A 144179-nucleotide genomic window follows, 5' to 3' on the forward strand; every position below is an offset into this window, starting at 1 on the left:
TTCACGACCATGCATACTGGAGAGAGTATTTCCATTAAGATCCCTTTAGCTGTCTGCAAATGCACAGGTGAAGTGGGTTTTCACCACCTCCTGAAGGAAATATCTGGCTCTGTGGCCTCTAAATGCACCAATAGATTCGCCAGCAGGTCTCTAAATTCTGCTGTCCGTCTTTTGTTATCGAAGTTTTTCACTAAAAATAGCTATAACAAGGAGCTTAAAGGTGCTAAAATACTCCATAAAGCTAAGAAGGAGCTGCAGAGTTGGGTGATCAATTTCTGAGGGTTAATCAAGCGACACCTTTCACATTACACATTACATTTTGAATATCAAATTAGCAATTAGCGTAACTTTAATAGTAGGCATAGCATTGATTATCAAATCCAAACACTTAGCTAATATTGTTTTTTCATCAGTAGGTCTTTTCAAACTGCCCTTAGCCTGAGGCTAAGTGAGCTGTTAGCCTGAGGCTAGGTGAGCTGGAGCTGTTAGCCTGAGGCTAAGTGAGCTGTTAGCCTGAGGCTAGGTGAGCTGTTAGCCTGAGGCTAAGTGAGCTATTAGCCTGAGGCTAGGTGAGCTGTTAGTCTGAGGCTAGGTGAGCTGTTAGCCTGAGGCTAAGTGAGCTGGAGCTGTTAGCCTGAGGCTAAGTGAGCTGTTAGCCTGAGGCTAAGTGAGCTGGAGCTGTTAGCCTGAGGCTAAGTGAGCTGTTAGCCTGAGGCTAAGTGAACTGGAGCTGTTAGCCTGAGGCTAAGTGAGCTTTTAGACTGAGGATAAGTGAGCTAGACTGAAGCTAAGTGAGCTTTTTGACTGGGGCTAAGTGAGCTAGACTGAGGCTAGGTGAGCTGGAGCTGTTAGCCTGAGGCTAAGTGAGCTGTTAGCCTGAGGCTAGGTGAGCTGGAGCTGTTAGCCTGAGGCTAAGTGAGCTGTTAGCCTGAGGCTAGGTGAGCTGTTAGCCTGAGGCTAAGTGAGCTATTAGCCTGAGGCTAGGTGAGCTGTTAGTCTGAGGCTAGGTGAGCTGTTAGCCTGAGGCTAAGTGAGCTGGAGCTGTTAGCCTGAGGCTAAGTGAGCTGTTAGCCTGAGGCTAAGTGAGCTGGAGCTGTTAGCCTGAGGCTAAGTGAGCTGTTAGCCTGAGGCTAAGTGAACTGGAGCTGTTAGCCTGAGGCTAAGTGAGCTTTTAGACCGAGGATAAGTGAGCTAGACTGAAGCTAAGTGAGCTTTTTGACTGGGGCTAAGTGAGCTAGACTGAGGCTAAGTGAGCTGGAGCTGTTAGCCTGAGGCTAAGTGAGCTGTTAGCCTGAGGCTAGGTGAGCTGGAGCTGTTAGCCTGAGGCTAAGTGAGCTGTTAGCCTGAGGCTAGGTGAGCTGGAGCTGTTAGCCTGAGGCTAAGTGAGCTGTTAGCCTGAGGCTAGGTGAGCTGTTAGCCTGAGGCTAAGTGAGCTATTAGCCTGAGGCTAGGTGAGCTGTTAGTCTGAGGCTAGGTGAGCTGTTAGCCTGAGGCTAAGTGAGCTGGAGCTGTTAGCCTGAGGCTAAGTGAGCTGTTAGCCTGAGGCTAAGTGAGCTGGAGCTGTTAGCCTGAGGCTAAGTGAGCTGTTAGCCTGAGGCTAAGTGAACTGGAGCTGTTAGCCTGAGGCTAAGTGAGCTTTTAGACTGAGGATAAGTGAGCTAGACTGAAGCTAAGTGAGCTTTTTGACTGGGGCTAAGTGAGCTAGACTGAGGCTAAGTGAGCTGGAGCTGTTAGCCTGAGGCTAAGTGAGCTGTTAGCCTGAGGCTAGGTGAGCTGGAGCTGTTAGCCTGAGGCTAAGTGAGCTGTTAGCCTGAGGCTAGGTGAGCTGTTAGCCTGAGGCTAAGTGAGCTGGAGCTGTTAGCCTGAGGCTAAGTGAGCTGTTAGCCTGAGGCTAGGTGAGCTGGAGCTGTTAGCCTGAGGCTAAGTGAGCTGTTAGCCTGAGGCTAGGTGAGCTGGAGCTGTTAGCCTGAGGCTAAGTGAGCTGTTAGCCTGAGGCTAAGTGAATTGGTAGCCTGGGGCTAAGTGAGCTGTTAGCCTGAGGCTAAGTGAACTGGTAGCCTGGGGCTAGATGCGCTGTTAGACAGAGGCTAAGTGAGCTTTTAGACTGGGGCTAAGTGAGCTAGACTGAGGCTAAGTGAGCTTTTAGACTGGGGATACGTCAGCTGTTAGACTGAGGATAAGTGAGCTAGACTGGGGATACGTCAGCTATTAGCCTGAAGCTAAGTGAGTTTTTAGACTGGAGATAGGTGAGCTATTAGCCTGAGGCTAAGTGACCTTTTTAGACTGGGGATAAGTGAGCTAGACTGGGGCTAAGTGAGCTAGACTGGGGATAAGTGAGCTATTAGCCTGAGGCTAAGTGAGCTTTTAGACTGGGGATAAGTGAGCTAGACTGAGGCTAAGTGAGCTTTTCGACTGGGGCTAAGTGAGCTAGACTGAGGCTAAGTGAGCTTTTAGACTGGGGCTAAGTGAGCTTCCACACTGGCACAATCCTGGCAAATTCCAAAGCAGAGTTGGCTCTGTGGGATTATCCGCTGAAAACCTAAAATTGCCAGTGTGAAACAGGGATTAAGCAAACAATGTAATTTGTGTCACTGATTTTGTACTGCGATAAATTATCCCAGGGCCAACTGTTTGCCCTGGGCTGCAAGAATATGTGTATTGTGAAGAAAAAAAACAGGATAAAAGTGCTTGATGATCTTTTTACAGTTCAGCCTGCCACATCCAGTTTTCTCTGCTCAGTCCAAGGAAGCTGTAAATGTGTTATATACGCCTTGAAGGCATCATTATGTAAGCAGCCCTCTGAGACTAATAGGTTAGCCTGCACTATCGAGTCAGAGCTCCCCTGATCTGGCATTCAGCTTCACCTCTCCTCTCAGCACCGCTCTGGCTGCAGGCACTTTGACCTGCCTGCTTCCCCACATAATATCCTCCTGCTTCTCCTCATCTGGTGCTCCCTTTCTCTTTCTCTTTTTTAAGAGACAAATTCAGGTCGCTCAGTCTTGACAGATAAAGCTACAGAATTCATTATGGTGCATTGCAACAATACAGTATTATATTATTATATTTTCTTTGCAATTGAAGTAAACAAAGGCAACAATTAGGGATGTCAAAGATGGACAGATAAAGTTGTCCCCAGGACATGCAGCTGAGCAGCTGTTTCCAGCAGCTGGGCTAACGTTAGCCACAGTGCCAACTCATCAGTCCATCACGTATCAGGTCCGCAGATTATTTCATTTAAAAACTAGTAAGACTGAAGTGCATGATGGGGAGGTGAGGTAACCTGTTTTACATTCATTCGCTAACGCTACTGGTTATTTACTGTTGGAGGCAACAGCAAATTTGATTAAATGTTAATTCATTGTTAGGGATGTCCAACCCACCTCGTCTGATCTAATGAATGTCCTCTAATGAAGTTGGGCCAGTTGTTGATTAGTGACAGGTGAGAGCTCTGCAATTTTAAATGAAGTCATCACTTTTTCGATGGCGTCTTTGTGCAAATGACCCTTCTTCTTTACCTTTTGTATTTTCTTGTTTTGCGCCAGTGGCATTACAGAAACGCCATAATGTCCAGAGAAGTTCAGGGTTGCAGTGCATGTGTGAAAAAACCCAACTTCTTCATTATTGTTCCCAACTAGTGTAATATGTCTCCAATCACCAAGCACAGAACCTGAGGATTCATGCAAGGAATGAAACAAATATTATATTGTATTATATAGATGTATCTCAGTGCAGAGTGCTCATGTGCACTGTGCTTATATTTCTGACATTTTCCATCAGGCATCCGGGGGCAGCCCGATTTTCATTTGTTATGTCGACGCCATAAAACTGTCAGCTCATCAAATGGAAGTTTGCGTGGCGAAAAAGATGGACTTGTGAGATCAGATGAAGTTATGACCCCACTGACACACACATGCACTAACCGCCAGTCAGAAATGATAGGAAAATGATCATACATGTATTATGAAATATGTGAATGCATGCATACTGGGTTGTCAGCATCTCTGTGCTTTAGGCCCTCTGCATATATACGTCTGCATTCAGATACATATATGCACATACTTACATGAGACTGTCTCTCCAAAACAAGCTGTGGTGTGTTGGTCCATTAAGGCCGCACTCTGTGCAATATGTGTCTAATATGTTTACATTTCCTGGTGGCCCCTGATTGGTTGACACTGCATGCTGAAAATAACTGGAACATTTTACGCCCAAGAAATTTTGCCAGATTGGCCGATTTTCTGCACAAAATTAGCTTGGGTGGGTTTGACGTTTTTTTCTTGTTTTTTTCCCTTCTTTTCTGGCTAGCAGCAACGTTTTTAGAACCAACCTGGCAACACAGCAGTAGCTAGAAGGCTACTTGACCGGGCTGGTCAACCATCACAAGTGCACCCACTGGCTTTAAGATGGTCAGATTAGCTAGTAGCAGTGACAACTTGCAACAATTTGCTGAAGATATTCTTGGGAATTAAGATTACAGGAACGTCTGTAGGACTATCCTTCATGTTGCTGAACACGGGTACATTTAATGAAGTACAAAAAGGTTCCAGGGGATCTCCATACCCCCTACAAAGAGCTTCAGAGAGATGTGTTCAGAGCACCGAAACAAAAACACAGACACATCACAGACACTGTGATAATAACATCCAGAACACAAGATTCACTCTCAGTGGCTTCTGCTACATGAGAGAAAACTTTCAAAATACTAACTTTATAAGACCATAGAGCGTCAAACCAGGGCATGCAAAAAATGGAGCTTTCAACAGTCGATCCTCTGATTGAAGGACGACCCGTTCTAGCACTGAGCCCCAGTCGCCCCAGTCAACAATACCAACAATGCATTAGCAGTCGCTCAGTGATGTGCAGCACATTTTGGGCCCATCACATATGATGGAATGGTTATGGGAGCTATTGAAATGACTCTGACTGCGTTTTCCACCTCCACAGTGATAAGCGAAGCGCCCAGGTGATTACTCCAAATCATTATCTTGGTGGCTGTTAGCAGTGACCTTGCTTTCTGTGAGAGGAGCAGGCCAAAGTCATTGCCAAATATAGCAGCCAGACTATTACGGAGCCAATGTTGCCGAAAGGAGTCATATGCTGCCGTTGCTCTGCAGGCGTTAGGACCGTGCTGCAGAGGCGGTGGCCCGAAGCTTACTGAAGCAGGTAAGATAAGATCAGATCAATCTTTAATGACGTCCGTGGGGACATCGGGTGGAGCGGGACGCAGCATTCCCAGAGGCACTGCGACAGCACATCGATCCGCCGTGCCCCGAGCTGATTGTCCTGCTCAGGAAAAGATGTGTCCAATCAGATAGGAATAGGTCGCACTTGTTCTGGCAGCTCACCCTCCTGTCTGGGAATTGAACACCAATCTCCTGTGTGATTGGCGGGCACAGTCGCTGATGAGGAGGGAGGTGCTTTTGTGTGCAGCGAGATGCACTTGAGGGAAGGCACCTAAACAAAAGTTAGTGTGGTGGGCCTGGAATCGACATTCGGCAGTTGTCAGTGGTCAGCATTGAAGGCTGCCATTGGAGTGTTACAGTGAGCAGTGAAGCAGTATTGTGATATGTATGTCACATTAAACTGGCTGTAGGGTTGTCACAAGAACCGATACTTTGGTACAGAGTCAATGCCGAAATTCTGAAATTCTAAACGGTATGACTTCTCCTTTTGTGCAGTGCACAGCCGAGCGTTGACTCATTCAAATCTGAATGGACGCAGTAAAATCACAATTGACGTGTCCAGGAGACGCACCCAAATGTTGCCGATGATGCTACATTGTGAACAACAAATCAGTGTTATAATGGTCTGGATGAGAGCTAGTTACGTTAGCTGTTAGCAGCCGGTCGGCAGCACAGTCCCGCACGGCTAAATAACGGACCTAAGGTCAACGGACATCGCTTTGACTGACATTTTGATGTGTTCAAGCTCGATTCAGTAAAAAAAATGTATTGGTGCGGTAGATCGTAACGTTTTCATGATGTGTTTCACATGCAGTCGTGACATCCGTAATCGGCTATGTCAGGATATTCATACCCTTTTAGCGACTCGCTGCTAAAAGGCAAAGTTAGTCAGCAGCTCCCTCGACAGCAGTGTCTCTCCATGCAGCCACGTGGGCTGCATTTCCACTGACCTACTAAATATATTAACGGTCAATGATTTCAGATGTTCTTTCCAGATCAGTGAAAATTCAGCCTACCAGGGCTGCTGCCCAGGAAATGGAATGCAGCCTTCTCTCGACGAGCATATGCTTCGCAGGCTGATATATCGGTAGGATGACATCCTACTGGCTGAGAGAGAGTCACCCGTTGACGTGGTCACTCGTTAGAACAAAACACCGTTGACGTCCATGGCTGCAAGCAAATAAATGTTGACTTCCACTGTGCTGATAAAAAATGCTTTTGTTGTAGCACCCATTTTAAAATAATACAATGAACTCAAGGAGCCAGTTGAGGTGGTTCGGGCATCTGGTGAGGATGCCACCTGGGCGCCTCCCTAGGGAGGTGTTCCAGGCACGACCAGCTGGGAGGAGACCCCGAGGGAGGCCCAGGACCAGGTGGAGGGACTATATCTCCAAACTGGCCTGGGAGCGCCTCGGGATCCCCCAGTCAGAGCTGGCTGATGTGGCCCGGGAAAGGGAAGTTTGGGGTCCCCTGCTGGAGCTGTTGCCCCCGCGACCCGATCCCGGATAAGCGGACGAAGATGAATGAACAATAAACTCAAAACTCTATGTGAGTGTATTTAACCTTCTGTACATGACCACAGATAACTTAGTTGGAAGCATCTGGTTACTTGTATGCTGGTGATTTATCGCTGGTGACACTTGGTTTCTCCACCAAACACATGTTTATATCTTACCACTAAATACTGGGCCACTTGTCAATGTTTTCTACCCACGTATCTGAAAAGTCAATTAGTTTAGGTTACATTGGGACTCTTTAGTGGTTAATGCTCCTGCATAGCTTGACAAACTATTGCACTTCGAACACTTACTTACGTCACCATTGTATACAAATTGTTAAAAGGTTCATACATCGACGTCTTTGGCAGAACGTCAAAGCTGTAACCTCTTCACATGTTTGTGCATTTCTTGAATGTTTTAAATTGTGATCCAGATCTCACACATTGCACCTTTAAGCTCACACAAACACACCACTTCCCTTTGTCTATGTCCGACGGGCTGATGAAGAAAATGCACGCTCAGCAGGATTGTGATGCTGTGGCAGCGGGATGGTTTGGTTGCCATGGCAGCATGTGGAGGTGGGTGGTTACTTGGGTGGCAAGGGGAGGGGGGGAGGGGGGGTGGGGAGATGACGTATTGCTCTCCTGGGAAAACAGCAGCCGGTCTGAAGTAAATTATCCGACCTCCCTTAATTGTTGACTCTCTGTTTCTCCAGCTCTGTAATTGTATGTTCCACTCAATTCAGAACACACAGTGCCTACAGCTGTGTGGACAATGGTTTGTTTGCTTTAGTCTGCACCTGAGTGTGGTTGTCTGCCATCCATGTCCACAATCTACAGACCTCACTATGAACAGTTTTTATCAGGACTATTTATTACTTTTATTATATGATTCAGCGTTCATGTTCAAAATCTCCCTGGTTTTGGACCAAATGGATCCAATTTGTTTAGGGTTCTGAGTAAATACTTTTTGGGTCCAGGTTATGGCAAGAAAAACAAAACAACAATGAGACACAACACTAATAGTTGCTCACAAGTCATTTTTCCAAGTCCAAGTCTTTGAGGGGCAAGGCCAAGTCAAGTTTCAAGTCTTTGAGCTAGAGTCCAAGTCAAGTCTCAAGTCTGTGAGCTAGAGTCCAAGTCAAGCCCAAGTCTTTAAGCTAGAGTCCAAGTCAAGTCTCAAGTCTTTAATCTAGGGTCCAAGTCTTTGAGCTAGAGTCCAAGTCAAGCCCAAGTATTTAAGCTAGAGTCCAAGTCTTTGAGCTAGAGTCCAAGTCAAGCCCAAGTCTTTAAGCTAGAGTCCAAGTCTTTGAGCTAGAGTCCAAGTCAAGCCCAAGTCTTTAAGCTAGAGTCCATGTCAAGTCTCAAGTCTTTAAGCTAGAGTCCATGTCAAGTCTCAAGTCTTTAAGCTAGAGTCCAAGTCAAGTCTCAAGTCTTTAAGCTAGAGTCCAAGTCTTTGAGCTAGAGTCCAAGTCAAGCCCAAGTCTTTAAGCTAGAGTCCAAGTCAAGCCCAAGTCTTTAAGCTAGAGTCCAAGTCAAGTCTCAAGTCTTTAATCTAGGGTCCAAGTCTTTGAGCTAGAGTCCAAGTCAAGCCCAAGTCTTTGAGCTAGAGTCCAAGTCAAGTCTCAAGTCTTTTAGCTAGCTATGATTCAGCGTTCATGTTCAAAATCCCCCTGGTTTTGGACCAAATGGATCCAATTTGTTTAGGGTTCTGAGTAAATACTTTTTGGGTCCAGGTTATGGCAAGAAAAACAAAACAACAATGAGACACAACACTAATAGTTGCTCACAAGTCATTTTTCCAAGTCCAAGTCTTTGAGGGGCAAGGCCAAGTCAAGTTTCAAGTCTTTGAGCTAGAGTCCAAGTCAAGTCTCAAGTCTGTGAGCTAGAGTCCAAGTCAAGCCCAAGTCTTTAAGCTAGAGTCCAAGTCAAGTCTCAAGTCTTAAAGCTAGAGTCCAAGTCTTTGAGCTAGAGTCCAAGTCAAGCCCAAGTATTTAAGCTAGAGTCCAAGTCTTTGAGCTAGAGTCCAAGTCAAGCCCAAGTCTTTAAGCTAGAGTCCAAGTCTTTGAGCTAGAGTCCAAGTCAAGCCCAAGTCTTTAAGCTAGAGTCCATGTCAAGTCTCAAGTCTTTAAGCTAGAGTCCATGTCAAGTGTCAAGTCTTTAAGCTAGAGTCCAAGTCAAGTCTCAAGTCTTTAAGCTAGAGTCCAAGTCTTTGAGCTAGAGTCCAAGTCAAGCCCAAGTCTTTAAGCTAGAGTCCAAGTCTTTGAGCTAGAGTCCAAGTCAAGCCCAAGTCTTTAAGCTAGAGTCCAAGTCAAGTCTCAAGTCTTTAATCTAGGGTCCAAGTCTTTGAGCTAGAGTCCAAGTCAAGCCCAAGTCTTTGAGCTAGAGTCCAAGTCAAGTCTCAAGTCTTTAAGCTAGAGTCCAAGTCTTTGAGCTAGAGTCCAAGTCAAGCCCAAGTCTTTGAGCTAGAGTCCAAGTCAAGTTTCAAGTCTTTAAGCTAGAGTCCAAGTCTTCGAGCTATAGTCCAAGTCAAGCCCAAGTCTTTGAGCTAGAATCCAAGTCAAGTTTCAAGTCTTTAAACTAGAGTCCAAGCCTTTGAGCTAGAGTCCAAACCGAGTCGATGTTTTTGAGCTAGAGTCCAAGTCTTTGAGTTTGAGTCCAAGTCAAGTTTCAAGTCTTTAAGCTAGAGTCCAAGTCAAGCCCAAGTTTTTGAGCTAGAGTCCAAGTCAAGTCTCAAGTCTTTAAGTTAGAGTTCAAGTCTTTGAGCTAGAGTCCAAGTCAAGTCCAAGTCTTTGAGCTAGAGTCCAAGTCAAGTCTGAAGTCTTTAAGCTAGAGTCCAAGTTTTTAAACTAGAGTCCAAGTCTCAAGTCTTTGAGTGAGAATCCAAGTCTTTGAGCTAGAGTCCAAACGAGTCCATGTCTTTGAGCTAGAGTCCAAGTCACACAATGAAAGCTTTCCTTTAAAGTAGATAACCGTATTAAAATGGATGTAACATGGTGTGGAAAATATTGCCTACAATATTAAGCATGCAACGATAACCGTAACCTATTTATTAAAATAAGTTAGATTAAAACCGTATCGTATAACACTGGCTCTCCAGCTAATGACAGCTCATAATGGACTTGAACCTAACACATCGCTCAGCCCCTCAAACCTAGAGATGCTGACAAGTAGTTGCTTTAGGGGCAAGTCCAAGTCAAGTCTCAAGTCTTCAAGCTAGAGTCCAAGTCTCAAGTCTTTGAGGGGGAAGTCCAAGTCAAGACACAAGTCACTGTGTGTGCCATTTAAACCTGACTTAAATCCAAGTCCCCATCTCTGCACAACTCCAATAAATTCTCTCGAAAACCAGGGTTCAGAGCAAGTTGGCATATTCCACAGCATTTTTGTGTTTTAACAAATCAAAACCAACAGAAGACCAGTGGTGTCACACTTCACCTCCTGATGACGTTTTCATGTCTTGCAGTTGTGAATTCAAGTAAACCGCTTTCCATACGCACATGACCCATTTCTATTACCTCTATAAAACCGCTATGTATTTTGGCTTTGTTATCCATGTAGACATTTGTAATGTGTGAATCAAACATTTTCATTTGTATGTAGAGTATTTTATGATTAGAATCACCTTGTATTATAGAGAGGAACCAGCTGATGTTCCCGCTGTCTTTCTACCCTGTCTTCTTAGTCCCGGTCCCTCTCTGTCACAAACGTCCCCCTGCAGTCTTCTCCAGTCTTGTATTCGTTCCTCTTTCCTTCATTATTGCTTCATTATCTCTTGCTGTTGTCTGTTCTGTTCTCTGTCTCCTCCTCCCTCCCCACAGCCGCTCTCTATTTCCTTTGACAAAATTTAATGGGCTTTTTAATTGTAAGTCAATTTACCACAGCTGCTATAATGTCTCTCTCTGTCTCTCTCTCTGTCTCTCTCTCTGTCTCTCTCTGGCTCTCTCTCTCTCTCTCTCTCTCTCTCACTCTCTCTCTCTCTCTCTCTCTCTCTCTCTCTCTCTCTCTCTCTCTCTCTCTCTCTCTCTCTCTCTCTCTCTCTCTCTCTGTGTGTTAGTGTGTGTGTGTGTGTGTGTGTGTGTGTGTGTGTAATGTGATTCTTACCACTCCCGAAACTGCAAATTTAGGGTGCTGTAGCTCTCACTCTAATTTCTCCATCCTTACAATAACATGAAGAGTGTGAGGTTGAAAACGGTCTCAGAAATGTTCTATATTTGACAAGTGAATACTTGATACAATGTAGTATGTGAAGTGATGCTTTCAGTGTGCTTTCTTCATTAACAGCAGCATTGCGACTTTGTCCATGATTTAAGGCTTAGGTAAAGGTTAGATGTCCAGCTTTGGCTGAGGTTTAGTAGATAACATTGCAGAAATGTAATTAATGAAGCCTCGACACAGTCAGGAGCAGATTTACTGTTCATCAGACGTCGATTATGTATTTCACTGGATTTTGAGAGGACAGTCACAGCGGCCTCTTGTGGCCAAGATTTGTATTACAACAACAAACAGAGACCAACAAAAATGTTCACCTGCCAAAACTTTTTCCGCTACCTGTTTCACAGATGAAAAAAAAGAACTAGTTCTAAAGTCGTAATCACGGAAGAGAAAATCATTTAAACCAGACTTAGAAAATGGATCGCCAGATTGTTTTTTTCTCACTTCCCTGCTTCCATACATCTGCTTTCATGCCCACCATCTCTTTTTTAGCCCATCCTCCATATCATCCATCTCCCTCCTCCCCTTCATCTCTCCTTCCTTCCCCCGTATCACTTCGCCAATCCTGCGTTTGAAGTAATCGGGTCTCTGCAGACAAACTGCGAGCAGCGCTAAGTGAAGTTAAAGAGAGGAGCGAGGGGGGGGGGGGGTAGGGAGGGAAAGACGACAGAAAGTGCTAATTGCTCCCTTCTCACATCTTCAAAGATGAAACTGATGAGAAACAGCTTGGAGTTCCTCTTATTCCAGAGGGGTTTTGCTCACATTATAGTTTCCCCAGACATGGCATTAGTAGTAACCTTGAAGTGCTGCGGAGGCAGTACACTTGGATGGATACGTGGGCATTTCGAAATAAATCAATAAACGTAATTATTTATCAGGAGGTGTCACATCCTATTAGCTGAAGATACCACTGAGCTTCCTTGCTACGAAAGCATTAACACTGTTTCTTTTCACGCCTATGTCCCATGCATACATCTTTAAGATGTTAGTTCAGCGTCATGTGACAGCGTCTCCACTTACACCCATGAAACTTACTGTACACTGCTGATGCACCTCTGAGCTCAGTCTGTTGTATGGTAGTGTTTTATAAGACATTTCAGTCCAGAGGGCATGCAGTGTGTTTTCAGAAAGTCACTTTCTCTTTACTGGACAAAGCAGTAAACAAAAAGCAAAAGTAGTATTGAATATTAAATTACTTTTACCAAAAACTGTGCATTTATGTCACAGATCTATCGGCGTTGCTGGCTGGTGTTCAAGAAGTCATCGAGCAAAGGACCTCGTCGTCTGGAGAAATACCCTGATGAGAAGTCTGCCTACATCAGAGCCTTTCCTAAGGTAGGTGTGTGTGTGTGTGTGTGTGTGTGTGTGTGTGTGTGTGTATACTCTGTTCTACCTGTTCTTGACAGACACACACCGACAGGGATGAAAGTAGTCAGCCTTCACTTAAAAAACCTTCTGAGCTCAGCGAGAATCAACAATCCTTCTTCTTCTTCTCTTTTCTTCACTCCGTCTCTCTCTGAACTGACTCGTCTCTCATTCTTCATCATCATCATCATCATCATCATCATCACCACTTCTCCTTCACTTGACCTCTTGCTGTCACACTCCACTTAATGTCCTTCAACATGCCAGGAGGCCTAAAGAGAAGCTGCAGAGGGACTTTGCTCTATTTTTGAATCCTTTTTTCCATTTATTTTCACTGTAAGCACAATTAAAGAACGTATGAGAGGTTTCACAGAGGGATTCACTTTTGTACAAGACAGTAGTTCTATTCTATACAAACCAATGAACTGGCTAAGGCTGTTGTTAGAGAAATTCACTCGAAGCCGATGTAAAAGTAATTATCACAGGACATTTATTCTTGCAAGAAGGAGACAGAGTTGTACACATACAAGGTAACGTGTCAAGACAGTTTCAACTCCAAGCCACTGGGATATATAGTTGCAAACATACGTACACACAAGGCATAAGACAGCCTATGACAGGCTCCCTTCACATGAGATAACAAACAGGCTTTACACCAATACAGGGAAGAGGAGTACATGGTATCTTGGTTCTTCACTTAACACTCTGTTCTTGCACTAAGGTCACCCTTGGTGACAGAGGAAGCCATGGTTGTAGCTTGGCTCTAGGACAGAAGCTAAACATGCGCTCACTTGTCTTCCCTAAGTGTCAAAGGAAGTTCACCCAGTCAGCCCACATGTGATAGGGCCTTGTGTGCAGACCATATCTTCGATGTCAAATAGGAGAAATATAATTAGACTTAAATTTCCTCCAACAGCTGTGTTCTCACTGTGAGCGACAAAGCGGAATGGCACGTGTGTCCAGCTACGAGTTGTCATTGAAGTTAAATCAGAGGGAATATGTTTTTCCTTCCATTCATTTAGTAGGAAGGAAACAGGAATTTTGGGGGGAACGAAAGGGACCGTAAATGGTGAAACCTCCAGTTCTGCCGAAGTGTATTAAAGTTTGTATTCTCTCCACTGAAAGAAGTCCTATCGTACAGAAGTCTAGTCTAAAATGACTCTACTTCTCTCTAGTGTCCACCAGGGGGCGACTCCTCTGGTTGTATAGAAGTCTAGTCTAAAATGACTCTACTTCTCTCTAGTGTCCAGCAGGGGGCGACTCCTCTGGTTGTATAGAAGTCTAGTCTAAAATGACTCTACTTCTCTCTTGATTTATTCCCTCAGTAAACATTGTAAACATGAGTTTATGGTCTCAATCTCTAGTTTACAGTCTTCTTCAATACAGCATGATGTTCATTTAGTACATTATGCTCCATTTAGAGAATAAAGACCATAAAGCAGGGGATGCTTTAGGGGCGGGGCCACCTTGTGATTGACAGGTTGCCGCCGCTACCAGAGCCGTATACGGCGTCTAAACGTCATTCCAAATATGGTAACTTCTGTTCACTGGTTGCAAAAATCTTATATCTTACAAAAATGTATTTCATTATTTTTGTGCGTTTTCCTACGAATGTTCAGCAGCGATCAGTGCCCCTGTGGTGTTTAAGCAACAAGACTACTTAGTTAGGTCTAAGTTAAAATGATGATGTCATATAAGTCAATGTTCACTTTTGGTTCCACGCGGGACGTGAACAGAGGTCTCCTGGATGAAAGTCTTGTGTTATTTTAGCTTTTTGTAGGTGTATGAGAAAGAGTGTCCTCAGACTGAATGCAATGAAAATCATCGTCAATGAAGAATGTCAACTAGACATTTACTTCTGGAATACCTGCTGCTGAAAAATAACTCCTCACACTAAGGTCAACGTTGTTAACTGTTTCACTTTCAACCTGTTGCTTAGGTGACAGAGATTAGCAACGTCAAGAATGTCACGCGGTTGCCTCGAGATACCAAGCGACAGGCGGTGGCCATCGTGTTTACAGACGACACCGCACGCACCTTCACCTGTGAATCAGGTAACGCACACACACACACGCACGCACGCACGCACACACACACACAGATTGACAGCTCTGTATTCAGTCAGGACTCGACCCTAAACCTCCCCTCAACACACTACACCAAACTCCAAAACACACGTCCCTGTCCACTTTGTCTTTTAGTCTCGGTTTTGGATCAAAACCACGTTCCACCCAAGCTTGAGCATGCATGTTGATGCAGTTATCTCACCAGACCCTGTGAGTGAGATGAGAAGATTGATATCGGTTTCATGTCTGTGGGTGAAGAGCAGAGCTGGGATCGGGACGTGTTTAGCCTAGCTTAGCATAAAGACTGGGAGCAGGGGGAAATGGCTAGCGTGGCTCAGTCCAAAGTAAAAAAACAAAGGAACACCAACAACGGCTCTAAAGCTCACTGATGAACACGGTGTGTCTCGTTTGTGTAATATGACACGTAAAAAGCACGTCATATGTGGAATATTTCAAGGTGTGCCGCAGGGAGCTGAGCACATCTGGATGTTGTTCACCATTAAATAGTTGAGAGAGATAAAAATGTCTCCATGTACATCAGTCGTCTCAAAACATGTGCCGTAGAAGAGGTGGTCATTTCACCATTTGACGTCTTTCTTAACACGACTCTTGGTTCTAGCGGATCTCTCTCTCTCCACAGAGCTGGAGGCAGAGGACTGGTTTAAGACGCTGTCAATCGAGTGTCTGGGGACGAGGCTCAATGACATCAGTATGGGAGAGCCGGACCTCCTGGCTGCCGGAGTGCAGTGTGAACACACAGGTAGTTCACACACACACACACACACACACACACACACACACACACACACACACACACACACACACACACACACACATGCAGCATCAAAATTTCCATCTCAAGGTTGTGTTTAAGCTTCTACTGCCATCTCCACCTCAGGTCTGTGGTGTAGCGTAGGGGCCTCCAGCTCACATCTACAATCTTATATCTAAACTATGCTGACGCCCCTGACTTTGTTCCTTGTCGTTCCTCGGCCCCGCAGAGCGCTTCAACGTGTTCCTCCTGCCCTGTCCCAACCTGGACATCTACGGGGAGTGCATGATGCAGATCACCCACGAGAACATCTACCTGTGGGACATTCACAACCCCCGCACCAAGCTGGTCACCTGGCCGCTCTGCTCCCTGCGGCGCTACGGACGCGACGCCACCCGCTTCACCTTCGAAGCCGGGAGGTGAGATCGGGGAATGGGGGGCGGGGTTTGATCGCTGACTGTCCCCACATACATGCAGGACACACACATACATAGTGGCGTGTTAGGTACAACATTTTGTTTACCCTCTTTAAAGATTTTCCCATGTTGTTGTGTCTAAGTGACTGGAAATCATTTTTGAAATCGGTCCAGTATTGAGGGAGAACCATCACTGTCAATGTCACAACATTATGGAGAGAACCGTACAGAGAAACGAAACCTTTTTCTTCACCTTTCATCCGATCTGGTTGTTATGGCGCGTCTTGCTCGGAGAAGTCTCGGGTTTCCTTCACTTGCGTCTTTTTTAAATGATGTAACTCACATCAAACCCGGCAACGTTCAGGAATCATCAGCCTCACATGAGTGAACGAAATGATCCCGAAAAATGAAATAACAAATCATGAAAACACAAATCTTTCTAATAGACGAAGACAGTTGTTTGTGGTCCTTTAGTTGTTCAGATCTACAATGAACATATATTTTTACCAGATGGTGAATCAGAAATAAAATAAATGTGGGAGTGATTTAAGATCTGACCGATCAGATGCGGCGTCCGCTCAGCAGCTGATATGACGGGGCGTCGGCCGTTACAAGACTTCCGTGAAGGCTGCTCTCGTGCGTCCTCGCTCACGTCTCCTCACAGATTCCACCACGCTCCTCCATCTTGCTCCTCAGAGCCCAAAAACGAGCTTTGGGACGTCCTTCGCCATGACGATGCAGAACAACTTACGGTTCAAGCGAGACTCCTCCCTCCAACTCTCGCTCTCGTCTCCACCATTGTCTTCCGGCAACAAGTCACATGACACGATCACAAACAATAATAAAGCACTTTGGCGGTGCGATATGATTACATTGCAGTCAGTTTACAGCAGCCGTCTGCAGTGTTCTCCCTCAACACTGGACCGCTTTAAAAAAACGGACTAAATGTCTCCATTAGTCACTAAGACACCAAAACATCGTAAAATAGGAAAAATACAGAAATCACCCGTTTAATGTGAAACGCCCAACCGTTTATTAGAACTCCAAACCAAAGTGTGTGCGTTTGCACTTTGTCAGTGAGCTTACGGTCAGTCCAAGGATACCTCCCTCCCTCTTGCTCCCTCTCTGAGTCCATGAAGAGATTGATTGAATAGATTAGACGATGAATCAATGCTGGGTCAGACCTCCTTATCTGCTCCTCTTTGATAAAACCTGACGAGCTATGATTGGGCCTGGATGCAGATAAAGGTGTCAGTGTGTGTGTGTGTGTGTGTGTGTGTGTGTGTGTGTGTGTGTGTGTGTGTGTGTGTGTGTGTGTGTGTGTGTGTGTGGCGAGAGAGCCCTCTGTCTGTGGCTGTGTTGTACTGCGTCACCCCCAAAGACCGTGTCTCCTTTGTAGTGCATTCACTTACAGCTCGTCCACAGCCACAGCCTCACAATACGGAGACAGAAATGCGCACAAGCTAAAACTTATTGTAAACAAACAAGTTAATTTACTATTAATGTAGTAATACTAAGTCCAAAGGGTTAAGTCATCTGTGAAGGACCACTGAGGATGTGCAGAGGTGCACTCTTGGCTCACTTTCACACATGTAGTTCAGGTCATGTGGTCCGGAAACGATAAGTCCACTTACTTTTTTGCAAACCAAGAATTATAATGATGCAATCATACGGAGTGACAGGATGCTCTGATCCTGCATCATCACCCATGTGGGGAAATGAGATTGATGGACTGACAATAGGGCAATAACAAACAGGTAGAGAGAGGACAAACAAAGCTTCTTGTTCTGTAGCATCTTGGAAGTATAGTGATTGTGTGCTGTCTACACTTTACTAGTTGTAACTATTGAATACACAGAGTAGAAGACCAGCTCGATACACCTCTGTTGAACTGCTTCATGTTTTATGATGTTTATGTTTTGTGGTCTCAGTCTGGTCCTTTGGTCAATGAATGTCTTCCGGTACTCTTTATACGAGGCATTGTGGGCTGATGAGGCTGGTAAACGGGTATTTCTCTGTGAGCTCTTTGTCACCAGAAAACATAAACACACTCATCCGGTCCAGTAGAGCACTGCTGTCAGTCAAATTCATTTCATTTCCCCACGTGGATGCTTGAAGCGGTGGTGGTGCAGGCCAACCCCGTCTGATGAGTGAGTTACCCGTCGGTCCACTTTGGGAATCGGAGGTGTTTTGGTTCCGGTTTGTAGTGCGTTTGTCATCCGAGGAGTGTTGACCGGTCGCGTTGGAGCGGGTTGGGTAGCATGCAGGTAAACAGAGAAATGCAAGCTCTGAGCCCACCAGCTGTTGCCTAGTGACGATTTATCTTTTTATTAGCTTAAACCGACTGCTTGTGAAACGTTGTCTCTCAATTCTACATTCTCGTATCTCAAGTTGCATAATTGGACCGGTGCATGGAAGAGGAAGTCTTGGTCCAGATATCCGGCCTTCGCCCCGAAGGCTAGATCGTCTTCAGACCGATGGGTTCCGAGATTAGCCAACTTGTGACTGAGGTTCTGTTTATTTTAAAGATATCGAATATCGTTCTGATATCGGTGGCAATAGGCCATTATACCATTATTTTATATATATGTATTTATTGGTCACATTTCAATGGTATGGGATCGGTACTCAGTGTTGACCGATTCCAAAGCCCCGGTATCGTCATCGGGACTGAAAAGGTTGGATCGGTGCATCCCTAGTTCATCAGTTCGTAATAACTCGGAGTGAACACCGACTAAAAGCAAACAATGGATCCTGTCTTTCTTTGATCTTACCCAAATGAACTACAATCAAGGGAACTCGGTTCCATTTGCATTTCTTTATAAAAATGAGTTTGGGACACGATGTGGAACGGGTTTAAAACTGACAATGCTTCTGTGTTTCTATTACACTTGTGTCAGGGGACACTGAATCACTTCTATTGAGTGTAGAGAGGAGGAGCTTATCAAGGTTTTCCAGACAATGCTCCAGTATACTGCATTGGCCATTCTGTGCTGAGCTGTATTGCACACTAGCTTCACACTAATCTTGCTGTTATGTGTAGGATGTGTGACAGCGGTGAAGGCCTCTACACCTTCCAGACCAGAGAGGGAGAGCAGATCTACCAGAGGGTCCATTCCTCTACGCTGGCTATTGCAGAGCAGCACAAGAAGGTCTTGCTGGAGATGGAGAAGAACAGCAGGGTGAGAGCCTGGCTAGAGGGTGGTGGAGACCAAGACAGAGCTAAAAGAGAGTGAATAATGTTCTTACATCTATCAGGTGGTTAGAAGTACGACTCTAATGAACGCTAAGGTTGCTCTGTGTCTGCTGGATGTGTATCGCTAACTGAACACGATCACCATGTCAGCTTCATCATAATAATATGTTCAACAGGGTCCCGAGAACAACGTTTCGCCCCAAACAGGCCAATCCAGCTATGATTATAAGGATTACCGGGGTTTTATTTTGAAACAACAAAACAGAACAAATCAGGAAATGAACATACACAAATGGTGAAATTAAACAAAGATTTTCATCCTTCACAAACACAAACAAATAAAATAATAATAAAACATACAGTATGTACCGAGAAATTTAAAATGACAGATTATGCTTACTGAGCAAATCTACTCCAATACAGGTTATCGCCAGCCATTCATAACTAAATGAATATGTATCATAACCAAACCATTTTTAATAGTATCATAGTCTTCTGTTCTATATTGATGTTTGATATTTGCGTTTACATTTTATTTTGAATGTCATTTTCTCTTACTATGTTTATGTTATGCACTGATACACCACATTCTGATTCCAATGTAGTGACAAGCTTTTAAAAAAGTTCTATAATAGTATAGTGAGCAAAAGTGTTGAACTAATTGTTGATCTGACCTGGGCGGGTAATGTCCCTAATGTTACATCTGCATCCTGTCGCTGCAGCGAGTTGTATCCATAACGCTGTGCAGCTCTCTACCAAAGAGGACTTTGTTTGAGACACTTATCATGTCCGGCTTTTACCCACAGAACATGACGGCCGAGAAACAGACGGGATCAAAGTAATGCTAAGTACGGGGGCAGCACAATATATTTTTAGACACCTAAATAAATCAGTACCAGTTTAAGAGGTTTTTTTAATAGAGTGTTCTATATTGAGAATATTCTCACCGTTTTACCTTGCCGTCAGACAGCCATTATCTCCATCAGTGCTCATACTTCCATCTCATACTTGATTGAAATGACTTTTTTAATTCCTGAAGTTGTGTCCTATGTTTATGACTCCCAGTTGATGTCTATGGGTTCAGAGCCCGGCTCCTACCCATGCACCCCCACCGCCATCCTGCCCCGATCCGTCTACTGGCACCACATCACTGGAAACCAGACCGGCATGGATGGCAGCGGTAGGCCCTTACTCAGACAACTTCTTGATCTATTCCTTTTCTTATGTAGGCTTATTACAGACTATGTAGAGTTCAAAAGCACGACCCTTATGTCATGGCTCCAAACAAACCTGCTGCCACCAACATGGCGAGAGTAGAGGTTAAACACGCCAAAATCAGAAAAAGAAAACCTTGTGTTTATACTTTTAAATCTGGTCACGGTTGAGATAGAAACTGAAATACAACTTTCAATTCCAGTAAAGCAGAGTGTGTACTACTTTAGATTAACAGGTGATTCTGACCAGTGATGTGATTCACAGCTTCTCATAGAAGGAAAAGAAGGTCCTTTTGTTTGAGTTGAGTAAAACCCTGTAGCTATCATTAAAAAAGAGAACAATTAATCTATCAGACTTAATTAAATTAAATTGTTATTTTTCTGAGAGTGGGTAATATCAATCTCATGTCTGAGTGTTAAGTACATAGCTGGAGTCAGGAGAGGGTTAGCTTAGCTTAGCAGAACTAGAAAGTAGGGGGAAACAGCTGTCCTTGTTATGTCCAAAGTGATAAAAACACAGCTACAGCACCAGCAGCCTCCAAAGTAAAAGCCGTGTTTGTCCTCTCTCTGTAGGTGATGCTGCAGAGGACGACCTGCTGTCCACCCGCCTGCCACCGGACCATCACGCCACGCTGCCCCTGGCAAACGCACATGCACAGTCCCAGCCGCACATACACACACAATTAACGACACACTACCCCACCTACCCTAGACAGTGACACGCACACACACACACACACACACACACACACACACACACACACACACACACACACACACACACGTAAGAAGGTACGGACGTTGAAAAAGATGCAGAGACAAATAAAACACATGTGCATACATGCATGCAGGCCCACACAATTCACACACACACACACACACACACACACACACACACACACTGAAAGAAACGCACACGGTCCCCTCCTTATTTAAGTTTTACAGCCCAACGTCACACCTCACAGGAGATGGTGTAGGCAGGACTGACACTGGCCAACAGACCATGCTGAATGCAGGAAGTGAAAACTAAATCCAGCGACAGACTGCAAGGAGATTGAGCTTCCTTACATGACTGCAGCTCCTACAATTCCACAGGAGGCGGGGGGGTATTTGACGTTTTTCCACACTCGGGGTGAGAAACTCATGTATTGCCTACTGGTTAAATGTGCAATGTGTAGGAAAAAGGTGAGGTGACGTTGTGTGCAAATACGTCTATGTATTGCGTTGCAGAGATACAGTTGTGGTCAAAAGTTTACATACACTTGTAAAGAACATAATGTCATGGCTCTCTTGAGTTTCCAGTTATTTCTACAACTCTGATTTTTCTCTGATAGAGTGATTGGAACAGATACTTCTTTGTCACAAAAAACATTCATGAAGTTTGGTTCTTTCATGACTTTATTATGGGTTAACAGAAAAAGTGATCAAATCTGCTGGGTCAAAAATATACATACAGCAGTGCTAATATTTGGTTACATGTCCCTTGGCCATTTTCACTTCTATTAGGCGCTTTTGGTAGCCATCCACAAGCTTCTGGCAAGCTTCTCGTTGAATCTTTGACCACTCCTCTTGACAGAATTGGTGCAGTTCAGTTAAATTTGATGGCTTTCTGACATGGACTTGTTTCTTCAGCATTGTCCACATGTTCTCAATGGGATTTAAGTCAGGACTTTGGGAAGGCCATTCTAAAACCCTAATTCTAGCCTGATTTAGCCATTCCATTACCACTTTTGATGTGTGTTTGGGGTCATTGTCCTGTTGGAACACCCAACTGCGCCCAAGACCCAACCTTCGGGCTGATGATTTTAGGTTATCTTGAAGAATTTGAAGGTAATCCTCCTTCTTCATTATCCCATTTACTCTCTGTAAAGCACCAGTTCCATTGGCAGCAAAACAGCCCCACAGCATAATACTACCACCACCGTGCTTGACGGTAGGCATGGTGTTCTTGGGGTTAAAGGCCTCACCTTTTCTCCTCCAAACATATTGCTGGGCATTGTGGCCAAACAGCTCGATTTTTGTTTCGTCTGACCACAGAACTTTCCTCCAGAAGGTCTTATCTTTGTCCACGTGATCAGCAGCAAACTTCAGTCGAGCCTTAAGGTGCCGCTTTTGGAGCGAGGGCTTCCTTCTTGCACGGCAGCCTCTCAGTCCATGGAGATGCAAAACACGCTTGACTGTGGACACTGACACCTGTGTTCCAGCAGCTTCTAATTCTTGGCAGATCTGCTTTTTGGTGGTTCTCGGTTGACTCTTCACCCTCCAGACCAATTTTCTCTCAGCAGCAGGTGATAGCTTGCGTTTTCTTCCTGATCGTGGCAGTGACAAAACAGTGCCATGCACTTTATACTTACAAACAATTGTTTGCACTGTTGCTCTTGGGACCTGCAGCTGCTTTGAAATGGCTCTAAGTGACTTTCCTGACTTGTTCAAGTCAATGATTCGCTTTTTCAGATCCATGCTGAGCTCCTTTGACTTTCCCATTGTAGCGTTTGTGGGCGTTTGTATCCAATGAGCCCTATTTAAATGGCCTCAGAGAAGTCACCGGCTGTAGTCACTCATAATCACTCACAAGAAGTTAAGAGGCCATGCTATGAAGCTCATTTCATTGACACAACTTTCTAAGTCACCAAAATTGCTAATTCATGTTGCTGTATGTATATTTTTGACCCAGCAGATTTTGTCACTTTTTCTGTTAACCCATAATAAAGTCATGAAAGAACCAAACTTCATGAATGTTTTTTGTGACAAAGAAGTATCTGTTCCAATCACTCTATCAGAGAAAAATCAGAGTTGTAGAAATAACTGGAAACTCAAGAGAGCCATGACATTATGTTCTTTACAAGTGTATGTAAACTTTTGACCACAACTGTATCTGCTGAAATGAGCACGCTAACCAGCTCGCCCCGGTCCGTCCCATCTTGTAATACCACTTGTACCTCGAGGGGCGACAGTGAGCCACCGTAGCCTCCAGTCTGCCCTCGGCCCAACATGAGAGGACGAAGAAGAGGAGCTGCCCCAAGGGCTTGTCGATCACTCACACCTTCAGCTAGCAGTTACCTCGCATTCAACCAGCACAAAGCCCAGATGAGCGCTGGGTCTAACTTGTGTAACCGGGGCAACAGAATGTTTGCTGATCCGGCGGGGGGTTCGTTCGGGCAGTCCACCAAATTACAGTTGCTACAACTCTGCAACTCTGCACTATGGATTTAATCAAACAAACCACCAAAGCGCACACAGACCGTACAGCTCCTGGTTAGTGGCACAGTAAACACAAAGCTGGCATTTATTTTTCAATAACAGAGGAACTTAAACTTAGACTGCATCGACCCAGTAGTAGAGGAGAAATGCTGCCACCTATTTGTTTGGACTGGGTGGGCCAGATCTTACAGATTGCACCTTTAAACCACCAAGGTATTATATATATATACATATACATATATATATATATATACATATATATATGTATATATATATGTATATATATTCCGGATGGCCACTCATGGAGGCAGTGTGCAAAGCCTTGATCTTGTTACAAAGCTTCCTGGGTAGACTCGGTAGATTTTTAGTGAGGAATCTTTGAATGATGTTCAAGTCTGAGTTTCTCACCCCAAGAGTGACAATTTCCAAATGGCTGCCATGGGATGAACGTCGGTACGGCCCGGTGTGTTGCACTGAGTGCTGCGTGGACCGGGACTGCACGGTGCCTTAATAGCACCACGTGGACTGTGCTATCATTGGACGTACGCTGACATTGAGGATTCCCAGTGTACCCTAGCCAGCTGAAACACTTTGTCTGAAGAACACTTGATAATTTCACTGTATGTCCACGTCTGGATCAATGCCTTTGATTTTGCTGATAACTGATGTGACTTTGCAGTTACTGGAGCTGTGCTGCGCCGAGGTTCTGAACCTCGGGTTGAAACTGTGATCGGATTCATTTCTATGGATCGGCTCCCGTACTAAACTGGATATTCGCACTCAAGCTGCGTACGCACCAAATGCGAAGCGACTTTTAGCCTTGCGTTACTTGCACGAATTCCGCCGCGGTGATCATTTGTGTTTATTCTCGTCACTCGCGCTAGAGGACCGGGGGGGGGGGGCTTACCTCTATGAAGATACCAACATTTCATCAAACATGGCAGAAATAACCACTCTTGCTTCTTTGGACATGTTGTGGAATTCCCAGATACATCTCATCGGTGAATTTCATCAAACCATATTCACTGTATCTAGCAAGACACTCGTCCACTGGTTTAATACAGCATCATGAGCCCAAAATAAACTGATTTTGCTGTGATTTAATTGCAATAAACAGACAAAGGGATGCCGAAATGACTATATAATGATGCAGATTTTGAAAAAAGTTTTGAATTCAGCAAGAAGACAAGCACACAACTTTTAAAGCTGCTTGTTTTCTGAATGGTCTTTGTATCTATTAATGCTTGGCTATGCTAACATAGTAGCTATTCCATCAACACTCAAAATAACATCATAGGCATTAATGTGGCAGTGACATTATTACGTTATAGACAGTCTATGGTTTATACTCATACATGTTTACACTTAGAGTCTGGACAGACATGAGGGACCACCGTAGAGCTCTGGGTGTCCACAGACACAACATTTTATTCTGATCGGCTTTCCAAACTCAGCGTCCTGCGAACCTCCAGGTATTCACATCATTCGCTTCATTTCCGTCGCCCGGCACAAATCTGCATCTGTTGGCGTCTTTGCATTGACTTTGTATGTATTTCGCTTCGCGTTTGGTGTGAACACACCATTAGAGCTTCAGACTTTTTCTGGGAAGTATCCTATTACACCACCTAGTAGCCACATGCTTCTATTGAGCTATATTTGCACAATCCTGTTATTTTCCTAGGTTAGGGTTGGAAGGGGAAGAGGGACTTACAGTGTAGAGGTCAACAGATAGATAGCCCATACTGATGATTCATTTGCATTGAACCTGCCAATAACTGATATTCAGTGTCTTTACATATGACCCTTACGAGAGCGACAAAACTCTGAACACTGAAATGGAATCTCCCTACTGGAACACAGGAGAGAAAACGTGTTCACACATTCACAGGGGTGGTAATCCTAAAAGAGCATCTCTTCTTCACATGGGGTTAGAGTTCATTTCTGCCCTAAGGTCTCACCAGAGCGGAACTTGAGCATATGACAAGAATATTTGGGCCAACCTGAAGGGCACTTGGACCGACCACAGAAGAACTTTGGCTCACCAAGAAGCACTTGGACCACGCATAAGCTAAGCCCTATGATGTGACAACAGTGAGACGTTCTGATATTATAACGGTGTGAAAGCAGTCAGGTAGTTGGTTCTGTAAAAGTTTCTTCAGCTTCGTATACGTGGCCTATTTCTAACCTTCTGTTGCTTCCACTCAGTCAATCCAGTCTGGGGGACAGATGGTATACTTCTAAGTTATTACTACTGCTTGGAGCTCATTTTCAGAGTTTTATTAGTTAAACAATGAGATCTGGGAAAACAGCAACATCTCTCAAAAGTAGGCTTCTATTGTACAGTCAGACAGGCCTTAGACAAACCGTTAGGTCAACTTATTTGGAAGAGACAATGAAGATGTACAGTAAAATTGTTATCTTAAGTGTTCAACCATACTTTGAGGAACCGTCAGTGCTGCAGCTTAGAGTTCTGCAACCTGATCTGAACCGTGTGTCGAGTATTGATTTGGTTTGGGGACATTTTCCTGCGTAAACCTTGGTACTTGGGCAGCAGGCAATCTCTAGTTCAGAAAAAGGGAAGCCAATGCAGAAGTGCCTTAAACTTGCATTCTTGCTCATGGCCAGCAGGATGCGACTCCTGTGGTTGCAAAGATAAGTCCGATTGTATCGAGGTCTTTGAGAAACTGACCCTATTTATCACTTGATTTATGTCTTCTGTAAACATGAGTTTATTGTATCAATTGCCAATTTCAAGTTTTCTGCAATAGAGTGTGATGTTGATTTAGTAAATTATGGTCACAATTAGAGTCAAATGGACCATCAAAATGGGTATGCTTTAGCACGGGGCTACGTTGTGATTGACAGGTCGCTATCAAGCCGTTGTCCAGTTTGGGAGTTGTCCTTGTTTTCATCTCAGAATCTCGCCTATTCTGAATAAGAAATTCAGCGTTAGGTTGTACTTAGCTCCACCCTCTTGTGTCACTTCTGCTTGCAAAAAAACAAGATGGCGGCAGCCAAAAACCAAGATGCTGTAGTCCACAAACCAATAGGTGACGTCACATCGACACTTCTTACATACTGTCTTGGGTCTGGTCGTGTTGGGTTATTTTCATGAACTGTATTGTAATATCTCTCTCTCTCTCTCTCTCTGATAGTTCCAGTCGTCTGCTTTCATGTGTGTCATGTGTTGTAAAACACATTGCCTAGTGGGGAGAGCCTTAGGGTTCATAGGTCAGCTGTGAAAGATAAGAGCTGGGTTTTGGTCTCAGTTTTAGGCCCAAGCTGAACTCTGCAATAGTTGTAGACCCACCTTTCTCCTGTTGAATCAGGAAGTATTAGCAACTCTTCAGGTGGCCGTGCTTTAAGTTTTACCTCCATGTGGTAAGATGATCTGTCTGACCATCGAAACACAAGGATCATGTTTGTTTGTTGCTCTGTTGCCATGTTCCGACATCTCATTAATGATTTTGATTAATGATTTTAAAAGTTCCTGAAATTATGAAAGTAAGACCCAAATTGTAAGAAACCAGAACTTTCCTTCAATAATGCTCTCTTCCAAAAGGGGGCATAGCATCATTAGCATCTTAGAAGGTCAAAGTCTTTCTATAAACGCCTTCTGGTTTCTGTTTGTAGTCCATATAGTAATGACCAGTTGCAAACATCAGGCTGTGGTTGAATGCAGGTAAACAGTCCGTGTTGGGATGGGAGCAACAGAGGCAGAGCACACTGGCTATCGTCTGATGATGGTTCAGCTTTTAAACTTGCTACTTGTAAAACAACCAGATAACATGTCCTCTCTTAACTCTAACTCCAGTCTTGCATCTCAATTTGCTAGTCGGACTGTAAACAACGAACAGAACACAGAATAGTCATTTATGGACCGGATATCCACTGGCTACGCCGGAACCCCAGAAATGCAACCCCTTGTCCCCAGAGGCTTACGTTGTCAGACCGGTAGCCGATGGATTAAGAGATTGCAAAGTATGTAACATGCGGAACGTGACACGCCATCAGTGACACGTCTAAAAGGGATGCTAGAGGGGAACCTATAGCCTCATAGTTTGAAGCATAGGGCCACTGACCAAGCATCTGGGTTTGACGAGTTGGGAGTGAGAATGTGTCGCATAATTAGTGGAGGACACTGAACCAGATCTTCGTCTGACCCTTATATGGGTGAAACACATCTGCCTTCATTTTCTTGTGGCATTCCAGCATGAATTAGGGTCATTTATTTCCAGTCTAAACTTAAAACTAACCCACACTGCTTACCCCAAAGGCTGTGTGTTCAAAGGAGATCCTGTTGTCTTTCATCAAGGCAGCTGGACTACCGTCTTTGTCTTCTATTACACTCTGTCTGACAAAGAACTCAGCCATTCATTTAGTCGGTACTTTAGAGTCGAGGTAGCGGTGGGAGGAAGATGATTAGAAGGATGTGCCGCCGGAACAAGAAAGGTCGGATCATGTTTTTCTCAACTGTGGGCTCATATGGGAGATATCCTTTGATTGCTGCCTTTTGATTGTGTCCTAAGGGTTGGAGACTGTTAATATGACAGTGGAGATTTAACCACAGCAATGTGACGTCTAGGAACACACCACCTTCACGACGCCATTGGGAAATGCCTCGTATCTGGACTGTGTCTAAATCTGACATAGTTCGATTAATGCTGGAATCCTTGTACAAGTTACATTTCATGGTTTTTTTACGTCATTTTTACATGACAGGGCTAAGCATTTTGTTGGTTGTTTACATGATGTAAGTTGTGTATTGTGTGTAGATGTGTTTTTGTGTACCTACATACTGTATCCGTTTTGTATATATTGCTATTTATTTCATATGGAATGTGTGTGAGTGTGTGTGCGATAGAGAGAGAGAAAGAGCGTGACATGAGGGATTACTGGAACATGTGTTCACTTAAACTACACACTCATTTTGTACCTTGCAATGTTGAACAAGCAGATGATAACCGGTCCACACTTTGTCGGCGTGTCGCTTCACACATAAATCTGCTCCTGAGTGAAGAAAAGCATATTCACCATCCTGTCTTCTGCACCATCCCCTCTCACACAGCATGACTCTCTTTGGCCTTAGATTAACCACAAACACGCCATGATGACGTCTATTTGTTTGTTTTGTAAAGAAACCGTAGCATCCTTCAGCAAGGTGTTTGATAGAGAAGGCTTCGAGAAGCAGAACTCATTGTGAAAAGCCCGTCTTGAATAAACCTAGATTAAGCTGTTTCATGAAGCCAATTCAGAGCTAATGGGGTCAAACTAAGTCTGGATTGAAAACAGCTGATCTGAAACATCAAGCACAGGTCACATCCTTGAAGGAAACATAAAGAAAAAACGGTGAAGTTCCCAGCAACAGAGCAGCGCATAAGTATGATTAAGAAAAGTTCCGTTGAATTATACTACAATGCTTGGTTTGTACAAGTGACATAATATCTTCAGCCCTGTTGTCTGTCCCCACTACTTTTGACAGGAGTGTTTCTGGGTATCTCTTTCATTTCTTTAATTGAAAATGCTACTTTTGCTAAGGCTGCAGCCGTGGGTCAAACATATTGCCTTTCATCTAATTTAATTATAGCGTAAGACTAAAAGCACCGTGGCGTTGAGCTAATTGCTAATAGCAGTCGCCTATGCTGCAAACCAATGTTAACCTGTTATGTTTGGCAAGTATTGATTTCCATTTTCACCGTTCCAGTTTAGCATGTTAGCATGCTAACATTTGCTAATTAGCACTGAACTGAAAGTGTAGCCGAGGCTGATTGGAATCTCATTAATTTTGCAGATGTCTGGTCTTAAACCAAAGTATTGGACACATTTGAATTATGACATGATGATGGCTTAGAAAAGTCAGAGGATGACCAAATGTACAACAGTGTGAACATAAATTCACTGCAACAGTTGTTAGACATGTTACTCTGGACCACAAATGTCCACCAGCTGGTGGCACTGGAGAGGACCTAGTCAATAGGATACATCACCTGGGAACTATGAACATCCGCACCACATTCTGTGCCAATCCATCCAGTAGATTTGAGGCTATTTTACTGAATTAGTGAAAATGTGACCTGCTCATGGCCGTAGATGAAAAGTCAGACGATCACCAAAGTCATTAGGATTCAACATCTGGGAACCATAAACGTCTGTAGAAAATTCAAATCTGATATTTGTTGAGACATTTCAGCGTTAACCAAAGTTATCACTTTAACCAAACCTCTTCTATGATACAGAATGTCTTGGATTAAAAAAAGCCTGATTTATTGAGGTAAGTCTGACTTTTATTGGCAATGTTGCTTTGTAAAACTCCCTGCTGGTTATATAAGTGGAAGAGGCGATTGATGTAAATGTCTAGGAAAAGGATGGAAACTCTCTCTCCAGCACCAGACGTTCTGGTCACTGTTTGTGATTGTAGTGTGATGACACTGACTGTGTCAGCTCTCACCAATGACCAACTCTGAGCTTTGTAACGGATGACAAGATGTTGTTTTCACCCATTGACACTGTCCACACCAAGTGCATGTTTTGTAGAAAAATAAAGTCCATTACTTACTTCATGGTAGCTCTCCGTAGTGATGTCAATCCTTTGAATGTGACTTTGTTGATGCTTTGCCTTTTCTTTCTTTTCTTTAAACTATTGGCACATGTAAAATATTGGACATAAAGTTTAAATATTAAGTCTATGTTCATATGGTATGTAAAAAAGCTGGTAAGTTTACAATAAATGAATGAAAGATGTTACTTGTAGTGACGGACCCATCGAGAATTAGAACCCTCAGCCCTACAGAGGTTTTTGGCGTCTCTTAGCTCGTTGTTTTGGTCATTTTACTGGTTTTGGTTGAGTCTCTCAGCTCTCATCAACTGGCTGAAAAAGGCTCAGATAATTCCAGTGTACACTACCTGCTCAACAGCAGACAGTCACCGTTAGTGATCGCCGCATGGAGACCACTTCACTGGAAGGAGAGTGGGCAGCAGCTCCGGGAGACGGACCTTCAGTTGCGGTTTGCTTGAATTCTGCCAGCACAAGCTCGAGACCCGGGGGGTCTTAAACTGGACCGCCTGGACTCCACGCAGAATCTGCAAACTTTGTGTTGCTGCCGTTACAGGTTGCTGTGAAAATAGCTGAGTTGCCGCTATCCTCCCAGCAAAGTAGTTTCCTATAGCGGCGGAGTTAATTAAACAAAAATACGAGTGGTTGTCTTGTTTCTTGTGACCGTGGATAAGTGGAGAGCAGGGCTGTCGGTCAATCAGAGGGTCGGCGGTTCGATCCCCGGCTCCTGCTCCACTAGTCTCACGTCAATGTGTCCTTGAGCAAGACACTTAACCCCAAAATGTCTCCCGTAGCTGCGCCTACAGTAGATAGATACTGAATTGTAAGTCGCTTTGGATAAAAGCTATTAAGTTAGGTAAGTAACACTGGCTTTCACATAAATGTAGTGAACTGAAACATGCAATATATCCAAGAATGATCATGATATGATATTTAATATATAATGCTACATATAGTGTAGCATTGTCTCCAAAGCAGCTTCCTGTGTGAGTCCAGTAACGAGCAGAAAGAGTCCTTAATCTTCTGGCCGGCTTCAGTGACCAACAAGCTGTAGACAGAGCACTCCTACGTTTGAGGAGCTATGGTCAACCGTGTCTGATCCCACTATGTACAATGAAGACATCTGGCAGTCAGATTACCCTCGTAGTCAGGCGGGTTCATATAGCCAGGGACAGGTAAGACACTAAAAATAGATGAGGGACAGGAGTCTTTAGGAGTAGATCAATATCTATGATGCTTTATGCCAAAACAATGCAAGAAAAAAAAAGTCAAATTTGAAGTTAAGCTCTGTTGTCCCTTCACTCGTGACGCTGCTGATCGATGAACGTGATGACTTACCATTAGTCATTGTTTAGAAGGAATAACTCTTGCAGCCCTTGTAATTTGCAGACCTAAATGTCCTTCCTGTGGATGGGAAACAATTCTGATAGGACCGTTCTGACAGTGGTCTGTTATCCACAAAAACTATTTATTCATTAAGTAATAACAGCAACATCCATCCCCTACCAATGGGCTTTGTGGTTATTTGTGCAGATGCTTTGAAGCCCAAAAAGCGCATATAAATATGAAGGAATACAAAAGGCGGATGTTACTTCACCCAAACGGGTCCGGTTGGAGCAAAAAATCACTTTTCAACAAGTTGGTCCACATTGAATGCTGCATGAATACATTAATTAGACCCATATTTATATGTGAATACACCGTCCTGACCCTGTGACCCTCAACAGCAACCTGTGTGTTTTAGACATGATATGACTCCACAGATGCTCAAGAAGTGCACACGAGTGCTCACACACACTCTTTCTATTGTCCTGTCTGACTCTCTTTACCTGTGTAGGAATGGAGAGCTGTTGTACGCAGTCAAAGAAGACGATTTCGCGCCACCTGTCTGGGCCGCTCCTCCACCGAACTCCTCCACTTCAATCTACGTTCTTTTTCCAGACAGTTTTGGGTCAAAATTTACATTTCATTTTTTGTTTTTTGTTTTCCTGTCACATGATCTGTGGCCATAAATAAGCCAGATTCATTATTGAATATCATCTTATATTTCGTGTAAAGCGGCTGTTGTTAAACTTACGGTGTTATTTGTCTACCTTCATGAATATGACTATGATCATGTCTCTTTTAATGGGTTTTTGATTTAACAACACATACGTCTTTCCTCACAGTTTTGTGCAGCGCTAACAGGAGCTCTTACTCTTTTTTAATTATTTTTTTCCCCGTAGAAAGAGGAAGTTTGACAAGCAGGAGGACGACCGGCCATACGTAAAGAAGTCCCCTCTGCTCCTTCATGCTCTTCATGAAGGAGCAGAGGGCAGATGTCAAGGCCTCGGTATGCAGCGAGAGCAGAGGGAGCGCGGCCGTGAATACAATCCTGGGCCAGAGGGTATGTGTGTCTGCGCTGGACGCTTGACACACTCAGTGTTGCACACAGCCACGTCTGTAAAAGAAAAAGCCCCTTTAAATCTTCATGTATAGTTGTATAGTTTTAATCCCAACCATGCTGTTTGTCCCGGGACCTAACTTAATGGTTTTGCTGCCTAAGAAAGTGTAGTAACAAAACCAACAAAATAGCCAAACACTTACTTAAAGGCTGTGCATTTCAAAACTAAATAAATTGTGAGGAATAATCAGAAGGTCTCCACTTAGAGGTTGAAAGTGAAGAGGGTGCAGCTGAGTATGAGCATTGGGAATGGCAGAGGCATAGTTTCTTTATATACAGCAACTTGGCCTTTGAATTAACTGGAAGGGAACGTGGATGTGTGATTAAATCTTCAATAAAAGACAATATTTATATATACATATATATGTATATATATATATATATATATATATATATGTATATATATCAAGACGTTTTAAAAATAGTCAAATAAAACACAATGACGGGCAACAAATACATTCAACAGATTCAAAAGGTTCAACATTTCAAGGACAGGTCAGGAACATGTAATGTCTCCTTTATCCTGTGGGGGGCAGTAGTGTGCTCAGAAGCGACTTAAATCCAAAGATAACAGAAGAAGAAGAAGAAGAAGAAGAAGACGCGCAGCACAGGCGCGCTGTATATTTCTCCAGATCAAGTGCACTCCTCTCCACTTACTCTCGGTGATAGCCGTGCTGGACATAGCTACAGTGTTGACCTATACCGTCACTTTATATACGACGTCATTAGCATTGTGTTCCGCCTGGTTTGTTCGCGCGACGCACCAGCAAACTAACGACCAAGAACATGGGACGGAAAGTGACCCTCGCTACTTGCTCATTGAATCAGTGGGCTTTGGACTTTGACGGCAACCTGGAGAGAATACTGAAGAGTAAGTCGGACTATTACTGCTGGGCAGTGGTGTCATAGACTGTAACTTCTGCCAGCTGTAGCTTTCTGGTTTGTGTTAATAATGAAAACATGTATGCAAAAACCGGTTTCCCAAAAAACTCACCAGACACTCCTCATGCCGTTATGCACATCTTCATATCAGATACGTGGAGTTTAAACGGGTGTAGCTTCGCTCCTGACTAACTGTGTCTGGGTTTCTTATCAAGTGTGATTGGTCAGCCTCTCACGAGCATGTAAATAGACCCTTTCCTCTCAAAAAGATGCGTTTTCTATTCAAAGACTCAAAAGTATTGATCACAAAGTGTGAAAACCGCTCACTCATTTCATGTAACAGCCATAAACATGCAGTGACAGTGTGAACTGTCTTTCCTTAAAACAAGCACTCCCTCCTCACAGGGTTCTGGGTCCAGTACTTTGCACTTCATACAATCCGTGGGTCTGTCACCAGAGCTAATAGCTAATCCTGCACTTTGAGCTAACCAGAAGTTTTCTTTCTTGAGGTAATGATTTGTGCAGTTTTAGCCACAAAAACAACTTTTCATGTTCATTTACCCATAAACTTGACCCATCCATACTAGGGATTAAACGTCAACATATCTCTGTCTTTACGGCCACATTTGTTAACTTTTTTTAATTGGCCTCTTGCAGGTCTCCTAACTTTGTGGAAGTGCAATATTGAATCACTGAAAACCTCTAGTATAGGAACTGAAATCTATGGGGTTCTATTTGTGCCAAAATTATGTCAAATGCATATGTCAATTGCTCACCTGACAAAACATAACAACAGACGACACATCATAACATTAAAACAACAGTCAGACGACACATAACATTAAAACAACAGTCAGACGATACATCATAACATTAAAACAACAGTCAGACGATACATCATAACATTAAAACAACAGTCAGACGATACATCATAACATTAAAACAACAGTCAGACGACACATCATAACATTAAAACAACAGTCAGACGACACGTTATAATGACATTAAAACAACAGTCAGACGATACATCATAACATTAAAACAACAGTCAGACGATACATCATAACATTAAAACAACAGTCAGACGATACATCATAACGACATTAAAACAACAGTCAGACGACACATCATAACATTAAAACAACAGTCAGACGACACGTTATAATGACATTAAAACAACAGTCAGACGATACATCATAACATTAAAACAACAGTCAGACGACACATCATAACATTAAACAACAGTCAGACGACACATAACGACATTAAAACAACAGTCAGACGACACGGGGTCTGCCACGGGGGTCAATGCACACAAAACCAACAGTATTTTTTTGCCAAAATACCAATAATCCTGCCTGTTGCCTGTCTGTGTCTTTCTCTGCAGGTATTGAGATTGCTAAAGCTCACGGAGCCAAATACAGACTGGGCCCAGAGCTGGAGATATGGTATGATGGGGAAAGCTTCATTACGTTTCACACTAATATGAGTGTATTCACACATTGAAAAGTCATAGTATGATCCAAATGGACTAGCAGCAATAGAATATTGTTAGCTCCTTGTAGCGCAGAACTTATATTAGATGCTAATGCTGCCAGAGTTTGACCTTGACGTTTCTTGTTCACTTTACAGCGGCTATGGCTGTGCAGACCACTTCTATGAGTCAGACACGTTGCTCCACAGCCTTCAGGTCCTGAGGAAGCTTCTAGAGTCTCCTGTCACCCAGGACATCATCTGTGACGTGGGGATGTGGGTATCACCATCAAACCGTCAGACCAGCCCAAAAGCAGTATTCAGTCTGGCTGTGACTCTAAATGTTTTTAATCACTTTTAATTACAAAAAACAGAACATTGGACTCACTTCACATTTGCAGCCCCCACATTAGAATTTAAACTGACAGTTTGTCATGAGACTTAAGAAAAATGTAACCTTGGAACATCCTGTTCCCCTCAGGCCCATCATGCATCATAATGTGCGCTACAACTGTCGGGTCCTTTTCCTCAACAGGTACGTCAGCGCACCGGTCCACTCTCATAAATGACTTGTGTTTTTCCCCTATTTTATGCATTTATATAACTTGACTGGACACGTATGGTTCATCACTGAGCATTTGTCCTTCATCCTGTAGAAAGATACTGCTGATCAGACCTAAAATGCTGATGGCCAATTACGGGGTCTACAGAGAATTGCGCTGGTTCTCACCTTGGAAGCAGTTAAGGTGAGTCATCATTCATTGACACGCGACACGTTGTGGACCTGTGGGAAGTGTAAGAGCCTGCTTCTCTGCAGCCTTTGAGAGCTCCGGATACCCTGCTCTGTGGGGACGTTGAAGTGTATATTCACAGAATGCTAATTCCAGCAAAAATCCCTTCTTAGTAGCACAATCTGGTGAAACTTGAGTAGTGCTCCACATGATGAGTAAGCTGTTTGTGATGTGTAAAACATATGGAAGTGGCCCTTTTAAAAAAAATATGTTTACTTATAATGTTGTCCAGTACAGAGACACAATAGCTTTAAGGTCGGCTTAGCACCAAGACCGGAAGCTAACACGAAGCATGCTAGCACCTTAAGGTTTTCGTACAACTCCAAAGCTGTCTTGTGATGGAGCTAGTCACCAGACCGACCAGAGCTGGAACAGTAACCAAACCTGTTCAAACCCCCGTTAGGACAGGTTCATCTTGTGCTAACTGGCACTGAAACCACAATGCCTCATTTTCTATATTGGCAGTTAAATAAACAAGATGCATTTAGATATGAGCTGTTTATTTTTTCCACTTTTGTAGAAGCGAGGCTAACAGTTCCCCCGTGAGTGTGGTCTTTGAACTAAGGCCTAAAACAATGATGGAATTTTGCTTCACCTTTTGAACAAAACTGGGGTGGTATTGAAAGTACGTCTTTGTGCTCGTTTCATTAAGGCAGGTGGAGGAGTACTTTCTACCCCGAATGATCCAGGAGGTAACAGGGCAGGTAAAAAAAAAAAAAAGAAAAAAGAAACTATAGTTATCTGTGTTGAGACTAAGACTTGCCTTTTTTTCTCCACCGGAAACATTAGCGAAGAGATGGTCAGTGTTTTGTATTCCCATGTTTCTTTGTGACCATCAGGATACGGTCCCATTCGGTGACTGTGTGCTGTCCACGAAGGACACCTGCATCGGCACTGAGCTATGCCAAGAGCTCTGGCACCCCAGAAGGTACAGCGCAGCAACAGAGGATTGTGTAAAGGCGCATTGCTTGGGGTGATGTGGTTTTTTGTGTTCTGACTGAAACAACCCAAACCTCCTGATGACAGAAGCTTTTTTTTTCTTTTTGTCTCTTTTCATCAGCCCCCATATTCAGATGGGTCTGGATGGGGTTGAAATCTTTACAAATTCGTCTGCCAGCCACCACGTGCTCCGCAAAGCTGACCAAAGAGTCAAACTGATCAAGTCAGCCACCACCAAGGTACTCTTTACCCTCTGAACCCCGAGCAGGTTCAAGGCAATTTATGCTTCTGCCACATTTTACTCACTGAGGCCTCGTTTTCTTTCACTCATGCTCTTCTATTGAAACGGCAAAATCACCAGTAAGTGGAAGTATATCAGTATATCATCGTTATAATCAAAAAAACACAAGTTGAATTTCTTTTATTTTTCAAAAGTAGGAACAAAAATGTATATATAACATTTCCCACATGTGTTACCAATATTAAAAAGTGGGCTCCTCGTGCGACACATATTGACCTATTAACATTTTAACAAGCTCTCCTGTTCTCTCCTCTCTGCTCTGTGTAAACGGCCGAGTCGCGCTGAGGAGCACAGAGTTTGATGCATTTTACAGGGTCTGTTTAGTAGAAACTCACACATGTAGAATATAGTGATGTTGAGGAACAATCAGTATTTTCAACTTAGCTTTTGTATTTTGTCCTGCCGTTCTTCACGTCGTTGAAAACCGGACAATAGTTTATGTTTCTGCAGTTATCGGCCATGATAAATAGTGTCATTTCAGCAATTTAAAAAAAAAAAGAAAACATGACTTCAAAACCTGCCAGCGGTATGTGAGGTTCTTCCAGGAGTCCACTAGGGATGCACCGATTTGACTTTTGAGGTCACGATACCGATGGGGATACCTGGGCTTCTGGTATCGGTCGATACCGCATACCGATCCGATACCAGTGTTCATTTAATAAACTATATGCCTCACTGTGAGGGAGAGACTGGGATCATTCTTCAGGCTTGATTTAAACGTGGAAAAAAAATCTCTTTAACCTCCCTGTGAGAAATAACCGAGATGACGAACTTCTTAAAGTATTAAAATCATATTTAATGAACAGACAGTTTGTAATAATTCAGCTGAATGGATAGAGCTCTTTCCCCACAGATGGTTCGGAGTTCCAACAACAAGGAACAGTTTAACAAAGTATAATATACACATTATCTCCCCCCCCCACTTCGCAGACGTCCTCCTCCTCTGCCTGCCGATGCATCCACCAAGACCGAGTTCCCAGCCTTGGTGTTGTTATTGAGGGAAGAGGGTTAGACATGAAAATACATTCGATATGATAACATGTATTATTTGGGTTTAAATGAATATATGCAGGTTTAAGCCATACAAGTTATAACTAAGAGAACGGGATGATACATTTCTCCAACAGTAAATACATTTACATTTGATTTAATAGATCGGCCCCACTGTCACGATACCTGATCAAGATATCTGAGTCAGTATCGGCCCGATATCTCCATCGGTGTATCTGTAGAATCCACTGACATTTGTTGTTTATTCACGTAAAAACAGGGAGACGTTGTGACTACGCTTGGTAGGATCATATGTAGTTACGCAAGAGTATGCGCACCAGCACAAAACAATGCGCACCAACGCACCGAGGCAGCCACATTGAGATGTCACAGATATTGAAAAAATATCCCAATTGCAATATTGGTCAGAAAAAAAGTAGACACATTCCTGCAATCATGCAGTTTGGCCAGCAACTTTCCATAGACAATGCAAAACAGAGATCACCAGAGGGCAGTGCTGCACTACTAATACAGAACATAGTGCGTCCGTAACATCCTGTGTTCTTAGCTCAATGCAATGGTTTGACTAAAGTCAGTCCTGCATTCAGTGTATCGTTGGTGTTGTTCCAGAGCGGCGGAATCTACCTTTACGCCAACCAGAGGGGCTGTGATGGAGACCGGGTCTACTACGATGGTTGTGCCATGGTGGCCATCAACGGAGACATCGTGGCACTGGGAGCGGAGTTCTCCCTGAATGAGGTGGTGGGTATGGACATGAAAAGAGCCAGACCAGGCTCAACACAGACCTGCAAATAAGTCTTTATGTCGGCGGAAATCATAAGCGACCGGTGCGAAGTGACATTATTGTAGGTGTGGACAGAAGAATGGGTTTGGTGTTTCATGTGTGACGGGTCTGTTGGGTAAGTGTTGGAGTTCAGGTCATACAGTTAGATAGCAGGCAGACAGCATTCCTTTGTCGCAGAATGATCTGTGTGTGTGTGTGTGTGTGTGTGTGTGTGTGTGTGTGTGTGTGTGTGTGTGTGTGTGTGTGTGTGTGTGTGTGTGTGTGTGACCTGTATTTTGGGGACATAAATCCGTTTACACAGTCAAATTGTGGGGACTCGCCTTCCTTATTAGGACAAAATGCATGTTCTCAGAATCAGAATCGATTTATATAAGTACGTACGAACACATACAAGGAAGTTGGCTTGGTGATTGGTGCATAACGATAAACAACAATAACGTAAATCATTACATTTGAGTGTGAAGACTTGATGTAATGTTGGTGTCAGGTTAGTTTTAGGTTAAGGTTAAATTCAGGTTAGGATTAGGCTGGTAGCAGTTATGGTAAGTCTCCAGAAAATGAATGTAAGTCAATGTAATGTTCTCAAAAATGGTGTGTGTGTGTGTGTGTGTGTGTGTGTGTGTGTGTGTGTGTGTGTGTGTGTGTGTGTGTGTGTGTGTGTGTGTGTGTGTGTGTGTGTGTGTGTGTGTGTGTGTGTGTGTGTGTGTGTGTGTGTGTGTGTGTGTGTGGTAGGAGGTGATTACAGCCACTCTTGACCTTGAGGATGTGCGGAGCTACCGAGGGGAAATTTGCCAGCCGAACCTGGTGAGACAGCACCGCCCTCCAACCTTTGTAATGTACAGAGTTGTGGAATCATGGCTTATTGCTTTTTGTTTTGCTTTTATTCGCTATTGCCGTCCATCACTTCTAGCACTTATTACCAGGTTCTATCAGGTGAAATTTTTATGTGTCCAGTACTTTTTTATGACAAAATAAATGCAAAACTACTGATATTCCCATCAGCCTTAGCTGTACTTTGCGTTTATGGTCATCAAAAGTCAGCAAGCTAAACTAAGATAGTGAACATATCAAACATGATACTTGCTATAGAGTGATGCAGGGATGATGTATTTTTTTGTGCCAAACAGGAAGTTAGTATCGCCTGGTTCCCTCCACAAACAGCCAATGGGATTTTTCCATTGGATTTTGGATTATTGCAGAAAATAGGCTCAGTGGCAAACAAATGTTCATGATACTTACATGTTTTGTTCCGCAAGATAATCTTCACAACGAACCCACGTATAAGGTTTTTTGTAGCGTGAACGCAATGAAGGTAAAGGGCTAACGTTAGGCTATAACGCTACAATGTAGAAGGAATACCGACGGTGAGGAGTTGTTGTTTTTCTCCCCTTCAGTCACTTAGACACCACAACGTGGGAAGTTAGTGTCCAGGCAGGAAAATACCAGTGTTAGCCTTTAAGTAACTCAATATGAACAATAACCTTTATTGCAGTACAAAGAGAATTACTTTAGTTTAAGAACATTATTGTTGTGTTTATCCAGTGGCCTGTGGCCCCTTAATCACCTGTGTAACATATTGGTTGTATAGTATGTAAGGTGTGGCTGTCTCTACGGTTGAGTGACCCTGGGCGCTAAAGCAGGCCTGACTCTTGTATTTCACATATCACAGCTAATGAGGCTGGAACAGAGGCTGCTCTGGGGCCCCGCTCTCATGATGAAGGTGCTTCTATCTTTACAGAGCTGTGAGCACGTCTGCTCCTCTTGAGACACATATCTCAGCTAACTTAGGTCCATGTCAGATCTCTGAGAGCTCGAGTCCCAAAGCATGCCTTTTAGTGCTAACGGAGAGAACTGAGTCCGGACAAACGATCCAGAACTGCTCAAATGTGCAGAATACAACTCAAACAATATACATTTTTTCTCAGGAGTTGGTGGAGACCAAACAGAGCTAAATGAGTGAATATTGGAGGTGCATTCATCAGGTGCCAAGTGAATGATTATGCTGCTCTGTCTGCTAACTTCATAATATATCAAACCTCATAAAAGATGTTGTCTTTGTGTTGCGCTGCCCCAGGTGGCCAAAAGAAAATCTTCCCACATATTAAATAATTACCCTTTTGGTGTCCCAAATAGTTTCTTTTTTAAAAATCATGTTCAATTTGAATTCTCTTTACTTTCTAGCATCTTTAGTTGGTTTAGTTAGTGTCACACAAAGCTAGGTTACCAGTGAACTATGGCTTCTAAACCTTTCTTCATCTCCTGACCACTGTTTGATGCTTGTGTATGTTTCACTATGTGTCGCTTTGTCTTGCCATTTCCTCTCACTCTCATACTTCTCTGTTGTAGGACATTGAACCCGAACCGTGCCACAGGGTCAAAGTTGACTTTTCTTTATCCAATGATGAAGATATCTACCTCCCTACCCACCAACCAATAACATTGCACTTCCATTCACCAGAGGAAGAGATCAGGTACAAATGCATACATCTACTTTCTAAGCAGAAAACTATTTAAAGGCTTCTAAAAAGGGCCAGCTGAAGAAACCCAGTGCAGAAATCACAGCAGCGTTTCCCACCTGTGTCGTTCAGTCTAGGGCCGGCCTGCTGGCTGTGGGACTATCTGAGGAGAAGTGGACAGGTGAGAAGGAACACACACACACACACACACACACACACACACACACACACGCTGAAAAAATGCTGCCACACAGCGTGTCATTGTGTGTCTCAGTTGAACCTTTGCTAAGCCCCGCCCCCTGATGCTACTCTGTGAAGTTGTCACAGCCACCATGGAGCCCACACTGTCACTAACTTCATCTAATTTTGGGAAAAACATAAAAGCAATTTCATAGAGAAGCAGAAAGGAGTGTCTACAATATGTTTGAAGAATATATCCAGGATGTCAAACTGATTCAGGAGTGAAAAACAGAACGATAAAGATAGAAGCTACAGATCAGAACAGAAGACAGAAGAAATGAAGGAACAACACTGTTACTGTAAAGCCGTGTAGTCCATTATTCACTGTGATTAAAAAGCAAAAGCAGCATGTATATGAATGTATATGAATGTATATCTTCAGTAGCTAGCATAGCATAGAGGTGCTAACACTAGTCAGTGAAATGCTAATGTTCTTTCCTAATGATAGCGACAAAAGTTAAACCATGACCAGCTCCAAATCCACAACACCGACCTGAAAATGAAGAAACTCTGGAGCGATTGCACGAGAGTCTACGGATCAGAGCCGGGTAGCTGTAGGACCCTGGTCAGAGCCGGCCGATGGAAGTTAGCGAAGCGTCGAAATAACTAAAACGAAGAAGCTGTTTGACTTTGACTTGTGTTCCAGGCTGGTTTCCTGTTGCCTCTGAGTGGAGGTGTCGACAGCTCCTCCACCGCCTGCATTGTCCACTCGATGTGCGTGCTGCTCTGCCAGGCCATAGAGGACGGCAGTGAGTACCATCCCGTTTGCTTTCATTTCAGATCATTGTAGACACTCTCATTCTCTCACTGGGACTCTTGTCACATGCTCTTATTAAGGCATAAGGGTGGTCATTTTCTATACTTTCCATATTCTCAACAAATGCTGAGAGCAAATCCAGCAGTGAGTGTGTGCATCAAAGCCTGATACGTCTTCTTCCTCTGAGCCATAGAGCTCCGCTGTAACAAAACACACATCACTGAGCCACACTGTCGCTTCACTACCATGAACACACACTGTTGTTTATTTTGAATCAATCCTACATAAACCGTTCTGCTGCCAGAAATACTCACACAGCACCAAAGGTAATAGTCCCCAACCAATGGCCTGCATGTGCTGCGTGAGTAACGTCTGTCAGAAGATACAGTGACTCACCGTTTTAGGAATTTAAAAAATGAAACGATATATTTGTGAGGCCTGGGCTTTGTGTTGAGAACTAAGAAAGTATTGAGCGACTTACTAATACACTGGTCTGATCTTTTCATTGGATTTGTTGGCAATGAAAAAAGTAATATAGTATGATACGTTGGACATCTGCACGGTGAAGAAGCAGGGTAAGTAATACAAGAGGGTAAGTTGAATGATGCTTTTATAAGTCTGAGGATCCAGCCTCCGTCTCTCTTCACTCATCACCAAACAGAAGTTGAAAGTCTTCTTTTCTTTTCCCCTCCTCTTCTTTGTCTCTCTCTCCGTGTCTACCAGACATCCAGGTGCTGGAGGACGTCCGCAGAGTGGTGGGGGACGACTCCTACCGTCCTCAGCACCCGAGGGAGCTGTGCGGTCACATCTTCACCACCTGCTACATGGCCAGCGAAAACTCCTCAGAGGACACATGCAGCAGGGCCAAAGGCCTGGCCAATCAGATCGGCAGGTAGGCGGGGTCAAACCTGAAGGGCTTTTGTTTGAGAGTGTGAGAATCAAGTGAAACAATAGCACAGTGCAGCGCAGAAAAATGAAAATAACTGATGCAGATACTGGCTAATAATAACACAACCAGTCATGATGCCAGATTGTGATGAAAGGACACTTTTTGAAGACATATTATCAAGGTATATGAATTGTATGCAATGGGAAACAAAAACATACTGAGGGAAAAATAAAACCTTAATACGCTATGTAAAGAATGAAAATGTGCATGCAGTTTGACAATAAAAGACAATGAAATACTCATATCACCAATACAGTCTAAATGGAACGCGTCAACAGATTATCAAAGAAACTGGACTCTTATCTAAATGTATGAATCAAGGAAGAGCCTGATCCACATGACATGGACCTTATCTTTTGCCATCTTGAGCTCATGACAGATGTATTGGTATCTATCTTAAAGAAACAGTTTGGCATTTTGAAGATTGAGTCGTAATGCGATTAGCCTAGCTTAGCATAACGACTGGAAGTAGGAGGAAAGTTTTAGCCTGGCTGTGCTCGCAATTGCTAATGCACCTTAAAGCCGCTGACTAACACTGTATCTTGACTGTTTAATCTGTAAAGTTGGGTTTTTTCGGGGACTGTTTCTTGCTACGATAATCACATTCTTGCTCCGAGGCTTGAGAGCGGTTTCAGTCCTCTCCATGAACCTGGTAAGGTAGTGTGTTTCTTCAGTGATGAGAAGTGTCGGTTCAGAACTGCCCGAGCTGTATGCCCGAGGTCGTTACATGAATAACTCCAGAGAGCGCTGACAAGCTCACCTTTGCCTTGAGATGTGTCGTAGATAATAATAATAATAATAATAATAATAATAATAATAATAATAATAATAATAATAATAATAGATATCTTGTTAACTTAAATAAGATGAGATTAAATTAATTGATTCCATGAGGGAAATAGAAACATGATAGCTATAAACACAAAGATAATAATAAAATTAAAATGAATAAATAATAAGAGCGCAATTTTCCTGATAATAGCAGATTTAGTATTTTTGATAAATAATATACAAATAATTAAAGTATAAAGTGAATATTTTTGATTTTAAAATGATCAATATTTACAAATAGTACGTGGCATATATGTTTTGTTAAAAGTAAAATATTTCTGAATGAGAGAACCGAGAATACAGAAGTTTAAGAGTTATGTGAACTAATATATAACGGATATATTTTCTATGGAGTTATTGTCCTTTGAGCTGCATTGAAATATCTTCTCATCCTCTGTTATTCATTTCTCTGTCTGCAGCACACACATGAATATTAACATAGATATGGCAGTGAAAGGCATTCTGGGTATCTTCTCAGTGGTTACTGGAAGGTGGCCTCAGTTTCGCGCCAATGGAGGAAGCCACAGAGAGAACCTGGCTCTGCAGAATGTTCAGGTACGACGCTCAGTCACTCTCACGCTTCGTCTCTGGGTCGTCATGATGGTTCTATCGTCACGACGATGTCTTTGCCACTCCTCCTTTTGTCTGTCATCGTCTGTCATTAACATATTCTTCTTCACACGTATGTTTCAGTAACACAACTGTGACTGTTTTGTAGTTTCTATCGCAGAGAGTTTTGTATTCACTCTGTGTGTGTGTGTGTGTGTGTGTGTGTGTGTGTGTGTGTGTGTGTGTGCGCGTGTGCGTGCGTGTGCGCGTGTGCGTTGTGTGTGTTCCCAGGCTCGAGTCAGGATGGTCCTGGCCTACCTGTTTGCCCAGCTGAGTCTGTGGACCCGGGGGAAGCCAGGTGGATTGCTGGTGCTGGGCTCAGCCAATGTAGACGAGAGGTATCACTGGGACTGACCACAGACTTATGTGTGAAATCTCCTTTTGAAATAAAGTCTACGTTTGCAGTTGTTTCGTAGGTAAAATAGATAACCCTCAATATGTAAGTAAGATTCATTTATAAAGTCACAAAGTGCCTAATAGGAGCATCATTTCAAACATAAATAACACAATGTGACCAAACGAGTCAATTATTTACAAGAACAAATTGGAAAACATGAAAAAAAAAGGGACAACAAACAGAAAATACACAATTAAAACATCACTTAAAAGCAGGTCTAGAGCATGAGTTTCACCCAAACTCCAGTCTAAACAGGTATGTCTTGAGACGATTTTTAAACAAATTCACAATCAGCAAAACGTAGGGGTGCAGGCAGAGCCTTCCACAACCGTGGCGCTATAATAAATGTGATAATGAATTGTCTGATGACACTTTGGACAGACATGGATGTGAACTGCAACACGACTGTTTGGCAGAGGCGGTGATTCTAGTTTTCACCTGTCCTTAAGCAGGCGGCAAGCCATCAATTCTGAAATGTGAAGTCAATGTGTGAGTGCTTAATTAAAAACCTGCATTCTCTCTAGTGACCACCAGGGGGCGACTCCTCTGGTTGTATAGAAGTCTAGTCTAAAATGACTCTACTTCTCTCTAGTGTCCACCAGGGGGCGACTCCTCTGGTTGTATAGAAGTCTAGTCTAAAATGACTCTACTTCTCTCTAGTGTCCACCAGGGGGCGACTCCTCTGGTTGTATAGAAGTCTAGTCTAAAATGACTCTACTTCTCTCTAGTGTCCACCAGGGGGCGACTCCTCTGGTTGTATAGAAGTCTAGTCTAAAATGACTCTACTTCTCTCTTGATTTATTCCCTCAGTAAACATTGTAAACATGAGTTTATGGTCTCAATCTCTAGTTTACAGTCTTCTTCAACACAGCATGATGTTCATTTAGAGTCAAACAGACCATAAAGAGGGGACATTGTGATTGACAGGTTGCTGACCACAGCGTTGTCGGACACATGCGACCGCGGTATAGTTCCTTCACTGACGCAACGTTAGCTATTTACTTCTGCAGGTTGCATTCACACTTCAAACATCATAAAGTGGTGTTCATTTGTGGCGAGTATCTTGCTGAACAAAACGCGTGACGCTGTAGCTGGAGCGGTGCAACTAGCGAAAGATGAATGCTGTCTGAGCGGAGAATAATTCCGGCCTAACAACAACCTCTCCGCTCAGTCTGACAGGGTATTTCACAAAGTACGACTGCTCCAGTGCCGACATCAACCCCATAGGAGGCGTCAGCAAGACGGACCTGAAGAGCTTCCTGCTCTACTGTGTGGAGCAGTTCCAGCTCCCCGCTCTGAGAGGGTGAGGTCGGCTGGCAGACGTTTTGGAGACGTTGAACTGCTGTGTAACGTACCTGTTAGTATTCAGAACAAAGGAGGAAGGAGTGAAAGGCTTCAGCAGGAAGCAGGAAAGCATTTCATTTGTTTGAGTATATATTACTTTTAAATAATTGACAATACATATTTTTTACATACACATCCCGCAAACATTTCTATGTTACATTTCTATAGATATAGATGTTGGTATGGGTATGCTTAGGTTTCATGCACCAGCCATTGTTTCATGCAAACTTCATATTCTGCGAGCCACAAACTGAGCATCTCGTGTGGTGTTGGTTTCTTCTGCAGCATCCTGTCCGCTCCGCCCACAGCTGAGCTGGAGCCGCTGACAGACGGCCAGGCCTCTCAGACTGATGAGGTTAGGAGAGAAGTCAGTGTTTCCAAAATGGGTTTGGTGCGAGGAAGAGCGAGGAAGTACTGGGGAGGCGCTCACTGTCCCTCGTACTTTACTCCCCTGGCTCGATCTGGGGAAGCGGCTGATGGGATCCCATCGCAAAGTGGTCTCTAATATTAACATATTAATATTAGTATTGTTAAGATGTTAACCACTAATATTTGTACACATGGAGTTTCAAACTATGTGTACAAATGGGTCTACTAGGGTTGAGACAATATTCATATACACATATTACAATCACAATACTTGGGTGCCGAATCGATAGGTATCGCGATTTTTTTCAAGTATTTTGATTTGATATTACGATTTATTGAGATTTTAGTTTTTATGTTCTTGTTGATCAAAGTTGAATCGTACACTTCCAGGGACTTTTACTTTGTAAAATCTCTAAACTGATAGTTCAAATGTTTGATTTTCAGCATTTATGTAGTCACAGCTGACCTGAAGTCAAATATTCCTATGTACCCTTTGTAAAGACCTCATTTTGAAAAAACGCACCTAGTCACACATGCATCCTTGCGCTAACTTAGCCAAGCGCCTGGCTAGCTCCCTCCGTCAGCTTCTTTCTCTGTGTACAGCCCCGGTCGGCCGGACGGGCCCAACGACGGTATCTGTTCCATAATGCTTTGTTTGTCATCATCCGTTTCCTACCTTCATCCATCCTTCACTAACCACCTCACGCCTCCCTCCTCAGGCAGACATGGGGATGACCTACTCTGAGCTGTCCGTGATCGGACGGCTGAGGAAGATCTCTAAGTGCGGCCCGTTCAGTATGTTCTGTAAACTCATCCACATGTGGAGGGACGCGCTCTCACCCGCAGAGGTCAGTCTTCTTCTTTACAGTTAGAACATTTGTTCTGCTAGTCTGCCGGAGAGTGGAACCCTACACTAGAGGAACACTTTTTAAATAAACTCAAGCACAGAACATCTCAGAGCAGACGCTGTGAGAGGACTTTGATGACTTTATTGACTGCAGTTTTGTTTTTTGTCTTTTTGAGATTATTTTAGGGCTGAACGATTTGAGGAAATTATCTAGTTGTGACTTTTCCTGACCAATATTGTGACAACAATTTTAAATTTCAGATATTTTCTATAAATGTAATTCTTAGCATGTATCAAGAATAATCATACATTCAATTATTTCTGCTGGAATAGAATCCGATAAAACAATACATGTGATTGTAGACAGTCAAAGAAAGGTAAAACTAATTTTAAGTGTTTGGCCCACATTTATTAAGATATTACAAGTATACTAAACATTACTCTATTATTCAAATATTATGCAATAATGGCATTCATACCCCCTCGTCATAGAGTTCCTTTGTAACAGTATTTATTAATAATGGCTGCATACCTGATCCATTCTGGTTTACATCCAACATGTAAATAATCCAACATGTATACAGTTAAGGTGACAGACTCTCTTTCTACCTCCCTACACTTATATTTTGAGCGTAATAAATTTGCCAAAACAATATAAAAGTGAATTTCACTGATAGCATTATTTATTTCATCATATTTTGACCTGATTGATATTGGGCTGATTCCTCCTGATAGTACAGTTAGCAGCTGTGCTCTTCAGCTAACGTCTCTCAGAGTGACAGCTCTAAAGCCTGACGGGGACTTGGAGCTTTAAACGATGATGTGCTTCCAAGTTGAGAGAGACTTCAGCAAATCTACGTTGGAACATTTCAAAGTGTGTCTTTTGAACACTGATAGTGAATATTGTGCCTTTAAGACTTTCTGTCTCAGACTTTTACCTAGAAACCACAGCGTGTCCTTGTCTTTTTTCCAGGTGGCACAGAAGGTGAAGCACTTCTTCCGGATGTATTCGGTGAACCGCCACAAGATGACCACGGTGACGCCGTCCTACCACGCCGAGAGCTACAGCCCCGACGACAACCGCTTCGACCTCCGACCTTTCCTCTACAACACACGCTGGACCTGGCAGTTCAGGTGCATCGACAGCCAGGTAGCAGTAAGGCAGGAACGTCACTGCCACCTCCTTCTCCGTTTGAACGGTGGTGGGGGGGGACGGGGAAGTCCAATCTGACGGAGCTGTAGCGATACAGGAAGGAACTACTATGGTGTTGGGTAGAGCTGGACTTTTGTCGAGTGTGACGGCTGCACCTGCTGCCACACGGCTGTCGGTAACCCTCCTGCACACACTGTAGCTATCTACAGTTAACACTTAGTAGTTCATCATAGTGGTAAAACGGATCACAGAACTCACGGTTGGGATCGTGTCCTGGTTTTGAGCCACGGATCAGATCAGTAGAAAATATGCTGTGAAAACATCTCCTTTAAACAACTGGATTTATTCAAGTTTTTTGCCATAAGCTACATTTTATAAGAACACATCATGATACCGTTATGATTTACCTTCGCTCCAGTACTCATTTCTACTGAATAGAGCATGAATGCATCGTAATGTGACTCAATGACGTATGTTGGCTCGATCCGTTACACCACTAACACCAACGGTTCAATGCTGGCACATGGCTTTTGTTTCATACACCACACTCATAGTTTATTAGATTCTATTTCTAGTGCACACATTTAGCTCATTTCTTTACGGTCACACTTGTCTTGACATACGTATGTTTGCCTTTTCTAAATATTTAAAAATACATATTTTTAGATACCACTGCTGAGGGCTCCGTTGCTGGTTGCTGCTGCTGGAGGGACTTCCTGGTCGGCTGGAATAAAGGATGCTCCCCCTAAAACAGAACCTTTAAATGCAGGAAGTGGCCAATTGGAAGGTACCAAGTGTCCGCCACATTCTAGTGAGGATTGGGGTTAGTAGTCAAGAGAACACTATATAGTGTTAAACACTATATCTTTGAGAAAAACCCAGCTGTGATTCCTCATGCCAGCCAGCTCGGTCCCTCTCACCGATGTTTACCCTCCTTTCCCCACAGGCGTCCCAGATGGCAGATAACTCCCCAAAGCAATAAGAACCTACGGTCTTCAGTGTCTCGAGAAAACCCATCACATCTGTGACCGATCAAAAGGATCCATTATGTGGTGATTTATGTGCCTCTTTCACTAAAGCCAAATACTTTGCACTGTGTTGGCAAGCACAGGGTCAAGAAAAAAAAAGTCATTTTTCAGGGACTATATGGAACCTTTGTTCGACCTCAGTGTCACAAATGTTACAAGGGCCGTCATTCCCAGACGTTGCTCCGCAGCATGGGATACCCCCATGTGAAATAATGCAAAATGTTTAATCACAGCGTAACAAGTAATGGCTCCTCCACCTCTCTTTACGTTGCATGTGATTAGTACCAACTAAAAAATAAATATTATTAATTACTATTTGGAAGCCTAATGTCAATATTGTGAATATGACTAAAGCCACTGCAGGTTTTTGATTTAACCTATATGTGATTCAGCAAATATATCTAAATGTTATATTAGTTATATGGTGTTAAAGCCAAGAAAAAATAGTTTATATTCATATTGTGGCCCGTAAAAGTCCAATATATATATATATATATATACACACACACACACACACACACACACACACACACACACAGTAGGTGCAGTTAGCATTAGCTTGTTAAATGGCTCTTTAATTGTAATTTGAATGTTTCAAATGTTTTTATTTGTATACCTTTTTAAGAAAAACAGCGACACTGAATTGAATCAAATTTGCCTCAGTATAATCACAAAAATGTATTTTAAATATATAATGTTCGTATATACACAGTATATATAACGATTAGTTTAGCTTACATCCCAAAGGATGCAGTCTTCAGCCATACAGTGACTTACTGTAGGTTCAGTGGTGCTCTGAGCTAAATGCTAACATTAGCATGCTGACACGATAACAATGAACATGTTAATAAGTTGATAATGTTACGTTGGCCTTCTTGTCAGGTGAGCATGCTAGCATTTACTAATTAGCACTGAATGTTAGTAGTTTTGCTGTTATTTGGTCCCAAGTCAACGTATTTGACACATTTAAATTCATACCTGATGCGCTGGATAAAAAGTCAGAGGACTACCATAATGCTTCATCTTCTGGGCACCATGAATGTCTATAGGAACTCCCCAAGTCAATTCCATTCATGCAATAGTTGTTGAGTTGTTTCAGCCAAAGACACAGTTGTCAATCTCATGGTGGCCTTAGATGAAAAGTCAATGACAAAGTATTTGGGATTCATCCTCTGGGAACCATGAATGTCTTTACAAAAATCTCAGGGCAATCCATCCAATTGTTGTTGAGATATCTAAGTCTTACCCCCACTTTGGTCCAGACTGCAGTATCTCAACAACTGTTGGATGGACCAACCAACATTTCCACACTCCAACACTCCATGCCACTAGAGTGACTTTAATAGCATCTTAAGAAATCTTTGAAGATTTTGAAAATGGCAGTAGAAGATTCAATATTTCTTTATTTTCTTCGTTTATTTTGAGTTTCAAGAAATGTTCATATTTTGTCGAGTATCTTATCACAATCCTCTCGTGTCGATTGTAAATGTAAGGATCGCTGGTCACTGTTATCACTCCTCCTATCCACACTGACCTGAAGGAATCCCTTCTTCAATCTATTTCAGTACACATATTAGCATGTGAATATGGATTTAAAAATGACTTGGGCCTATTGTTTAAGGCCCAGTGTGGATGCAAATCCATCCAATGCAAATGTGTTGGATGAGGCCTCTGGAGGAACAGCTCTCTTTATCTTTGAGAAGCTAATAGCGTTATAATATCTGTATTTAGACAGGGAGGTAGGTTGGGTTGTAGTACGGCGATGTGTGGGCCTCTGAATCACTGACATATTCATAATGCACATTCTGCCCACGCTCTCCTAAACTGCTGTACATGGGAATGTCCAGTGATTTGTGCTTCTTCTGGGGTTCGGGCGAATGACTAAGGAAACACAAACCCTAAGATGCTGGTTCACATGCCCTCTCACTCAACCTCTGGTTCCAATGTCAGCTGCAGGGTTTATTGCTGGGACATTCTCCAGTGTGGGTTAGTGGTGATCATTTGCTACTAAACTATGACAGATTAGATTAAGAGCGTGAAAGACCTTTTCCTCCGATGTCTGGGACACTGAGGTTATTGGATTACAGGCTTGTATTTGGACTTTAATGTCGTTGGTGAGACACTGTATGGGAGGGGTTGTGTGTTTGCTGGAAATAAAGTGACTCCAAAAGACAAATTAGTTTTAAGGTGTTGTTTGTACATGTTTAAAGTGTAATGACAAAATCAATTATACTAGGTGGACGATGTATGAGGACAGCAGCGGCATCCTGCTGGTTTAATTAGTTGTCAGCTGACGGAGCATGTGACACGTGAGGCTGGGGCCTAATTAACATGATTCATCTTTGTTTTCATATAGTTGTCATTTTTTCCATACCCACAGCACTTGAGTCTGCTGTCGGCCAGGAGCGACTGTTGAGGACTGCAGCTCCACCCTGAATGAACGGGAGTCTCTTACCCGGTCAGCCATGTGAAGTGGATGATGTTTGTATAATCGCATGCTTACCTTTTAAATTATTGTCCATCTTGCATAAAAACTAGTTTTTAATAATGTTGGACTAGATGGTGACCCACAATTTGTGAATCCTCTTCACGAAAACATGATTCCTAGTTTCAGGTGATTATACACCAATGAAAACATAGTTATGAATAGTGTATTCCATCCTGATAACAGGCTGCTTAAAATGCTACATATTGGCCCTTTAACCATAATCCTCAGCAGATTAATAAATGACCCTTAGTCATTAGTTGTAGTTCTACTTTGAATATTAAAATGACTAATTAACTCAAGCATGTTGGCCTACCCAGTTTGAACGATGAGATAAACTGAATCAAGTACAGAGGTTTGACACACGATATGTCATTTAATACCATGTTTATGTTTTTATCATTTAAATGTCTTACATGTTCATTCATGTTGTGTTCTTTTCCTGACGGTAATGAGCTTGCTCGTGACGGGACTCTACGGCTCTTGAACCGACACCGCGTTTAGACAGACCCTGTGAAGTTCTGGTTATACTCGCGCGCGTGGCACCGTAGCGCGAACCTCCGCAGATTGCGCGCGAGCTACGAGCCGTGCATCTGAGCTTTTAATCTGTATGGGGTTTATATAGATGTGTATTTACCATAACGTGTTCTTAACACCGCTTGCTTTTACAACACGACACTTTCCTCACCGGTAATTTTGAACGTTTCTGTCCTCTCACGTGACTTTGAGATGAGGCTTCTCGCGCTACTGTGCCGCAGTAGACTGCAGCACGTGCGCTGTGCTGTAGGTGGAGTTTTGAGTGTTTTCAAAGTGTAAAGTGATACTTGAGGACAGGAGGGGAGGGTGGAGCAGCGCAGAGGGGCGACTTCCTAAAAGCGCATTCCCCTTGCCCTCAGTTTGAGGCTGTCGCGTGTGTTTGAGTCGTCGCTGAGCGGAGAGCTGCTGTCGGACTAAACTCTCTTCTTGAGAGCTGAATCCACTCCGTGTCCCGCCGAACTGCTACTTTCACTATCACAGCGGAGTGGCCCCGCAGAAGCACTCGGTAGATCTCCCGGATGGAAACGCACGGTCTGGTGGCCGGGACCGTGAACGGAGCCTTCGAGGATTATGGCTCCTTGTCGGGCAAAAAGCACGGAGGGGCCCCGGGGAGCAGCAGACGGATGTCGTACACCGTCGCCGGGCAGTCGTGCGCTGTCGAGAGGGACACAGGTGAGTGGAGGGACCCTCTCGGGTCGGTGGCGTCTGTTCTTCAGTATAGCAGCCAGTGGTGGAAGACGTCCTCCGGAAGAAAATCACAACACAACAATGTAAAAGCCCTCCATTATTAACAAGAACTCCTATAGGCCCATTTCAAACTTTAGTTTAACAGAAAGTAAACAAGGAAGTAGTATCAGTGAAATACACTCTGTAGTCCCTATCAACATGTCCTCAAACCACCAACGGGCCCTGCAGCAAAAGTGAGCTATGGTCCTGTTACAGTCAACTGCTCATATCAAACAGAGGAATACAGAATTGGGCATCATGTAAGCACATTATGAGCCTAAATAATAATATAAAAACTTAAACGTTATTCCAGTCGTCACATACGTGCATACGGGTACATGACATTTAACCCACCTGTGAAGTGACCAGGAAGCACATTTTAATAGCCTAAATGTCAGCAACTATGTATTGGAACGGATCCCTTTCTAATTACCAGAAACCATGAACAACGTGAGTCTGGATCTTATGGGGCCCCTGAGGGCCTGGGGCTTTGGGTCAGTGCCGTGGCTTGATATTATAAAAGTGCATAGAAGTATAATTTTATTGTTGGCGGTGCAGCTGGTAGTTGATGTCTTGATCTCCTGCATGTTGTCTCATCCTCCTGTGGGCCACCGTCAGTGTCCTGTTCTTAGCTGACCCCCCCTGACCCCCCCCTGACCCTTCTGCTGTGGGGGGAGTCCATCCACTCCACCTCACTTCCCACGCTCCGTGTGTTCAGAGATGCTCCTCTTCACAGCACTGTTGCAACGCCTGGTTATTTGAGTCACTTTTGTGTGAGCTTGAACCAGTGTGGCTGTTCTCACCAGACGTTAGTCAACATCTTGACCATATCTGCATGACTTTATGCACCAGATTTCTGCCACACAATACAGTTTTACCTGATGAAGTTGGCCACTGACTGTGTAGCTTAGTGTATATTGATGTAAGGCCGCAACTAACAGCTGTGTTAACCTGTTGTTGTTGTAACGGCCATCACATTCTAATGTCTGTCTTTAATGTGCTGTCGGACAGGGATTCGGCTTCCTCCTCGTGACTCGTTAGTGTGGGTCACAGATCGGTGTCCAATCGGTACGTCTGACTCTGATGTCAGAGCGGAATCTGTTGGTGTCGGCGGCATCGAACCTTTCTTCTGCTCTACCAGCTGAGGAAATGAGAGAAGCAGATGTGTGTATACACTATTGATGAAGACTCATTGTGTTCCTAAAGCTTTGGCTCAGTTTCATTCCACTTAAAAAGAGTAAGCTGTTGTGCGGTGAGGCGAGCACCCCTTTGTTGTGCTCTTTCTATTCTAATAGGATGGAAGCAGCAGGGATGCGTCTTGTGTGACTGGGGCAGGGTCCAAATTTAACTTTTTGATCTGTCTGCCAATGGCTGGTAAACTCACTTCAAAAGCTTACCGGCCCAAATGATTTTCAACCGGCCATGAAGATGTCATTAACAACATTGCAGCTCATTGTATTGCTGTTGTATGAAAAAGATGGTCTCTCCCTGCCTCACCCACAGAAGAGCCACGTTGGTAGACCGGCTTTCGACCGCACTGCCATCGCGCTCATCGTTTCCCCCTGTGCTACCCGACCAGCACCACTGCTAATCGGGGCGAGCTGGATAAAGTGAGCGCGGCCGTAGCGGCGGTGGACAGTGAGTGCCACTCAAAAGAATTGCGATACAATCATTGATATCGAAGCAAAACAAAACACGGTCAACCGGCTCAATGAGGGCGACTGACCTGTTGCTTTATTCGCCAAAGTAGATTTTTACTTGCATTTGACGAGCTCTAAATTTGGACCCTGGACTTGGTATTGTGGATGACAGCTTTCACTGTCGTGCATTTTGTGTTTGGACCCACTAAGGTTTATGAATTCGACTGCCAGACCGGGTCTTAAGGTGCATGACGTGTCCATGGATGGCTTTCATAGGGATGGGTCTGTATGTGCTGATAATACAATCATAAGAAACCCCAGACTAGTGGTTCTTTTACGTCCACATCATTGATCAGAATTGCTGTGACTCCATGTCTGGGCGTTCAGTATAGAGATCGATCTGTGGCGTGTTTAGCCTAGCTTAGCTCAAAGACTGGAAGCAAAAGCTCCATCAAAAGTAAAAAACAAACGCGGAAACAACCAAAAGACCATCTTATTGAGCTCGAGAGCTACACACCAATACACACCAGAGTGTGAACCTCATTCCAATACCTGATAACTGATACTTCACTTTTTACGTACTAAGTTATATTAATAGTGATGTAATAAGGAGTTCATAATCATAAAATCGTTATTCTTGCTCTCTTTTGTGACACATTTTGAAATAGCTACAAGTATGTAAGTTGACTCATTAAGTTGATCTTCAACTTAAAAGTTAAAGATTCAAAGTTGCTCCTCCATACATTGCTTCTGTCATACTGTTGGTCCCTTGACTTATGATTGAACAGGTGGTGTCGTCGGTGTCACAACAGTTTCTCTTTTTCTCCACTGCTGCTGCAGCGAGCGTGAGAAGTGCAGCTCTCACTCGTATAAGTGTAGCAGACGTTTAAAGTGTTGCAGACGTTTAAAGTGTTGCAGACGTTTAATGTGTTGCAGACGTTTAATGTGTTGCAGACGTTTAAAGTGTTGCAGACGTTTAATGTGTTGCAGACGTTTAATGTGCTGCAGACGTTTAATGTGCTGCAGACGTTTAAAGTGTTGCAGACGTTTAATGTGTTGCAGACGTTTAATGTGTTGCAGACGTTTAAAGTGTAGCAGACGTTTAAAGTGTTGCAGACGTTTAATGTGTTGCAGACGTTTAATGTGTTGCAGACGTTTAAAGTGTTGCAGACGTTTAATGTGTTGCCCTGTCAGTGACACCCGTCGACCATCAGTGACACATCCTGCCGTGAAACTTTGAGTCAGCAGCACCAAGTGTGTGTGTGTGTGTGTGTGTGTGTGTGTGTGTGTGTGTGTGTGTGTGTGTGTGTGTGTGTGTGTGTGTGTGTGTGTGTGTGTGTGTGTGTGTGGCCAGAACTGAGTCATCACGTCTTTGTCTGTATAACTGCTGGACGGAAGAGTTACAGTCATTGAACACAACCACCTGACAGATGTGGAACAAGCTTGTGCTGAGTGACAGGGTTGCCAGGTTGCCATTTTGAGAAATTGGCAACCGATTCGGTGCCTTTGGTTGCCATCAGTGGCCGTGTAATAAAGCTTTTATGTCACACTTTCATTATTAAGCTGACGTATAACTGCATAGTATCTCAAGTACTCAAAATATAAGGTGGCTAAAAATGACAACCCTATTTTCAGTTTTGGCAACCAACAGCCGATGCCTCTGGCTGTATTTCATACAACTGTGTTCTTCAACCAGTCTCCACATGATTTGCTTGACAGCTTTGTCTATATCTTAGGATGTATTCTACGGCTGTTGAACCCAAACACGGTGGCTTATTCATCCAAAGAAAGGTGCTGACCGGGCGGCATGTCTTCATATCTCAAACTCTTTTAAAGATCATTTAGAAAAACGATTGTTAAAGAAATGGCCGTCATAGTTGGTTAATGCCCAATGTGAGGTCATTAAATTACCAGTTTTATCCGAATAACCAAAAGTTTTTTATGAACAAAGAAAATCATCAGATCTTCATGTTTGACACGTGACACTCGTGGATATTAGGCATGTTTGATTGAAGAATTACTCCAATGATTAAATGGTTAGCAATAAGTTTGACTTCCTTGTATAAAATTGTTAGAGAAATTCACTCAAAGCTGATGTAAAAGTAATTATCACAGGACATTTATTCTTGCAAGAAGGAGACAGAGTTGAAACACATACAAGTCATGTATCAAGGCTGCTCAGAGGTCTGTCTCTGAGTCTCTGATATTTATACTTCTGATAACACACAAGTGCGTTTGCACAGAATCATTTGCATAAAGCTACGTTGCATGTCTTGAACTCGCCCCTTCCGCACAAGCAGACGTCATCTAGACGTTTAGTAACATATACAATCGTCCCTCACAGAAGGTCACAGTGACTGCTAAACGAGGAACATCTGAGGATAACGAGTGAAGAGAGTTCACACAGGAGTCACAGACTTCACGGAGCCTTGTATGTTAAACAATAACAACTGATCATTCTAAAAGTTATTTTTCTCCAACAAAAATAAAGCGGATCTTCCGACGATCTTCCGCATCCACGGGCCCTGAGATCATGGGCACCAGTGTTTCCTTTGACCCCGCCTCCCAGCGCTCCGGATCGTTCACATGAACACAGGACGGACTACACTCTGGGTTTGGCTTTAGAAGCAGAGCGGCTCCTGGCTCTCAGCAGGCCTAGCGTTACGTGCGCAGCAAGTATTTTGTCCAAACTATCAGTTTTAGGCTAATGTTGTTTCTGTAAGTTAGGCTAAAGCATTGTGACAGTATGCCTCTTGTCTTCTAGTGGAGTGTGGATACATCAGAAGGATGTGCAGTATTATGTTTGCTGTTCAGAGTACGATGTGTGCTCTCTGTCTCCATTAATGCATTTTACCACTTTGATGATCTAATGATTTTAATGAGGGCTAATGAAGTTGATTTAAGCGGCTTTACAGACGTCTCTTTCCCAAATGTGAGTCTATGGAGAAAAAACGTTTTTTGGGGGCCCATTGGCATCACCTGATGGACCTGGAAGTTGTAATTCTACCTTTTGGCCACGGGGGAAAACTTGTACCTGGGGGCTTTGAGGAAACTGTGAGGGGGAAACAAATAAGCCACACCCTTTTATCAGAGCACTTCCCAGTTTTGCCTCAAGGAAGAACAAACTTTCACCTCAGCTTCCAGTCCAACCAGTTCTACAGACAACAGCCTCTCAGAGGCCGTTTGATGTGCTTTGTTTTTGTCCCGTGGGAGCATGCTACTCTATCCACTGAGTGAAGATCACAGCTCTGTGAGCGCTTCTGAGATACGAGAAGGTGTTCGGCGTTGTTCAGATGGTTCTGCTGCTCACACTTGCCTCGCTGTCCACAGATGCCGAGGAGCTCTACATCCAGCAAGCTGTTGTATTGATCGAGGACGCCATACAGGTAAGTGCAATGACTTATTTCTCATTTCTGGTAAAGATAAGAAGAGGTAGATAGTACCATGTTGTGTGTCGACTCGGACCTCTTCCTTGTGTCCTTCATGCTCATCCTCCTTCATGAATCCACGTTACCGTCGGGTGTCTTGGATAAGAATGTCCGTCATAGATTATAGCATGTGGAAACAACCATTGTAATGTTGTTGGACTTTTCATTTAAATAAGGAACACTGTCAGCCCCCTTCCCCTCAGCCTAAAGGTTATCGAAAAGTCCTTCAGTGTTTTCACCACTTCACGCGTTGACTACTGCCTTCTTCCCTTTGTGTGCTCGCCTGCAGTACCGCTCCATCAACCACCGGGTGGATGCCCGCTCACTCCGCCTGTATCGATGGTACTACTCCAGGATATGCCAGTGGTGAGTTCACACCTTTTCAAACACCTGCTCAGGCCTGTGGATGAAGCCGTACCCGAGTTGATGTTTGCAATACGTTAACGCTTTAGGGCCACACGTCTGCAGGGACTGAAGCTGGACAGTCAGGATGGACCAGAGGCCTCGTTAATGTTGTTGGTACTGGGTTAGAGTTAACCACTGGCTTTTTACTGGGATCACTGCTGATATTTCTGTCTCCGGAGCTGTCCACCACGAGAGGCTGTTGATCAGAGACGTTCAGTGGGAGGAGAGATAATAACTGATGACCGTAAGATTACTAATGGATGGATGTTTTCTTCTGACCACATAAACGGATGTCCTCAAATCTACATTTCTATCTACATTTATTTAAATCCTGTATTTATTGAGTCACATCCAAAGCAGCATTATAGGAATTAAGCTGTCAATTAATTTGAGTCATTGTGATAGAAAATTCAATATTGATATTGTGTAAATATAACAAGTGACTTTGTATTGATGCAGATGTTTCTCTTCATCAGTTCATCTGGTTGACTTGTCACTGTCTTTTCTACAGTAATGGAAACAGACTCTCTCTCTCTACCTGTCTACACTCATATTTTCAGTGTAATTCATTTGCCAAAAAAGAGACAAAACGCACAATAAACAAAGTTAAAGATGACTGTTAGTATTGTTATTGATTTTTTTTATATTGTGATAATGTTGCTATACGATAATCATGTAGTGAAAATCTGAGGCAGCTCCAGAGACAATGACGGAGCAAATGACGTTTGTTATATATGTCACATTAAGAACTCGCCGCTTTTCTCTGATATCTCCACATCCGTTTGTCCGTCCACTCACCCGTCTTTCCCGGCACCAGGGGTTTGGGTTTAGCCATCAGCGTGGTGTTGCTGCTGGCGTTCGTGGAGCGCCCGTCCTCCCTGTCCATCTCCTCGGACCCCCGACATCGCTCTCCGCCCTGGGAGCCTCCCTGTGGCTTCACCGAAAGCATCGAGATGTTCTGCCTCGTCATCTTCTCTCTTGATCTTGCCGTTAAGGTAAGCGCAGCCAGGGTGGAGGATATTTGCTCCCAGGACACTGGCAGCTGTCTGGTTAAACAAGGGTTGTGATGTTTGCAATAATCTTGCTGCTATTGATAGTTATTTACTTTTTATTTGTCTGTTTGAATCACTGCTGCACTCCTTCTGTTTTGTCCTCAGGGCTACTTGATTGGCTGGGAGGAATTCAGAAAGAGCAAATGGCTGATCGGCTACACATTTGTCATTTCATTCTCCGTCATCGACTGGGTGTTGTCTGTCAGCATGGCGTGTGATGAGGTGAGGCCATCCTCCTCGGTAACGCTTCTCTTGGCATGGTGTGCTTAGAGAAGGAGACAACCTCTGATTCTGAAATGTGAAGCCAATGCAGAAGTGTCTTAAACCTGCATTCTCTCTAGTGACCACCAGGGGGCGACTCCTCTGGTTGTATAGAAGTCTAGTCTAAAATGACTCTACTTCTCTCTTGATTTATTCCCTCAGTAAACATTGTAAACATGAGTTTATGGTCTCAATCTCTAGTTTACAGTCTTCTTCAATACAGCATGATGTTCATTTAGTACATTATGCTCCATTTAGAGTCAAACAGACCATAAAGCAGGGGATGCTTTAGGGGCGGGGCTACACGGTGATTGAGCAGAGAAATCAGACTGTAGGACACTCATTTTCAGTCATTACCTAATTAAAAGTTAGCCAAGTACAGTCCAAATGACAGAAAGTGGTCTTGCTTCGTCCATTTTAGCGAGGATACTTGGGGAGCCAGGCTCATAATATATATATATATATATATATATATATATATATATATATATATATATATATATGAGGTCCCCCAGAACCACAGGTTAATTTTTAATTAAATTCAACCAACCATGACCATGAGCACCATGACCTTAAAATTTGAGTTATTCTCCTCCTCAGCTGGTTTAGTTGGCCAACTTTTAACCCTCTGAAATTGATGGTGGATCATCTGACTGGCATCAACATCACTGTCTCTTGAAGGCCGTTGCAGGTTTCAGTTGCGGTGATGCCAGTGGTGTCATATGACTCTTTGGATTATGATGGATTCGTTGATCCCAAACATGCTGGCTTGCAGGGGTCGGGGCTAAAAAATCGCTCCAAAGTTGAACTGTCCTCAATGTCAAATGTATGGCTCCTGTCACAACCGTATCGTTTTCTTGAGGAAAGACGTGACTAATTTCCATTGTTTGCGCTCCAGGCGGCGTCAGCAGTCACTCGGCTCATAGCACCATTAAAAGAGAAGAGCAGAAGGGCGGACTAAACCATTTTGGGCATTTTTTAAAGGGGGGGAGAGGGACCTCAGAGAGCCACCACTATTTATATTTGTTGATACAGAGTTCAGTTTTTTTTTTGCCAGTTTTCACTTTTCCCCATACTGCGACGCCCCCAGCTATTTAGATTTCAAATATCTTTATCAAAAACTTGAAGCAAAGCTGTGAGGACCCACTATCTGGGTCTCATCACAGCAACCCTTTGGGACATTGCTTCTGCGGTGACACATTAGTGTTTCAAACATAAGATATGATCATGTAAGATAAACATAGGTCTCACAGTCAAAACCTGTAATTTGTCAACGCCAAATTAGTTTGCCTGAAGGTACAATTATGGTTCAGTTGACGTTGTACAGCAGCGCTGCGTCTGTGTGTTTGATCAGTGTGAAGAGGACCAGTGGCAGTGTGGTATATGATACAAGCTTTTATACTGTAGGATGAGGATGAAAGATGTATCTGTTGACCACGTTTCATAGTCAACTAAATGTTATACAGGGCGGCTTTGTCTTTATTCACGTTTCATTTTGATGTGCATGTACCTGTTGTTGCAAGATTCAAACTCCCAAGGACTTGAAACATGGCGTGTTCTGTGGGTCTACTGAGCTGAATCATGATCAGCCTGCATTCAAAGAAGTGACGCTGTCTTTTCTCTGCTAATCAGAAACTTCGAGTTCGCCGACTCCTCCGGCCGTTCTTCCTCCTGCAGAACTCGTCCATGATGAAAAAGACACTGAAGTGCATCAAGAGGACTCTGCCAGAGATTGCCAGGTATCTGACGTCTGTACTGAAGTATATCAAACAGCTATTGGATTAAAGGGGGAGTTCTGATTTGTTTTAGTCCGTGTATTACAGTAGATGGTGGTCAGCACGCCACCAGTTTGGAGAAAGAGACTGGAGTACAAGCACGGGAGCAAAGCAATGTACTGCTGTGGACGGGAGCAGCAGCAAAACGTATATACGACAGCCCAAAACATCTATATCAGTTCAAGTCGACTCTATATTCAGAATAAACAACTGTCCCTGGAAGGTCGATCTTTGCTGCCTCAGTCATGATCACAATATGCAACGTAATGTTTTCTATTTTAAAGCACAGGCCACTGTGATCAAAAGTAACAATTACCAGAAAATGGTGTATGCTATGTATGCTAATTCTCAAAGCAGCCACAAAGGGTGAAATTCACCCCTTAGCTGTGCTGCCAAGCAAATAGCGTTTCGATGCATGTGTGCTATTTGCACATATAGTATTTAAATTGGGTAATATTTAGACATTTATCACCCTTTCTACGCAAAAGAACCTCATTTATCAAAAACAGACAGGAGTAATCCACCTCCTGTTTAGTGCAGGAAGGTTTTGAGGGCGCTAGACCTGCACAAACACGACAGGAAAAGTGCTCCTTTGTAATATGCAGACATTTGGTGCAAAAATGACATTTTACTTCGATTAAATTCCTTGCCCTTGTTCTGAAGGATTCCTCTGCACCTCGTCGGCTAGGACGTTTTTTCTTTCCTCCGTTGTTCTGCCTACTGTGTTGTTGACTCAAAGGCAACATTAATACTTTGCCTCATGGATCATTTCCGTGTGTGTGTGTGTGTGTGTGTGTGTGTGTGTGTGTGTGTGTGTGTGTGTGTGTGTGCGCAGTGTCATCCTGCTGCTGGCGCTCCACCTGTGTCTCTTCACTATGATCGGCATGCTGCTGTTTGCTAAAAGTGAGGTGAGTTCAGGTCACGTCACACCCTGATACATACACACTGCTGACGCTCTGGCTTGTGTTGACGTGTGTGTGTGTGTGTGTGTGTGGGTGTGGGTGTGGGTGTGTGTGTGTGTGTGTGTGTGTGTGTGTGTGTGTGTGTGTGTGTGTGTGTGTGTGTGTGTGTGTGTGTGTGTGTGTGTGTGTGTGTGTGCGTGCGTGCGTGCGTGCGTGTGCGCGCGCGCGCGCGCGCGTCTGGACATGTACCAGACTGTGATGGCAACTCAACAGCAGAGGGTCACCGTCCAAAAATCACTACAATCTGTCATTGAAAATACAGTTAGAGAATAAGAGATAGGAATTAAAAAATGGACGAAGAATAACAAGGACAGGTTGGATGGACGGGATATCAAATATGTTTAAACAAGAGCAAAGCTTTAAGACCTAGAAAGGAAGAGGTGCGTGTGTGAAGCCACTAATTATCAAAACTAACTCTCCCTCTGTGTTTTCTGTTCAGGACCCGAAGAAGAACGGGGAGTGGAGGTTACATTTCAGAGACCTGCCCAGTTCTCTCACCTCTCTGCTGGTGCTGCTCACCACAGCCAACAACCCAGATGGTACTCAGTCAGTCACATGATGCACCAGCCTTGGTTTCACGTGACGCAACTCTTTCCAACGTGTCTCTTCTGTCCTCTCACAGTGATGATCCCTGCCTACTCCCTGAACAGAGCCTACTCCATTTTCTTCGTCACCTTCAGTGTGATTGGTAAGCGGTGTCTGTGGCTTTAAAGGGACAGTTCAGATGTTTTGAAGTGTATTTTAGACCGCTAAATGAATCAACATCAGATCAGATCCAGACTCTCTACTGTATGTAATGCACTGACTATCGATGAGTACTCACACAACCACACTGTCTCTTAAAGTGGCTTGAAATAATAGGTAATCATTGTGCTGCTGTTATAGCTAAATATATGTGTTTGCGGTAAGAATTTCTTTTTTAGAGTGGATTTGTTTTGCTTCCTGGCAGGAACCTACTGCCTGATGAACTTACTGACAGCCATCATCTACAACCAGTTCAGGGGATATTTGCTGGTGAGTCACACCTGCAGGATGACGCATTACCCTGAGAGCTATCCTGCAGTTAAAGTTACTCCACACAATCACACTTGAGAACACCCACAACAAGAGTTTTTATTTTTACCAAACAAACTGCTGGAAAAGTAGGTGTGTCGACGGGAAAAACCAAGTCATCAGACATATTTCATATGCCCCAGCATACGCCCGGCATTGAGTCATGATTTTGTGCTTAACCTAAATAGCAGGAATTAAGTCATTGGCGGATACAGAAACATTTGAATTTGTGTGCTTTTACTCCACCGGATAGCCTGATGCTTCCCTTAACTATTTCTATTTTCTACTTCATTCAATCAGTGGTTTTGCATGTTAAAGATTTACACTACAGCTAAATATTGTGCAGTCCGTGTTGCTATTGTGTATTGCATTTTTGTTAATACCTTTTCAGGCGTCCATTTGTTACTATTCATTTCTGCACAATGTACAAAAAACCCTTTAACAGAGTCTTGAAAGTTGCTTGAATTGTGTATTCTACCACAGTGGGCATCGAGTCGTCGTTAAACGTAGGTCAAAGTTTCATTCTAGTTTTGCATCACCAAGCACAGGCACACTTTGAATTACTCAACTTCAGCAAGTTTCACAAGGAAGCTAATGGCTGCCCTGAAAGGTAGAAGGAATCCTTCCAAAAGTCTGAAAACTGAACAGCGTGCTTTTCTAAATGCTCATGAAAAATGAGAAGTAGTAGTAACTACATTACCTGTACTTGTAAACACACCAGTGCAGTATGTCCCTTTGAGACCCTCAGGCCACCTGTGCACTTGAGGAAGTGAGTGGAACAGGTAGTTGAGTTGTGACTGCCCTCTTCTGGAAAATAAGAAGACTTTAGATCAGGGGTATTCAATTAACATTCCAAAAGGTCCAGATTGAGAAAATCTCCTCAGGCAAAAGTCTGGAACATTACAATAATGTCTAACTTGCGCTATTTAGTGCCATATATACATATATATATATATATTCAAGAAGCCTAGTAGGAGTAACAACGTCTCCGTGTAGCCAACAACTGTCAAATCAAATAAAGAAAGTACACATCAGTTATATTTTAACAATTATTATTCTCAGTTTTCAAATTTGAGTGGATGGATCATAAATAATACATAGAAATACATCAATAAATGTTCTTCTCATTTCAAGTAAAATAAGGGCTGGATTAAAGAATAACTGACAGAACACAAAGCTTTTGAAAAATGTGCATCTTAATAGCAGACCATCTCAAGGTGTCACTCAGAGAGAACCAGGACATTCTGATGTAGCATTTCAAAATAAAAGCTCTTCAAAATCGCATGCATGAGCTAACTTCAAATCACATCATGAGACAATTTGTCTAATTTCAGATGGGATTTTAGAGGAAATGGTGCATAGTTACAAAATCATTTCACCTCAGGTTAAAATGAAGTAATTCACTTTAGAAAAATGTATTTCACTGAATTGCCCTGCAGCTTTAAATTCAGTTAATTCAGGTGTGAAGTGATGTCAATCAAAAAAGCCACGATATTATATTTTTCTCATCTTCTAACAAGAGAAATGTGTGAGCATGGACTTTATGTGTGGTTATTAAACCACTTGTTTCAGCTCTATTATCTCTGCTAACATCATAGTTGGTCAATTAATTCATGTGTTATGATTCTGATCATATTGGGCTCTTAGGTTTATTTTCTGTATCTTCATTTCAGATGTGAGTCGGTACGTTTGTTCAAAAGAGTTGTGCTTTGTCTCGTAGTGGCGCTTCACGTTACCGCTTTTAATAATCGGCACGGTCTCTGAATATATGAGACACACTGGTGTTAAACTGTCCGTGGGAAGAATGAACCTATGGAAGAGTCTGTTCATTCTTGGTTTAAGACTCTGGTCTCTCTGAACACTTTTCTCTTTTTGGAGAACGTCATGTAAAATAACTTCTCTGACTCACGTAATTATTCTCCTGCTCCTCGTTCTCTTTCCTCGTCACGTCTCACTCGAGTCAGGAAACTTGTCAGAATACCCATCTTTGATTGGCTGAGCTGCTTCACGTGATGTGATTTACGCCGCTGAACAAGTGCCGTAAAGGCTGGAAAAGCTGCGCCGGTTAAAATACAAGCGCTCCGTCAAAATGTAATAATTCTCAATTATCTATCGTTTTAGGTCCTGGGTCCGGATACAACGGCGTCTGGGTCCGGATCCGGACCGCGGTCCGCCTATTAGTGACCCCTGCTTTAGATTATAGCATTCTGACAATATACCTCCTGAGATATTACAAATTAAAAGGCATCATTACCTGTACTGGAGCAATAAAAAGAAAAGAGACACATACAGTGTGCATCGCCCACAATAGCAATGGGAAATGCTTAAAGGAAACAGTGTGAGTGTGCAGTCAGGGAATCTTTCTGATCGTGTTTTTGGTCCAGATGTCGGTCCAAACGTCCATCATCAGGAGACGACTGGGGATCAGAGCTGCTTTCCAAGTCCTGAGCTGCCAGGGAGCCCAACAGGCTGCTGAGTAAGAGAGACACATTATGTTTTAGTTCAACAAGTTGTGTTGTGTGCTGCCTCCAGAGGAGCAGCAGTGTCAGCGCCGTCCACAGTAAACGGGCTCCTGCTCAGAATATCCTCCCCACAGATATGAAATGAGCAGAAAACAGGACGACGGTTGTGTTGCTTTCTCCTGTCAGGGAGCATGTGGCTGTTGATCTGGTGCTGAAGGTGATGTCCAGGGTCCAGATGAAGAGCTACTACAGAGAGGCCATCACTAAGGTCAGAGCCGGCACCACACGGCTGCTCCACACACACGCTTCCATGTTGGGTCTGATTACACCAGGGACTGGGATCGTTCTTTTAAACTGTGCTTTCCTAACTTTGTAAAACAAAATGTAACAATAAAATACATACATATAAATGTGCTGAATTAAGTTGTTACTATGGTAAAAAAACAAATCTTCATAATGAAGAAGAAGTAATGTAACATATTTGTCTTAATATAACATAATCATGGCGTCAGAACACGTACAGATGAGAGAATGCATCCTCTGGTTCTTCACCGTCACTGTTTTCCTTTACGCCGTCTGGACTTCAGGAGGCGCACAAGTATGCAGATGTGGGCTACCTGGACCGAGAGGAGTTCAGGAAGATATTTGATGAACTGGACAAAGATCGCATTAAGGAGGTGGAGATGTGTCCGCGGTCACTCCGGCTTCAAAGATTCATTCAGCATTTCCTTTCACTGTGACATCCGTGTTATGCTTCTGACTGTGTGTGTGTGTGTGTGTGTGTGTGTGTGTGTGTGTGTGTGTGTGTGTGTGTGTGTGTGTGTGTGTGTGTGTGTGTGTGTGTGTGTGTGTGTGTGTGTGTGTGTGTGTGTGTGTGTGTGTGTGTGTGTGTTCCTCCAGCACCCTCCCTTGCCCCAGTACAACTCTCTGGTCCTGCAGAGACTCCAGGTGGTCTTCAGTCACTACTTTCTCACTATACTTGGCAACGCGGTGGCACTGGCCAATGTCATATGCATATGTGTAAGCTGCACACACACACACACACACACACACACACACACAGATGCGTACATGTGTATACTCGTACACACTCACACGCAGACCCAGCTGTCTGCCATATGGCAATATTAGTGTGTGTGTGTGTGTGTGTGTGTGTGTGTGTGTGTGTGTGTGTGTGTGTGTGTGTGTGTTTCAGACCGTCCTGGTGCTGAATGCTGAAAAGTCCACGGCAGAGAGAGACAACTACATCCTCGAGGTGAACACAGTCACATAATGTCTTACAGATGTTCATGGTCCTCAGAGGATTAATCAACCCCCTAATCTCTCCCCTAGTACCAGCATCAGGTCAAACATGACACCTTGAAGTAATAGTCTCGAGGACACGGTCAGCTCTGGCGGCGCTGTTGCCATTGTTTGCGCTGATAGCACCAGCTCAGCCGTCGCCATGTTGAGAGCCGTGTAGAGGCAATCCCTCAATCATAGATTTGCTCTAAATTCAGGATAGGACTCTTTAAAATAATTGTCTGTTAAGTCGCTACCTATTGCCAAATGAGGTAACACAATAGTGACTGTGAACATAACCTTCTTCAGAAATGAGCTGACCTCAGTCTGTCCATCCGTCAGATCATCAACCTGTGCTTCATCCTCTACTACCTGTTTGAAGTGTGCGTGAAGGTCTTCGCCTTCGGATGGAAGGGGTACCTGTCCTACAGGAACAACATCTTTGACTGCTTCCTCACCGTCCTGCTCTTGGTAACTGTCTGCTCTAACCACTCACTCTTTATTGTTGTCATATTTGGTACGACGCATGTGCAGTTTAGTCAAATGAGAAAAGATTTACTTTTTCTGTTTCACCGCCCACACGACGTTATCGCTACAGGACAAGCTTTTAATATGTTGTATAGCGTCCCATAGTATGTAGTCTGTTGATCTTTGGTGGCTTGAAGGTTTGGACAGGATTTACGCTGCATGTTTAGTATGAACAAAATACTACAGCAGTGTTTTCAACGTGCTGTGACCGTGAGTCCGTCCCGATTATTAAAGGACTCATTCATCACTAAGGGGATGGCTAGCCTGGCTTTGTCAAAAGATAATGAAATCCACTCAACACCCCCTCTACATGTTATAACATGTTGTCTCTCATCAGTTGAATCTGTACAAGAAAACAACACGTTTGTGATGTCATGGGGAGTTATGTGCCGTACTATTTCTCATCAGTGGCCAGACACCAGAGACTGTCGATCTTCTCAACTTGCTCTCGTCAAGAAAGTTATTTATATAAGAATCAAGAAATGAAGTAAATCCTTGATGAATGGAAGTAGATGGGGGGCTGTGATCAACAACAGCAAATCTATATCAAAGCTTGTGTATAAGCCAATCTAACTGATCTGATTGTAATCTCACTACTTCCCAAACACGTGCATTGTCTGTTTGGAAGCTGTTTGGAAAGGGGACACACTCAAGAATTACTTGAATGAACTATCTGTCAATCAAACTCCGGCTGAAGCCAGCCTGAAGGGAGCGGACATCTTTTCCATGGAGAAAAGCCTTCATTGTACTTCTTTGTTCTTCCTTCAGTGAAGAAACACTGATCAAACCTGATCAAACCTTCACACGCATCACTTTAAGAGTACATCCACATTACTCCGTTTTCGTTTGGAAACGCATATGTTTTGCTCCGTTTACACTGAGCGTCCACACTACGCCGGCGTTTTGGAGCACCGAAAACGGAGGAGTTTAGAAACGATCCCGAAGCCGGATAACTTTGAAAACTCCGGGTAGCGTATTCATGTGGACGGACGGAAACGCATAAGTTTGGAAACGATGACGTAGAGAGAGATCAGTGAGCGGTGTGAGAGAGAGAGAGAGAGAGAGAGAGAGAGAGATCAGTGAGCAGAGAGAGCGAGAGAGAGAGAGATCAGTGAGCAGAGAGAGAGAGAGAGAGAGATCAGTGAGCAGAGAGAGAGAGAGAGATCAGTGAGCAGAGAGAGAGAGAGATCAGTGAGCAGAGAGAGAGAGAGAGATCAGTGAGCAGAGAGAGAGAGAGATCAGTGAGCAGAGAGAGAGATCAGTGAGCAGAGAGAGAGAGAGAGAGAGAGAGATCAGTGAGCAGAGAGAGAGATCAGTGAGCAGAGAGAGAGAGAGATCAGTGAGCAGAGAGAGAGAGAGATCAGTGAGCAGAGAGAGAGAGAGAGAGAGATCAGTGAGCAGAGAGAGAGAGAGAGAGAGAGATCAGTGAGCAGAGAGAGAGATCAGTGAGCAGAGAGAGAGAGAGAGAGAGAGATCAGTGAGCAGAGAGAGAGAGAGAGACCCGCAGCGCTGTAACTAACAGTGTGGTCTGGACGGAGATCATTTCCGAAACGATGGCTGAAACGCCGTGTGGATGGAGACCGTTTTCGTTTGAAAACTCCGTTTCCAAACGAAGACGGAGAAGTATGGATGTACTCTAAGCCTGACAAGAGGGATTCATTTGTGACGTGTCTGCAAACATCAACACCATGTCACCATGTCACCATGTCATCTGAACAGTTTATGAACCTTTGGCCTTTGGACTTGTATCTGCTGCCCTCTAGGGGCCGAACATATCCGTTATTACATGTTTACTGAAGGGAAAGGTCCCATGAACATGGGACCTGTTGCTGTAGTTACCCTTCACATATTCATCACTGATCTTCTGTGTTTTTCCCATCAGGTCCTACAGATCACTATCTTTGTCACCTACAGGCTTCCTCATTCTCAGTGGTAGGTTGTTCTTCTAATCACTTTAAAGTGAATGTTGGTGTCTGATGATTCACATTGAAGCCCGCAGGAATGTTTCAAATGTAACTTTATTGAACAAGATCCAAAAAATAAACAAAAAAACAAAAAATAATTTAAAAAAACAACGCAGATGCTCAAAGAGAAATACACAAAGCATCTTCTTTCCCATCTCTACATTAGAAACAGACGGGAACTACACATCTGTGGATCAAACGTATTCCAGACTTTAAGGATACATCGAAGCAACACTTCACTCCAACCTGACCTTGAAAGATAGCTGCAGCATTGTCACGATGTGGTTTACATCCATGTCTGTCCAAATTGTCATCACTTCATCATCTTATCCTGTTAGACATTTGTGTGAAATTGTCAAAATTAGCATATGAATTCTTGAGTTGTGTTAAAAAACGTGTTTTATGACCTTTTGATCACCGAATGTTTAATGAGACCACGTGGACATTTATGCCAAATTCAATTTGCCGACTGCACCATTTAAATGTGCAGTTGTCATTTTTTGTTTGAATTTGTTATTCAGGAGTGAAGATGCTGCTTTATGAAAGGCTCAAAATGCTTATTAACTATTAACTTAAACGGGAATATAATGTGTAGCAGCAGGAGACAAAAGCTCAAAAAGAGTTCTAGAAACGTCTCTTTTAAATCAGTAAAGACCTGCCGTGTGTGTGTGTGTGTGTGTGTGTGTGTGTGTGTGTGTGTGTGTGTGTGTGTGTGTGTGTGTGTGTGTGTGTGTGTGTGTGTGTGTGTGTGTGTGTGTGTGTGTGTGTGTCACAGGGACCCTTCCTCTCAGGGTGTGATGTCTCTGTGGGAGATGGTTCGTTTGATCAACATGCTGATTGTGTTCCGCTTCCTGCGCATCATCCCAGATATCAAGGTAGCAGCACTTCATAGAAGCGCTCCCAGAACAAATGTAGTCGCACTCACACACTAATTGTTCGCTTCTCTGAGTATTATGTAAAGAGCGATATATTGCATGCCTAACCAAGATGTTTATGGGTATTAAAAGTAAAAGGATGTCCAGTAACACTTTATGTGAAACACTGTTGTGCTTAGCCGTGATGATAACAGGTTCACAAGAGTTCAGCACTGTGTCCTCTCTCACAAGACGGATGCTGCAGTCTGATCACTATTATGTTCCTGTGACCGTCTTTCTGTCCCTTTTCTCTTGCTGTCCAGGTCATGGCTTTGGTCGCAAGTACAGTGTTGGACCTGGTGAAAAACCTCAGAGCCTTTGCAGGGATACTGCTCGTGAGTCAGCATACTTAAAGGAGCAGTGTGTAGGACTTGGAAATGGAATATAATATTCATAACTATGTTTTTCATTTGTGTATAATCACCTGAAAATAAGAATCATTGTAGCTTAGAATGAGCATTTCATGAGCCGTTCACATCATAGGGAGCGGGTCGTCTTCCATGGAGTCCACCATGTTTCTACTGTAGCCCAGAACGGACAAATCAGGAGGCAACCTCCGGTTCTGAAAAGTGAAGCAGATACTGCCTTGAACCTGCATTCTCTCTAGTGTCCAGCAGGGGGCGACTCCTCTGGTTGTATAGAAGTCTAGTCTAAAATGACTCTACTTCTCTCTAGTGTCCACCAGGGGGCGACTCCTCTGGTTGTATAGAAGTCTAGTCTAAAATGACTCTACTTCTCTCTAGTGTCCACCAGGGGGCGACTCCTCTGGTTGTATAGAAGTCTAGTCTAAAATGACTCTACTTCTCTCTAGTGTCCACCAGGGGGCGACTCCTCTGGTTGTATAGAAGTCTAGTCTAAAATGACTCTACTTCTCTCTTGATTTATTCCCTCAGTAAACATTGTAAACATGAGTTTATGGTCTCAATCTCTAGTTTACAGTCTTCTTCAATACAGCATGATGTTCATTTAGTACATTATGCTCCATTTAGAGTCACACACGCTTTCACCGTGTGTTTTCAGTTCGGTTAAATCTAACTGTTTTAGTTGCTTAAAAATGTTTTATTCAGGGTTCGGTTGTAATTATCTCCAGAGCAGTTTACATGTAAGTGGAGGAAGCCTAACAATGGGAATGGTTTGGTGTCTTCTTCTCTCTCTGCAGGTGGTGTACTATGTGTTTGCCGTTGTAGGGATCTGGCTGTTTGAGGGAGCCATTAAACCTCCTTCAGAGATGAGGTATGAGGTCATCTGCAGTACTTTTTCATCTTTTAAGCTAAAATTGTGGCCAGATCGTACTCACTGCACCGTTTTAAGTAACCGGCAGACTGAACAACCCGCTCTGTTGCAGCGTCGGACTATCTGTCCAACATGAACAGTGCTATTTACAGATTCAAACCATGAGGCTGTATTTGTTACATATGAATCTGAGCCGTGTGTGTGTGTGTGTGTGTGTGTGTGTGTGTGTGTGTGTGTGTGTGTGTGTGTGTGTGTGTGTGTGTGTGTGTGTGTGTGTGTGTGTGTGTCCGTCCGTCCCAGTGTGCTCTCCAATACCTCCATGGAGAACGTCACCTCTAACTTCAGCATGGAGTGTGGCACCTATGAGCAGCTGGAATACTGGCCCAACAACTTCGATGACTTCGCTGTGAGTAAAGACCAGTCGGATCTTCATCGTTGTTTGCAAGATCAAATGTGGGATTAAAAACTATGTTTTTGATTGATATATATTTATTCCCTATTGTGTGGTACTTTATAACGTCATTATTTGCCTGTTTGACATTTGCGGATGAAGAGCTATCGCTGTCAATGACGGTTTACTGATTGGCGTTTAGCGATGGGTTAGGGACAGTGAAGACTGCTGGATACACAGTGAACTAAAGTGCAGCAAAATGAAAGAAGAGTATTTTTCCCTTCCCCTCTCTCTCTCTCTCTCTCTCTCTCTCTCTGTCTCTGTCTCTGTCTCTCTCTCTCTCTCCCTCTCTCTCTCTCTCTGTCTCTCTCTCTCTCTGTCTCTCTCTCCCTCTCTCTCTCTCTCTCTCTGTCCCTATCTCTCTGTCTCTCTCTCTGTCTCTCTCTGTCCCTCTCTCTGTCTCTCTGTCTCTGTCTCTCTGTCCTTCTCTCTCTGTCTCTCTCTCTCTCTCTCTCTCTCTCTCTCTCTCTCTCTCTCTCGCTGTCCTCTCTCTGTCTCTGTCGCTCTCTCTCTCTCCCTCTCTCTCTCTCTCCCTTCCTCTCCCTCTCTCTCAGGCTGCCATCATGTTGCTGTACGATGTCATGATAGTCAACAACTGGCAGGCCTTCCTGGAGGCCTACAGCAGACACACCACTGAGTGAGAAAACATTCGACACACACAGCAGCTGATGCTGGCCATGACGATGCTGAAGAGCGTGTTTTCTTTTTTCCCAGGTGGTCGAAGATCTACTTTGTGTGTTGGTGGCTCACCTCCTCTGTCATGTGGGTCAACTTGTTTGTGGCGGTCATTTTAGAGGTCAGTTCCCTCAGACGGATGCATTCATTCATTCATTCATTCATTCATTCATTCATTCATAACTTGAATAACGCGCAACAACACAGAAGAAGACTTCGGTTTCGGTCACAGGTTTAGATGCTGCTTTTCGAGGTATATTAAAGTGCAATGTAACTTTGGAAACACAATTTCTTTTTCATGCATTTAAGTAACCAGCCTGTGGATTAGGCTACAAACACACCTAAAACAATTCATGACAATTTAAACACAGAACCTCCTTTTGTTGAAGTGTCAACCCTTCAGATCCCAGTCCTGGTTTGGGACACCTCATTCACTGGTGCTCCAAGAGAAGCTTCTATTTTCATCAATGTCTCATGTCTGATAGATCGCACAACAGCTAAGGGTTTACTCACCCAAAATGAAAAACCACTGACTGTTGGGTCGGGTCATATTTCCCTTTGACCTTTCCTTCAGTGCAGGGACATCGGAAAGCGACTGTTGCTTTATGTGACTTGTTGAAGAAAAATCCGTAATAATGTCAGCCTTGTCGTTTAATATGGACTACATAACAAGTGTGGTAACAACGCCAACGTTTTCTGACAGAACTTCATCTATAAGTGGGACCGGAGCTACAGCTGCTCTGTGACAGACGTGGAGAGGATCAGATATGAAACGTCTGTTCAGTTCATGTTCAGGTCGGTGGACGCTGCCGGCTTGTTGTTGCTCATACACCTTTAAAGCTAACTGCTTGTCCACTCGTTCCTTCTTCCCATGACTTGCCCTCTTTCTCTGCAGAGAGCAGATCCAGGAGCCAACCGAAGAAGAATTACGATGTCAATTAAACCAACACCCCCACTTACACCTACACTGGTGACACACACACACACACACACACACACACACACACACACACACACACACACACACACACACACACACACACACGCGCACACAGAGCACACACACACACACACAGAGCACAAGCACCTACATGCACTTGCGAGTCAACTGCTAATAATTTAGTCTATTGTGTGGTAAAAGCACTGAGATGTCAATGTTACAGCATTCTACTACGAGTGTATTTTAAATGTTTTAATATGTTAATGTATGACTTCTACTGAAACAAGTATGGAAGCACGTGTTCTGATTATGTTATTCATGAACCACCAGGTGTGTGTCAATTCCATACAGAAATATTGTTCAGTATCTGTTCATGTCTTCGCAATAACTGCACAAGAATGTAATCAAACTGTGACTACAAAAAGCTCCGACCAATTTTAAATATGGAAACTGCACATTAGAGTAATTTGATTTGCTTTCTCTGTCTCACTAGATTGAAAAGTTTGTTTCTCCAAAGAACTAACGATACACTGTAACAAAATACACAAGGATATTCATTCTGTGTTAATCAGGCAGAAACCTCCTGTTCTGAAGCGTGAAACAAATGCGGAAGTGCCTTAAAGCTGCATTCTCTCTACTGACCAGCAGGGGGCGACTCCTCTGGTTGTAAAAAGAAGTCTATGAGAAAATGACTCTACTTCTCTCTTGAAGTAGAGTCACAGATCCCTCACCACGGAGGTCTGGGACTTTCACAGCGTGTTTTCAATTCTTGAAAGTTATTTAGTAAACCTTTTTGGTGGGAAAAAAGACGACGGCCGAACACTTTGAAATATGGCTTTTTCCAAGTATATTGTCTCCTCACACTGGTATATGGGTCTGTGTGTGTGTGTGTGTGTGTGTGTGTGTGTGTGTGTATATATATATATATATATATATATAAACTGCTGCTGTAAAATAAGAATGAACTTTATGTTGCTTGTTTCCCAAGGAATTTGCAGATTTGCATCTTTCCCTGGATGCAGTCGCTCCTGCACTAAAACAAAAACAATGGGAGAACTCCGATGTTTCTCACAGTTTTAGAATCTCTCCTGATCTGTTGTGATAACAGCGTGACTCTCACCCACAGCCTCACAAACGTTACACAAACACGAACAATAACGGAGGAGACACACCCAACACGTTTAGCGTGGCTTGATTGTGTGACGGTGCAACCACAGGAATCACAGCTAGCATGTAAATATTCTCTACTGGTGTCAGTACGTAACGTAATATCTTTATAGCCTGATATTACATATCACAAATTTGCCTCGAGGGGCTTTACAATCCATCTAAAAAGTAGAACTTTAACGGGGGGGAAATGGCAGAAACCTCAGGAGGAGCGATCCTTCTCTCAGGACGGACATGCTAAACTACAGACGCTGCGTGCATCGAAGAGACCAACCCGGTGAAATCACAGTGTTGACTCACAACTACAGATGGATAGCAACCTTATGGTACGGGTGAATACTAGGATTCAAGAGACAGATCTCAGACGTTGCACGCCGCTTCAGTTTTATTGGTTAGATGTGACACAGATGTTTTTTTTATAACACCTAAAACTGGCCAAAGCGCTTTAGTAAAATAATATTCTGTAGAGAGAATGTGTGTTCCTCAAGAAAGAACATCCACCAGGAAGCGCGCCTCTAACTGGAAAGCACTCGGAGGGCATTCCTGCACTTTTTGAGGTGTCCGCACTGAACAGTAGTGAAACACAATCGCCTGATTCACGACCCACATGTTTATTTTCATGTAAGTGCAGCTGCTCATATGGAAATGTTCCACATGTCCTATCCATCTGAAAACCAGCCACTTGTTCACACGTTATCGCTGAAATCTGGTCTCAGATCTTTGACATCCTGCTAACTATTGGAACTAAAAACAATTCTCATCCATCTCCTGTTTCAAAAGCTCAGTAAATGTGAACATGTGTTTTTGTCTTTGGAAAGGGATATCTGCCATTAAGCCAGTGTATTAACAACTATATTCTTTTTTCCTGGAATGGACAAAGTACCTTGGTATTTATATAAATACATTAACAGATCAAATGCAGTTTATTTGTAGAAACAACAGGGACAATATGTTTTTAATTGAAAGGTTTGGATGTGAGGGAAGTTGAAGTGCAACTGATATTTCAATTATCTTGAGGTACAGCTTGTATTTCAGTCTACATTTTTGTGTATAAAGAGATCTACAAACAGATTTTAAATAAATATTTTGCAAAAAATCCAAAGACTTAATTTGTGATTTTATTGAATTGTGTTTGTTTGTTTTATTGAGAGAAGCACTTGGGAGTTTCCCCTTCCTCTCACTTTTAAATGATCTTATTAGCTTTCATGTGCAGCTGTATTCCCTCAGTCCTACTGCATCACACACACATCCACACAGTCACACACACACACACACACAGTCACACACACACACACAGTCACACCCACACAGTCACACACACACACACACACACACACAGTCACACATACAGTCACACACACAGTCACACACATACTCACACACACACACACACATACAGTCACACACATACACACACACAGTCACACATACACACACACAGTCACACACACAGTCACACACAGACACACACACACACACACCCTTGTTAAGAATGGAAATTCACAACCCAGGTTGTTTTTTTGTACTTTTAATGTAGATAAGGTGCAGAGTTTATAAACCTTTTAATATTCATGTTTTTTATGTGATCTATTATAGACCACTATAGCGAGGTCAAAGGTCAAGCTGAGCGGGCGCCTCAGAGAAGAAGAGATATTAATGCTGTAATTTACCGTAAGCATTACTTTAGAAAAACTGAGTGAATTGACTGTATATGAGTTTATTACTACACCCAGGAATGTACAAGCAGCGGTGCTCAAACTGTGGCTCATGGCCTCCTCTGTGGGGCGTAGACCTGTAGAATGAGGAAACAAACAAAGTGATTTTGAACCAGCTAGTCTGCCTGGAATCAGATGCTACAAGATGGAGAGATTAGTAACCGGCAAGAGGAGGAATCATGATACTCGTCAAGTAAACATGTCGGAACCAGAGTCAAGAAAATGTAACAAAAAATCTAAAACATACATCAACGTTTTGTTTTTGCACGCCAGTGATTTGGTTTTGTATGGTGTAGCTCAACATTCTCTAATCAAAATAACAGTCAACATACACATGTTGTCACTAATATCTTCGCCCTCATGTTTTTGTTTCTTAATATAAATTACATTTAGTTTGCATTACATCCAAAGAGGGGCATGAGTTTGTGACCCACTGAACAGAAGTAGTCTGACAAAACACTCCCCACGCAAGATCCAGAGCCTTCTTGTATCACCCAATTTTATGAATTATAACTGTCGCCATATTATTCAAACTTAGTATTAAAAACATGGTTTGAATGTGTTTCTCTAAAAGCACCTGTCCTCCATAATCAGGCTGAATTTCTTGCCATGGAATGAGGCTGCCTGTTGAGGTGGAGCCCAGAGATGGGCAGTATTTCTATTACTTGTATTTGAAATATGCATTTCAATTACTTTTGAGTATTTTGTCATTTGTATTTGATAGGACCGATAAAAAATCAAACGTAATTTGTAACAAAATACTTTAGAGTGGAGTCATTTTGTATTTAAAATACTCAAAATACTTTCTCCACGAATCAAAAAACAGTTCAGAGTTCAGTCTTCAGATCTTTGACTGTCTGTGAAGATAAATATGTTTTCTGACTGTGACAGACGTCAATAGCTTGATGTATAATGTATGTCTGGTTCTGGCTACATAGACTATTGTATAAACATGGTGATGGTTATAATATCAAGCTAGCGATCGACGCTAACATGCTAATGACGCTAGCATGCTGTCTAGGCTAGTGTTTAGCAAGGTAGCTCATCAGTGTAGTAGCTAGCTGTAGGAAGAGGGAGACTGGGAGCTTGTCTGTTCATGATAACCTCATCAAGAGACGTCTGACCATCTCACCTCATTGTGTTACAAGTGATGCTGTGTCTCCTCAATGTGAAGGTCATAATGACATATCAATTACTGGCAGATAACATAGTTCAGTTAGCCAGGCTATGACAGTAGATGTCCATTTGTTAAAAAAACAAAATAACATTAAATATCCAATTTATTTTGTTAAAAAATCATATTATGAAAGTATTCTTAGTTGTATTATTTCTTTCCCTGTGTACAACTGGTTTTAATTATATTTTTTTGCTTTAATAGTGCACACAGCCCGACTTTGATACACAGCAGCATTCTGTACGTTTCTTACGATAGTGACGGTTCTCCGCAGTTGTTCTGGGATCTTGATAGCTGCTGTTTTTTTCCATATGTTTTTATTCCTTATTTAGTTTGTATCAGTGCTTTGTATGTGTCGAAGTATCTGTCTATCTATATCAGAGTGAAGGTTAGAATCCGGCTCCTCTGTATTTATTGTGGGCAATATCACATCTTGTTATATTTATTAATTAATGTTGTGTTTCACTAGTTTTAAAAATGTTGGCAACACAAAAAACGCAAGTTCCATACTGAATGTAGAGGCTGTGAATGACGGCACCAGTACAGATTGATACAACGAATATATTGGTTTTTTTAATCCGTCGCTTTCTTTTGAAAAGGCTGGCAATCGCATCTGGATGTTTACAAATGTCTTAAATCTACAGATACTCATTAGAAAGGACTTGTGATGCGTGGTACAGACCGTAGAGGGCGCCAGTGCGCCTCGCGGCGGAGAGTCTGCCGTTTAGAAGGGACAGAAGAAGAAGACGGTATAGGAAGTGAACTCGTGTGAGAATCAAAACACATGTGTTCATCAGTTTCTCTGCAGTTAGAAAGTGTTGGATTTCCCACCGTTTTCTTCGTGAAGTCGGCGAGAACATAAATATGGACGGTGAGTTTTATTTCCGAGAGGGAAGTAACGTTTCGGTTATGAAGTAATCATGACGTAGTTATTTCTGACCCATTAACCCGACATTAGTCAAACTCGCGTCAACGTTTCTAATCCAACGATACGTTCCCTCGCTTTGTCTGCTTTGACCCGGCTCGGTTTAACCTCTTTAACGTTATGATGTCTGTGTGACGTTAAGGGTCTACAGTCAACAGTAGGGATTCTGTTGAAGCAGTGGAGCTATACAGTAATATTTTAAATAATAAACCTGCATTCAAAATATCTAATACAAGAGTACAAATACAAGCAAAGCCACCTCGCCTGTATAACCATACAGGTTATATAACTAAAGGCTAACGTTAGCTTATGTAACAGTGGTGGGTCGTCAGCGCCAGCTTCCCATCTCTGCTGGCTTAAACAGATTCACAAAGTTAAAGCTATTTTATAACAATTATTTTTCCCATTAGCTCATTATCTCATTGCACAGCTCCTGTGTTGCTCTGTTGCTCTGTGGTGGAGTGCAGCTTGTTTTAAGTAGAGCTCTTATCCAATCAGAGTTCACCTCTTTGTTGTCTCTAAGTAAAACAAATCCGCCCGGAGGCCTTCAGACTCACAAGTGAATCCCTTTGCGGTTTAAGTGAATGGGGACGATATTGTTGATTGTCATCATCTTCAACCAATCAGGTCTTTAGTTTGACATGGTGGGCGTGTTCTTTGACGCCAGAGCTTCTAGCTGACCTACAACTACGTCAGCATTAAGGTGCAGCTTGATTGGTCAGTGGGCTAGCGTGACTGTTGTGAACTAGCTAGCACAACGTTGTAGTAGTAAGAGCTAAAGTTTAGAGATACTGTATGTAAGAAGTTTTTACTTGACATGACATTTTTAGCGTTTTGCTTGCTGTAGATTCTTTTTTTTTTAACTAGCATGTTTGTTTTTTAACACTCAATGGCTGAAGGAGGAGAAGAAACGGATTTGGTGGCGGATTTACTGGAGACGCCTTTCTGGAGAAGGACATTTGAGGAAAAGCTGGACATCGTCAGAAAGGGACGGCCAACCCCAGAGCTAGCAGCCCTGACCAAGCAAGGAAATGGATATGTGCGCCACTTTCAGTCCACCAACTACCGACGGTACTCCTGGCTGACGGCGTCGGTGAAGAGTTGCAAGTTGTATTGCTGGAAATGCGTTTTATTTTCAACTGAGCGTGTTGGTGTTTGGAGCCACGCTGGATTTGCAAACCTGAATTGCCTGACCAAGGCAGCAACAAGACACCAAAGCACGACGGGACACTTACAAGCTACGGTGCTTTCGAAAACTTTTGGGGAGACCCGAGTGGATCTACAGCTCAATGAACAGGTTCGCAGGGAAACGAAGCTCCACAACGAAAAAGTTGGGAAAAATAGAGAAATACTGAAAAGACTGATAGATTGTGTCATCTTTTTGGGTAAACAGGAGCTCTCATTCAGGGGACACGACGAAAGTAAGGAGTCCACAAATAGGGGCAACTATGTGGAGCTACTTTCCTTTCTGGCCGAGCACGACACAGACTTACACTTCCACCTTTCTACGAACCAAGTGTTTACCGGGACCTCGGGCACAATACAGAGCGACCTGATCAGTGCTGTAGCTGAAGTGATGGGAGAGGAGATCAGACGCGAGATAAATCAAGCACTTTTTGTCGCTGTTATGGTGGACGAAACCACGGATGTGAGTAATACAGCGCAGCTGGCGCTGGTGCTCCGCTATGTGACGGATACCGGCGTCAAGGAACGGTTTGTCAGATTTGACGCCGTCACCGGCAACAAGAGAGCCGATGACGTTGCTGCTCTTCTCGTCCGATTCCTGGAGGACCACGATTGTCTGGACAAAGTTGTGGCTCAGTGCTTTGATGGAGCAGCGGTCAACGCGTCTGGACTCAATGGAGTGCAGGCTAAAGTTAAAGAGAAGGCTCCTCTGGCTTTATTTCTACACTGCTATGCCCATCGGCTGAATTCAGTGCTGACTCAAGGGGCCTCAAAGCTGAGAGAATGTAAAACGTTTTTTTCACATCTCAACGGCCTCGCTGCGTTTTTCTCCAGGTCCCCAAAGTGCACACAGCTGCTCGACGACATCTGCCAGCGGCGTCTTCCTCGTGTGCCACCAACACGGTGGCAATGTGGCTCTGAACTGGTCAACGAGGTCTCTGAGAAGAGAGCCGCCCTGCAGGAGCTTTGTGAGCACATCCTGGAGCACCATGACGAGTACGACCAGGAGTCTGTGCGCTGTGCCGACGCATACAAAGCCCGCCTGGAGAACTTTGAGTTTACTTTTTTGCTGTCCACTTTCCATGGGATTTTTGAGTATTCGGATGTGCTTTTTAGAGTACTAGAGAACGAAAAACTGGACGTAAAGTTCTGTCTGAAAATAGTGGATGATGTTTGTTACACTATTGGGCGGGAAAAGGGACGGTTTGCTGACATTTTTGAGTCCACTGTCCACATAGCAGGTTCCCCAAGCGCACAAAGAGGCCAAGCAGAGGGAGACATTCGTGCACGGTACCAGAAACTCCACAGCGATATCTTGGACAACATTGTTGCCCAGATAGGAAATCGGTTCAAAGACCACGAGAAATTAATGTTTCTCTCCCTCCTCGACCCCCAGCAGTTTCTGGCATATCGGAAGAAGTTCCCGGATTCAGCGTTCTCCGGCCTAACGCAGAGTCACGGATCTCTGTTTGATCTGACGCGGCTGAAAACAGAACTGACTGTAATGTACGGCATTGCTGGCTTTGAACGAAAAAGCCCCGCTGATCTACTGGCTTTCCTTCAGCAGAAAGCTCTGGTGGAGAGCATGCCTCAAGTGTTCGCTCTGGCATGTTTGGCGGTGACGATCCCGATATCGACCGCCTCTGTCGAGCGGGAGTTTTCAGCCCTCAAACGCATCGAAGCGTATTCAAGAAGTACGACTGGGGAGCCTCGACTGTCATCGCTGGCGTTCATGGCCATCGAGAAGGACCTCTTGCTGGAACTGAACCGCACCGATGTTCTGTACGACCGCGTCATTGAACTCTTTGTTAACAAAGAAAGGAGGGTGGACTTTGTCTTTAAGTGAACAGCAGCTTTGTTTTTTTATCTCTGCAGTACTACTGTGTTCATTTGTCTATCGTGTGGAAGACTCGACCTAATCAATGATGTGGATAATATTCTGTTCTAATGTGCCCATTTTCCAGCATGCTGGTATCTCATGCTGCCTCAGCGCTCTCTGGAACTCTTGATTAAAATGTATAACTTCCACCTGTGAGTTTACTGCTTCAACAAATCCAGATGTGTGATATGAGAAAGGTCTGTTGCCTCTTTCTCATCCTCCACCTACAGTATTTAACATGTATGTCAGACATGTTTTCATTTTAAAGATGCAATATTCAATAAATGGTTACATGTAATGTCAAAGGGCCACAGGCGGTGCCGTTCCCTTCAGCTCTAAGATCAGAGGTTTTGTTGCTGTTTAACCACGTCGACCACATTCCACACTATAAGTAACTTTCAATGGATGTCGGTGAAACAAAGCTGCACACAAATCAAAGTGCAGCTCCCAACTTTCTTCAGGGCTCCAATGAGGCGGAAAATCACATGTTTTAGTTTCATTCTGATCCGTTTCAACTAGAACATGCTGGCTTTGATTGGCCGCTTTGTCGCTGGTAGTGTGAACATAGCGTAAACTAAAAGCTTACATTTGTTCTCGTCATGATTCTGCGTCGGCTAATGTCCGTAACCAAGGCTTTCATTTCTGTCTGAGTACACAACCAGCAGGCTACGCGAGGCAGCATCATGCAAACGCTTGCTAAACATTAAGTCTGTCTCCGGTCTGAGGAGCGTTTCAGCATCTTTAAGCCTGTTGTTTTGGTTTCACAGCCCACCACTTCTCTCTGCTCTCATTTACCCCGTTTCTGCTTCCCAGCAGGCAGCTGTTTTAATAATAATAAATAATAAAAAGTGAAAATATGCGCAGTGGAACCCGTAGCAGCTAAAGAACCAGATATTTCCCAAGAGAGCAAAAGTAGAGCTAAAAAAAAGTGAATGTTGTCTCGGGGCCACACGGTGTGTATCTGCTGCCTCAGCTGCTGCTGCTGCCAGGGGGCGGGGCTAATTTGAGATTGACGGGTTCCTTCCACAGAGTTGTCAGGTCTGGTTTATTCAGGGTTCGGTTCCATTTAGAGTCAAATAGACCACAAAGTAGGGGATGCTTTAGGGCGGGCTTACTGTGATTGAGCCGTATACGGCGTCTCTACGTCACTCCGCCGCATTCCAAATATGGTTGCAAAAAAAAAAATAATCCAAGATGGCGACGGCGAGAGGTTCTGCGACGCTGCTCACGTGAGCAGTGTGGTCCGGGCCTTACATGTCTCAGCTACAAACACGACTCCAAATGAATCTGATCTTCCTCCGCTGGATGTGTTAACGGGCAGCAGGTTGCTGAACTCGTCAGGTATATCACCTCTACAAGGTCATAACACGTCCAACGGGAGGGTTTGTTCGTGGAGTTTTGCCCCCAAATCCCTAAAAACTGATTAGATAAGGCAGCTTTAACAAAAGACGTCCCACGTTAAATGTAGCTGCTGAGCAGAGCTTAAACTGTCTGATCAAAGAGTAAATCAACAAGATGATGACTCGATGGCACATTATTGTCACGTTTTGATACTTGTATTGAGATTAAGCTCTCCCCACAGAAAGACGCTTCGTCTGAAACATGTCGTCAGCCTCTGTCTGAACCTTTTGAAGTGCGTTGCTATTATCAGTGGAAGTGAGTCTGTACTTTCTCAGTCTGACTTTGTGCTGAAGGGGATTTGTGTAACTAGCCAGACAGGTCTGTAAACACCCTCCCTCCCTCCCCCAGTCTGCTCTTTTAATGTGGTTCCGCTGAGGCTCTAGTTAGAGAAAGACATTAGAGACATGTACCCAAACCAAAGATTAAGACTGTGGAGAGGTTGTCGTTGGACAACTGCTAACCTCATTCATCAGTGCCCCAAAAAACCAACAAAATGATCTTATTCCTGGACGGCTAATTTTGTCAACCAACCCAAATCGATGTGATCACCAACCCCGACACCGGACCATTCAGTTCTCAGTGTTTGCACTTGTTCTACAACGGCTTCAGGTGTCCTCGTGATATCTAACTCTCTAGCACTGGCGGTATTGTCACTAAGTACATTATGTACATGATGATGGTGCTGGAGGTGAGCTGAATGCTTTTTCTCGTGTTCGCTTTAAAGAGAGCCAACAGCCTCTCCTGCGTTCTGGTCCAGTACCTCAGTAAGTTGATTAGCTGGTGTGTAATACTGGGTTTGTTTGTCCTGTTCAACAGAAGCGCTTGTTCGAGCCACAATTCCTCAGGATCTGGTGAAGGTTCTTGGCGTTGAGGTAAGCAGGTACCGCTACGTAGACGAAGGATGTGCTGTATAGTGTATGAAATGTCTTATTCCAGATGTGTAATCTCATGCAGACTACTGCAGAAAAGAGTGATATGAGATCCAAAACAATGTATAAATCAGCAACTATTTTGATAATCAGTTCATTGTTTTTGTTGTTTTTCTGGACTGCTGATCATGTAACCATAGTAAAATTAATCTTTGGATTTGGACTGTTGGTTGGATACAAGAAGACATTTGAAACTGGAAAATCCATTTTCCATATTTTTCTGACATTTTATATTTGTCTACACACGATCATCAAAAAATATGTTGATGTTCTTTTTAAATGTACGTTTTTCAACATATATTTATGTTTTTATAATGCTTTCATCAGTTTTTAAGATTGCACAAGTGAGATGCAAGTAAAACAACGGTCCATTTTATAGACCACTACATAAGTCTAAAAAGTATTTTATTTTTATTTTATAACGAAAAAATGCACATGCTTATTGTGACAATATCATAGAAATGTGTAAGAGGATAAAACGATGAAGTGATGAAGTTTTGGACAGACATGGATGTAAACTGCGAGGTGATAAAAACAGTATATTTAGTTATGTATATATTTACTACCTTTTCTAAGTAGCTTTAATTAACTAGATGTTTCCCAGAGTAGCTCAGCTGTAGTTCAACCTCTTCCACTGTGAAGTAACTGGAAGCTTAAAGTAGCGTCTCCAATCCTGCTTACAAGAAGAAGAAGAAAAACTACTCTTCTCATCTCTGTTAATGTCCGCGGTGTCACTCTCTCATTTCCAGTCTCGGCCCAAATATAAAGCCGAGGCCTTCACCCTGGCGTTCCTGAAGAACAGCATTCAGCAGAACTCGCACCACAATCTGAGGACCATGCTGACCCACAAGGCGGTGGTGCTGGGCTACGCCAGGCCCAAGAAGGACAAGTCCAAGAGGAAGAGCAAGAGAGCCAAAGGACTGAACGCTCGGCAGAAGAGGGCGATGAAGATCTTCCAGATCAACCCTGAGCACCAGAGGTTGGTGAAATGAGGATCTGAAGGATGAGCAGTCCCTGTTTAAAAACAGTCTGAATCGATTGTGACACGTTTCCCATCTAGCCAGTTGTTGACCTCCCCCCCCCCCCCCCCTCCCCCCATCACCACAGATACGAGCTCTTCCTGCCTCTGCATGAACTCTGGCGACAGTACGTCGTTGACCTGTGTAACGGATTGAAACCAACGTGGTAAATCAGTTTGGATCGATGCAGATTCCTCATTTCCGGCCTTTATGAAGCGATTTCTGAAGTCTCGTATGTTACGTTGTGTTTTTTACAGCAGTCCACAGTTTGTGCAACAGAAGCTTCTGAAGGCAGACTTCCACGGTGCCATCATCACAGGTAGATCTTTAACGTCTTTACACGTCCTTAGTTTGGATATATTTTAGTCTCAAAACACAGAAAAGCAAGACAGCAACTTAATAATGTGTGTAAAGCCGACATTCTGAGGGGTTAAACTTGTGCTGCATCCTACAATACCACCACTTTAATTCAAATTCAGCATCGGCAGATGTTCGTATGTGTAGGTCGATGCATCTGTGGATCTGACCGCTCACCAGCAGTCAGCTGCTGGAGCTGCTGCAGTGGCATATTTAGGCACTTCATAACCTTCAGCGCCCAATTTCTGCAAATGTAATCATCAAGTTCATCAACTTTGGCTCAAAGATTATCCACCAAAGCATACCGACTGTTAAAGCGACAGCGTGGGTCAGTTCAGTGTTCAGTGCTGTGTTCAGTTCAGTGCATGTTTTTAACACGGGGTAAGTGTGACATGTGACCTACTGAATGGTGCACATCATGTTGAACTGTGTCACCTGTGCTTTATTGGACCTGTTGTTCCTGAATACCATCATCTGGATGCAGAGTTGTACTAATAGTCTGCTTCTTCTTCTCTCTCTCTCGCAGTGGTCCGCTCTAAATGCCCGTCATATGTCGGCGCCGCAGGGATTCTAGTCCAAGAGTTTAAACACATCTTCAAAATCATCACCAAAGAAGACAAACTGAAAGGTAAGACCGCAAAACCCTTCAAACTGTCAGTCCACACACCACCACCACTACATGGCAGTACTCCGAGCATCACAGCCTGCGCTGCTGTTCATCAGGTTTTCTACTCTGTATCTACTCTTGCCTGCTATGCACGACAGGGCTGCATAGTCGGGGAAAGAAGTCAAATATGAAATGCATTATAAAGAAACAAATGTTAAATATCCTTTAAACTATTATATTTGGCTGCAAAATATTTACTCAAATGAAGATCAATTAACAAATGAATTGGCCTAAAAGTTAGATGCACCAGTGCAACCAAAGGTCACTGGATCCCTGGATGACAGTGTGACAGTTTAACAGTGTTCTGACTCAGTGTTCTGGCTCAGTGTTCTGGATCAGTGTTCTGACTCAGTGTTCTGGATCAGTGTTCTGGATCAGTGTTCTGACTCAGTGTTCTGACTCAGTGTTCTGGCTCAGTGTTCTGGATCAGTGTTCTGACTCAGTGTTCTGGCTCAGTGTTCTGGATCAGTGTTCTGACTCAGTGTTCTGACTCAGTGTTCTGGCTCAGCCGCCTAGCTGGACTTGCTCTGTCAAGGAAGCCTAGCGGTTTGTCTGAGCGCCTGCTTTGACGCCCTGCTCTTGTTCTTGTCGCAGTGATCCCGAAGAGGAACAGCGTGTTTGCGGTGGAGATCAACGGCTTCGTCTCGCACATCTACGGGAGCAAGTTTGAGCAGCGAGCCAGCGAGCGCTCCGCCAAGAAGTTCAAAGTGAGAGGAAGCATCGACTTGTGAGGCGTTGCCACGGGACCAGCGTGACGCAGAGACGCGTGACGCAGAGACGCGTGACGCAGTCACGCGATCACTTCTACTGCCGTCTATTAGAAGTCACAACGGCGGGGACACCAAACCCAATATGGACGACTTTCACAAATAGGTGTCACTTTATATTAAAGGTGAACTCCACCATACTGGCACTCAGTTGACTTGTCATGGGGAGTACAGTGATCAACGTTGTACAATGTCCTCTGTGTGAGGAGTCAAGTCTGATGTCATCAGGAGCCTGACGTTGGCGTGAGGCGATCAGCTGGAGGAGACGTCTCGCTCTGTGGAGGTGTGGGACTCTTGACTGAAGGCTGGGTTACAGAGCGGAGACCCTGGAGACAGCAGGCTAGTTTCATTCTGCTTCCTGGTCGTATTTATTTTAGGATTATTCGTTTTTTCAACCTCATGTTTTTTAAATGAAATGCATACTTTGTCATCGTTTAAAAGGTTGTGTTGCGCTCAAAGCCTTTGCACTGGTTCCCTCGAGACAAACATGAGAACAGAAGTTTTTTTATTTTGTATTAATTTTAATGGAAGAACACGTTAATTAATCGTTTCAAACGACTGTTTCAGCAAACTGTGACTCTCATGCTCTGAATAAATGTTGCTTGAGTTCAGCTCTCGGCGTTCTTCTTCTGCTCTCAGTGGAGTGAATGAATAACTGTCATTGAGCTGATTGATGACCTTTAGAGCGACATGTAGGCAGCCAGGTGGAGAAGATGCCCCCTGTTGGACAGCAGTATGTAGCTCACTGGTTTTATTATTCATCGTGTGTTGTACAGAGGAGAACAAAGCAAACATTTCGTTGTAACCACACAAGTGTACTGCACTCTTTTGTAACAGAAAGACGTGACGCACGGCCGACTATAAGCCGCGCACATCGCCGTGTGTCGGTACTTTCCTGAACTCAGCGGCAGGTGAAGGAGTTCTGCACGTTTTTCTCTCTCACATTCCATTTTGCTTCCCGGACTGCTTCCTGTTTAAAGAGAACCAGTCCAACCAGATACTGACAGAACAGTGACCTAGAACAGTGCTTGTTTTGACAGAGCAGAAATAATGTATTATTCTTTCTTCTTTTCATCGCTGTGCTATTTAAAGACGACCGTGTGGGTTCACGAGACATGCGGGCACACACGGGTGTCACTCGCATCAGATTATCTGATTGAAACGGCAGAATCCAGACTTCCAGGTTTGTAGCTGGTGCTTTGTGTGAAGACGAGAATACATCTCAATATAATGCACATCTCAGAAAGCCCCCTTTACAAAAACCTCGATCAACTCTCCTGGAGTACATAATGGAAGTGTTGCAAAAATGTAGTTTAGGTATTGTTGTGCAATGCCAACTAATGCACCGAGGCGCGGTGTCTTTTCACAGAAGACGTCTTGACGCGTCACACTGGGGAAAGCACAGGTGGAAATGATGAAATGAAAAAATGTCTGAACTCAGTTTGCTGGGAACACTTGAATAGAGCCGAGCCATCATTCATGTTATCAGACACACCTGCTGTTCTCTCTGTGACAAGGTGTGTGTGTGTGTGTGTGTGTGTGTGTGTGTGTGTGTGTGTGTGTGTGTGTACACACACACACAGTGCTGTGAAAAAGTATTTGCCCCCTTCCTGGTTTCTTATTGTTTTGCATATTTGTCACACTTAAATGTTTCAGATCATCAAATGTTTTTTAATATTAGACAAAGATAACCCGAGTAAATACAAAATGCAGTTTTCAAATGATGATTTAATTTATTAAGGGAGTAAAGCTATCCAAACCTACTTGGCCCTGTGTGAAAAAGTAATTGCCCCCCCTTGATAAATCATGAATCAACTGTGATTTTTTTTGGAAAGCTGAGTTCAATTTCACGATCCACACCCAGGCCTGATTACTGCCAGACCTGTTGAATCAAGAAATCACTTAAATAGAACCTGTCTGACAAAGTGAAGTCGGCTAAAAGATCTCAAAAAGCAACACATCATGTAAAGAAATTCAAGAACAGATGAGAAACAAAGTAACTGACATGAATCAGTCCGGAAAGACCCCAGAACAACATGTGAAGAACTTCAGGCCTCAGTCTCCTCAGTTAAGATCAGTGTTCATGATTCAACAATAAGAAACAGACTGAGCACAAATAGCATCATGGGACAGTTCTGAGGAGAAAGACACTGCTGAGCAAAAAGAACACAAAGACTCGTCTCACATTTACCAAAAAACATCTTGATGATCCCCGAGACTTTTGGGCAAATATTCTGTGGACTGACGAGACAAAAGTTGAACTTTTTGGAAGGTGTGGTCCCGTTACATCTGGAGTAAAACTGACACAGCATTTCATAAAAACAACATCATAGCAACAGTCACACATGGTGGTGGTGGTGTGATGGTCTGGGGCTGCTTTGCAGCTTCAGGACCTGGACAACTTGCCATAATTTATGGAACCCTGAGTTCTGCTGTCTACCAGAAGATCCTGAAGGAGAATGTCCGGCCATCAGTTCGTGACCTCAAGCTCAAGCACACTTTGGTTATGCAGCAGGACAATGATCCAAAACACACCAGCAAGTCCAGCAAGTCCACCTCTGAATGGCTCAAAAAAAGCAAAAAGAAGGTTCTGGAGTGGCCTGGTCGAAGTCTGGACTTAAATCTGATTGAGATGCTGTGGCTGAGCTTCAACAAGCCGTTTCTGATCAAAAACCATCCAATGTGGCTGAATTAAAACAATTCTGCAAATAACAGTGGGCCAAAATTCTTCCACAGCGATGTGAAAGACTCATTGTCAGTTATCACAAACGCTGGATTGCAATTGTTGCCGCCAAGGGTGACAAAACCAGTTATCAGGTTTAGGGGGCAATTACTTTTTCACACAGGGGCAAGTAGGTTTGGATAGCTTTTCTCCCTTAATAAATTAAATCATCATTTAAAAACTGCATTTTGTATTTACTCTGGTTATCTTTGTCTAATATCAAAATTAGTTTGATGATCTGAAACATTTAAGTGTGACAAATATGCAAAAAAATAAGAAACCAGGAAGGGGGCAAATACTTTTTCACAGCACTGTGTATATATATATATATATATATATATATATATATATATGTATATGTATATATATATATATATATATACATGTATATGTATATATATATATATATATATACATATATACATGTATATGTATATATATATATATATATATATATACATGTATATATATATATATATATATATATATATATATACATGTATATGTATATATATATATATATATATATACATGTATATATATATATATATATGTATATATATATATATATATACATGTCTATATGTATATATATATATATATACATATATGTATATATGTATATATATATGTATATATGTATATATATATATATATATGTATATATATATGTATATATGTATATATATATATATATGTATATATGTATATATATCGAGAGAGTGAGTCCTCAGCTCACAAACTTTCCTGACACCACAGCTGACAATTTTCACGATTCTTTTTTTTTTTTTTAATCTCCGTAAATGAAAATCAAAGAGTGCTACTCCTCAGTCAATATTCTTCAAGGCCATTATTTGAATTCATTCTTCTTGATTGCTAAATGCTAGAAACGAAGTCTCTAAAGTCATCATTATGAATATGAAAAGCTCCCATAAAGCTGAAGCAGATGAAGTCTGGAGTAAAGTTCCAGTAGTTATTATGAATGAGATTGTGGAGCCTCCTTACTCTTTCCACCTTGCTGTACTTTGTGAGGTTGTGTCTAAATTTCAACCTTTCATTTAAAATTCACCAGTTTGGTGATGGAGTGCATGTTGAGACAGCCATGAGTTGGAAACAGCGCGAGCCACACGTTCTTTTGAATGAACCGTCAGTCAAAACAACTTTCCTCCAGAAGTCCTTCCCGGTAGAGTCTGGTAGGTTCAGCCTGAAGACAGGACTTGTGAACAACGCCCAGCAGGACATCGTCACGGACTTCCTCCACCCGAACTTCTTCCTAAATGGGTTGTCTTAAAGCTGAATCTTAATCCGGGAAGTACCTATTGTGTCACCACGACGCGTCACCACCACTTCAAAAGGCGCCGCTGCGCTGCAGCTTGTGTCAGACTGCACGAGCACAGGACAGCGTCTCGCGCCCACAGAAACGTGGAACTATATGCAACAGAACGACATCAGCTCACTGACAACAGGGCTCTTGTTCACTCGTCAACTAAATACAAATGGGCACCATGGCGAACCAGCTGATGTTTGCCCAGGATAACCGGGACCGCATCCACGCCGTGGAGAACTCGTTCGGGCCGTCGGGGAAGCCTCTGTACGCGCCGGATCGGGTTCTGATCGGAGAGGGCAAGCTGATGAAGATGAGCCGTCGGGGGCCACAGCCCAAAGTCTTCTTCCTCTTCAACGACGTGCTGGTGTACGGAAGCATCATTCTGAACGGCCACTGGCACAAGAAACAGAAGATCATCCCTCTAGGTGAGCGACACGGACACACCTGAGGGGAGAGGTTCGGCATCACCGCTCGATCATTGTTCGGGTCTTCAAATGCTGTGACAGTAAACAAGTCACAGGTAACCAGTGCAAGCCAGGTACTACTGGAGCCTGCATAGAACCCAACAATGAGCGACAGCTAGTTGGGTCAGAGTACTTTGAAACGTAGCCAGTTACAGTATAAATAAACTACACGGCAACTTTGGCCATCAGGAAATGATTCTATTGGATTTGTTATCTTTAAACATCTCAAAACATTTAAAATGCCAATAAAATGCGTTGTGTGTATTCAACATTTGCAGTTGGTCAAATTGTGCACATATAGAAACGTGTTCACAAAGTGCAGGTCAAACGGGTCAAACTGGTTCTGTCTAACAACACGTCTACCTGGTGCATGAACAACTCACTGTTCTGTTATATGTGGGTCAGGGTCACATGCATTATATATGTCACTGTAATCTGATTGTGAGAACAATTTTTATATTTTTCAACCATAAAAGAAAAAAACAACTAAACTGCACTATTCATGTTGCGTTCAATTAAATGTATATTTTGCACAGAATAGAGGTGAACAAACTCTGTACTATTATTTCATTTTCATTTTATGTTTTTATTTCAGAGGACAGCCAGCTTGAGGACTTGGAGGACGGCGTACAAATGAGGAACCAGTGGTTGATCCGTACACCACGCAAGTCCTTCTACGTGGCAGCCTCCTCCTCTGAGGAGAAGCGAGCCTGGATCGAACACATAGAGGACTGCCGGTCCATTCTGCTGCAGAGCACTGGCTGCCGGCCCGGGTCCGACTTTGCCAACACCTGGATCCCCGACCAGGCCTCCGCGGTCTGCATGCGCTGCTCCGACAGGTTCACCATGACCCAGCGTCGACACCACTGCCGGAAATGCGGCTTTGTGGTCTGTGGCGCGTGCTCCAAGAAGCGAGCGGTGATCCGACACATTCACCCGACTAAGTGGTTGAGGGTCTGCACCATGTGCCACTCGAGTCTCTCGACGACCACGGAGGCGTCTCGCGGGAATGGGGGCAGCACGGAGAAGATCGGCTCGGATGAAGACGGGGTGGATGGATTGAGTGAGGAAGAGGAGGCCGAGGAGCAGATGGAGGACCATGATCCCGGCAAGTGGATGAACTCCCAGATGGACCCCTGGTCCACCTATGTCTACTTCAAGCCAGAGCACACGCAGCCCCAAACGTAAGAGCGTGACGAGCTGCAGCCGCTCAGAAGCAACCTGGTGTTGACCTTCAGGCCTCTCTAACATGGACTCATACTCCTCTCTAACATGGACTCATACTCCTCTCTAACATGGACTCATACTGACGCAGCTGTGTGCAGCAGCAGCAAGTTAAGAGGCATTCTCACTCCGCCATTAACGGAACAAGAAAACAATGTATTAAGTCAAAGAAACCTGTTTATATATTTATTATTTATGTTCATATTTTGTCTTTTCCCGTTATGCTGTCTGTCCCAGACTGTTGCTGTGAAGTCGTCACTCGATTGTCTCTGAGAATGTGCTCAGTCTGCTTTACTACACAGATCTCAGTCATGTGTGCATATGTCAATGTTTGTGTACATGGCAAAGCCTCACAATAATGTCTTTATACTTATTGCTCCAGACGCATCTCCCCAATCCTTCCCCTAACTGGCATCCAGTAAAACACAGAATTGATTTCAAATTATTACTAATTGGGTACAAGTCCTTGTCTGCTGAAAACTCGTTGTGATTACTCTGTTTGCCTAGTTGTGTAGTTGTGTTGATTTTGGTCATGTGCTTTAATTTGTGTCTGTCATGCATATGTAATTGTATGTATGTGTGTCTATCACAAATGTAAATGACTGCTTTATTTTATACATTTATGAGTATTGTTGGAGAAGATTTACATTGCCAACGGCTGCTTCTCTGTAATTGTTGTGCATGTGATAATAAAAGAAATTGATATGCATCGCTGTGTGTTTCTCTAATATGTAAAGCACTCTAACTGCTTTTTAAAAAGACTTGTTTCAACATTCTGTACAATGATTTTTTTTTTATGATTTTATTTCGATAAATATAATTTGACTTTTAATGACTTTTTTTCAACCGACTAAATAACTATTTTTGACATACTATAGTGTGACTTTATGACTCATTTCAACATACTATGCTGTAACTTTTTCATATTCTTTTGAAACAAATGACTTAGTTTGTCATGGTATACTAAGATTATTTTAGGACTTATTTTCGACATACTATTTTATGACTTCGACTTTCTATACTATATATTTTAATGACTTTTTTTGACATACTATACTATTAATTCTTCATAATTTTTTCTCTCTTTAATAGCTATATTTGACTTTTCTCGACATGCTTTAGAGACGTGTGGCTTTTCTTCATGCTACACTGTTACTTTGTGAATGACTTGTTTCGATACACGTTACCAGGACGTATGTTGACATAATATACTGTGACTTTATTCTTTTTTTCATACGTTCAGTACAATGGGTTTTATTGACATACTACACAATGAGTTTCCATGGTTGTTTTCCACACAGTATTCCATGAATTTGAATAACTTTTTTAACATTCTATAATGTTTTTTTCTCCATGCTATACTTTGACTTTCCAGCCCTCACAGCCTCTCACTCTCAACCAGTGACCAGGAGACGTCAGTGAGTCCCCGAGGGTTCAGGGTTAGGGGTTCAGGGTTAGGGTTCAGGGTTCAGGGTTAGGGGTTAGGGTTCAGGGTTCAGGGTTAGGGTTAGGGGTTCAGGGTTAGGGTTCAGGGTTAGGGTTAGGGTTCAGGGTTAGGGGTTCAGGGTTAGGGTTCAGGGTTCAGGGTTAGGGTTCAGGGTTCGGGGTTAGGGTTAGGGGTTCTCTAAAATTCTCTAAAATAAAATACTATGAGTTTTTTGACATACCATACTATGCCTTTTTGATGACATAGTATACTATTAGTTTTATGACTTTTTATTTGTTCAACATACAATACTACAAATTATTTTAGTATTTTCTAAATGACTCTTTATGAAACATTTCACAAGGTTTTGTGCCATATTTCCTTATATTTGAATGCATTCTATACTATGACCTTTTATTTAATCTTTGTAATGACAGAATTTTTTAGTATATACTTTACTGCAGACGTTTTTTATGGCAAACCGTACTAAGACATAGTCATGACGTTTTATTGCAATCTATACCATGACATGATAACATATTAATAACTTATATTATGGCATACTATACTTACATTTTTTTATGACTTTCTATGGCAATCTACACCATGACTTACTTTAGTTTTGTATGATATTTTTCCATTTTTCATTACTTGTATGGCATACTTTACTCTGATAAATGTATTGACATACTATACTATGACTTTTTATCCCATACTTTGAATTAATTTTTTCACTATGAACATCAGTGTGGGTCATTATTTCAAGGAAATTTATCAAGAAGTTCTTTAAAAATCGGGGCAAACAGACAAAACAACTTTACTGACAACATGTAAGCCCTGTTTTCTGAAATAGTAACGCTCCACTCTTTATTTTTCATAGTTTATTCCATAGACTGGTGACATGGGGCCCCAATGTGAGGCAGATGTTAGTGATCAATCAGGCAGATGTGTGTTAACAGAAGTGTCTGTCACATCTCAACAACTACTGGATAGAGTTTCGTTCCTTTTGCACAGGTTGTCTTAGTGCCAAGAGGATGAACCCTACTGATTTTGGTTTTGGGTGAACACCTTGGACGGATTGAAATGTGGTACACGCATTTATGTTCACCTGAGGATAAACTATTATGACTTGGTGATCAGGTCAACATTTCTATTTTGCCCTGATGATTTTGTCAATTCAGTTTATGACCAAATATCTACAAAACTAACGACGTTCCCGTCGGTCTCAGCTGTACTTCTGTTTAACACTGCTTAGAGTGGTCGCACGCTAAGCTAAGTGGGTGAACATGGCGAAGACCAAACCTGCCTACTTTGCATATTGTCACAAACAGAGACAGAGAGGCGTGGTGGTTAACAATAAAATGGTCGGACGTTTTCCCTGGAACCTTACTCAACCGGTATTTCCCTCGAGCTCGACACGCTTCTGAATCCTCCCATACAGCATAAGTCAGTGTTCCACATGGGCAACACGATGAAATGGCCTTTACCACAGAAGGGACTGTACCCAACCTGCCTCTGGCAAGGTGACGACACGGAACAAGACCGCGTTCTTGTGATTACAGTGACTTGAACGGAGAGTGGTGATGTCTAAAAAAAGAATCCTCTCTGTTCTCTTGTGAAAACAAACTATTTTAGGCCCTCTTTTATATTTGATATCCGATTGCGAAGCTATAACAACAGTAGAGAGTTCCTGTGTAAAATGATCTCAATCCCTGCATTATGTCTATAAGGATTGTGATTATTTAAATGAAAAGAACATTATGCAGCCCATGAACAAGCACAGTTTAATCTCCTTTAGACCTACACATTACCATGTATCAACAGCAGACAATAGTTTGTATCTGCTGGTTCCAACTCAAACTGTGCTCTACTTCAACAGGGTAACAACCCTAAAACCCAACCAGCCATGCTCATGGGTTAGGGTCAACATGGGGTCAACAATCATTTACTTACAGCACAAGTTATATCTATCGATATGAGAGAATAAATCAAAACAATACAAATGTGATGATGGTCATTTATTTGGTCTATCAAAAAAAATAATAAAAATTCATATGAATTCTTCCTACCCACCTATATGTCATAATCAATGTAAGCAGGGGAGGAGTACTACTCACAACTAAAAAGTACTATATTTATAAGCTATATTGGACTTCTTCCTTGTTATACTCCACTGTATTTTGAAGAGAAATATTGTACTTTTGAAAAATATAATAATATATACATTCATTTTATATACATTCTTACTAGTTACATATGATGATACAAAATATTCCACCTGGACCAGCTTTCAAATGCTGTTTATGATGATAATGCATTCATTCTATGATATGTATAATACTGTAACACTATGAAAGGAGAGCTTTTACTTTTGATACTTAACAGAGCAGTATTACTATTATTTAGTAAAAGTATCTGAATACTTTGCCACCACTGACTGCTTGTGTTTAAGAAACTTCAGAGTGTGGGAAAAGCCATTACTGGCGTAGTTTAAGATAAGTGTAAGATTTCAGAAAAACGAGAAGGAAACAAATCGTGTGTTAGTGTGTGCTTTCGAAACACTTCTCAGAGTTCAATGGTTCCTCTTTATATGAACTGCTATTCAAAGGAAATGAAGAACGACATCAACCGTATAGTCATAGAAGTTATATTTCCAATTGTAAAATGATGCCATGATTGTCAGTATACTGCACATGAGGAGGTGACTCTGTAACCTGTGCATTCAAACAAATGAACTCTGTGGAAAAGTGAACAGTGGAAAGTAGTGCCGACTCTTTTGATCTGATCTCTGTTGAATCAGGCAGGGCTAACAGAGGACACATCATTTCAGTGGCTCACTACTACAAACACTCCGTCTTCACACAGCTGGAGCACAGGTCCATAGAAGCAGTTACACACTCGCCAAAATCAAAAACAATAAGAAGAAGAAGGTCTTTTCTCGTATAGTCATGACTTCCATATCTTGTAAATGGGACTTAGCAGCTAGTAATTATGAATTGATAACTACAAGCTCTGCATCTTGATCAGGTCTATTGGAGTTTCACTTTATACCCAGAGAGTCACATTTAGAGAGATGCGTTGTGAGCCAGAGTGAATGGGTTGTAGCACGAGTCAGAGAACAGAGAAGGTACACAGTGAGCCTCTGGATAAGTCGTATTGAAACCCAGGAAAAAGAAGTGATCACCGCCAGGGGATTCATTCATCTCGTATCTTGCTCAACTGTAGTGGATCATAACATATCGGGTATGTTTTTGTATTAAATTATGAATGAATCTGCAGATGCTCTGGTTCAAAAAGGGACCAAATGTTTGTTGTTTTTTCGTCCTTTTTTTGTCCTTTCAGTTTCATACAGTAAATATATGTGAATCTGTTAAGACAAAGACTAACACTCATGAAGCAGAGCAGCATCAGCCCTGTAATATTGCACCAGGAAGTAAAACGACCTGTTTTGACTGTTTGGAGAACGGTGATGCAACGACATACATGCAGTGACATACATTCATTATTTGAATAGATGTCAATCCGGATAAAGTACCAAGATGTTCTATTTCACACGATGGTCCATGTTTTTGGCATCATCTTATTGCACCATGTGCCCCCACTCGGGTTATGTTCTGCAAAAAGTACAGATCATTTGAATCAACTCTTGCCCAACGCTGCAACAACAGATGAAATTACCGGCTGTAACGTGAAACGAGTTCCTCAGTTATGAACCCACAGTGGATTATCAACTCGGCCGTCCGCTCTGCTCTATCACACCTTGTGCTGTCTTGTTTTACTTGTTTGCCTCTCTGCTCTCACAAACAACTTATTTCCCGGAGGCTGCTGTTTTCAGTACCAGCCCCCAGTGTCCACTAGCTGCTCAGTGACAAACAGACTCAATAGAGACTAGCTGGTGAGCATAGTGGAGCATTTAGCAGCTGGAGAAGCAGATATGTTTCTGAGGGATTTTATGAACACCAAAATTAAGTTAAAGCAAGGGGGGGGGGGGGGGGGGCAGAAACACAATTACAAATGTATCCGCTGTACATATATAGATATACAGATATATATATTGTGATAGAAAATTGAGTTGTGCTAGTACATTTCTACTGTGATTTAGTTTATGTGCCTTACTCACTAACAAAACTATACATGTGACATATGATGGTGTAAGGAGAGTGGTAACAGGACCATGTGGGGTATCTCTGCCTTTTGCTTTGATAAGAGGGAGCAACCAAATGGGGGTTGCAGTTTAACCAGAGAATGTTGAGGTGTGAAGATTCTCAGAGACAGACAAGAGTAATAAAGACACATGTCTTTGTGTGACGAGGCTCAGAAGATGAAGGGGATGACTGGAGGGGTCAATGGGGAGCTTGAAACTGTTGATCAATTGTATCTAATGTAAATACCTGAGGTTCCCCCCCACTGAGTGCTGAGATGCTTCAGAGCAGGAGACAAACTGAACTCTTGGCTCATCCTCTGCAGACTGTATGACGGTGAAGCCTTCTCTGGCCAGAGAATGAATACTTTAAAGACAAACTTCTTTCCTCAATGTTTCTTGTTTCAGTATTCAGTGTTTATTGGACTCACTCGGTACTATTGCATAGTTTTTCTTCCACCACAAATTAGATATACACATACATATATATATATATATATATATATATATGTATATATATACATATATATATATATATATATATATATATATATATATATATATATATATATATACACATACATATATATATATATATATATATATATATATATATATATATATGTGTATATATATATATGTATATATCTATAGCTATGTGTCGGGTGCTTGGTTAACACAAACACCTGTGATACTATGTGTAAACCTAAATTCATCAAATGAAATGTTGATAACAGGACAACATGTGAGGTTTGTTTTTTAAAGCTCTTGTCTTGATCAGCGTCATGACTCCACACCAGAGAACGTGGGGAAGAAGGTACTCGCAGCCCCGACTCACCGATAAGGAGGACAACAGCGCCCCCTGCTGTGCCCGGTCACATGGTGCTGACTGTGGGTGCATTACAAAGCATTGTGTTGACTCCTCCCACAGTAGCTTGGCCAGAAACAGTAATAGCTCTGATACTTAATGTAATGATAGCAGAAGATTGGTAAGGAGAGTTATTTTGGACCTCCCCTTTGAACCTTTATTTATCATTAATATACACTATATAGATTATACATCAGAGTCATTTGCTAGACACTGTTTTCACATTTTCAATTGCATAATAATGCATTCAATGTGACTTTGAAAACATCTTCTGCCATGCCGAGTGGAAATAAGAAATTTCCAAATTACAAATTGGGTTGGGTACAATATGTAAATGGTTGACAGCATGAAACTGCGGTATGTTTGACCTAAATAATGGACCTCTCCTGCATTGATACATGTTCCGATTCCTGCCTCTTTGAACACATATAGTATTTAATCTGAACTGAAAGACAATTCTGTAAACACAAGGTCTGGATTGAGATACGCACATTTATTTATGACACCATATCAGAACTTCTAGCCTGCATTATGAACCTGCAGACATGAACACAAACACCAAACACACACACAGACTTCTCAACAGTTCTGCAGACACACTGTGACATTGCCTACATGTCAGGATCAATGGTCAACTGACTGATTAAGTCTTTGTAATAGACACGGTTCTCCTCATTGTCAGCGAGTGCTGTCAGCATCTCATCCACCTCCTCCTGAGTGAAGAGCTCACCTTTAAACACAACCCACACACAACAGAGCCGTGGTGGAAGAAAAGAAGAAACGTTTGCACATTAAAAGCTTGTTTTGTGGAACTGTGAGTAATGTTAGACACAAAAAAGCACATCTATGAAATGATCTGCTTTTCAACACAAAGTGAGAGCTGAAAGCTTCTGCTTTACCTTCCTGCGTCATGTACTTCGTCAGCTCCTCAGGCTCCAGGCACCCTTTCTTGTCTTTGTCCAGAACCTGGAGACACAAATGTCAGTAACTTACATTGTGATATTACTCTGTTGACAGCGTGATAGTCACAGAGGCTCAGACTCCTACTACAACACTGGGATCTGAATGGGATAGAATATGAGGAAACAGAAGTTTATCTCACCTCAAAGGCCTGAAGCAGCACGTCCTCGGGGATGGGAGGGAACCTAACACACACACACACACACACACACACACACACACACACACACGACATACCAAAAACACAAAAAAAGGATCCCGAGGTTTTAAGTGAAGCTGAAATATCGCCAGAGGTGAAAACATTATTACTAAGTATACACTGTTTATAATGCGTGACGTGGTATTCTGTACTAGGGTGGTGCTGAAAGATCAACCATCAAAGAACGGTGTACAGTGGTGGCCTTTGTAGACTTTTTCCTCACACATCTAGTCTGTGAAACACTACAAGTAACCACCTCATTATATTTACCAAATATGAAAGCAATCTCAAAAAACGTTCACCAGAGTCAGGTCATTTACTGCTCCCACAGCAACATCCAGCCCAAAGTCCTGCTGCACCTATTTGCATCACGACACGGCCCTTCTTCTCAACCTCAAAATTCAGCATCTTCATAATGAATTCAGGTAGATATATAAAACAACATGGCTGCCTCTGAGGCAGCAGTTTGTACAAGAGACAAGAGATAAGGTCTTACCTGTGCTCCAGCAGCACTTTGGTCATGACTGGGAGGAACCTGGTCAAAGAGATGAATCCAGTGTGGTCCTCCTCAACCTGAACAGGACCAAGGCCTTTTAACAACAAGCTGAGAATGTTCTGAGAAAACTCATCATCATATCAATTTATATCAAGCTGCATTGAAGCACAAACAAACAACAATAAATGCAATTTTCAAAACGAATATATATAGTGGAATAGGCGCTATTATTTTAAAACACAAATTTAAACTTATGTACAAACAATACAGACAAGGCACAGTTAAGTGTCCTTGACTGTGACACTTCAATAAATGAAACATTACATAACAGAATACAAATATGTATTTATTTATATCAATAGAAAACTTGAGTTCCTTATTTCTCTAACAGTCTCTTGTTCTCCAGAGAGACCTGATTCAACTTGGTGGTCACAGTGGACCCGAACCCCGTTGGCACAAGTTCATACAACGATATCCAGGTATAGTAGATATTGTTGCATGACCAAAATATGTAAATACCCCTCAGATGATTAGATGACCGGTTCTTTGAGGAACACATAAGTAAGCACTGTTCTCACCTCAGCTATTATGTCATGAAGGTCTGCCTGAGTGGGGAAGCAGCCCAGGGAGCAGATGATGGTGCCCATCTCCCTGAAACAAACTCTGTGTTATCTACAGACCACACTATTGAACATATATATAAATATATATGTTATATATATATATATATATATATATATATATATATATATATATATATATATATATATATATATATATATATATATATATATATATAACGACATACAACAGCGTCTGATGGATGTAAATATGGATATGTATAGTAAGCCGTTTAGTTGAATAGACATAGTGTAATATTGTTCTCTCTATCTTCATATTTCCTGTGTTGGAAGTTGTGTCCTGAAGAGTTCAGAGGAGTGAGTTCATCACGAGACAACATCTCGTCTCTCACCTGACATCCACTCTGTTGTTAGACTCATAGTCAAACGCTTTAAACGCTGCTCTGATCTTCTTGGGGACGTCTGGAACTACGAGCTCTGATAAGACAGGAGAGGAGAGAGAGTTAACGTTACAACAACTCCAAATATGTCACGCAAACAACGCTCAACTAGCGCCAACCAAATCACTATGGCGCGTTACATGTTGCTCAACTAGTGATGGACGCCGTACACCTGCACGGACCTGCGCTCTGCTTCTTCTCCGTCATGCTTGTCCGGAGAAAAGTCTTGTCCTTGCTATGGCAACGTTAAGACCCGCCTTACTCTCTTCTGATTGGTTTACCCTGAGCTCTAACCAATCTCACTCCTCATGCCTAAATGTAACCAATCCAACCAACGAAGGCAACGAGTTCTAACCAATCAGAGAGTAGGGCGGGTCTGCCGTCGCCGCAGTAAAGTTTCCCGATTGTTATTCTGTCGCCTAGCGACTGGGACAGGTCTATGGTTTAGGAGCAGCTAGCTAGCTAGCTAGCGTTAGCTAAGCTGATGACCGGAAAAGTACGAGACATTATAAACACGCTGCATTGTCGGACGTTGTCAATTTTTACACTTCAACATTTATAGTATACATAATCTCAACATACGTGTATTCTGCCGACACAATAGAAATACTTTTTTTTGCCAACTTTTGAATGGTTTATGTGGTTTTAAACTTTATGTTGAAGTCTGATAAAAGACAAAGTGAAAGACAAAGGGACACATGAAATGTTTGCTTTCGGACGATATACAGACGATTCTTTTTTCGATTGGTCAATTAATCCAATGACTAATCTATCAATTATTCAAAAGATAATTTCTTAAATAATATAAAAATGTATTTACCTAAAATAAATATAAAAAAACCTGTCTGGTTGTACCTGTCAATATGTTATTCAATCATCTTCTCCTAAAAACAAACACAAGTAACAACACAATAGACGTTATTTGTCAGATGCCTGATCAAAAAAATACTGGACCTCAGTTTCAAATAGATGGCTGTGACACACAGACACATTTGAACACTGTTTGTCAAAGCAACCCTTTCCCTGAACTAGAGAATCAGTAGTTAATGTGGTAATAAATATATATTTAATCACTAGAGTTATTTGACGTTACGATATATATATAGACACACACAATCTGGAGTAGTGCTTCTGTCATTTTACTAATTGTATGTGCTTTTGCTTGTTCCCTTAAATGCCACCAACCTGCCAGGGACTGCAGGTAAATTAGCCTCCATGGCTTTATGTTTCACATATACATGATGGACTCATGTGCATCATCAATGTGCAGTGTCTCTTCTTGAATAATATAAAGATAAAAGCATTCTTCATGTCAGATAAACAGGCCAAAAAGTACGAAAGTGTGAGATATAAAAAGAGTTCACAGTCTTCTGCATATGGGTAATAATAATAGTGATGGGCAGATGAAGTCTTGTGAAGCTTTAGGGTTTATTTTCATGCAGAACTCATTGAGGGCTTTAATCTCAGCAAATACACTGACATCTGGCTTTCAAAACTCACAGCAGCCTTTCAAGACTGGAGCCGGATCAATACCACACCTCTGGGATTTGAATGGTTCTAGTCTCATCTGTGTGCAATAACAGTTCAACTAGCCTGCATGTTATTATTAAACCTATAATAGTTTTTTTCAGTACAGCTGCTTTAAATGTAGATGTCACAACTGCAATATGTCACAGTAAAATAATAAATGAATGCATTATCCAAAAAAACCTATGTATAATATACACTGCCTGGCCTAAAAAAAAGTCGCCACCAAAAAAAAAGGTCACACACTCTAATATTTCGTTGGACCACCTTTAGCTTTGATTACGGCACGCATTCGCTGTGGCATTGTTTCGATAAGCTTCTGCAATGTCACAAGATTTATTTCCATCCAGTGTTGCATTAATTTCTCACCAAGATCTTGTATTGATGATGGTAGAGTCTGACCGCTGCGCAAAGCCTTCTCCAGCACATCCCAAAGACTCTCAATGGGGTTAAGGTCTGGACTCTGTGGTGCCAATCCATGTGTGAAAATGATGTCTCATGCTCCCTGAACCACTCTTTCACTATTTGAGCCCCATGAATCCTGGCATTGTCATCTTGGAATATGCCCGTGCCATCAGGGAAGAAAAAATCCATTGATGGAATAACCTGGTCATTCGGTATATTCAGGTAGTCAGCTGACCTCATTCTTTGAGCACATACTGTTGCTGAACCTAGACCTGACCAACTGCAGCAATCCCAGATCATAGCACTGCCCCCACAGGCTTGTACAGTAGGCACTAGGCATGATGATCCAGGTGGTGACTTTTTTTTTGGCCAGGCAGTGTATTTGTGATAGCACAACACCGTAATGTACCTTTTAAGGTAGTTTAGGCCCAGTGTCCATTGTGGTCTCATGTGTTTAACTTGATGGTTGATATTTCATATGAGTTGCGATGTGATGTGATGGGAGAATGATATTCATAACGATGTTTCATTCATTTTATTCCTTAGTATCAGGTGGAATATTCTAGTACTTATGATTACGTCTTTCTAGCCATGTCATAGCCAGTGGACAGAATGTGAGACATATTTTAATACTTACATAATATATAGGATACAGAATAACAAACAAACAAAAAGGATAATAAAGCCATGGTGATGAATCCATGCACAGTATTTGTTCACATTGGTCCAACAGTCTCAGCAAGGGCAAAGACCTGCCGAATAGTGTTGTAGGTGCCAAATATTTCCATCAAATGCCTTTCCTCTTTATATACACTGGGTGGCGCTGTTCTTGGGTCCTGTGCTCACCTATATAAGCAATTAGATAATTATTGACATCAGGTGTTGGACCCCGGAAAGGGAAAGGGTTTTGACCGCTGTCGCGGTAAGAGTGAGTTTGCTCCACTGTGCACCAACGAGTATGTGTTCCACGGCACGAACAAATCAACTAATATTCATACCAAGTAAACGTGTCGGTGGATTATGTCTGCAATCAAAAGGTGAACGCGGAGGTAATCGAGGCTGACCGAACAGCGCGTCAGACAGATCGATCCGGAAGAAAGCAGCACCTCAGTAGCACGAGTAATGGACCGGACTCCTTTAATGTTAGTCCAAACCCGCTCCAGTTGGAACTTTGTTGGAGAAACTTCGGCACGTTTGGAACGTAACGGAGGAGAGTCCAGGACGAGGAGAGCTGCCGGGAGCTGTTTAGAGGACGCAGCTACGTCACTAATACTACAGCAGCTGTGAAGCATCGGACCACCGGATCAACGCACGTAGCGCGACATCCTCTATGGCCATTTAAATTGTGTGCACACAAACCGGGCAATAAACTCAATGCATTGGTTGCTGAAGCTGGCGGACATAGATAATTGACTTTGCATTTGACTGTTGTTGCGCGGACTATTGACATCTTATCATGGAGAGGCGTGATGCGGCGTTGGACGAAACTCCTGACACTCATGAGCAAACTGATGGTAGAGTCGGGGAACCTGGCGGTGTTAAAACACAAACGCAAAAACGGGTTGTTTAGCTCACTGCAAGAGCGCTTGCTGATAAATTGGAAACATTGCAAAAAGGTAGAAAAGCGAAGTTAAATAAAGCAAAAGCCAGGAGAAAATCAATACAATGTTTTATATCTAGGGGTGATAAAACACAGGTACAACATGTTCTTGTTCTTTTGGGTATGCTACCATGTGATGAAGGGGAAAAACATGAAACATGGTTTAAAGCAAAAATGATGTTTAATGATGAGTGTATTGCTGATGTAAAATGTGGGTTTCCTCCAATGAAGGTATGTGTATGAAAACGTGGATGATCTATTAATCCAGATGGCAGTGTTTCTAATGTGGGTAGTAAACACTTAAGTCAAAGGAGTAATAGGAGTGGTAAATCGAGTACCACCTCCTCTGCAAGGATAAAGGTGGAGGCAAATAGAGCTGCACTGGTTGCTCATGCAGCAGCTTTAAAGGATAGCCATGCTTTGGAGGAGCAGGAGCAACAGCTGAGGAGGAAACGAGAACAGCGTGATTTGGACACAGAACTAGCTGCTTCCACTGCTATGTTGGCAGTATTGCAGGCCTCTGATCTGAAAAGTTCTTCTCAAGGACCCTCAGATGGCATGGCTTCCTATTTCGAATGGGAAGAAAGGAAAAGGGAATTTGTCAACAGCTTAAACCCTTTGGCAAAGGAGTACAAGCCAGAAGGAGAGTCTAAGAAGCAAAACGACATTACAAAATGTCAGTTACCACATGATAAAGCACTGTCAAAGGATGTGCGGCCGAAGAAAACAGAGCAATGGTTTAAAACAACTTCACAACAGCAATGCAGTCCCAATGAACAACAGCAGAAAAACAATATATTGGGAACGCACCAGTTTCAGCAGCAATTACCATCTACTCAGTTAAAGGATGAAGAAAGGCAATCTACAGACCACCATCAAATCAGTCCAAATCCGACTGGAGACATACTTACCAACACGCACAGGCAAAATGAGATAACAGCCGCTCTGGTGCGCCGGCAGCATTCATCATCTCTACCATCACGAGATATTCCCACATTTGAAGGGGACCCTCTACAGTACACAACATCGATTAAAGCCTTTGAACAAGGAGTGGAGGAAAAGACAGGTAGAGGAGATTGTTTCTATTATTTGGAACAATTTACAAGAGGACAGCCACGAGAACCTGTGTGTAGCTGCCAGCATATGGCTCCGGATCGTGGCTAAGCAGTGGCTAAGGGTCTTCTTAAGGAACACTTTGGAAGTCAGTATAAAATTGGGGCAGCATACATGGGCAAGGCTTTGTCCTGGCAAGCAATACAATCTGAAGATGGTAAAGCACTTCAAGCCTATGCTTTGTTCTTGCGTGGTTGCGGCAATCTTATGGAGGAGCTCCAGTACATGCAGGAACTGGACATGCCTGTAAACCTGAGAGCCATTATGTTGAAGTTGCCATTCAGAATGAGGGAGCAGTGGAGGACCACAGCTCATGGGATAATGGAAACCACCAACCACAGAGCTCACTTCTCGGATCTGGTCAAATTTGTTGAGCGTCGTGTCGGAGTTCTTTTTGACCCTTTGTTTGGTGACATACAGGACATATCAACCGGTGTTACTGGGACAAGGCTTAAATCCCAGCCCAGCAACAGAGTGAGGGGAAATATTGTTGCCACCACAGTAACCTCTATGGACTGGCCCGAGGGAGCTAGGAAACCAACATCAGATCCAGGGAAGAATGAGAAATATGGATGCCTGTGCTGTGCTCAAATTATTATTATAATAATAATTAAATTACTAATTATAATTAGAGGAGTGCAGACAGTTCAGTGGAAGGAAACGCAAAGAAAAACTTGCTTTGCGTGCTTATGTATTGGTCACATGAGCCAAGATTGCGAAAGACGCTTGGTCTGCAACGTTTGTGGTAGAACTCATCCCACTGAACTTCATATCCAAAGGCAAATACCAGCTTTCGAACAGTTAAGGGAATCATCTGGTAACCAGTTAACTTCACTGAAAACGTGTGGACATACAGGCGACATAAGGACCGGTGTGTTCTATCGATTCTCCCTGTAAAGGTGAAATCTGAAAGAGGAAATTGCATTATCAAAACTAGGGTTGGGTACCGAAAACCGGTGGCAATATGTATTTCGCACTAAAAGGCGCGCACCGTGTTCCACTGCCTGCGTGAGCCTGAGCCCGTGATCAGCACCACAGCGGCAGTGTGGGCCTCCCTGGTCCCAACGCTGGACAAGTGGAGACCGATGATGACAGCAGCAGCCTCACCTCAGGGTAGTAATGTAACGTTGATTGCAAATCTTGCATTTATAAAAGTAGGCCTGATAACAAATGATAAATTAGGCGTCACAACCGTGTTTAAGTTAGCTAGCTAGCTACTAGCAAACGCTAGGCTACCTGCCGCCATCACAGCGAGTCAGTGTGATGTTAATGAAACTAGCGATGGCACACAGTGATGCTTCTGTTGCCTGTAAAATATTTCACATTATTTATGTTTATATTTATAACAGTGACCCCATTCACCTTGGCAAAGAAGGCTCATTGAACAAAAGAGAAGGTGGAGGACCTCCACAGGTCAGGACCACATGTGTGGTCAAGGGACTGCGTTCTTTTTCCACTGTGGAATCTCCACGCTTCAGGTAAAAAAAAAAGTGATGTGAAAACAATATTTGTATCAAATCTGTTCCATTAAGACAATTCGTCAAAAAGACTAATAAATATCCTCAAATGTATCTTATACAGAGAGATGACCGCTGCCCTCAGTCCTCTACCGACCCCATCAGAGAGGATCTGTCCTCACCAGTTCGTCCCTGTGTGTCCCTGTGTGTCCCGGTCTCATCACACCATCTGAGAGGACATGCAGTTAGTTAGGAGAGGCGTCGTATTTTGCCAGAGAAGGCAAATGTTTTCATATTTCTGCAAAAGAATTGCTGAAGTTGATTTATATGTATTTAAGTATGCTGTAAACTGTTGTTAACAGTTAATACATTGTTCATAGTCTGAAGTTAAAAAGTTTGAAGCTGTAGTTTGAAGCCAAGTGTTTTGTATTTATTTATATTTATAGTATACTTCAAACAGTTAATATATTGTTAAATTTGAAGAAAACAAATTGCCTTGGCAATAAAAAAAGCCTTTCTTTAATGTCGTCAATCGTCGTTTTGTGTGTGTTCTTTTTTTTTTTTAGCGGTATCGGTTCAGGCACCGTTTAGTATCGGTTCAGGCACCGTTTAGCACCGGTATCGTTTTAAAAGTATCGTTTTAGCACCGGTATCGGAAAAAACCCAAACGATACCCATCCCTAATCAAAACATATGCCTTCCTGGATCCTGGTAGTTCAGCCACATTCTGTTCAGAACATCTAATGCAGAAACTGAATATAACAGATAAAAGAACCAATTTCTTGTTGCAGACAATGGGGCAGGAAACTGTAGTACCAGCTCACACCGTGAGTGGTTTGGAGGTATCTGGTCTGGACAGTGATAACTTCTATACTTTGCCAGATGTATTAACACAGGAGAAGATGCCAGGCACTGCTGATAACATGGTGACCCCTGAAGACCTCACAAAATGGTCGTATTTGTCAAAGGTTCACATCCCAAACCTAAAGGCAGGCGTGGAACTGTTGATTGGAACCAACGCTCCCAAGATATTGGAACCTTGGGAGGTCATCAACAGCCGTGGGAATGGCCCGTATGCCATCAGAACAGTGCTAGGATGGGTTGTTAATGGTTGAAGTGCGAGCGGTTCCTGCCCCGTGTCTAACCTAACACGGTGGTCACTCCGTCGGCTGTCCCACCGGCAAGGGTGAGATTCCTCTCTCCGGTGTCGGGACAATACCGTCGGTCTTTTATCTCACCCCGTGGTTTAATCGTTAGGATTTCGGAATTATTGTCTTTTTAAGAGTCTTTTACGGCGAAGCCCTAGGCGCTCTTAATGGGATGCAACCCTAGCACCCTGTATGTAATAGTTATGTACTTCGTCTGTACTTTACTATTGCCTATTGTGAACATTCTCACCATTTTATGACTAACACTGCCAAGTCTTCACTCAGGGAACTTACCTTTAGCTCCTCTGCATGTTTCAGTCGTCACATCTTATCACACCATTAACGGACAGGGGAAGAGGGTTAACTTGTTTTAAAGAACCAGAATACTTTGTTTGGCTTCAGACACTTACAAATTGTAAGGCTGTGTTTTTATTCAAGTTTCTCACATAACAATCACATACTACAATCTCAAGTCAATGAAACAGTCTCTGTGTCACAACAACTATTTCTAACATTCCTGCTCTGAAGGGGTCTTTCCTCTAATCAGTTTTCACTCATTCACGATGCTGTATAATCCAGGTCTCTCCTGGTGTCTTCTCTTCTCTCCTCTCCTCTCCTCTCCTCTCCTCGTTTCCGGTTCCGTGTGAGGGTGCGTGGTGGACGTGTGAGCAGTGGATGTGTGGAGTTTTGATCGTATGTTTACAGTTTTGGGATTGTTCCTCACTTCCTCGGTGTGTGCACATGATCAGGTAAGAGACAGGGTGTGTTTACCGGTAGAATAACGCGTGATAGTGGTTTTGTTTAACTTTTTTCGGGAGCATGGCGTCCTCTGAGACGCCACCCCCGTCAATCCGGCAGGGAGTCCGGATAGTCCCACCGGACAGCAGCGTGTCGATAGAGGAGGTGCTGCTGGCTGTCGGAGAGCAGGTGGGACACAACAACCTCTCGTTTTCATCCCGGATGAATAAAGCCGTGGTTGTGTTCATGACGAGCGAGGCGTTTGTCCACAAGCTGGTGGAGAGCGGCGTGTTTCTCAGGGACAGCTTTGTGCAGGTGTCTCCGCTCTCAGTGCCGTCTACGAGGATCACCGTGTCCGGTGTTCCGCCGTTTATACCGAACGACCTGCTGGAAAACGAGCTGCGCAGGTTTGGAAAGTTTGCCAGCAGTTTCAAAACGGTAAGTTTGGGATGCAAGGATCCCAAACTAAAGCATGTGCTGTTGCTGAGGAGGCAGGTCTTCATGTTCCTGGAGACACCTGCACAAACACTGGAGGTGTCCTTCAGGGTGAAACACGGGGAGGGTTCCTATATGGTCTACGCGAGCTCGGGACAGCTCAAATGCTTTGAGTGCGGGGATGTGGGACATAAACGTTTCGCGTGTCTGCATAAGCAGCAGAGAAGCGCGGAGGCCCTTGCCGCGGACGCGGCTGTTCTCGCGGCTTGCGAGGTCGCTGCTGGGACCGTGACTGCTCTCACGGCTCCGTCCGCGGACGCTGTCGCGGCTCCGGCCGCGGACTCTCTCGCGGCTCCGGCCGCGGACACCAACGCGGCTCCGTCCGCGGGCGCTGCGGATCCCGCCGGCGGCGCTTCCTCGTCTTCTGATAACAAAAATGTCGACAAGGAGGATCAGGGCCAGGCTCTCAACCTGCAGGCTCCTATGGTTGTGCAGAACCTCACTGCATCTGGTACCAAAGCACCACCTCAGTCTGTAGAACTCTGTGAAGAGGCAGCCACAGGTGCTGCAGGTGGAGATCACACCATAGGCTTAGATGAAGGACAGAGTGTAGGGTCTGTGTCCAACAGCCAGCTGTCTTGTGAAGGAGAGGACATGGAGGAGGAGAGTGAATCAGATACTGCATCTAACTCTGAAGCGTGCGTTAAAAGCTCTGATCTGTACTCACTAGAGGACATTAACTCGTTTTTGGACGTAACTTACAAAAGATCTGTAAAAGTGAGTGAATATTTCGGTGACACTGAGAAGTTCATTCGCTCTGTTGGGGTGGTGCAGAGACAGGTGGGTTTTGACCTTTTAGATGAACAAAAGCGCTTCCGTCTAAAGAAACACATCACAACCCTGAGGAAAGTAAGAAAAAGTAAAAGGGTTAAAACCACTAAGACAGTTTAACATGATCATGTGTCACACAGGGTTTTCCACTTTCCACTGCTTATTTCTGCTCTTGTCCTGCCTCCTTTCCTCTGACCTTTCAATGCAGAGCTTTAATTTAGGGTCTTTAAACATCAATGGTGGGAGGGACAGACAGAAAAGAGCATTAATACTGGAAGTTGTAAATCAAAAAAGGTTGGACATCCTCTTTTTGCAAGAAACTCACACCACGCCATCAGATGAAGTGGACTGGGGTCTATGGTGGGAGGGCTCATGCACCCTGAGCCACGGCACCAATCTTAGTGCCGGAGTAGCCGTGCTGTTTAGAACAGCGGCCAATGCAACAGTGCTGTCTGTCACTGAGGTGGTGAAGGGTCGTCTGCTGATGGTGAGGGCGGAGATAGAGGGCTCGCTTTACTGCTTCCTGAATATATATGCACCGAATCAGGGGTCAGAAAGAGCACGCTTCTTCACTGTGCTGCAAAACGAACTGCAGAGCTGCCATCAGGAGCAACTGATCATCGGAGGCGACTTCAACTGCACTGTAGACTTCACCATAGACAGGAACAGTGAGGAACCACACCCACTGTCAGCTCAGAGTCTCCGCAACGTCATCACACACCTAGATCTGTTGGACGCATGGAGAGTAAAACACCCACAAAACAGGCAGTACACATGGGTCAGGGTCAGCAGCGACAGGATAAGTGCAGCCAGGCTGGACAGAATCTACATCTCGAACAGTCTCAGTTCCAGACTGAAAAACAGCACAATCAGTCCAGTCGGGTTCACCGATCACCACCTCGTCAGCTTAGGCTTGATAACCTCACCGGGTGAAAGGGTCAACTCCTACTGGCATTTTAATAACAAACTTCTACAGGACAGAACTTTTTGTCAGAGCTTTGGGGTTCTTTGGCAGCAGTGGAAAACTGAAAAAGTTCGTTTCAGTTCTCTGAAACAGTGGTGGGAGGTCGGAAAAGCACAGATCCGTGTGTTCTGCCAGCAGTACACCTCAAACGCCACCGCTAAAGTCAAGTCTGCTGTCAAGGACCTTGAAGCTAACATAAAGAGCATTGAGGAAGGCTTCCAGAGAGACCCAGATCCCAGTGTGGGCCAACTGCTGAAGGAGAGGAGGATGGAGTTGAGCTCCTTCCTGCAGGAGAGAGTGAAAGGAGCTCTGGTCAGGTCCCGTTTTCTTCAGTTGAAGGACATGGACACCCCTAGTTCGTTTTTCTTCAACCTGCAGAGGAAGCGGATGACCTGTCTGAAGCTCCCAGGAGGCAGGATAACCACCGACCAGAGGGAGATGAGGACTCATGCCGTGGGCTTCTACGCTGCTCTTTTTGGGGAGGAGCAGCGCTGTACAGAGAGCCGTAAGGAGCTCCTGGAGGGTCTTCCACAGCTCAGTCCAGCAGAGAGGGCTACGCTGGACGGAGAGCTGACGCTGGAGGAGCTGACGGCTGCAGTGAACCAGATGGCTTCAGGGAAGACTCCGGGAATCGACGGCCTCTCCACGGATTTCTTTAAGCAGTTCTGGAACATTATCGGTTCTGACTTACATTGTGTTTTGTTGGAATGTTTTAAAACTGGATCACTTCCGGTCTCATGCCAGCGGGCGGTACTCTCCCTGCTGCCCAAGAAGGGAGACTTGGCCCTTCTGAAGAACTGGAGACCAGTGGCCCTGCTGTGTACTGACTATAAGGTGCTTTCCAGAGCCTTCTCTAACAGACTGAGAGAACACTTGGAAGTGATTGTAAATAGTGATCAGACATACTGTATCCCAGACAGGACAGTGATGGACAACATTTTTGTGATTCGTGATGTGCTCGATGTTTGTAAATTTCACGATGTCAATGTCGGTATCGTCTCACTTGACCAGGAGAAGGCGTTCGACAGGGTGGATCACTCCTATCTTTTTTCTGCACTTAGGGCATTTGGGCTTGGTGATGTTTTTTTGTCTTGGGTGGGTTTGCTGTACAGTGGTGCGGTATGTATGGTTAAAATGGGAGCTGGGCTGAGTTGCCCGATCCCGGTACAGCGAGGGATTAGGCAGGGCTGTCCGATCTCAGGCCAATTGTACAGTCTTGCTTTTGAGCCTCTCTTGTGCAGGCTGAGGAGTCGGCTCAGTGGTCTGGCACTGCCTGGGTCCTCCAGTCTTTGTCGTCCCCTCGCTGTATCTGCGTATGCTGACGATGTAAACGTCTTCGTCAGGGACCAGGGAGATGTTCAATGTCTGCAGGATATTTTTTCGCTGTATGAGAGGGCTTCATCTGCACGGGTGAACTGGGGTAAATCTGAAGGCTTATTAGTGGGACACTGGAGACATCAGACGGTGCCTCGCCTGCCTGGAGGTCTTCAGTGGGGAAAAGGAGGCCTAAAGGTGTTGGGGGTGTTCTTAGGTTCTGAGGACTTTCAGAAAAAGAACTGGGAGGGAGTCAAGGAGAAGGTGTGTGCTCGGTTCTCTCGTTGGAAATGGTTGATACCCCAGTTGTCATATAGGGGAAGAGTTCTGGTTGCTAATAACTTGGTTGCCTCGACTCTGTGGCACAGACTCATCGCGCTGACGCCTCCAGGAGGCCTCATAGCGGAAATACAGAGGTTGGTAGTGGACTTTTTCTGGTCTGGCCGGCACTGGATTCGTGCAGCAGGCCTTTATCTGCCTGTGGCAGAGGGAGGGCAGGGCCTCATTGACATCCAGTCGAGGATCGCCTCATTCAGACTCAGGACTGCGCAAAAGCTGCTCTATGGCTGTGGCCCTACCTGGATGGAAACTGCTAGACTGCTGCTGAGGAGAGCTGGGCGGTTGGGTTATGATAAGCAGCTCTTTCTCCTACAACATGAGAAAGTGGACTTGGCCGGGCTGACACCATTCTACGGCTCTGTTCTGCAGGCGTGGCAGATCTTTACCACCTCACGTAAAGCTGAGGAGACTCCAGGCGTGTGGCTGCTGGAGGAACCTCTGTTCTTCAACAGATTCATCGGGGCTCAAACGCTGCAGTCTGCCAGCCTGCGAACACAACTAAGACAAGCCGGCTGTACTAAGCTGGGGCATTTGCTGAAGATGTCAGCGACGGCAGCATCCAGGGTCACCTTTAGGCAGAAGGCCAACATCACGTCTGTCAGGCTGATCAACAGAGTAGTGGAGGAGGTCTGTGCCGCCCTGCCACAACACCTGAGAGCGTTTGCAGGAAACTGTACTCTGTCTGACCAGTGGGATGAAGAGAGTGAGTACACTCCCCCCACTCTGCTCATTGCCCCAGCTGTGGGCGACTTGCAGGGGGGAGGAAACAAGCTGCTGACGTTCACAACCCCTCACCCGGACAAGTTTCAGGTGGCAGAAAAGAAAGCAATTTATGAAATCTGTGTAAAGGTTGTGAACTTGCGCTCTCTGGCAGGGTTGAAGGAGTCGAGGTGGACCGAGTTTTTTGGCCCAGAGTTTTGCCCGAAAGGCAGCTGGAGGTGCATGTACAAGCTGCCCGTTGAGAAGCGGACAGCAGACCTCCAGTGGAGGGTTGTGCATGGAGCTATAGCCACGAACAGATACCGGGCACACCTGGATCCACACATTGGTGAGGAGTGTGATTTCTGCTCTCAGACCGAGACCCTGGAGCACCTGTTTGTGCAATGTCCTCGGCTCTCGGCACTATTTGAACGTTTAAAGAGGTGGTGTCAGGGTCTCGGAGAAGACTTTTCTTTCACTTTATTCATCTTTGGTCCAAAATACTGTGTAAAAAAGAAGGCTGTCCACACTCTGATTAACTTTTTATCTGGTTCTGCCAAGTTGGCCATCTGGCTAACACGCAAGAATCGGGTTAGGGGTGCTGGCAGTGAAGATCCAGTAAGAGTTCTGGAGGGTCTGTTGAAGGCCCGGCTCAGGGTGGAACATACCTACTACCAGACGGTGGACAATTTAAAGGATTTCAGGGACAGATGGACGACTGGGAGCATTTTGTGCTCAGTGGGTGCTGCTGGAGAGCTGGTGGTGAACTTCTGAATGTATTGATCATTGACATAGATTGTTTATTTGTTCTTTGGTGTTTTAACTTGTTTATTTTTTTTGTTTTGATTTATTTGAAGTTTTTATTTTTTTCCCCATTTTTTGCTTTTCAAATGATGTTTTAGAATGTTTCTGGTTTCACTGGAATAGTGAAATAAAGGAACTTTAAAACCCTTCTCTTCTCTTCTCTTCTCTTCTCTTCTCTCCTCTTCTCTTCTCTCTGCTCCGCTGTCTTCCTGCATGTTCTTTGCAGGCTCTCACAGTCAGCTCTCTGACATTCCTGTGTTTTTGGGGGTCTATCTTTCCTCTTCCTCATGCTTCCCTCTCTGATAGCAGAAGTGTCTTCTGTCCTCCTATAAGTGGGTAAGACAGCAAATGGGTCTTCTTGTCTATTCAAGAAGTCTATCTCATTCTCTAGTTGTGAAAAAAGCCCAATCTCACTTCTCAGGGGAAAATATCCCTACATCTGGTTGAGGGGAAAAAGCTCAATCTCACTCAGTTTTTCTGCTGGTTTTATGCTCCTGAGGCTAGTTCCTCCTTCAGGTTCATGTGTCACTCACAGGAGTCCTCCTCTTTCTAAGTCACACACAGAATGTAACTGGCTGTAACTGGTTTGGTCCTGTTAAGAAGAGGAAGGATACTTTTTGAGTGATTTACAACCTCTACAACCAAAACTCGTTAAGAGCCAAAGAAGAGCAAACATGTACTTAATTTTCTATGTGAACATGCAGTCTATGTTGCCTCCTGGTGGGTGAAACATGCTATTACACAACATAGACAGGCATTGAGCTTCAATACAGACACAAGGTGTCCAGATGGGTTTTCTTTGATTAGGAACATGTAAAGAGGCAAAGCCAATGATTTCAATACTTTTCCACATCTACTTTTCCACATCTTGTTAACATTTACAAATTATAGACAAAGTGCAGCTGAGGTTAAATGTATTTTGGAGATATCTGGTTATAAACTAACCTGAACCGCCAGATAGTTTGATACAGAGAACCATGTGAGAAGCCGTCATTGGAAAGAGTTGGGAAAAGGGCAGGAACTTCAGAAAAAATACTTGGCAAGTGATTGGATGATCGATCTGTCAATGGATGCAAGTCGGGAGAAGAGAGAAAATGTATATTCCGTCAATAAAAGCCTTCAGTGCCATTCTTTGCTCTTCATTCAATGAAGAAATACTGTCCAGTTCTGATACAACTGATGTTATGGCAGTATCTACGCTTACCTCTTGGGTTGCCACCATTGTTGTTTTGAAGGAACAGTCTCCTCTCTGTGTCGCCTCACACACACTTAAGCCCCGCTGTAGCTGCCAATAGCTCCCCACAGGAAGCTCTGTGCTCTGGCTTTACCACTACCTATTTAAAAAGATCATTTTGGGTAAAAAAAACAACTAAGTTTGTTACGTAAATGTTTACGCAGACTACGTTATCAAAAAATAACTCTGACTTTTGTTTTTTTAACTGTTGGGACACAAACACCGGTCACCTGGGTGAAAGTCCAGTGTTTGTCACATCCACCCTGACCTGCACCTGTTGAACCTGGGAATGCGTGTGTCCACCGCTCCGAATTGACTTTCCATTGGCATTGTTGCTCTGGTGCTGGCACATCATTTCAACACATTCTGGACCACCAGCACCACGTGACTGGAGGCTTGCCTCTTCCAGGCCTGTGCCACCCAAATATTTGCATGGCCCATGAATCTGACAACACTGAGAGGTTTTTTTTACTGAAAACAGCTGGCTGCTGCTGCTTGAGATGACGCGGGTGAGAGCAGTGAGATTGAACAGAACACTAAAGCATGTGGGCTACTAAAAACAACGAGCTGAAAGATGTTCAAACCCTCCATAGTACTAATAAAAGCAGAGCTAGCATGGGTAGAAGTCATAATGAGCTGAAGCATCATGTTTTAATAAAGCTGTGGTAGCCAATGTAAAAGAAGACAGAGGCAGCATGTCTGGCTTTAAAAAGCTATGTGTGCTTTATTATTTACATTTGAACTGACCTGAATATATAATAAGGAAAATATTAAGCTCAAAATAAAATAACACAAGTGCCAGCTGCAGTGTTTTTAAACAGTGCATCCTATTGAAGGCATATTCACGATAGTGCCGTTTTACATGTTCAATACAATCCATTTTCAGTACAGAATATTTGTACACATTCTACATGCTGCAGTTTACAAAATGTTCTATGAAAATCACACCTGCCCCTGCAACCTGCAAAAATACAAGTTCATTCTCAATCGATACATCCACCGACTACCCTGTACAAATGAAAACAAATTGTATTTATTCATGAATGATTACAGACATAGGTTCGACAAAGTGATGACACTTCAGTCTCTTTTCATGACGGATTTAGAGTAAGAGACGGAGGTATCCAATGGTGGTTGGCTCCTCATCCGCTCATCAGACAGGTGAGGCAGCAGAACTGACGGTAAAGCTTCTTCTCACAGAGACGGTTGGACTTGACCATCTCACAGAACACCTCGTCAGCTGACCGACAGACCGGAGAAGAGAATCAGCGTAACGAAACACAAACTGTTAACTGTGTGCTCCCTGTTCCAAGTGTCTACTTGATTTTAACAATTGGACTAAACTGCTTTCATCAAAGGTAGACACTCATCAAATAATATGCGCTGCCTGTTTAACCTCATACATATCGTCTTAGATGTTCTGACTGAATATCATGAACTAGAAACCAACGTTGAAATCCCGGTTGGTGCTCACTGAGACTGTTGATAATGTGTAATGGCGTGTAACGAGTGGCAAGATGTGATTCAGCCAACCAAAACGGGGACCCACGCGTAAAAGTATTGCTCTATAAAGCTGCTAGTGGTCAAAAACTCCACAGGGTATTTTGGTGTTCAAATCAGATGCAACACAGAAGGTTAGTTGTTACATTTGTCCAAACATCAAATAAATTATAGGGGAAGTTCTCTAGTAAAAATAAAAACAGAAACGAACTGTACATCTAGTCCGAGGGGGAAAGAGCAGCTTTCATCCTGGAGATTCTCCAGTGTTGCCAGTAGAGGTGCACAATGAACCTGATGTGGGTTAGAATATCACACTCACCATTACTACAGGAGGCATTCACAATACAAGTCCTGCCGACCAGACTGTAACCCTCTTTGCATTTGGTGCAAGTTGTTCCGGGGCCACTGCAGCTCAGACAGTTCTCCTCACACCTTGGGGGACAAAGCGAGATGAAAACCAGTAGAACGGAGCTGAAATCATCAAAACCTGGACAAACATTTGTTCCTTTCCTATTATATACAGAGAGTTGCTTGGGAGTACTCAATCAGTAAGCCTTTTTTTTCTCTAACATTTTAAAACTAGAAAGGTGAACTCAGAAGTGTGGAGATATCCGTTATATATATGTTATATATATATTACTATATCCAAAAAGTAATAATATCCAAAAAGTAATAATAAAAGAGAGCCGCAGAGCAGGGGCCAGGAGGCATGGGCAGCAGTGTGCGTAGTGGTAGTTCTGTTAGCTGTTAGCCAAACTCACCGTCAAAAACAATTACAGTGTGCAAAAGTGTTTCTGCCCCACGTTGTCTCTGGGTGCGGCTGGGGTTTGCAGATGAACTCAGCTATGTTATCATTTGGCCGGGGTGCCGATTAGGAGTGGAGAGTGAGGAATAACCAGGAAGTCAATGGCAGTATAGAACAGGCCATAAAAGGTGTTATGAGAAAGTGTGAGTCACTACAACCACAAGAGGTCAATGAGCATGCAGCCATAACTGGCCGCCCAAAAATATGTGTTTGCTGCAGTAGAATGCGAGATTAGCCTTGGACAAAAACAGATGTGCACACTAACTCAGTGACGGACGCACACAGGCACACACAATGATCCAGAGATGAACCAGTGAATCACTCACCTGTGACACATCTTATGAGGGACTCCGGCTGCCTCTGCAGCGTAATAGCCAGGAGTACAGATCTGCACACACCTCCACTCCTGCTGCAGGTAGTCCTCAGCACATTGGATACACTCCTCCTTACCGGGCCCTGGGGAAAACTGATATTAAACGCCTGGCAAGATGAAAAAATGATCAGGAGCAAACAACGCTTTTGGAAAGACGTGATCAAAATATATATTCACACCTACACCTGAATCTCTACCTGCTGCTGCTGTGAAGACACTGAAGACACTGTATACCTGCCAAAGACACTACTGACCTGTACAAGTCCTACATGATGAATGGCATGGGCTGCAGGTCATCTCCTCCACATGGAAAAAGGTCCCATTGGTGCATTCAGGAACACAAGTCATCCCCGCCAGACTATAAACAAAAAATCAACTTCATTACAACAATTTGTTTCAAACCAAAGTTCAAATAAAACATACATGCTAATCTCACTGTACTTCACATACCGGTAGCCTTCGCTGCAGGCAGTGCATCTGTCTGCATACCTCAGGCATCTCATACAGGTGTCGTGACACTTCAGACACTGTCTCTGATCTGGCATACACAACATGCATATGCATCAATATACGGGTGCAAACAACAATAATTAAGAGAACAAAATGGATTAAGTGCACTGCTCATTGTTTACAGTCCGAGAGGCAAGGCTGGAGCTGCAGTTGAGAGACAACGTGTACAACCAAGATTACAAGCTAAATTTAATTCTAATAAAAATCTAAATCATTGTCAGACAATAGCTGAAAGTGGTTTATTGTGTTATGCTTTCTGCTTCTTCCTAATAGTGAGATCCTGTGGTGTCTCACCACGAGTCAGACAGATAACAGTTACTGAGCCAGCAGTTAGGTATTGAGTTTTACCATAAAGTCAAAGAAGCTGATCCACAACGGGAAAAACCCCCACAACACGGGCATTAGACCATTTACGCCCAGGCCACCAGGAAACGTTATGATTTGTCCATCATCATCATTCAAATACCCAGGGGTGCATGTGGACATTGCACTGTCCTGGCACTACCATGTGGACTTCATCTGCAAAAAGGTACAACAGATGATTTACTTTTTAAGGAGACTAAGGTCATCTGGAGTCAGAAAGGAAGTCCTCAAACTATTCATCTGCTCCACCACACAAAGCGTCCTGCAGCGCGGAGGCTCAGTCTGGATCAGTGGCCTCTCAGTCCTACTGAAAACCAGGATACTATGGCTCCAAGGTTCACTCTGTCATAAACGTAGCATACCCTCAGACTGGCTGACAAAATCGCGTGTGTGTGTCTTTGTGTGTGTGTCTTTGTGTGTGTGTGTGTGTGTACATGACAAGGGACAAGTGTATTTTTCTCAGATGCTGCGTACATTGTATCATGTCTTTTTGATGATCGCTGGAGGGGGACCTTCATGATGTTTTGTTATTCTTTTGATTGTTTGGAGCATGTGATGCAAGACAAATGTCTGTGTGAATGTTATTTCATTGTATATAAGCTGAATAATATTCCCTATAACTCACGGACTGTTATAGGCTATTTGTGTTGTAATTACCTTGAACTTAGAGGGGTTTGTCTTTGTTGCATCTTCCCTTAGTACTCCCCATCATGCCCACATAGTGATTTTAAACAAGTAAGTCTTTGGCCATCAGTCCGTCATCACCAATTTACAACTGTTGCAACTAGCTTGCTAATATGGATAATGAACAAAAACACGAGTGTGACAGTTTTAGATTTTTTTTGGCAGGGGAGATGCTGTGTTATAATATCCAAACATTTGAACTACATAGAGCCCAACCTTTATAACTCAACAACAACACACACCCCCAACACATCCATTGGTTAATGCGCAAGAAAACAGAAGAATCAGAATCAAAAAACACAAAAATAAAGGTCCATTAAGAAAAAATGTTGACAACCTCTGATATACATGGCTGTTACATATCGGATATTTAATAAAAGACCAACTGAATTCGGTCCACACTATGGATGTGTTGACTTACGCTCATCAGCAAAGTAACCAGGGTAACAGGTACTGATGCAGCTGGAGTTGAGTGTGTTGAGGTAAAGGCCTTTTCGACAGGAGAGACAGTCGCTGGCTGATTGGCCAACACATCCCTCACAGCCTTTATAGCAGCGTCTACAGCGTCGAGACGCTATGTCTCCATAGTGTGCAAGTGGACAGTGGCTCACACAGGTTCTACACACAAAGGTAAGACGGTGCAAAGACAGTTAGTTTACAGCAGAAATATGGACTAGCTTGTATGGGTGGATCTGACAAACGTCTTGGAACCAACCTTTACAGAATATTGGCGACGTTCCTAAAGCAACCTCTTTTGGTTATAAAAGTCCTGCAGTTCTTTTATGGCAACATGGCGTTACAAAGGGAACTTTTGGGACATACAAAAACATATGGTTCTCTTTAGATCATATGAGAACAATCTCTTTAGGACTTTTTAAGACGAAAAAGTTCCCTTCATAACTGTTGCACAACTGTAACAGTATACAAATAACACTACTGCTCTTTAATACAAAACATATCTAGAAATGTGAGCGATTTACACAACCACAGGGTGGCCTCAGCTGCTTCTGTAGTGTGAAGTTGGTCTGTTTGAGTGGAGCACAAGGCAGACAGGTGTTCCCAATATGACATGAGGGGGACGTTCCATTTGGGCTATTTTGTGGTCACATTGCAACATTAAAAAGAGGTCATTTGGGACGTTACGTTAGCATTCCCATATGGTTCCCTGTTGGTCATATGACAACTTTTTGTAGAGAACTTAATTGCATTGATGAGAACTTGATGGAAGGACTTAAAAGTAACATTCTAGTTTGGTCCCCTAAAGGTTCCTGTAATGGTACTAAATGTTCTTAAAGTTGTAATGTAATGGAAGGACCTGCATGACACCAAAATAGAACATTGTAGGTTGTTCCCTGAAAGGTTCCTGTAATGTCACTAAAGATTCTGCAAACTTCCCTAGAGGGAACATCCTATTCTAATGGTCCCCTAAACATTCCCAGGTCTAATGTTCCCTTAAAAGTCTTCCAAATAATGGAATGACTCAACCAACACATTGAAGGGGACCTACTGCATTTCATTTCCAGCTCCATATTTAAATTCCGTCACACCCCTATAGTAGCGTGAATCCGTAGTATTTATCTTAAACTGGCTCTTTATGCAGGCCCTCAGTTCATCCTCTGTCAGAAACAAGTCATTGTAGCTAATTGACCAAAGTTCCAGGGGCTAGTTCCACCAACAGGGCTCACGCCTGGTTTTAAACATGTCGGTTGTAACTTAGCGTTCTAAGCCCGACCTAATATCCAGAGCACCTTCAAAGCTGAAGCCTCTTCTCGCTAATCTTCTCTCTGCATCTAAATGATCTGTGCGGAATGTGGTGAAGTTGTTAACTTGCATGGCAGCTGGATTCTCGCGATGAGACGAGATTGTGGGATCACATATCACACAAAAATCCATCTTGTCAGGCTTCAATGCCTGCCATGTAATGCGTTCAAGTCCGGTAAACCAGAGCACGGACCAAACGGCATCCTGTGAGGAGCTACTGGCAGCCAGGGGCGGGGCTTAGGTGTGCGTGAGCCCACACAGAGAGGCGGCTGGTTCAAAATCAAAAAGGCAGCTCCCATTAGAGGGTTGCAATGGCATCAGTTATATCAGAACTGGAGAGTATTTCTTTATTGAAGAGCAAAAAACGGCACTGAAGGTTTTTCTCGACGGAAGAGATGCTTTTGCTCTTCGGTAAGAGTTTGAATGTCAGAAAGCTCATCCAATCACCTGCCACATATGTGATTTAAATGTGCCCTTTTTTAGTGATGGCTTCCTACATGGTTCTGGGTAACAAGAATACAAGAAGTCAAACATTCCAGTAATAAAGCGCTACTTACAGTTTGCTGTTAGAATGAGCTTAGCCAAAAATACATAGTTAGTCAACATACTAGGCTGTATTGACGAAAGAGTCCTCTGCGAAATGGCATGAACAAACCAAACGTTTGCATATGGCTGTCGTTGAACAAAGGAACTGAATGAATCCCTTCCTGTCTGGTGCTTTCTGCTTAAGGAAAGGCAAACAAAATCAATTGTCCTTCACAAAGGAAATCTTCCTGGGAGACTTTCCAGACAGAGTGAGCTGCCAATTGAGCATCCATGGGTTGAGTTCGTCCATGTACTTTGTGGGCCTGCTTTGCCTGGAGCAGACGACCATATACAGAAATCTGGCACTAACTAATGTCAGCTTGTAGCCAAAGTAAAAGAAAAATCCTTGAAAACACAGCGGTGTTCACAAGGGTCATGTTTGTGATACTTTTACATACGTTTACCTCATTATTTGACACTTTGGCCACGTTTAATATAAACACCCAACATATACAAAAATAAGGAAATGCATGAGAGGTATCCCTTAAAGTTGTGGTCTATAGAATCTTAACAATCAGCTGAAAGAAGCTAAAACACTCTGTAGAGCTGAGGGGAACTGCAGAGTTGTGACAATTCTTAAGAGTTTGCCAATATGAGTGACCATTTTCACATTACACACAGTCATGTGATCCATTGTTAATAAAACTATACTGCTTCTAAGTTTAAGTTTAGGGCTTTCCACTTCCTTCGGTCAACTCTTACCTGCCACTTTTCAAGCTGCCTGAGCTGAAGTGGACACAGTTGAGGCAGTGTTCAGTATCTGGTCCGTCACAGCCCTGGTCTCCACACTCACTGTGGCATGGTCCTTGAGGAGCACCACATTGATAAAGATCAACAACAACCACCATCATCATCATCACCAGTGCAAACAGCTAATAACTCTCTTTCCGAAACGTGCTCTATTCATTATACTATCACTATTTCTAGACTCGATGAGCTCTCACCATTGTACTCTTCTTCCTCCTTCAGCTCTGGCTCCTCCAGGATCTCCGCTGGGGCTGGGATCTCCAACATCCTTGAACGGGAGTGCTGAGCACCGTGGGGCTGGTAAGGGTTCTGAGATGTGCCATAAAGGATCAGTGTCCATTCTTTTAGGTTGCCTGTGAAGTGTAACAATAATAATAAAGCTTTTTTTTTAAGGACATCAGCTTCAATTGTGGTTCAACTAAATGTATGCCTTAGTGTGTACATTTGCTGTTGGACCTTACCCAGCACCTCAGGGTTGCGTAGCTTTGATGGTGAGTCAACAATCTCCAGAGTCCATATGCCCTCTGCCCTCTCGCCCCAGAAATGAACCGTCATGAACTCCCAGTTCCTGAAGCCCTCGTTGGAACTGTCAAACAACCTGTAAACATAGTAGTGAGGTGAAATGAAATGTGAGAAAGGTGAAGTTAAGAAGCTTCCAACTCTGCTCAGTTTAGATTCAGATTAACTATAAAATGTCATCTGCATGTTTTGTTTTGGCAGGATCACAACTGCTGCGACGCCAAATTGGGCCAGACTGTAAAGTGGGGTGGCCAAAGGCCCCTTTCCAGGGACGTGCAATCAGGGGAGGCAGGTCCTGTCATCATGAAGAGTAAAAAACAAATAATGATAAAATAAACATTAATATTTCTCTACTGATCTGTGCTATAAATGTAGTTTCTGTATGATTCCAATCATTTCAATCATTTGTATAATCAGAACCTCTGAATGATGTCATGTCCTGTTCAAACAGAGGAGACAGTGAGGTGAGACAGTGACCAGCTGTTCCTCTCCTCACTGTGAATCCTCACTAACTGTTGAGTCTTTTTCTGTCTCATTGTTTGTCACCACTGTAATATCTGTAGACTCTTTTATTATATGTCCTTTATTTACATAGAATAATGTATTTCACGTCTGTGTAGAACATGTTTAGTGTTTCTGATCTGACATTAAACCTCAGTGAAGAAGCACAGAGAGGCAAACAATACCTCTGACTCACTGAAGGGGGCGAGAGAGAGCCCACGGGTCGGTTTATGTTGTTCTGTCGTTGCTCTTCTTCTACACTTCTCTTCTTCTTCACTTTTCTTCTTCTACACTTCTCTTCTTCTACACTTCTCTTCTTCTACGCTTCTCTTCTTCTTCTACACTTCGCTTTGACCACAAAAAATGTAAGATTCTATATCAAAGCTTAAAAATGTCTCAGAAACAGTGGAATGTGACCAAATCAACATCAGTTCAACATCGGACAGGTATAGTAACCTTTTATGTGTTTGTTGTTCTCTTTATTCATCCTGGATGTTACACAGATTCAGTGGCGGGTCGTGCATTTTATACCTGGACCTTCACTGCTGTCCTGCAGCTGAAACACAGCTCCAGTTAGTATTTGTTTTGTGTAAAAATGAAGCTCAGCACCTATAAATACACTAGCTGCAGAGTGCAAATATATGAATACGTCGAGAGTGCGCCTCCTCTCTGCTCTGACTGCAGCTGCATGTGGCTCTTCCGCCCCTCTGTTGCGGCTCCCTGAGGCTACATCCGCACTAACGGAAACGATCGCCTCCGTCCACACGGCGTTTCAGCATCGTTTTCGAAATGATCTCCGTTCAGACTAAAACAACTGGAAAAAAATATCACGTGACTATTCACGTACACTGGACATTCGGGTGAGTGCCGGTGTAAACAGGAAGTCCGCTCCGTAGGGCCGGTAACGCCGCTGGACACGCCGCCAAAATAAAACATGTTTTAATAGTTTGTCAACTAAAATGTGCGTCACATCCTACTACGTCGCTGTCAAGCTAATAGGCTCGTTCGAGATGAACTGCGCCTCGTCTGGAAAGCAGACGAGAGCAGGCGGAAAAGAAGGGGGCGGTGACAAAAAACTGCGTTCAAGTCGGACCGTTTTCAGCCGCCTGCTTCTTCTTCTTCTTTTGTTTTTTTAATGGCGGTTGGCAAACAGCTTTCGGGTGCATTACCTCCACCACTGATCTGGAGTGTGGATTAAGGACTCTAATACGACAACTGAACGAAAATAAATACATATACATATATACACACATACATATACCTATATGTGTGTAAATAAATAAAGATATGTATATACAAATATATATATATATATATATATTTGTATATATATATTTGTGTATATATATATATATATATATATATATATATATATATATATATATATATATATATATATATATACAAATACAAAAGTAATTTATTTTTTTCTCAAATTCTATTCATTAGTCTGGTTGACTCTAAATATTCCAGAAAAAGTTTCCAACATTTGTCACTAAAGCTTTTCTTAAATACATTAATGATGTTCTCCTCTCCACTCTCTCTAAGACCTTTTTTCAAAACTTCTCTCTCTGACTCGTACAGTTATACTATATAATATATGTTATATATATTATATACATTACCTCTGACATGACAATAAAACATGGTCCACAGTTTCTTCTTCTTCACAAAATTCACATTTTCCATTATTATGCTTTCCAATAACATAGAGGGAACTGTTAAGACCAGCATGGCCATTCCTTAATCTAGTCATAATCGTCTCCTCTTTCCTAGTTCGTCCACTAGATCCTGCACTCTTAACCAATGGTTTATTTTAACAGATATCTTCCTTTACTCCCTTTATTCCATTAGTTCTGACGTATCTTCTTGATTTGTCCCTTAATCACCACTTTAGCTTCTGACTTACTTATATTTACATGAACATTATGTCTTCCACTCTTCAAAGCCCTTTTTGCTGCTTTATCTACCTTCTCCTTCCAACATGGACCCACACTAAACTAACACACTCCCTCATTTGATGGATTCTGAATAGTGATTGTAATATTTCAAACAGTAAATCCTCTCTGCTTCTGGAGGAGCAACATGTCAAACTCGTTAGCGCTGCACATGAGTCTGATGCAATTACTACTCTCTCTAGCCTGACTTCTCTACCCACTGTAATGCAACAACTATGTCCATCATCTCACATGTAAACACAGATCGCTGAGTCTTTTCCTACACTGCAAATGGAATTCTGGGATTCCTGCTGCTGCTGCTGTTCTACCAGTTCTAGGGTCTTTAGATCCATCTGTATAAATCTGTATTTAATTGTGGTAACTGATGTATGACTTGAAGATCTTACAGTTTCCCCCACATTCATCTCTCATCAGTTCAAGGAGGCCGAGATCAATTTCAGGCTGTGGCAGTAACCAAGGAGGAACAACTGGCAGAACCACAGCTGGAGAATAACTCCTATCATCCAGTAAAGCTAACTCACTAGCCTTCTTCTTCACAACCCAACCAAACTTGTTTGTTGGCCTGTTTTCATGCTCCCAGCATGGCTCAATAGTACTTATTGTTGGATGGTTGTTGTCCTTGTAAACTGACCCAATATGTCATCATGATCTGGATTCTTCTCAACTCCAATGGCATTTCCCCCAATTCTACCTGCAATGCCGGCACAGATGTGGTTTTAAAGACTCCACTACATATTCTTCATGCTTGCATTACATCCAGTTTTCAAACAAGGTTTTAGACGCCAACACAGCCGTAGTCTCAAACTGATCTCAGGCGACTGTGGCTAAGTGGAGAGCAGGGCCGTTCTTCAGTCAAAGGATCGGTGGTTTGATCCCCGGCTCTGGTCGCATGTTGAGCAAGACACTTAACCCCAAAATTGCTCCCGTAGCTTCTATGCTGTAGAAATGTGCTGAGTCACATTGGATAAAAGCGTCTGCTAAAGACTGTAATGTAATGATCTTATCAGACCCATATATATACAGTATATATATATATATATATATATATATATATATATATATAGCTTTCAAAACAGACCTGTCAGCTCCTCATTACATTTGAAACCTTTTTACATTTATTTACCATTTTATTCCAGGGGAGCCGAGCATCAAACCATATTCCTAAACATGTGTACGAGTCTATCCTTTTCATCTCCTTAACATATACAATTATAAAGTGAACCAGAACTCCAGTTTTAGGCAAATTATAAAACTAAAAACAATATAATAATCAAGGAATGTAATTTAATACAATTTGTATTATTTCATAAAAAGGATGTCATTGTGGTGAAACATGGTTTTCATGATTCAATAACTGCTCCCTCTATGGTTAAAGAGTTCTTTAGAATTCTGTTAAGAATCATTTTCATTATTCTTCTTCTAGGTTGGTTCCAAAAATACCCCATTAGTTGAGGAGGTGGTTCCTCTGGACAGAGCTCTGACTTCAGAAGTCATTTCAGGCTCTCAAGAGGACAAGAGGAGGAATCTGATCTACAGCGTTTCAAGGCTGAATATAATCACTGATATTTGTCAGTTTGAGTCTCTTCTTTGCTAACTAGGACCTTATGACTACAATGGGACCACACTACATGAACAGACAGCAAACCACACCACCTGTCTGTGACAGTGTTCAGTGTCTGTGGACTCTATCTCACCTGGAGTCATGTAGGGGTGAGCAGACAGATTCAACATTTCAACACATCTCCATCCCTTCTGTTCCCTGGTCACTACACATGTGTCTCATCACATGTTGTGGCCTACAGGGGAAGCACGTCACATGTCCCAGTTACACTTTCAAACAGCTGGATTTCCAAATACAGTCTGTGCTGTCGATGGATGTCACATTCCCATTGTTAGACCACAATGCAACAGTCCCACAGCCTATTATACTAGGAAACAATTCTACCATCATTGTTAATGGATGGACACATTCAGTGCTCTGACTGAACAAATGCTGACATCAAGTTGGATGTAGGCTTTCTCAATAAATATATTGATTTACAGATGCTAAATAAATAACCTCATATTATTATTATTATTATTATTATCAGCCACATCATTGCACAAAATGAGACTATTGGCCAACAATCTAGCGTTAAGTATTACAATTAATTACACAAAATTAGGATTTTCTACAAAACGTGTTGTTTGTTGTCAAATCTAAGAGCCAATCAGCTCTTTGATCCGAAGACAGCCAGACGTTTCCCATCATGCCCTGGGGTCATGCAGTCGGTGGAGAGCAACTCTGCAGCGCCTGGCTCTGAAACCTGCGGCCGCCTCGCTCACGTGAGGTTAACGTTGCCCACGTGTTCATGACGTCAGAGCAAGTCGGACGCAAATCTACCCGGCATGCATTGTGCGCCGATCGCCGGTGATCGATTCTGCGCACGCCTGGCTTATGTCGAACGAACCTAATTATGATTTACAGACCTCCGCCCTCGGTAAACTATTGTAAGCTATTATGTTGAGCACCAACAGGAAGCAGTGTTCCTGTGTATGTGTTTGGTGCTTTTATTGTGGAGGATGAGACGGAAGGAGAAAAAGGGGTTCCGGTGAAGTGTGGGAGAAGTGAATAAAATTGCTGCCGTCTTCAGATTACGGAGCCCCGTGTTTATTATTTTATCATTATCATAAAGTATTGGCGCAACATAAACCCTTGGTAAACTATCAATGGATCAATCCCAAAAAATAAAAGTCACGGAGGAAAATAGAGAGTTTAATTCTGCATGGACGTGTTAATGAGCTTTCACTGCTCACCTGTATGCTTGATATGTGTGAACAATGTAATGTAGAAAGACTTCCAGAAGAAGCTCACAGATGAACAGCATCACTGGAGATGAACGAGAACGAGCGATTTATCAACCGCTGCAGCAAACTCCTCTTCATCAGAGTGTGATGTTGTTAGAACAGGTGGAATAGCAATAAAATGTCTTGTTCTATATTTTCATAATACAACAAACTATAGTTTTTGTATACATAATATAACTATATATACAACTTTATAAGCTGTGATATCAAATAGCTTTTGCGGCTCCAGACGAAATTGATTTGGTGGAAAATAACAAAATGACTCTTTAGACAGTAAAGGTTGCCGACCCCTGATTTTGGTGAATACAGAATATATTATTGATATTTGGAACATACCTCATCATGGCCTGCATGCATAAAGTATACCACACTCAGTTTAGCAGAGATTGGGGAGGGCTGATAAATTCCACTTATGTCTTGCCAACAACAATGTTCCAGTTATTTAGGGGAATCCACAGACCTCACTGTGAACTGTTTCCAATAGGAACAGATTCAAGTGGGGAATTTGGTAGAACTGACAATTTAATAATGTTGATATTGGGCCTGCAGCATGCATTGGTGTGTACAGTGTAGCTCTCACCTCTTGGCCAGCAGCTGTGATCTCGTCCCAGACGGAGAGACGAGGTTGATCTCCATGTCTCCTCGCCATGGGTGGGCGATCAGGACCTTGACCACCACATGCTCCAGGTAATCGACATGCTGGTCAGGTTGTTCTGAACACCCAGAGCTGGTAATGTTGCTGTTCAGACTTTGGCCAGCATGGATGTACCTGCATAAGCATTGCGCAATTACAAAGTTGTTAGAATAGATTGTCCCCCACTGATCTGGAACGTTCTGTCTGTGAAGTCTGCAACAGACTCTGAAAAAACTACAACAACAATAGCGAAAAGCTTTGAGAAGAAAGTAATAATAGTAAGCTATCCGCCTTCATCATCCACAAAGAGAATAAAGCAAACACTCTTCACACCTTCAAATTCTGTCATTTTAGGGTATTTTCTGCACCGTCATAGTGTTGGTAACTGGTCAGTGCGTGTTATTGAAGGCTGTTCGTCTTCACAGCTCTAACTCTAACTCTAGAGATTGAATGTATGTGACTGCACTGTGTTAATATAACTAACGCATTTATGTAATCAGACAGAGAACAAACAATTAATTTCAGTGAAACTTTAGAAAAGGAAAAGGGAGATGATGGTTTTATTAAGAACATCAGACATTAAGTGGATATTATCACACACTGTGGGAGGAGATAGGGTCACATATATGTAAGTGTGAGAGAGGGATGCATTTACACATTTTCAACATCTGGCAAGAATGAGTCTCAAACAATCACATCTGAATCTGCCTTGAATGCTTCTTAGATGCATTCACACTTTTCAGAGACCACATAGCGATTTAAGACGCATAAAGTGACTCAGTGTAAATGGGGTGTAGCGGTTGTTTGATTGTTCTCAAGCTAAACCTGAAGCCAGAAGCCACTTTCATTTCTGCAGAAAGCTCACGGTTTAGCAACATACTTATGCCTACAGTTTATCTCACCTGGTGCGTCGCACAGGCATCTGACTGCAGGTGTGCTGAGGAGGAACAGTCCTCCACTTCGTAGCCTCCAGCACCATGGCCTCTGCATCCACCAGGCCAAAGCCGTAGAGGTGGCTGACTGTGAGAAAAGACACGGACTGATTACAAGACAAAGACAAAGTAAAGACAGATAAAACTGTGACTTTCTTTAATTATCTAAAGCTTCAGTTTTGTATTTTCAGTATAAAACAGTAAATGTATTAGAAGTAGGATGCAGTGTGCCTCTGAGTCCCGCAGCATTGCTCTTCCAGTCATCAGCTTTCAGGTGAACTGGTCTTGATGTCCTCACCAAAAGATGTTGCACATCCCTCCATGTCAGCAAAAGGCTGGAGGAACCAAAGACACTGTTCATCTCATTTGGCCAAACAGAGCGACTTATGAACTATATCTTTGTTAGTTTGATGAGCCTTTGATTGTTATGAGTCAGTAAAATGTCTTTAGTTCAACCAGGTTTGCAGAAATGATTGTGTTCCATTGGTCAACTTTACAGGACATTCACACATGTAGATACAAAGAGGAAGAGGCAACACAGCCTTCATTGGTAACTGAAGCTAAAGTAATTATTATATTATAATTTCCTATTGTTAACAAATCCCATGAAAAGACCCGAACCAACAATGTTCCTACAAACAAGGTTTGTGTGTGTATTGAAAGCCTGATATATCGTATTCCTCTGTGCTAGAGCTGCTTGTAGCTGTTTGATGATATTACTCAGCATTTTATAACTTAATCTGTATTTGGCAGGCATGCTTAAAAGAGTTTCTTATTATGACATATGAGTTTACAGTTAATTACAATTCCTCCTCGGCATTGTGCAGGTTGGTTTATGCTGTTTTGCTGGTAACACTCGTTGTCTTCCTGCTTCTTCAAAGTACAATACGTTTGTATGCCCTCTAGCGTTTTGAAGAATACTGCAATAAAGCACGTTTGTTGAGCATGGCAGTGACAGTAATTTAAGAAATGTCTATTTGCATGCTTGTAGCTTGTGCACCACTACGGAGGCTCGCTCTGTGGCACCATGCGCACAAATAACAAGGCTTAAAGGAGAGAGAGCGGCTCAACTAAATTGAACTTTGACTCTAGATAGTTAACTGGAGTCACAATTCTTGCTGTAGGTGAATTTCATCACACGCATGGGTAGTGGAAAATATAACGGCGGCATCACTGTCCCTTGAGAGCATTGTGAACATTCACACTTACTGTTCTTAAGGGTTGTTTAAAGATAAAAAAAAACAGCTTTGGAATTTCAGAGAGGAATTTGGTAAACATCCTGACAACAAAAAACATGGAACAAATTCAGAGAAATTATATTTTTGGCTGTATAACTATGCAGTATCTTGACAACAGATCATCTAAACATGAAAGACTGAGAGAACTCGACTGACTTGGCCTCCAGAGCGAGGGCTATGATTCCAGCCACAATGGGGGCAGAGACGGACGTGCCGGTGTGACTATCGGTGCAGAGGTGCCGGAGGTCGGTGGTTACCTGCAAGGGATCACAAACACAGTATAGTTCCCGTTAGGTTATGGCATCGTTAAAGAGAGACTTCACATCATTTGGAAATGAGAAACACAAAGCAGTTGTCCTACTCTGACACGATTGCCAAAACCCTGCCTGTGCCTTGTTTGTTCCTGTTGACCGGGTGATAAACCCTCCCGTGTCAGTAGCCCTGACCCTCTATCCACTAAGTCATGCAAGTCATTTGTATCCGTCTTTGCTTACAAACTTATTAGACAAATTAGACAAGCTGTCAGTTCCTCAATATCAGAGAGAGGGTCTGTATTGTCCCTTAATCCACTTACATAAAACAAGTTCAATTAGCATGACACAATATGGTACTATCAGCTATAAAACCTGAGAAGAAATTGTGCAACATCTGAAATCCAGTGATAATCCAGTACTGGGTTCCTTTACTTAAGGCCTCGCGTGTAGGATCTGACGGCATCGAGCGTGAGTTCGCAGACTGCAACCGACTGAAACTTGAAAACACAAATGGGGCCTTATGAAATCCGTTTTTATTTTTTCCCAGATTCAGTGTTTTCCTTTTTCTTAAGTTTGTGTTTTAAGATTTAAACACATTTCATCACATCACAAAAAAGTGTCTTATCATGTGGTGGATGCATTTCAACAATTGGTAAGAAAATATTCAAAATGTTATGAATATCTATACATTTGATGTAAAATAACACTATTTTCTTAATGAAAGACAGTGATTTAATGAAGTTGTAAAAATACATTATATCTTTTTGTAAAATAAATTGCTCTAAATTTAGCTGTTAGTGTCAAATTCCTCCGTTTTTTGGGTGACTAACAGGTGAACCCTCCCTTGTACTTTCATTGGCTGTAGTTCCCTGACGAGTCAGATATTTGGTGATGTGTCGGCAAGCTTTTCAGTTTGCATCTTTGAACGATGCGCACCGAGCTAATGACCATTTGCCTCTGATTGAGGGCTTTTGTTGGGAAGACGAGAGGAAAATCGACAAGGGCCTCTTCGACATAACTGTGAGTGTGTGTGTGTGTGTGTGTGTGTGTGTGTGTGTGTGAGAATGTGTGTGTGTGTGTGTGTGAGTGTGTGTGTGAGAGTGAGACTTCTTTTCTATCTACTTTCCACATGATGTGAGAGACAAACCGCAGTCAAAGCAAACACAACCTCTGCTGATCTTTGGTCTTCTCCCACACAAAAACACACACGGTCGGTGCTACCAATAGAACTTGGTCAACTTACCGAGTTATGGCTAGAAATACGTGATTTTGTGATACATTTTTTATTTGCGTACACTATTTGTGTAGAATGGTGTTTGGAGTGTGTAAGAATGTCTTAGATTGTTTGTTTTACCCAGATTTTGAATTTCTTTTTGGAATTTTTTATTTTTTTTTCATATTCATAAATACAGTGCCCTCCAGAATTATTGGCACCCTTTAGTAAAAATCAGCAAAACGAGATGCAAAAAAATGTCTTTATTGTTTATCCTCATGATCTTTCATTCAAAATATTCACAAAAATCTATCCTTTAACTGAAGTAACATCATTGAAAGAAACATTACATTTTTATCATGAAACAAATATTTTTCTCAAAAATATATGTGCCACAATTATTGGCACCCCTTCATTTAATATTTTGTGCAGCCTCCCTTTACCAAGATAACAGCTCTGAGTCTTCTCCTGTAATGCTGATGAGATTGGTGAACACATGGCTCTGGATCTGAGACATTCCTCCAGAATCTCTCCAGATCAGTCAGATTCAGAGGTCGACGCTTGTGGACTCTCTTCTTCAGCTCATCCCACAGATCTTCTCTGGGGTTTAGGTCGGGGGACTGTGATGGCAAAACCTTTATTCTGTGGTCGGTGAACCATTTTTGAGTATATTTTGAGGTGTGCTTTGGATCATTGTCCTGCTGGAAGGTCCAACCACGGCTCATTTTTAGCTTCCTGGCAGAGGCTGTTAGGTTTTCATTTAATATCTGCTGGTGTTTGATGGAGTCCATGATACCATGTATCCTAACAAGATGTCAAGGGCCTTTGGAAGAAAAACAGCCCCACAACATCAAAGATCCACCACCATTCTTCACAGTGGGTATGAGCTGCTTCTCTGTATGGCTATCTTTCTGTCTACGCCAAACCCACCTTTGATGTTTGTTGCCAAAAAGCTCTATTTTGGTCTCATCTGACCGTATAACCCGGTCCCATTGAAAGTCCAGTAACGTTTGGTAAACTGTAGGCGCTTTAGCTTGTTGTTGATTGACAGCAGAGGCTTTTTTCAGGCAACCCTCCCAAACAACTTGTGGTGATGTAGGTAGCGTCTGATGGTAGTTTTGGAGACTTTCTGACCCCAAGACTAACCTCTGCAATTCTCCAGCTGTGATCCTTGGAGATTCTTTTACCAGTCGACTCGTCCTCCTCACGGTACGTGGGGTCAATGTACACATACGTCCTCTTCCAGGCTGATTCTTAACATCTCCTGTCGCTTTAAACTTCTTAATTATTGCCCTGATAGTGGAAATGGGTATTTTCAACTGTTTAGAGATTTTCTTATATCCATTTTCTGATTTGTGCAGCTCAACAACGTTTCGTCGCACATTGTCACTGTGTTCTCGGGTTTTTCCCATTGTGATGAATGACCAAGGGAATTTGGCCTGTATCATCTCATATTCATACCCCAGTGAAACAGGAAGTCATGGTTGACCACTTAAGAGTTCCTAATCAAACAGGTGAACTTACAAATGTAAAATATGACTGGAATTATACTTCAGTTAGATTTTAATCATGATATTTTCTAGGGGTGCCAATAATTATGGCACACATGTTTTGGAGAAAAATATTTATTTAATGTCAACATTTTTTTTTTTCTTTCAATAATTTTACTTCAATGAAAAGGTAAGATTTTTGTGAATATTTTGAGTGAAAGACCAAGAGGATAAACAGCAAAGACATTTTTACACAGCCTGTTTTGCTCATATCTACTAAGGGTGCCAATGATTCTGGAGGGCACTGTACATGCATAAATGGACTTTTTTGGACGTTAAATGCTACAGCGGACCCGAATTTGGGTCCGTCGGGCTTAACAGGTTTTAAATGCTAACGAAAAACGTTTTAGTTTTTATGATAAGGTGCTCCAATTTTACTAGCATGTATTGTATTAGCTTAATTAATTGTTTTCAACGTGTGACATAATACCCCCTGGTAAAATAGTCAAAGTGGATGTGGCAAAAGAATTCACACATCCAGTACAATGAGCAACATGAGCTTTTCCTTGGAAGGATTTCTATGGGAAACTGATAAATGTAGATTCAGTAATCACACTCCTTTTAGCTCTGTGTTGGTCACCACCAAACTCCTAAGAAAATGATCTTCAGCTGCTAAACGCTCCAGTATGTTCACAGTCAGTGTTCAGAGCTGAGTCCTAGGACCGGCAGAGCAGCGAGGCCAATGACTGTAAAGAAAAAGCCAATCTTCTCGCTGATGGTCTCGTTTACTTACGTACTGTAGGTCATGTGGAAGACATCGGTATTAAGTTGAGCCAGTCATTCAACAGTCCCATCACACTGGGGTAACTAGTTTGTTTTGAATTGTCATCAAAATTACACACATTCTATCTAACTGTCTGAGCTACAGTTACAGTTAAATGTAAGCAGTACTCACAACATTCCTGTCGTTGAACTCTCCACTGCTGTATGTTGTGGCGATGATGGAGCTGCAGGCCTCAAGGTACCAGGGCTTGTTTCCGCTCTCTGTGGTGCTGGAGATGGAGATTGTGTAGATACTGCTGGTGTAACCGTCACATGAACAGTGATCTCCCTGTCGACCCCCGTTACCCGACGCCCAGACAAAAATGGACCCCAAGCCTTTGCGTCCCTGTGTGACGCAAAGTGTGATTTTATTCAAACATCCATCATGCATAAGACTGCTCAGAAAAGTTCTGTTTTTTCTTTACAACTGATCAAACCTTCTTGATGCCTTGCTCAAAAGCCTGCTTAGTTAGCGGTCCAGGGCCATCCACTGTCTTGCCATCATCTTTTGGTCCCCAGCTGGCACTGTAGATGTCAATGTAGTCAGGTCGGATTCCCAGGGACTTGGCCTCTACCAAATCAGTCACATCACCATCCAGCATCCGAATCCCTGTGTCCAAGGTAACATCGAACCCAATACATCAAACTCGTTTCAAATGGAATGAATGTAAGGCACCCAGTCTTCCTTGCATCTTCATCAGAGTATACAGTGAATGGGTGTATAAATAAACAGCTAAAAGCAGCATCTACACAAAATAACAATTATATTTTTCAGCTTAGAGCAAAAGAATTACACTTTTTACTCTGCTGTCTTTGTCTGATACTTTATCTGATGGCTGAAGGTTATGCTTGATTTTTCACACAAGTCATATGTTGAACTCATAAAATATATTTTGCAGTAGTTATAACTATTCAAAGGTACAAATAACTTATAGTTACTACCAACTGGTTCAGCTCACCCGTGAAATGCTGTTTAAAGGTTTACCTCTGCAGGGACCTGAGGTCTGATTCTTGATCGTGAAACACCATTAAGTATAGATTGTATCTTTTTATGTTTTGTTTTAGTAAGCATTGAAAAAAGACTATATGATAAAGAAGTTACAGTCCAACATGCATGCAATACCACAACGACCGGATTTTGACCTGATTAATAGTAAGATCAACAAATTTATTAGGATTCAGTGTTTGTTAACCGTGAATGTTTGTACTAAACTTAGATTTTGAGATATTTCTATATATTATGGTGTTAAATTAAAAGTCAGGGGATCAACAGAGTCATTTGGATCCATCCTATATGAACCATGAATATCTGCACCACGTTTAATGGAAACTCATTGAATTGTTGCTGATATATTTATGTCTCGAACATAGTGATGGTTCAACAACCCACACTACTAGTCTGATGTGAGTGTTTAGTAAAGGACAGAGAACTCTACCTCCAATATGAGCATTATAGGCAATCCCAACGGTACAATGGGAGTTATTGGCCACTGCGGCAACTTCACCTGCACACCGAGTTCCATGTCTACATGTAAACGGAGAACAAACACAGAAATTACAGCCTGACACATAGCTGTGATCTGGTTCAAAGACATGTTCAAAGGCAGAAAGAAATGTGAGCATTAGTAAAAGGCACATCTGAAATAAAATAACCTGGCAGTGTAAATACTAATGAGAAGGCTTATTTTATATACGACACCAAAATGCATTTCATATATCATTGAAATGAGAGACGTCATTATGTCCATACAGTGTGATCGCAGGTGAGCCATTCACCAATATCGCAGCTCGGTCAGCGCTCCTCAGCATCTGACACTGATGCGTAGAGTCACTGTTAAACTAACTCCAATGGAAACACACCTGCATCCTTACTACGCGCCCAGAGGTACCCATGTAATATAGAGATATAAATCAATAGCGAGTCGCTAATCATGTGACCAGTTTGACACGTGATTCGTTAGTCAGTCAATTTAGCGTTTTCCTTAACCTGACAAAGTGTTATTTTTGCACAACATCCTTTCACGACGGATGTCTATTTAGCGTACATTGACAGGCCGTTCCTGACACTTCCAAAACCAACGCTAGAGGGTTGGACGATCCAACACGCACCTCAGTACTAGTATGAATAAGGGACATAGATGAGGGAACTGCAGAATGGATTTAAGTTGAATGTGACACGATAAAGACATTGGTGGTATTTGTTCTTACATGTTTTCATTGCGGGAGTCATAACGTGGCGTCGGGTCATGGTCATTCCCATTGACATCATAACTTGCTAGATGGTCCTAGAGAAACGATAAAGGACAACAGAAGAAATAGCAACATATTGGTGAGGCTGAGACAGAGAAAGCAGCTCAGTTACAGAAGCTTCTATCTTAGTTCTTGTAGTGATGAACTGCAGCCAAACATGTTACTAACCTAGGGCAACAGCCAAAGATGTTAAAAGCAATAATTAAATTCATTAAGACATATTTTCAGTTTGAACTGTATCCATATTCGGAGCTGGTTGGATGGATGGCACATACATAGTTCTGAGCCAGATCTGGGTGGTTTCTCTCAATGCCGTCATCCAGTATGGTGACAACCACATTCTTGCCGGTGTAGCCTCTCTGCCAGGCAGCCAGAATGTTCATCTCTGAGTGACAAGGGCTGTTCTTATCATTGCAATGCTGAAAAGAAACATGGTAGACAAGCACCAAACTTCTTATCTTTTCATGTCAAAATGGAAATGGCAGTATGAATGATTCAGTGTTCTGTACTTACAATGTACCACATGTTGGACCATTTAGGGTCATTGAAATGAATGAAGCTGGGGTCACTTTGGGCATGTCTTTTTACTCTGTGTTTTACTACCTGCTGCTGAGCCCAGTCCACCTAAAGATGTAAATGGAATGAACACTATAAATCAGTTTCAATTAAAGAAAAGTCAGGCTGTCAACACCAATAAAATTATATTGAAATATATTTTTCTGTATAATTAAAGTCAAAACTTGGATTTCAAAAAACAGCAGCCCGTTGCACCAGTTATACGCAAGTTCTCTTAGTGTACAAAGTCACTTAAACCATTTGTTGAAACTAATTAGTTAGATGCTCAAGCTGAGTCGATGTTGGGAGGCACTACAGAGACGTAAGGTTCATCTTAGCTACTCTGGTGTTAATAAGTCCACACTAACCAAAAGAGTGTAGAAGAAAAAGATGTTTTCACTTCCTTTGTGCAAAAACAAGTCTATAGCGAAGAGACCATTGAATGAAAATCGCTTGTTGTAACGTTAATCACCAAACAACAAAAAGGTACTTCGACTTGGACAAAGCATAGAGTGCTGCAGAAATAAGTATTAATACCTGGAGATAAGTTAGCATTTTTGGCACTTCCGGTTCCTCCATCTAGAAGTCAATCTGTTTTGAATGGGTTTTTGGTTAGATGATTAAATAAGGTCTGTGATTAACACAAGCTTAAGAGACTTTTTAAGCTTTTACGTGTCTTAAAAAAGGCAGCTGCCAACAAATGGCTGAATTAGATATCAAAACAACTTCATCATGCTGACTAAGACCTTTACAGCCTCGTTGTGTTTACTCACACTCATAAAGCTGTGGTGTTTGGTTAGAGACTAAAGTTAGCTTTTTACTTCTGCCCATTGCATTCACGCTTCAAAAATCATAAGTGGTGTTCACTTGTGAAGCTACTCTTGTAAAAGGTGTAGGTATAATAATCATAATAATAAATAATAATAATTTTCTTCAATAACCTTTTTGTCGAGGGAACCAGTGCGATTAAATATTCTGCCGTGCGACATCTACACCTATGTTTTTCCTACTGTCATATGTCAAAAAAAATTCTATGGAAAAAGACAATATGGTATCAAAACATTACTTTCAACAAAATTGTATTGTGGTACCTGTGTACCTATTGACCGTTTTTTTTTTACCATTTGCTGTTTTGTCTATTAAATTCCGGTTGCTATTGCTGGCTACGTGTTATGGTAAATACAATCATAAGTATCCGATGGGATTGGTTCCCAATACAATTCTCAAAGTTGGCATCACACCTTCACATTCATGAGGTCATATGATATGACACCATGTTGACATATAGCGCTGGTGGTCTAGAAAGGCGCATAATTCATTTCTAAATGCTCATTGTTACCGCAATCTTATTTTCTCTCCCACATTTTATTCAGTACTTTGGTCATTTATATATTTCCATAAAATAATTTTTACTTTTTTTTCCATCTCACAGTTGCAAATATCCTGCTAATTGTTGATTGGATGAAGTGTCCACAGTGAGCTCACTGCTGTCTTCATGCTCTAATGACGGCTTTAGTTGTAAATATGGGGCGTGTCTTTCACTTTTAAAAATTAGCACAATTGGAGTCGGGTGAATCTGTCTTGCACTTTTCTTTTTTTTTCATGCACCTGAAAATCAGCCCTGCAGAAGCGAATCTGTTTCCTCTTATGAACGCATTGGGATTTCAATGTTGGTTATAACTGCACAAATAAATGTGTAATTTTCTTATAATTTAAGTGGAAAAGAAAAGGTGGGTCAACATTTTGAAATCATGAGAGGTGTGCAGCATTTTCACACCACTGTATAAACCAATTGAATGGAAAAAATACAGAAATATGTGAACCGCTGCCAGTATTCTAAACTATGTCCAGGATTGGCAGGTCAGCTCAGAAGATGTTCGACAAGAGGAAAGATGTGTTAATGTGATCATCTCCTCTGTGGAACATTTTGATTCCACTTGAAAGAAACTGATACGAGTCTCACCTCAGGGTCCATATGGATGAAGCTGTGGGGCCCCTTGAAAGAGTATGCAGCTCTGCGAACCACTCTGCTGTGGTGGAAATGGTAATAGTCCTCCAGACTTCCTATCTGACCAAACACATCCAGCAGCAACATCAAGACAATGACAACAACCACACTGGAATGTAAGCTATAAAAAGATGGCTAAGTATTTTAAGCTGATGTTATCCAAATGGCTTTTACACTGATCTGGTCTGGCTTTTCCTTCATTCAAAACACATGTGGGCCATCTGTTTATGATTCAGTAAATATGCATGTTCTCTCTTGAATTTACACCAACAATGTGAGCATGATTTTCAGCACATGCTGGCTCACTGCAGCCACTGCTGTCTTCATCCTCTCCCTACCTCCTCGACCACACGTCTTGAGTTGTTCTCTTCTACACACCGTAGGCCCATCCAGTACCACTTTCTAATACGGCAGGCTTCATTAACGGTTAACACGATGAGTTACTGCTACGTGGTGCAGTTTTATTAATTGTTAATAAATAATTTACAGGACACAAATCCAAAGTGAAGAAGAAGCTCCTAAAATGTTGCAATGTTTCACGATCATTATCGGGTAATCATCTATGTGAACTAAAAGCAGGTTTATACACAAACAAAACATTACTTGTCTAAGCAACTAACTCCTGTGTGCCGAGCGTGTCGGAGAAGGACGGTGGCCGACGCCAAAGTGAGAATGGGCCTCTCCAGAGCCGGTGTTTGGGTTGTCCATTCTAGGCTACTGCAAACACACCGTGAAGAGGACCTGCTTCATATGTAGATATAATACACTTATTCTAAGAAAAACACGTCATTTTGTATCATGTGATATCTTAACTTTAGCTGCATGTACATTGTTATCAGTTATAAGCCATTAATAAGAACATTTTTGGGGTTTCCGTGATTGTAAAACAACCATTCCTGGCGGTTGTTTATGGGTTTCACACTTTTAATCAGCCACCGAGTTTAGAGAAATGGATTTTAACAAGTTAATACAATGGATTTTGGTCCAGGTTTTTCCAGATGCCAAGTGGACGCATCACCTAATGGATACATCAAGTGTCTGGTTGGAGTAGGAGAAACACCAGCAAGAAGAATTTTTCTCACTCTGGCAACCAAGAAGTTATTGTTGTTAATGGCTTATTACTGATCTATTTAGAATTTGAAAATAAGTTAATAACTATGAATAACAAATTATAAAACGCATTAGAAAGTGGCAGCAATTTGGTAATCTTCGTTGTATATGTTTCAATATCTTAGCAGTCAATCAGTTATCTCAGACAAGAACATGTACAGTTTGGAAAGTTACTGCACAGAACATTCATTACAACCTTTACCTCAAGAGTAACCTCACAGATCTTTGGTTTTAAATTAATTTAAATCCATGTAATGTCAACTATGTGGGTGGAACGTCGTGAATTCTCAAATCTTTACCAACATCCACATAATATTTATATTATGGCTTTCAAATTGGCGTTCACAACTGCTTCAAACAGTTGAGAGATCAGAAGTGAACTTCATGCCAAAGACACAAGGATTCCATAGCAGTGATAGCAAATAAACAGGGTCAACCTACCTGTCCGAAGTTTATATATCCATATTTTGCTGCGATTCTCTCAGCTTGTTGCTGACCACCTGTGATCCGCACCGCCCAGTGGTTCGTGAAAACGTTACCGACTGATAGACTCGTTTCAACTGCTAATACAATGAACAGCAAGAATGAAGTCATTGTGACTTCAAAGTGGAAAAAAGCAAGTCGGTTGAAGAGATGAGTGTCGGATCTTTGTTTTAGTGAGCGCCGTAGCTGTTCGGTAAAGTCAATCCTGAAGACGTCCCGGTGGAACTCACGGTCCGGTTGAAAACCTCGGAGGGGCCGTTGCGATACTAACGCACGGCAGCAGCCAATGACACAGAGATCACCGCGAGACCCGGTGAGCATTAAATCAGAGCCCGAACCGGATGCTGCTGCTTTGACCGAACGTGATTTTACCGCAGGTGCGATTACGTTCACTCTCTACTCTGTACAACAACCGCACAGATGAACGCAGGAGCCTGTATGAAAACACCACGAAGTAAGCTTCTTAAGTCATACACGAAAAAATTACTTATGAAATATTCGTCATACGTTTTTAATAAATGACATCAACAGTTAAATAAACTAAACACAAAAAGAAAAGTTGTGATTGTGAAACAGTTGTGAATTTACAAACTCTTGCTGATACACACACATGTTAAAGTGAGATTTAAAGTGCCCCCCCCCCTTCTTTCAGCAGATGAATGTGAAAACGAAAACGACAAAGACACGATGTCTGTGCACATGAAGCTCTAGCAACAATAAGAAAGACACATTTTTGATTGGAGGGGGGGACATGTGAATAAATATTACATTTTTAGAGTGTAAATCCACAGAAAAACTATCCAGCATGAATGAACCTGAACATTGAACCTAACCTACATTTAAAATGATATCTGTAAAGATCAATTTACTAGTTATACAAAAGAAGTTTGTCAACTGCTCAGCTGAAGGCAGGTGAGGGAGGACCATTCATTTTCTTATAAACACATTTGTCAGTCCATTGACTGGCAAAAAAGGACCATTGACATAATATTAAAGGTATCTTTTATATGTCTGAGCTGTAAATATGTTTCAAAATATATAATAACAATACCTGCTGCATATTTGTAACTAGCCCAACAGGTTTTTGTTTTTTAGCAAGATACAGATATCCCTAAACAGACAGAAATATTTGAGGATTACTTGATTAATCAAGGTAATAGACTTTTGATCCGCAGTACTGATAATGTGTGCCTCATAGGCGGCACTAAAATGTAATGCAAATGTTATGCGGAAGCTTTGTGTAAGTGACTTTCAGATTGTTATTTGTGCTATAGGTTATTTGGTGTGTGTGTGTGTGTGTGTGTGTGTGTGTGTGTGTGTGTGAGAGAGACAGACCTGAGAACA

General features: G+C 42.8%; 7 protein-coding genes across 9 annotated transcripts in view; 5 read left to right on the top strand and 2 right to left on the bottom strand.

Annotated features, from left to right (window-relative positions):
- The window catches only part of dok4 (docking protein 4), a 54295-nt gene extending 33132 nt beyond the window's left edge, over positions 1-21163 (top strand). The window contains exons 4-10 of the mRNA XM_068731967.1: positions 12121-12228; positions 14198-14312; positions 14965-15084; positions 15326-15515; positions 18556-18694; positions 19774-19888; positions 20496-21163. Coding sequence (XP_068588068.1) covers positions 12121-12228; positions 14198-14312; positions 14965-15084; positions 15326-15515; positions 18556-18694; positions 19774-19888; positions 20496-20641 — 933 coding nt within the window. The 3' untranslated portion in view covers positions 20642-21163. The remainder of the gene's footprint in view (positions 1-12120; positions 12229-14197; positions 14313-14964; positions 15085-15325; positions 15516-18555; positions 18695-19773; positions 19889-20495) is intronic.
- Positions 21164-32716: 11553 nt separating this feature from the next.
- LOC137888566 (glutamine-dependent NAD(+) synthetase-like) lies at positions 32717-51450 on the top strand. 3 transcript variants are annotated; one of them, XM_068731977.1, is made up of 22 exons: positions 32717-32990; positions 34389-34449; positions 34634-34750; positions 34956-35009; positions 35131-35220; positions 35918-35969; positions 36105-36193; positions 36326-36443; positions 38126-38257; positions 39033-39104; positions 40647-40771; positions 40889-40937; positions 41643-41745; positions 42477-42645; positions 43953-44088; positions 44374-44480; positions 45711-45842; positions 46169-46238; positions 46972-47100; positions 48073-48249; positions 48919-49075; positions 49199-51450. In XM_068731977.1, the coding sequence occupies exons 1-22, from the start codon at positions 32906-32908 to the stop codon at positions 49216-49218; spliced, it is 2244 nt and encodes a 747-aa protein (XP_068588078.1). In that variant the 5' UTR covers positions 32717-32905; the 3' UTR covers positions 49219-51450. The 3 variants fall into 3 exon arrangements, 2 of the variants coding, with proteins under 2 accessions (XP_068588078.1, XP_068588086.1); XM_068731985.1 differs by having other exon boundaries at positions 48919-49039; XR_011105154.1 differs by lacking the exon at positions 49199-51450 and having other exon boundaries at positions 48073-48427; positions 48919-48987.
- Positions 51451-52560: 1110 nt separating this feature from the next.
- Positions 52561-74199, top strand: tpcn2 (two pore segment channel 2). The gene is made up of 25 exons (XM_068731997.1): positions 52561-52974; positions 57999-58054; positions 58386-58462; positions 59319-59496; positions 59659-59775; positions 61447-61553; positions 62425-62497; positions 62991-63090; positions 63174-63239; positions 63501-63565; positions 65989-66080; positions 66253-66334; positions 66654-66743; positions 66967-67086; positions 67262-67321; positions 67690-67818; positions 69758-69807; positions 70615-70714; positions 71017-71088; positions 71913-71986; positions 72287-72392; positions 72992-73074; positions 73152-73233; positions 73816-73907; positions 74008-74199. The coding sequence occupies exons 1-25, from the start codon at positions 52821-52823 to the stop codon at positions 74084-74086; spliced, it is 2304 nt and encodes a 767-aa protein (XP_068588098.1). The 5' UTR covers positions 52561-52820; the 3' UTR covers positions 74087-74199.
- A 4651-nt stretch (positions 74200-78850) lies between these two features.
- On the top strand, positions 78851-87848 carry pop4 (POP4 homolog, ribonuclease P/MRP subunit). The gene is made up of 7 exons (XM_068731795.1): positions 78851-78979; positions 84315-84370; positions 85177-85406; positions 85535-85612; positions 85704-85765; positions 86330-86431; positions 87065-87848. Exons 1-7 carry the CDS (start codon positions 78973-78975, stop codon positions 87199-87201), a joined length of 672 nt encoding a protein of 223 aa, XP_068587896.1. The 5' UTR covers positions 78851-78972; the 3' UTR covers positions 87202-87848.
- A 3481-nt stretch (positions 87849-91329) lies between these two features.
- On the top strand, positions 91330-93683 carry plekhf1 (pleckstrin homology domain containing, family F (with FYVE domain) member 1). The gene is made up of 2 exons (XM_068731806.1): positions 91330-91711; positions 92346-93683. The coding sequence occupies exons 1-2, from the start codon at positions 91456-91458 to the stop codon at positions 92936-92938; spliced, it is 849 nt and encodes a 282-aa protein (XP_068587907.1). The 5' UTR covers positions 91330-91455; the 3' UTR covers positions 92939-93683.
- Positions 93684-99881: 6198 nt separating this feature from the next.
- efcab2 (EF-hand calcium binding domain 2) lies at positions 99882-102314 on the bottom strand. The gene is made up of 7 exons (XM_068731819.1): positions 102268-102314; positions 102038-102122; positions 101643-101715; positions 101065-101141; positions 100512-100554; positions 100309-100375; positions 99882-100139 (listed from the first exon to the last, which is right to left on the bottom strand). Exons 1-7 carry the CDS (start codon positions 102290-102292, stop codon positions 100021-100023), a joined length of 489 nt encoding a protein of 162 aa, XP_068587920.1. The 5' UTR covers positions 102293-102314; the 3' UTR covers positions 99882-100020.
- A 15085-nt stretch (positions 102315-117399) lies between these two features.
- pcsk6 (proprotein convertase subtilisin/kexin type 6) lies at positions 117400-142946 on the bottom strand. The gene is made up of 21 exons (XM_068732007.1): positions 142794-142946; positions 141198-141302; positions 139193-139303; positions 138955-139098; positions 138638-138714; positions 137866-137954; positions 136867-137039; positions 136563-136775; positions 132807-132907; positions 131644-131747; positions 131383-131500; positions 130427-130615; positions 124483-124619; positions 124219-124374; positions 123977-124079; positions 121350-121546; positions 119822-119909; positions 119626-119729; positions 119325-119454; positions 118513-118625; positions 117400-117933 (listed from the first exon to the last, which is right to left on the bottom strand). The coding sequence occupies exons 1-21, from the start codon at positions 142944-142946 to the stop codon at positions 117836-117838; spliced, it is 2703 nt and encodes a 900-aa protein (XP_068588108.1). The 3' UTR covers positions 117400-117835.
- Positions 142947-144179: the final 1233 nt, after the last annotated feature.

The sequence above is a fragment of the Cebidichthys violaceus genome, unplaced genomic scaffold (genome assembly GCF_023349555.1).
Source record: "Cebidichthys violaceus isolate CVI_PGR_0920_01 unplaced genomic scaffold, fCebVio1.0.p SCAF_105, whole genome shotgun sequence".
NCBI classification, from domain to species: Eukaryota; Metazoa; Chordata; class Actinopteri; order Perciformes; family Stichaeidae; genus Cebidichthys; species Cebidichthys violaceus.

Excerpts from the sequence above, each read along its gene's own strand:
- LOC137888566 (XM_068731977.1), top strand. The coding sequence starts at position 32,906 with ATGGGACGGAAAGTGACCCTCGCTACTTGCTCATTGAATCAGTGGGCT. Across the intron at positions 32,991-34,388 it reads CCTGGAGAGAATACTGAAGA|GTATTGAGATTGCTAAAGCT; the intron begins GTAAGTCGGACT and ends CTTTCTCTGCAG. Across the intron at positions 40,772-40,888 it reads TCACCAGAGGAAGAGATCAG|TCTAGGGCCGGCCTGCTGGC; the intron begins GTACAAATGCAT and ends TGTGTCGTTCAG.
- efcab2 (XM_068731819.1), bottom strand. The coding sequence starts at position 102,292 with ATGACGGAGAAGAAGCAGAGCGCAG. Across the intron at positions 100,376-100,511 it reads TGCTGCTTCAGGCCTTTGAG|GTTCTGGACAAAGACAAGAA; the intron begins GTGAGATAAACT and ends TTGTGTCTCCAG. Across the intron at positions 100,140-100,308 it reads GAAGTACATGACGCAGGAAG|GTGAGCTCTTCACTCAGGAG; the intron begins GTAAAGCAGAAG and ends TTGTGTTTAAAG.
- pcsk6 (XM_068732007.1), bottom strand. The coding sequence starts at position 142,946 with ATGACTTCATTCTTGCTGTTCATTGTATTAGCAGTTGAAACGAGTCTA. Across the intron at positions 141,303-142,793 it reads GATATATAAACTTCGGACAG|ATAGGAAGTCTGGAGGACTA; the intron begins GTAGGTTGACCC and ends GTGTTTGGTCAG. Across the intron at positions 139,099-139,192 it reads GGTCCAACATGTGGTACATT|CATTGCAATGATAAGAACAG; the intron begins GTAAGTACAGAA and ends GTTTCTTTTCAG.
- pop4 (XM_068731795.1), top strand. Across the intron at positions 84,371-85,176 it reads TGAAGGTTCTTGGCGTTGAG|TCTCGGCCCAAATATAAAGC; the intron begins GTAAGCAGGTAC and ends TCTCATTTCCAG. Across the intron at positions 86,432-87,064 it reads CAAAGAAGACAAACTGAAAG|TGATCCCGAAGAGGAACAGC; the intron begins GTAAGACCGCAA and ends TTCTTGTCGCAG.
- plekhf1 (XM_068731806.1), top strand. The coding sequence starts at position 91,456 with ATGGGCACCATGGCGAACCAGCTGATGTTTGCCCAGGATAACCGGGAC. Across the intron at positions 91,712-92,345 it reads ACAGAAGATCATCCCTCTAG|AGGACAGCCAGCTTGAGGAC; the intron begins GTGAGCGACACG and ends TTTTTATTTCAG.
- tpcn2 (XM_068731997.1), top strand. The coding sequence starts at position 52,821 with ATGGAAACGCACGGTCTGGTGGCCGGGACCGTGAACGGAGCCTTCGAG. Across the intron at positions 52,975-57,998 it reads CGCTGTCGAGAGGGACACAG|ATGCCGAGGAGCTCTACATC; the intron begins GTGAGTGGAGGG and ends CGCTGTCCACAG. Across the intron at positions 73,234-73,815 it reads TTGTGGCGGTCATTTTAGAG|AACTTCATCTATAAGTGGGA; the intron begins GTCAGTTCCCTC and ends GTTTTCTGACAG.